Raw genomic sequence first — 144,179 nt, 5'->3', positions numbered from 1 at the left:
ATTGAGGGTTAAGGGCTTTGCTCAGGGGCCCAGCAGTGACTGTGGTGGGGCTTGAACCTGCAACCTTCTGATTACCGATCCACTGCTCTGTTTTCTGTTGAATCCTGAGATCGTGTTGAAGGCTGGGCACGTGTGCTTCGTTGTTCCTGCCAGATTTAGACATTATTAAACATTTTGGGGGCTTTTAGGGGGCGTAGACCTCACAAAACTTCAACATCCAACCCCAAACCTTTAGGGATTTGTTTATGTCCATTCCATAAAATAGAAAAGCTGCTCCGTGGTCCTACACTTTATCAGCTATTTATTGTTTCTGTTATTTTGTCCACCTGTTGAACACCGTGCCAGGCAGTTCTGCTCTTACCGAGTCGTGCCAGGCTTCCACAAGAGGGCACAGACTGCGGCACCAAACCACATCCCTCCTCTCAGATCGCGTGTACCCGGCGATGAACACACGTGCTGGAATGTTCCCGCTCTCAGGAACACAGTTATTAGCGCGTGGCGGTAATGACTCCGCGTTCCCGAAATCTTTTTATAGCTTCTGATGCCGGGTGTATGATCGGTGTTTAATCACCGAGCTCCCTTCAAACACCGCGCAAAAGCACGGAGAGGTTCGGTGCTCGCCGGCGTCGCTGCTGTGTTCCGTCCGGAAGCTTCACTGCTGCTGATTCCCCACCGCGACCCTGACCAGGACACGGTGGTAGTAAACCAGAAGTGTAAAAATGACCGGCCGCGCCCTGCAGTACCACTAGGTGCCACTAAGGGGCCGCAGCCCACCGGTCGTAAACCACTAAAAGCAGAAGAACATCTGATCACGATTCTCCGTATAAAAGACCTAACGGTATGTCTTTACGTCTCCCGTTTGGCCCGATTGTGCTCTCTCTCCCCGCCGGGGTGCTGATTGACACCCGTCCCAGAAGGACGGAGGGTAAACACGGGACAGCTGCGGTCCCGCTCCTGTGTGGACGGCCTTTCCCATGATGCCCTTCCTGTGGGGTTGCAGCACGGCCACACAAAAGCAATATTTGCCCAAACCATTCAAGCGGAGCTCCTCGATCGGGGAGTTGAACTTTCCCATCGTTTCGTGTCGTTCCTCTGGTGTTTTTGGGGATGTGGGCCTTGGGGGGGGGGGGTCTGGGGGGGGCTTGGGTTAAGGGGGGGAGATGAATGATCCTTCTGAGCCGATCTGGAAACCGACGATCTGATGAAACGTGCTTGTATTGAATGGAGGGTTTATGGGGTTGGGGGTGTATGAGGGGGTCTGAACTTCAGCAGTGGTTGGTGATACGGTACAAGTGTGATGCATTGTGGGAAAACAGTCTGATACTATGATAAATTTGTATATATTTACATTGTCAGCATTTAGCAGACGCTAAACAGTCCAAGCAATTTGAGGGTTAAGGGCCTTGTTCGAGGGCCCAACTGTGGCAGCCTGGCAGTGGTGGGGTTTGAACCAGCGGCCTTCTGCTTACTAGTCCAGTTTCTTAACTGCTAGTCTCCAACTGCCCCATATATAGAATTTTTTTAGTTGCTGTTTTTCATCCTGATCAGGGTAGCGGTGGATCCGAAGCAATCCGAAAACGCTAGCCGGGAATACGCTACCGTCAGGGTGCCACTCCGCCAGTCTGGTGCGATTTAAAGCGGCCCGTTAACCTACTGCACGTTTTCGGGAGGCGGAAACTCAGAAATTCAGCAGGCGAGGTTCTAACCCGGATTCACGGGACCCCGGGAACCCTTTTTGTGGGGATCCACTGCTGGCTGGAGTAAAGAATGACCTTTGACGTGTTAAAGGGGGCAGGTGCTAGTCTGTAGGTCCTTCCCAAACTGTTGCCTCATGGTTGGAAGCACTTGATGTCTGTAATAAGGGGTGTCCGCATACTTTTGGCCGTATTGTGTATTATGTTATAGTGATGCGCATCGAAGCTCAATGAAGGTTTATGAAATTGTTACTGGGCGGCACTGTGGGTCAGTGGGTAGCACTGTCTGTCAGGTCACAGCGAGAAGGTCCTGGGTTCGATTCCCAGGCGGAGCGACCAGGGTCCTCGTGTCCGTGTGGGTTTCCCCCGGGAGCTCCGGTTTCCTCCAATTTGCCCCCCGTGTGTGTTTGTGTGTGTGTTATTAACATGGCGATGAAACCCCCATAACCCCCCCCCCCCCGTATCCGTCAGGAATCCGTTTCCCGCTCAGTCGTGTGTGAATCCATGAGTTCGGCGTGTTGTGTTAGCGCTGCCGAGTTGCTAGGCTGTAAGTGTGGATTGTTTGCTCGTTCCTTTAGTTTCTGGACAGATGAATTGCTTTGACTTTTCCTGTCCTCATTCACTGGCTGTTTGGCGAGGCGCGGGACCCCCGCGGGACCCCCCGAGCCGGGTTACAGAGAATGGTGTTTGACAGGGTGACGTCTCGGCCGCCGCTCAAACGGAACAGATGGACGTCTGTCGATGGGAACGGGGATGATGTGAACGTTCCCTCGAACCCGTTTGGTGGAGGCCGTCGGTGATCTCACCTGGGTCGGAGCCAGAGTAAACACGGCTCGGTGATTATCGCTGTGCTTTACGGGACTGAAGTTTCTGTCAAGCGGTAATAACCGTCCTAATGTTAAAGAATTAGGGAGGTTATTGAAGAAATTTAATGGAATAAACCACACGGCAAAATGAAATCAGAAGTTTGTCTGGACTAGAACCCGACAGAACGTGTCGTGGAACTATTCACCGACGCCTCGCACCATATACGGAGATGTCTCGGTACCGACAGGCTGAACCCTCTTGGCTGAACCTGGCCGGTGTGGAATTTAAAAATAGAGTTCGTACTGATCCTGTCCGCGCCCTGTCCTCTTCCTCCGCTTCCAGATAAATCACACATTCCATCCATCTGGCTCAGCGGTGAGGAGCAGCTTCCCACCCTAAACTTCACCCTCCACACACGGAACGCTAACCTGACCTGAAGATCTGATTCCACGCTCGCCCGGGTCCTGTTCTCACACTCTTCTCCTCCAGACCGGCGCTCACCACTTAGGCCGAACTCTTCCGTTTTACCAGCCACCTGCTAAAAAAAACAAGGGTCGCCATCCTACACCAGTAACACCGAGAACAAGCAACACCAGAAGACACAACCAGGAGGGTGGGAGGCTCGTAGGGGTTCCTCTGCTGGCTGCACAGAGACGGGGGATAATGGAGATCAATGCGCCACTCTCCGTGATCTCCATTTGAATCCGGCTGGTGCAGGTGAAAAGAAGCGGTAGGTGCTGCACACGTGCTGGAGAAGGTGTGTGTCAGTCACGACCCTCCTCGGACAGGAGTGGAGGACCGCAGCAGCAGAGGTGATATACGATGTGGGAATTGGATACGACAAAACGGAGACGTGAAAGAAAAGCGAGCAGCAGCCGAGCATTTCAATCCTGAATGAATCCCTAGAGAATCAATGAATCCTCAGTGAATCCTGAATGAATCCTGAGCTAATCCTAAATGAGTCCTCAGTGAATCATCACTAAATCCTGTTTGAATTATCAGTGAATCCTAAATGAATCCTAATTTACTTTTAAATGAATCCTCACTGAATCCTGAATGAATACTCAGTAAATCCTGAATGATCCAGAGTGAATCCTGAATCAATCCTCAGTGAATCCCCAATGAATCCTGAATGAATCCTCACAGAATCCTTAATGAATACTCAGTAAATCCTGAATGAATCCTGAATGAATCCTCAGTAAATCCTGAATGAATCCTCACTAAATCCTGAATGATCCAGAGTGAATCCTGAGTCAATCCTTAGCGAATCCTGAATGACTCCTCGTGAATCACCAATGAATCCTGAATGAATGAATCCTCAGTAAATCCTGAATAAATCCAAATGATTCCTCAGTGAATCTAAGTGAATCCTGAATGAATCCTCAGTGAATCTAAGTAAATCATAAATATAAACATACATACAGAGTTGGAATGGAGACGGTACCTCCAGCACACGGAACAGAAGCAGCGTTTATAAACCTGGCGTCCCACAGGGGTGTGTTCGCGTCTCAGACAACAACGTGCGGTTGAAGTCTGTATCGGCGCTAACTGACGTAGCCTTGTGAGACGCTATCGACATGATTTACCTCCTTACTCACCTTCCTCTCAGCTCGGCCGCTCAATTTAAGAGCCCATAAAGTGCAGTCGGTGCGAGCAGCTGGTCGCTCCGAGTCCCCCGACGGTCTCCCAAAATAAAACGTTGATACGCCACTCGATACGGGCCCCTCGGGAGCGTCTGTATAAACTCCGGTCCGAGTCCGGGCTGTGAGGAGACGTGGCGGGCGTTCGGACGTTAATGGGTTCGAGTCTGAGGTGGCAGTATTTTTAATTACCGTGAGCATGTGGTACAGATTTGTGCCACCGTGTTCGGTGCTAATCCAGACGTTAAGCCGGTCGTAACTCCCGACGTCTAGGCGCTAAAGGAGCCCGCCTGTCTTCAGGGTTCAGGGTGGATTTTAGTAGACGTTAATCACATCTAATAATGTTTAAGTGTTCTGTTGTTAATAAAACAGGGGGTTAGATCTGAACTCCTGAGAGGTGCAGACCAAAATAGATGGGACGGAGGAACCCGTCCAGCGTCTCGCTCTCAAGAAATCGCTGCACCATAATAAAAGCCAAAACAATAACGGGTTGCTAACCGCCAGCCTCAGCCAGAGCCCAGGGGCTTCTGGAAAGCGTAAAAGCGCCGGCGGAACGGGGGCAGCACGTTCCGGATGGGCGTCGAGCCCCCGGAGTGGCTCCAGGCGTCGCTGGCTGGCCGCTCGATCCCGTTAGACGCTGGCGATAAAATAGAAAGGATTTGTGATTCGGAAACGTTCAGATCTTCCATCGTGGAAAATAAAAAGTGAATTCATGCCGGTTTGATCAGATGGGCGAACAATAGATTCACTGTTTCGCCGATGGCACGGCGGCGGCGTCTCGGAGGATGCTCCCGCGCACGCATCCGTGCACCTTCTCCAAACAAACCCTCATGCCGATAGCGCCCACCAGACGGAGGAATGCGGCCGACGTAGCGGCGCGCTAATCTGATCCCGCTGCTCGTCTCGGGCGTTGTTTCCTCCAGGTCGGTCGCGGCGACTGCTCATAATAAACCTGAAGTCAGATCTGTTTCTTTTTTAAACGAAAACGCTTTTAAATGTAGCCAACGTTAGCTGCGTAGCATTTTGCTATCTCTCCATGTGTGATACGGATCTCCATGTGAACCCACCTGATGCGGGTGAAAAGAAGCGGTCGGAATATTTTGCGGTGTTGCCGTCCACATTATGATGTAAATGCGGTGCAGCGTACAGATTTGTAGTTTTATGACTGTGGTTTATTTTGGTGTAAATCATGAGTGAGGTGTTTAACCCCGAGGCTCAGATCTGGATCCTCTAACATCAGGACCCTCATTATTTCTTATTTATCACCCTGATTATCACAAATCAATCATTTTAAATAATAAACAACTGCTCAAGAGTCCAGATACAGTTTTCATGTGTTCTTCAGACGTTCTTCAGACGTTCTTTACATGTTCTTCAGAAGTTCTTCACGTTCTTCAGACGTTCTTCACATGTTCTTCAGACGTTCTTCAGACATTCTTCACGTTCTTCAGACGTTCTTCAGACATTCTTCACGTTCTTTAGACGTTCTTCACATGTTCTTCAGATGTTCTTCAGACATTTTTTACATGTTCTCCACACAAGTTCTCCTCACGTTCTTCAGAAGTTCTTCTTCCAAGTTCTCCTTATATGTTCTCCCTACAAGTTCTCCTTACACATTTTCCACAAGTTCTCCACATGCTTTCTTCTCACAAGTTCTTCTCACACACTTTTTCCACACATTCTTCTCACGAGTTCTCCACACATTCTCCACACACATTGTCCACACACATTCTCTATACCTTCTTCACAAGTTCTCCTCACAAGTTCTCCTCACAAGTTCTCCTCACAAGTTCTCCTCACAAGTTCTCCTCACAAGTTCTCCTCACAAGTTCTCCTCACAAGTTCTCCTCACACATGCTTCTAACAAGTTCTCCACACACTTTCTCCACACATTCCTCACACTTTCTTCACGTTCTTCACATACGTTGATTATCGTGTCTGTATTTTGCAATGCCTTAACGCTGCAAAATCAATTCTTCTTCTGATCATAACACACACTATATGGACAAAAGTATTGGGACACCCGTTATAACGTTTGAATTTATGTGTTTTAGAGACAACAGTTGCTAACAGGTGGAACAAGTCTTCTAATTCTCCACCTCACGGCGTGTAATGTGAAACTCTCTCTCTCGTTCGTATCCGTGTCCTCTTTTGGTTCCTCGTTTGTGTAGGTGAGGCGCTGATAAGTGTTCCTGTGTTCTCGTGTTCTCGAGACTGCTGATGTCCGGTCAGATAGCTTCACCGTCCATTAGCACCAATCACAACACAGATGCGGGTGAATGGGAACCCCTCAGGGGGGAGTGAAAGGTGATGTTCAAACATCGTCCGTCTTCCTCTGACCTGCTCGTTTCACATGCTTGGGCGGGGTGGGGGTCTGGGGGCAAAAAAAAACCCCAGCAACTTGCGGATCCAACTCATGTTGCTGCTCTTGGTCTCAAACTGGACGCCAATTTTTCTCCCAACTTTGTATTTCCTCCTGTCCTGACCAAGAAGGGCCTTAGCAAGGTTGCGATACACCATCCAGCCCTTCCTCAGTCGTACACGGGTCGAATAGGCTGGAATTATAGTGAATAGACGGGAAAAAAGTATTCGACAGAATGAAATACTGTACCGAACCACAGTGCGAGTATTTTATTTGCCACCTGTTTCCAGTGGTGGTGTAAATTCTCCTCGAATTTTCTTACTTTAGTTGTGGATCCGGTCGAACTCGCTCCGAAGGTCAAACGTTAGACCTGTGAGAGTCCTCCAGAGTCGTACCCGTTCCGAAAACTCCCTGAAGAAGCCCAGAGCAAACATTCCAGAGAAAACATTAGTGCAGGGGGCCGGTCGTTACCCCGAGGCGTCACAAATCAGCGTTTTGTTTTAGCTCTCGGTCGTGTTTGCTTATTGTAAATCACGGCTGGCAGGAATCACCATCTCTAACCGCCGCTCACAGAGGACCGACGAGGACGAGTGGCAGTAACCGTCGCACCGATCATGACTGTAAATGTACAGGATGTCTGCGGGGGGCACACCGTCAGCACTGTTACCACGGCGGTGCTCATAAAATACAAATAACAATAACAAAATAAAATAACAGACAACAAACAGCTAAAAATGATGAGGAAAATTTAACAATAAAAACATGTAAGCAATTTAAAATTACATTTCAGGTAATAAATAAATAAGTAAACACAAATAAACAAGTAAATTCATATAACATGACAAACAACTAAACATGTAAGCAATTAAAAATTATCAGTAAATAAATAAATAAATAAACAAAAGTAAATAAATAAATAAGGAAATAAATAAATAAGGAAATAAATAAATAAGTAAACAAGTAAATAAATAAGGAAATTACTAAATAAATAAATAAATAAGTAAATAAATAAATTATTTATCAGTAAATAAATAAGTAAATATGTAAGTAAATAAATAAGTAAATAAATAAATAAATAAATAAGTAAATAAATAAATAAGTAAATAAATCAATATAACAAACAACTAAACATGTAAGCAATTTAAAATTATTTATTAGTTAATAAATAAATAAAATAACAGACAACAAACAGCTAAAAATGATGGGAGAAAATTAATATTAAAAACAACATGTAAGGTTCATGGTCAGGGTCGCGGTGGGTTCGTTTCGATGATCGAAAGCCTGGAAACACCCAGACAGGTTCTCAGTTAATTACACACACACACACACTTGGAGCAATTTTAGTGGATTAAATCGGCCTGACTGAACATCTCTGGACCGTGGAAGGAATCCCTCACAGACACGGGGAGAACATGCAAATTCTACACAGATGAAGCCAGGTCCTTCTCGCTGTGAGGCGACAGTGATACCCCAGGATTGTTCCAGAGCGGTGCTCTGAACTCCGACGCACTCCAGCGGCTCCACGTCTCTGTGGTAAACTCGACCTGGCAGAACAATCAGGTTTAAACACGGGACATGATGAAAATAAATGAAGGTTTTTAAGCTCCGGGGACGCCGGTTCAGTTTGCTGAAGGATTGAGGCTTCTATCGGACTTTCTTCGGATCGGGCGTGTTTGCGGATGTTCTCGGGTGCAGCCGGTTGCTGGGCGCTCCTGCTGTACGGAGGAGGTGGAGGTCGGGGTGGAGGTATTGCTCGTCTGAAAAGCCTCTTTGTCACGCGTTCGCTCATGAGCGCGTTCTCTTCCAATATTTACCGTTCGACTTTACTCGGACGGCTGCCATAAAAACAAACCCAAAAAAATGCTCTGGGGTTTATCGACAGCCTCTTCTTTTTTTTTGGAGGTCTGTTTGCAGGGAGCTATTGTTTGCCCCCGACCCCAGACGAGGAAGGACTGCGGTGGGGTTTCTGTGAGCTACTGCGGTGCAAATTGTTCTTAATGGCCACTTTGCTAGGAAAACAAAACCTTCCTTTGTGGAAGAGCTTCGCCGTGGAGTAATGACGTTCCCTGGCATGCTACACTCAAACCGACTGCTAAAAAAGTCCCGGACCTTAATAATATTGATTATTAAGGACCTGGACGCGTCAGTAGTGATCCATCTGAGTGTTGCCATGGCCGATGGTTCGAAGGTCTTCATGATTTCAACCTTTATATGTTCTCAAAAAACTAAAATATGACAGACAACAAGAAGCAAAAAAAACCCTGAATAAATTAGTCAGAATACACCAAGATAACAGATCAGGTCTGAACGCTTGACCCTTCCAATTAAATAGCCTGGTAGGGGAACTCTAGTGGCACAGCCATCCAGTCTTGAGTCCTAGAGGTGCTGTTAATCCAGGCGGGAGCTCGACAGACACAATTTGACACATGCAATAATTAAAAAATTAGACGTGGTGTCCCAAAACTTTTGGCCACACTTTTGGTATGCATATAGTGTTTCAGCGACAACGGCAGTGAGCGCCAGCTGTCGGATGAATCTGGAGAAGCGACCTCAAGCCAGAGGTGCACGGACGCACACTACATATCCAAAAGTATGTGGACACCCCGTGCTGCTCTGTTTACTTTAACATTTTCAGCATTTAGCAGACACCTTCATCCAAAGTGACTGTACACAAGGGCCCAACAGTGGCAAGCTGGTAGATGTGGGGCTTGAACCAGCGACCTTCTACTTACTTACTAGTCCGGTACTTTAACCGCTAAGCTACCGCTGATCTGAACGTATTCCTCCAGCAGCATTTCAGACAGGCAGTAGGTGTCGCTGTTGCAGTGACAGACTCGAGGAGAACATGCAAACTCCACACAGAAAGGACCTGGATTGCACCCACTTGAAATCCAACCTTTTGAAGTCAGTTTTTGGGATCTCAAGCCAGCGCTTGGCGGGAAAGTCGCGATGTCGTGAGTAGCTCGCGACCGCGCACCGGATTTTATTCGGAAAATTCAGACTCAGGAATGCGATGCGAGAAAACAGCGTTTACAATCAGACGACGGCGTGGCGTTCTATTTACGGCCGTATTAACCATCATTAAGCTGTTTTCCAGATGTTCTCCTCCCTCGGCCGGGTTGCATGTCTACGACAGCTCGGCTTGCGTACTCTGCGAGTGATTTCGGGAGGTTCGGGGCTGCCATCTCGCTTAAGTGCTGCATGCTCTGGCGTCGATTTGCACGGCTGCGAGTTGGGTGATCTGCGCGTCAACCGTCTCTCCCGGGACGGGACCACAGGGACGTTTTCACGTTCGAATGCGAGCGTTCGGTCCTGGCTCGGTGGTCAGGAGCCGGCGTGGCTGGAACAGAGGAGCAGTGTTGAACCCCGTCCTGCTGTTGTTGCCATAAGGACTTGGCAGCGCTTGACCGGCTGGACTTGTTTTCGGCTCCGGCGCAGGGCGAGAGAGGAGCGGGTTGTGCGAGGACGCCCTTGCGTGCCAGAGAAGTGCCTGGCTGAGCTGGAGAACCGAATCCGAGGGCATTTTTTTTTTCCACCCAGGTGGCGCTCTTCCGGGGCCAGCACAAGCAGGTGATTTCCAGCGCTGAGATGCTTTTCTGAGGTTTGCTGTCGAAGTCGAAATTTACGGACGCTGACGGGGTTGGAATTTGACGACAAAGTGCGTTTTCAAATCAAACGGGAACGCAAGAGGTTCCAAACTCGCTGTGGGCTTTTATTACAGATCTATATTAGCACAATCCTGAGACTCCCATGTGCAATGCCAGGTTTTTTCTAGAGCGGTGTAAAGCACACTGCCTTTACATAGTGCAAACACATTCTGGCAAATCCCAGAATTCGGGATTAAGATTTTCATTCCAGTGAAGGGAAATCGTAATGCTATGGCGTTCAGATACATTCACGTGCAATGAAGTGCTGGAATATATTATATTATAATATATTTTATATGTCGTTATAATTCTGACCACTTCAATTGGCGTACATGTGGATCCTCTGGTTTGGGATTTAGATATATCTCAGACGCACGCTGATCCGTCCCTTCCATTCATGATTAAGTCTATGGGAAGCTCGAGGAGTGAACAAGTTCTTCCTTTAAAACACAAACACACAAAGCACAGAAACGAGATTTTCTGGAAATGTCATCCGTCATAATCCGGTAAAGCTCTGTGAACAAAAGCGTCGCCTGTGGAAACACCGAAAAGCCTCAGAAACGTAATTAAATTAATACTCGGAGTATTAAAAAAAACGCTACACGAGCAGGTTTACACACACACACTAATGCGCGGTGATACCTGTGGAGCGCAGTGAAAACACTCGGCGTTTACAGGAAGATTAATGGACCCGGCGCTGGAGACGGAGCCCGAATCGTAAACACGGGAGCCGCCGAGCGTTCCGCGCGACTTTTAACGTTCTCTAAATAACACAGACGCAATAACGGCGAGGAAACGTTCCACTAATAACAACACGGGTTCTATTCAGCCATCTGAGCGATTTTTTTAACAAACGTTCATTATTTAGGTCTCAGAGTCTCTCTGAATGAATAAAAAAAATGAAATAAAACCAAAAAACTGATCATTTTAAGCCTGTTTATTTTAGTTTGGTCATATCCGATTCCCTACTGAGTCTTCTGACACTTCAGGTGATTTTCTCCAATGACTTTATTTTGATTTGCTGCTCATAAAATCAAAAATAATGCAGATAAAAATGCATCATTTATAAAATTGTGTCAAATTTACTCTTGTTGGGCACTTCTTAATGGTTCTTAAAATCTTAATGGTTTTTGTGGAGCGTTATTTAGCACTTTTCACCTTGATTAGCTGCGTTTGCTAGCCACATCTGGTTAGATCTTTGACCACTTCATTGCCAGAAATGCCAAATTTTAACCAAATTACTTGTTTTACTGGTCTAGACTTGAGGTCAGGGCAATAGGATGACCCTTCAAAAACTTACATTTGGCTTGTGTGCAGGAACACTTGGTTGTGTCTGAAATGTAAATGGTTTTACTGGCAGCAAAGCTGTCTAGACCATAACACTATGACAGTAGGTACAGGGTTGTTGGGCCTGCAAAGCTCTGCTTCAGAACAGCTCCTCATTTTCTATGATCTTGCAGGTACCACCTGTTTGGTCCCCCAAATTTGAGAGTTTGGGTTTCCTTTTCTGGCCAAGCGACCATTGTTCCATAGAGTTTGTACTCACCAGACGTCTGGTCCAGCAATGCTGTCTAGAATATAACACTACCACAGTAGGTACAGGGTTGTTGGGCTCAAAGTTCTTGAGAAGATTATTTTCCATGTGATAAGCAGCATTTTTTATATTGTGTGTATTTATAATTTCTAGTATTTTTTTTGGAGCGTCTTGTGCATTAAAACCCTAAAATGATCAGTTTTATTATTTAATATTCGATTATAATGGCGTGTTAAACTCATTCTACATCAAACACCAAGTCAGAACTGTAGAACCCGGTGAAAGAAACCAGAACCGAACTCTTTCTTGTCTGGATATTTTGATTGTGTATGCAGGGCCACGCGTGTACGATTTCGAGGAACGTTTTTTTTTCCTGAAACACCCCTTTAATCTGCCACGCCATGCCACACCACGCTCTGTCGGTTCACGTACCGTGGGGGAATCACCGGAAACGAGAGCGAGAAAATAGAGCTTCTTCATTTAAATCAGATCAACAACCACTGGGACCACCCAGCTCATCCAGCTCACCTGGCTCATCCCACTTATCCAGCCTCATCACCGTGCCCAGCGTCAGGCTCTTCTGATACCTGATTGTTTTCAGCCTGGTGTAAAAGGTTCCAGAGTTTGTACCGAAGCTCCAGTACAGTTCCAGGACTCTGAATTCCACTTACAGACATAGAACATCTAGTACCAATTAGCGCCAACTCTTCCAGTATCAAGGGAAACAAATTTTAACTACAGTTGTCAGTTTTATTATTAATACATGATCATAACGACGTGACGGGAATATTTATTCATTCATTCAATAATTCATCGTCTGTTACCAGCGATTTATCCTGGTCAGGGTTGCAGTGGGTCCGATTCTCTGGGCGAAATGCAGGAAACACCCTGGACACGTCGCCAGTCCATCACAGGACACACACACACACACCTAGGTGGAATTTAGTATCCCCAGTGAAAGCTTTTAGAGGCAGAAAACTGGACCTGTGCCCAGTGGAAACATATACTGGTACTGGTACTGGAACCACTGAAACCTGACCGACATTCCTAAAACTGGAACCATCGACCATCAGTTCCAGTACCGAAGATCCCAGTTCTATCACTGAAGGTTTTTTTCCCAGTAGAGTCAGTACCAACACGCCCAGTTTTAGTAGGAACAGTACCAGTGTTTGTGTGGTTCCTTTCTACTGGATCTACTGTATTCGATTAAGATCTGGTGACTGGGGAGGCGCACTGGATGGTGGTATTATGGTGGTACTATGGTAGTAGGGCTGTTGTTGCTTAGTGGTTAAGGTACTGGACTAGTAATCGGTAACCACTGCCAGATTGCCACTGTTGGGCCCTTGAGCAAGGCCCTTAACCTTCAAATGCTTAGACTGTATACTGTCACAACAGTAAGTCACGTTGGATAAAAGTGTCCAGTCCATGTTGTTTAAAACGTTGCTAACTTCCTGTCGTCATGTCTTGATAATGATGATAACGGCCGAAGATAAACCACGACTGCCTGGATGCTCTGCATTCCTGAGTTTGTGAATAGTCGCTTGTGAGTGCATCAGCGAGTGAATGGCACGACTGTGTGTATGTGGCCTCGGGCGCCGTGTTGCGACATGTCCGGTTTGAATCGAATGTACAATCCTCGTACGCCAGCGGAAGGCTACTTGGCTACGAGAAATGCAGAAATAAATGAGTACTAAAGCGAAGGGAAAAGCTAATACGGTCTGGTAGATCATCGTCCATGATGCTTCCTGCATTTCTGGACAGATTTATGATTTTTGAGCCCACAATGTCGGCTGCCAGCTAATAAGTACCATCATAATGATGCCCACAGCGTCTACTGGAAACCATTTGGGCCAGTAACTGATTTGTATGGCTGTAAAACAACCAACCTATATATTAGGCAGTTTTTAGGACTGGGTAAACCCTACAGTGCCAGCACCATCATGACGAACCAATCAGGACTCGTTCCAGCGTTCCAAGTAGGATTAAAATGAATTTCATTTCGTTATTGGTTTCTGATATTTTGTCCACGCCGTGTGTAAATCAGCTTAAACTTGCGGTTTTGTAAAGCAGCCAAATCTGGAATTCATTCTTTTCAACTTGGGCTAATTAGAGGAGCAAAAGACCCGTTAGCGGAGCCGTTTGGTTCAGTGCTTCGCGCCACAGGGTGCGTACACCAGCCTCATACATATGAGAGCCCGTCCTGAGAAAGGAGTCGGGCTGAATGACAGGGCAGCACCACAAAAGCTGACAAGAACCCGAGAGCCCGAGCTGGCATCCAGCCAGGAGGTTACGGGGTGGACCGGGGTGGACGGGGGGTGTTTGCAGAGATCTAAACAAACCCTCTAAAGCTCTATTTGCATTGTATTCACCGACCCCACTGAAAGGTACACAGAGGACGTTTTCTCACCCGCCGTCCTTCCTCTCCTCTCTTTGTCCACCAGGGTCGCGTTCTGAGGTTCGGTTTAAGCGGGGCGTGTGTACCGGAGGAAATCGTGTAGCCTAATTGGATTAGTAGTGGTGGTACTGGTGGTCCTTTCTCTTCCTGGCAACCAGAGGCACGTTTTTTTATGGTTATACAGGTGGAGTGACCAACCAACAGTCCGTAGTGGACCAGCCGATGTTTTGTGAGACTGATTTGATTGGCTGTCACTAGAGAATGATAATAGAGAACCTGCCCCAGATCAAGCGCTGCTCTCCTGAATGTGGCACGTTCCTCCACTGCCTGTCGTTGTATGGTAGACAGTAGGTGGTGGGGGGTCAGGGTTGGTGGATGAGCAGGATTCCAGTCCCCCCGTTTTACGCCTGGCTCTTTGTGTGGCTGACGGCAGGTTTGCAGGGTTCATATCCTCTCCTGTCATTGTTCAGAGCTTTTGTTGGTTTGAGGAGCCAATTAGCGCGGAGGTGAGAGGGCCGGCGCTTCTGGATCTACAGGATACAGCGGCTTTACTGCCCGCTAACACACAAAGGCTTTAGGACTGTACTGCATGAAGGTGTGTGGGGGTGTGGGGGGTGTGGCTTGAACCAGTGACCCTCCGAGCACTAGTTTAGTTCCTTGACTGCTAAGTCTCTACCTTCACTAACTGTAACGCAGCAATAAATTACACTAACACACGACTGCTGGGATCTAGGGTTTGGGATTGGCCAGTCGGGCTTCACCATACACACACGAGTGGTTAATAATAATAATTAAAATAGTTATAATAATAATAATAATAATAAGATAAGATAAGATAGCCTTTTATTATCCCACAGGGGGAAATTTGTAAAATAATAATATCAGTAACAACACCAATAATAGAAAATAATAAAAATACCAATAAAATATAAATAATAATAATTGTAATATTATGAATAAGAATAAAAACAATAATAATCAAGTAATAAAAATATTATTAATAATATAAATAAAAATATCAATAATTATAATTATAATTATAAATCAGTAACAATAATACTCATATAATTTAAAATATAAATAATAGTAAATAAGTATATAAATAAAAATAATAGAGTAATAAAAATAATATAAATAATTATAAAATTTATAATAATAATAATATAGCAAAAATAAAAATGAAATGTTTTTTATTATTATTGATAATAATTGTAATATTATGAGTAATAATAATAACAAAAATATCAATAAAAATAATACTATAAACAATATAAATAATAATAAATAATTACATAAATAATAAAAAACAATAATTATCCAGTAATACAAATTATTATTAATTATTAACAATATAAATAAAAATAATATAATAAAATACCAATAATAATAATAAGTCATTTAATTTAACATATAAATAATAGTAAATAATTATATAAATAATAATAAAGTAATTAAAATACTATAAATAATTATAAAATTCATAATAATATATCAATTATAATTGTTATGATAATAAAAATAATAACAATAATATCAATAATTATAATAATTTTTAGAGCATTATATTATCTGTCAGAGTTTTAGAAACTTATAGACGAGCTACATTTTATTTATTTACTATTTTAATGTAGTTTTTTTGGATGAAGACATTCCAGACATTGTCACAGAAAAGAAAAATCCCTGCAGAACTGACCTGAGCTGCGTGACTCTGAATTGGTGTGAATGCGGTTCTTTGTTACTGACGCATTACATGCACGTTCTGTAAGTAAATGCACTCATGCTGGATCACGGCACTCGAGCGGCGCAGCAGCTGCCGTCATTCAGACTTACTCCATTGTACCACGGTGGGGGGGGGGCTTGTTTAACTACCCCCTTCATAAACAGCCAGGTGTGTGAGCTTGGTGAGGGAATATGGGGGGGGGGGTGGGGGGGAGAATGGGGAACCGACTGTTCCCCTCCACATCTACATGAGCGTAAACTCACTACATTTCCAGGTTTTGGTACGAGCTCCGAACCGCGCCTCGTAACCGGGATTAATAACCGGTGTGAGGCGATTAAACCTGAGCGCCCGCGCCGCTGTTGCTAAGTGTGTGTGCACTGTAATTATTTCCTTTAACAGCGAGAGATTAAAGCTTTTAGCACAATTTTTTTTGCTCTGACCTTCGTGTGGCCCGTTTTCTCCTTGGCATGACCATCAGAACCCAAACCATGAGCATAAGAACCTTCAGAACCCAAACCATGAGCATAAGAACCTTCAGAACCCAAACCATGAGCATGAGAATCATCAGAACCCAAACTATGATCATGACAATTGCAGTTCTTGGGTCCTAAACCAGCAGCCTTTTGTTGCCGCAATCTAACAACCTGCTGATTTGCAGATAAAAAGGTGCAGAAATGGTTCCAGCACGTTATGAGTAGATCAGGGTTTGGACCCTGTAATAAACTCTCCCCCCATCTCATAAGTCCAGATTAGAGACTCTGCCCCGTCTGTGCTCCCGGACTGACCCGGCCGGCCGGGCGGCGGCATGCTTTTGAGGATTATGTAGCCGCCTGGTGCGGAGCAGAGAGGGCCTCTGAGATTTGGGATTTGGCCTTTCAGCCTCGGTCTTGCCTTTCACTCGGATCCTCGGAAGGATTAAAGCCAGCTTCCGGATTTTCTGCATTGTTCCTGCGAGGGGACGTGAAGGGCATTTCAGGGAACCGGAGGGTGAACGGGGTGACACGCCATTCATGGTCAGAAACCTCAAACGACCAAATAATGACCACAAAGTCAATAAAAGCTTAGAAATATAGAGATATTAGTTTTTTTTACATTGGGGTCTGATTCTCTTTTTTTTTTGGGTCTGACCTCTTTTTTGGGGTCTGATGCCCTTCCTTTTGGGGTCTGATCTCTTTTATGGGGCCCCCAAACAGGAAAACATCAGACCCCAAACAGGAGAACATCAGACCCCAAACAGGAGAACATCAGACCTCAAACAGGAGAACATCAGACCCAAAAAAGGGAGAACATCAGACCCCAAACAGGAGATCAGACCTCAAACAGGAGAACATCAGACCCAAAAAAGGGAGAACATCAGACCCCAAAAAGGACATCAGACCCCAATAAAGGGGGGCATCAAACACATAAAAAGGAGAACATCAGACCCCAAAAAAGTAGGAGGGCATCAGACTCCAAACAGGAGGGCATCAGACCTCAAAAAAGGAGGGCATCAGACTCCAAAAATAAGGAGAGCATCAGACCCTCCTTCAGAAGGATATCAGATCTCAAAAATGAGGGCATCAGACCACAAAAAGGGGGGCATCAAACCCCCCAAAAAGGAGAACATCAGACCCCAAAAAGGAGGAACATCAGACCCCAAAAAAGGGGGCATCAGACCCTCCCCAAAAAGGAGAACATCTGACCCCAAACAGGAGGACATCAGATCCCAAAAAGGGGGCCATCAAACCCCCCAAAAAGAAAAACATCAGACCTCAAACAGGAGAACACACCCTAAAAAAGGAGAGCATCAGACACCAAAAAGGAGTAGGTTGTACCAGTTAACTGGCTACTAACTAACTAATCACTAGACAATCGTTGAACCTTTAGATTTAGAATTCAGTTCTGGTCTTAAACCTCAGACTTTTTGGAGGTGAGAAACTGAAACATGAAACATGGCGGCTGGTACACTGTCGTGTGATGACGTGGTTTGTGTGTGTGTGTGTGTGTGTGTGTGTGTGTGTGTGTGTGTGTGTGTGTGTGTGTGTGTGTGTGTGTGTGTGTGTGTGTGTGTTTTTATTTAGGTTCAGCATGAATCCAGTCTGTATCTGCTTTGCTTTAATGGAATTAGACATGGTACTGGTGAGCATCTATGGGAACGTGTGTGTGTGTGTGTGTGTGTGTGTGTGTGTGTGTGTGTGTGTGTGTGTGTGTGTGTGTTTCCCCCTGTGGTGAAAGCTAAAGAACAGAAAGGTGTTCAGTTACAGGAGAACGTTGTGAGCACGTCCGAGCTTTCCTATCCTAGCGTGGTACTTTGGTGGAATCGAGCCCCGTCTGCTTTATTATTATTATTATTATTTGGCACCCAGTTAGGGCGCAGCCTTTCTGGAGCGTGCGCTCGTGTTCCAGATTTATTTTCGTTCTACTCCAGGTAGGAAGGACTTTGATCAGAGGGAAGATTTCTGCCCTCTTCAAACCACAGAAGTGCTTCAGGACCTGCGCCCGCTCTCGGGTTTCATCCAGATTTATTCCAGGAGGCTCCGGCACAAAAACCGAATCACGAGGAACCTTTAAAGTCCTGATCAAAAACTTTTCATCAAAGATAAAGAGCTGCAGGATGCCCCAACTTTCCCTCCTATTTAGTCATATCCGATTCCCCGATTGTATTTCCCTTCCTCTACCCCTGACTGAGTAAAGCCGTGACTAACACACGGCGTGTGCATTACCGACCGCTTCTTTTCACCTGCACAGGGCGGGTTTATACGGAGAGCCGTATCGCGCACGGAGAGACATGAAATAGTCCTAATTATCCATTTTTACCAAAGAGGTCTGATGTCCTGCTTTTTGGGGGGTCTGATACTCTCCTTTTAAGGGTGTTATGCCCTTGTTTCTTGGGTCTAATGCCCTCCTTTTCGGGGTCTGATGTTCTCCTTTTTAGTGGCTGATGTTCCTCCTTTTTGGGATCTGATGTCCTCCTTTTTGGGGTATGATGCCCTCCTTTTATGGGTGTTATGCCCTTTTTATTAGGGTCCAACGCCCTCTTTTTGGGGTCTGATGCCCTCCTTTTTGAAGTCTGATGTTCTCCTTTTTGGGGTCTGATGTTCTCCTTTTTAGGGTCTAATGTTCCTCCTTTTTGGGGTCTGATGCCCTCCTTTTTGGGATCTGATGTCCTCCTTTTTTGGGGTCTGATGCCCTCCTTTTATGGGTGTTATGCCCTTTTTATTAGGGTCCAACGCCCTCTTTTTGGGGTCTGATGCCCTCCTTTTTGTGGTCTGATGTTCTCCTTTTCGGGGTCTGATGTCCTTCTTTTTAGGGTCTAATGCCCTTCTTTTTTAGGGTCTAATGCCCTCTTTTTTGGGGTCTGATGCCCTCCTTTTTGGGGTCTGATGCCCTCCTTTTTGGGGTCTGATGTTCTCCTTTTCGGGGTCTGATGTTTTTTTTTTTGGGTCTGATGCCCTCCTTTTCGTGGTCTGATGTCCTTCTTTTTGGGGTCTGATGTCCTCCTTTTTGGGGTCTGATGTCCTTCTTTTTGGGGTCTGATGTCCTTCTTTTTGGGGTCTGATGTCCTCCTTTTTGGCGTCTGATGTCCTTCTTTTTGGGGTCTGATGTCCTCCTTTTTGGCGTCTGATGTCCTCCTTTTTAGGGTCTAATGTCCTTCTTTTTTAGGGTGTAATGTCCTCCTTTTTAGGGTCTAATGCCCTTCTTTTTTAGGGTGTAATGCCCTTCTTTTTGGGGTCTGATGCCCTCTTTTTTGGGGTCTGATGTCCTCCTTTTCAGGGTCTGATGTCCTTCTTTTCGGGGTCTGATGTTCTCCTTTTTAGGGTCTGATGTTCCTCCTTTTTGGGGTCTGATGCCCTCCTTTTTAGGGTCTAATGCCCTCTTTTTGGGGTCTGGTGCTTTTCTTTTTAGGGTCTGATGACCTCCTTTTTGGGGTCTGATGCCCTCCTTTATGGGTCTGATGCTTTTCTTTTTAGGGTCTGATGACCTCCTTTTTGGGGTCTGATGCCCTCCTTTATGGGTCTGATGCTTTTCTTTTTAGGGTCTGATGACCTCCTTTTTGGGGTCTGATGCCCTCCTTTATGGGTCTGATGCTTTTCTTTTTAGGGTCTGATGACCTCCTTTTTGGGGTCTGATGCCCTCCTTTATGGGTCTGATGCTTTTCTTTTTAGGGTCTGATGACCTCCTTTTTGGGGTCTGATGACCTCCTTTTATAGGGTGTGATGCCCTCCTTTTTGAGCTCTGATCTCTTCCAAATCGAATAGTATCAAGATTTATTATTTCATTATGAATTCATTACATTTCAACTCCTGCCAATGGGGTCAGAGAGACGTTTTTTGGAACACAGGGGGTCAGAGATGGTGCAGACGTCAACCTGTTTTATAGCAACTAATAAAATAAAATCGTGAGAGCTACAACCCCCCACCCCTCGATTGAGATTTTTGTATTTTGCACACTAAACCAGTCATCGTTTCCCATCGTTCCCAGCCTGTGTGAGTCATGTGGACGTTTTCCTCTCCGAATCTTTCCCTCGTCTCTCGGGTCCGTTTAACTGGAGAGCCGTGAGTGGATCCAGAGATCAGGTTCCTGCGTTCAGCCCGTCTGTTCCTATTAAACGCCACACGCGTCTCCCTGAGTGAACTCTCGTCCGGATCCTGTTCGGATCTCACGGCACGGATCCTCGCTCGTGTTTATGAGTTGCTGGGTTTGTTTGTTCGCCAGGCAACATGGAGACTTTCTAACACTTCTAGTACTTCAGAATCACTAATATAATCCCTGACGGAGCAAGCGGGGACCTGAGGGGTGGAGTGGTCAGGAGTTAGAGCGCGAAGAGTCAATAGTGGAGACAGAAACGTCATCCAAATCTGTATACACTCAGAATACGGTCAGTAGTGTCCACCAACAGGCACATTCGGCCACTCTCAATTATTCAACCTCTACATAACAGGTCTGTAGGACCTAAAGCTGGGTCACAACATGATTAAACCATCAGGACTCAATAACCAGCCATCATTTGCTCATGCTGTATAAACACCACCCAGAGATTCAAGTGTTGAGGGTGTGTTGCCACCAGGGTGGAAAACCAAGGAGCTGCTCACAGGATGAGGTCCTGTTATTGCACCAAAAGGCCATAAAAGAAAGCCCAAAATGTCCCAAAGGCTGGAACTCCACGATTTACGCCACTCTAGTCCAAGAAGCGCAAAATGGTCGACTGGAACGCACCAAGGAATTTGGATAGGCCTTGGATAGGACACAGCAAGAAAGGATGGGCGTATGACCAGAAGAATGCTATTCCTATGGTCAAGAATTGAGGTGGTCAGTGATGTGAGGATGTTCTTCCTCTTGACCGTTTGACTAGCATCATGGATTCTTCAGATGTACTGAAGCGTTTTGAGGAGGAACGTTCTGCCTGGGTGACGTTCTGCCGGCCTTGACTTTCCAGCAAGACGGTGATCCCGAGCACACTTCTGAGTCCACCAAGTCCTGGTCAGTCTGTCCTCGATTATACTGGGGTCACCATGATGTCTAGGAACGTCGTTTTATCCAGCACAGGGCGGCACCCAATCACCCATTTCCAGGGGAACATGGAGTATGTTTTTGGGAGGAGAACCCACAGGAAACCTGTTTTTTAGAACAAAGCTCTACATGGGGAGTAACCAGAGATGAGAGTCGGTCATGAATCCCTGGAAACGTGACTCATCGGGCAGCGTGAACGTTCCAGCGCTAGCCTCCATGCTAACCCTCGTTCGCTGCTCGCTTTGTGATGGCCGGGTTGCGTGTTCAGCTGTCGGGCGGAGTGGAATCGTTTTGGCAGAGACGACGCACCCTGATCCACCCCCGTCCGCCCCCCTGCTGCATCAGCTGTTTCTGCGTGACATGAAGTTCAAACGATGCCACGCTGACCCCTGAACCTGACACAGGAACCCTCCAGGACCGTCTATTTATGTTGCTTTTAGGCTAGCCGTACTGGTTGGTGCTGGCTGCGAGTTCTTGACCTTGGGGGATTTGCGGCTTTATCGGACCCCAGATCAGACGGGGTGTGTTATGGGATTAGCCAGCTGACTTCGGGATGGGATGGAGTGCTGGCCTGCTGGTGATGCTAGTCATCAGACGATTGAGTTTAAATGCCCATTAAATGGCCAGGAATACCCTGGACTTGGCGCCCGCTCATGCTCGCCAGCTTTCTGCTCTAATCGCGTCTATGTTCAGAAGCCGGTAGCATTGGGAACCCAGTGGGGACGTTGGCGCTCCATCATGGAATCATCGATTTAAACGAAGATTAAAAGTCAGTTTAAATACCCGCTCTTCTGTTTCCTTGTCAGGGTCGCTGACCCCTCCAGACCTCACTTAGGCATGATAAATGAGAGAAATGAGGCGAACATCTCCACCAAAGTGCTTCGTTCAGGGCTGGATGAGATTGTCCTCCATCAAAAATCTCCTGCAGGCGACATTCAGCTTCTCATGGGCGTGAAGAACACTGCGGAGTTTCCAGACGTCTCCTGTCCATCTTGAGGAACATCAGAATTCCATTAAAAACATCCTAATTAATGGTATTTAATGTGTTACTGGTTCTAGATAAGATAAGCTTCATCTAGGGCAGATGGAACGGCTTTATTAGTCATATATAAATGGACATGTGTAGGTGTGTGTTAATCACAGCTCTGCTCTGGTCAGGAGTCGAGGAGTGCAATCGGGGAAGTGGATATGACCAGATTGGGAGAAAAACTGGGAAAAATGCAATACATACATACATACAAAATTAAATAAATAAATAAATAAATAAATAGGGCAAGTGATAGCTCAGTGGTTAAGGTACTGGACTAGTAAACAGAAGGTTGCCGGTTCAAGCCCCGCCACCAACAAGTTGCCGCTGTTGGGTGGCAAAGCCCAAAGCGTCTTTGGGTAAAAGCGTCTGCTAAATGCTGAAAATGTAAATAAATAAATAAATTAACACAACCCAACTTGTTTGGAAGTAGGGGTCAGGGTGCAGGGTGGACATCGAGGGTTAAGTGCGTTGCTCAAGTGCCCAACAGTGGCTGCATGGCAGATCCGGGATTTAAACCAACAACCTTTCAGTTGGTAACCCACTTCTCTGAGCACTAGGTTTTATTTCACGGGGCGCATCAGTGTGATGAACGTTTTTATGACCGGTGTGTAGGTAATTAGTCGCGGTCGTTAGTTACACGACAGACGGGTTTATAATACTGATCTGGGGCTGTTTGTGAAACCTGCCTGACGGACGTCAAGGGCGTCGAACCGCTCCAGTGTAATAAGGAGTAAATAATAAAGTCTTTTCTTGCCACCTGGTGGCACCTGAGCTGCTCGGGTCTTGATCAGTGCAGAACGAGTCTCCGTTAACACCCTGGAAGCGGGCGGGATACACAACGTTAGCATTTCTTTATTTCTTTTTTCTGCTAATGCTGATTAGCCGAGCTCACTTTCCCGTCGCTTGAGCCGTCGTGTGTGTTCCTGTATTCGAGAGGACTGACTGACCAGCGTTCAGACAAGATTGATGACTGTGATCGGGTAGCGCGGGGGTCCCTGCTGTCCCACGCCGAAACCGACACTAGCTGAACAGGTGTGAACGACGTCTTTACAGAATGCTAATGGGTCACTTAGCGGCCTTTGTTTGGTTTTCCTCGGCTCTGATGTGGCGGCGGCGCTGGACGCGGATTGAAACTGAACTGCGGGCGGCTCTGACCTGCCGGACGGGGGGCTGAAGTGGGCGCTTGTTGACGTTACAGCTAAATGGAAAAACGTTTGGGATGTGATCAACACTGAGAAAACAAACGGAAGGTGGATTAGCTTCTTTAAATGTAATGAATTAGCACTTTATCCAGGTTCTGGTGGGTCCGGTGGCAGCGATCCTGACCAGCATGAACCGTGTAGTGAGAATAAATAAATGATCTGGTTTTTTTTATTTTTTATAACCTTGCATACATCAGCAAATAAAACATATACCATGCTAGAAACGCTCCTGTTCTGTTTTAGAGCCTTAAAGCTCGTATCAGTGTAAAGCTTGCTCGACTGTGTACAGCCTGTCATGCCAAGCAGCTCCATCAGCAGTGTTTATACGGGCTCAGAGACGCCGAGGTCGTGAGGCTTGGCTGGCGGGGCAGCGTAATATTTCGGGTCATGAAGATCTCATAGGGGAATACAAATGGCGTAGAGCGATCCTCCGTACGCTGTACTGCTCTCTGTTAGAATGTAGATGCCGGCTGGTGCAAAAGAAGAGTCTGTTCTATTTATGTATTTACACCGCGGGCGGGTTACTGGTAAAGGGGAACTGGAAATGAACTGGGATAAAACTGGGGGGGGAGTTTTCTTTTTTTAAAGGTGAGGGGTGGAATTTTACCACTGTGGTTTAACACCGCGATTTGTCACATAGGTGTGGGGGGGGTGTGTGTGGGGGGGGGGGGGGGGATACAAATGGTAGCAGGATAGCACAGACGTCTGTATAAACAGATAGAAACAGACATACGTCCTATCCGGGTGCCCTTGACAGTCATAATGAGTTATTATTTTACTAGATTATGGTCGGTGCGACTGTTTTGCTTTTGAAGAACTGAAGCAGGTTTTAGTGGTTTTAGGGAATCCTGCAAGTTTGGAATGACTCTGGAGGGTTTACCCCTGCACCCCTCCCTAAATTCCCCTCCCTCCCTTTCTCTCTCTCTCTCACACACACACACACACACACACACACACACACACACACACACACACACACACACTCTCTCTCCGTTCCCGAGCACCCCCCCAACCCCCCCGTAAATCTCAGGTTACGCCAGCCAGAGTCCGCAGACACCGAGCGCTCCCCCCTCCGAAACCCTCCAGCCGTCCCATGTGTCCTTGTCCCTGCCTCCAGCCCCGGGAAGAGCCACCCCAGCGCCCCTCTGTGATTGGATCGGGTGCCGGAGCAGCAGACGTGTTGCAACAGATGGTCCGGGCTGCTGTGCGTGCCGTGTCATCACATCGCTGAAGGGATTAGAGTGGGAAGGTCGTCGGACGGGAGTCGTGCGCTCCCACGATCTCGATCGCGCTTCATCTAGAGCTTCGCAGGTATCGCTTCTTTCCTTCCTGGTGTGGTTTTATTTATTTATGTTTTTAATCGGACAGGATTTGACTCTGTATGCTGGGTGTTGCTGAAACCTGCTGCACTTTTAGAAGTTTTTGGAGTTTCTGCAAGCTGGTAGAGTTTGGATTCATACAGTCGGCATTATAAGATAAGACAAGATAAGATATAACAGCTTTTTATTATCCCACAGGAGGAAATCTGCAACGTAAGAGCAGCTTTTAAGAATATAGAGATATAAAAGTGCAAATATAAGAAGTGCAAATATTATTATACAGCAGTATGATGAATTTTAACCATGTAAAACTTTATGCAGTAATAAATACATACGTTAATAAGATTGTGATGTCAGAATGATAAGATGTACAGAAATGTGACGTGTGTATGTGTGGGGACGCGTGCTGGTTATAAGCACAGACGATCACCGTCGCAATAATTATATGTTTTTATGTAGGCACTTATTTAAAGTAAACTTGTGCAATAGCTTTTTAAAAAATAGTAATGAGGGTGGCACGGTGGGTAGCACTGTCACCTCACAGCAAGAAGGTCCAGGGTTCGATCTCCAGGTGGAGCGGTCCGGGTCCTTTCTGTGTGGAGTTTGCATGTTCTCCCCCTGTCTGTTCTCCCCGTGTCGATATAAAACCATATACCATATATACACGATGGTGATTGTGTGTGCTTATAACCAACACACATCCCCACACAGACACATTTTTACTTCACATCATATTCTGAGACCATTTGGAGCATCACAGTCTTATTTATGTATCTATGTATGTGTATATATAGTGTTCTGGGACTGGCGTTGAGATTTAAGCTATTTCTTCCCATAAGGATGTTTGGGAAACCTGTCAATGTGTTCCATGCTCCAGTGGAGCTGCAGATATTTAGGCTAATGCAAAACAATGGGGCTGTTTTTGACACCTTCCCACAATTTCTCAGAAGCTTGAGCTGTTACACAAGTTTAAAAGTGAAACAGGGAGGAAAATCCAGATAAACACAGATACATGTGGATCTGTAACACTGGATCTGACGCTTATTCCACACTGATGCACATTCGTCTCATATTCACACTTTGTCGAGTTTGAGTACGGATTTCTCGACGAAGGGCGTTGAGTTTTAAGGATTTTGAGAAGGTACTGCTGTACTTATTGCGATAGTGATTGTGTGTGCTTATAACCAGCACACGTCCCCACACAGACACACTTTTTACTCCACATCACATTTCTGTACATTTTATCATTCTGACACCATTTGGGGCGTCACAATCTTATTTATGTATGTCGGTATGTATATATAGTGTTTTACTACATAGCAAAACTTATACTGCTCATACTGCTATTCAGTATAATAGTTATTGCTCTTATATAGTCAGCTAGAGCTGCTGTAACCCTCAGATTTTCCCCAATGAGAGTAAAGAAAGGATTGATCGTGCATTTAGACACATCGCTGGGTTTATTGGATTATTCTCAGTACAGTTACAACCACTGAATTAGAATTATGATGTAAGTCTGTCATGGTTTAGATTCTGTATTTAATTCATTTTGCACATTATGACCCCTACACATTATTTATATATTCGTTATCCAAACCGTCCTCCACACTGTAGTCAATACATCTCAGTTTCTGTTTCTACATACTGTACGTTTATACACCTGTAAACAAGTAAATAAAGTAAAGCAAGTACAGATGTACAACCCCCAACTTTAGTTTTGTATTATAGATTATATTACTGAGTCTGCATTATGATTTTTTCTATTTCCACTGCACTTTTGGAAGGCGTTGGCGTGTTTTTTACTGAACTATTTTGTTTATTGGCATCAGACGTTATTTATACAGATATCGTACCGTCTGGCAACTGTCATATTCATCTCTTATCGTGTATCTGTGTTTATATACTGAGCTCGAGCAGCCCGGTGGCTCGGTGGGTAGCACTGTTGCCTCACAGCAAGAAGGTCCTGGGTTCGATTCCCAGGTGGAGCGGTCTGGGTCCTTTCTGTGTGGAGTTTGCATGTTCTCCCCGTGTCTGTGTTAGAGTTTTGTTTATTGGCATCAGACGTTATTGTGGCAATATCGTACCGTCTGGCAACCTTCATATTGATCTCTGTATCTGTGCTTATATACTGAGCTTGGTGGGGTAGCACCAAGGGTTCGATTCCCTGGTGGAGCGGTCCGAATCCTTTCTGTGTGGAGTTCGCATGTTCTCTCCGTGTCCGTGTGGGTTTCCTCCCACAGTCCAAAGACGTGCAAGTGAAATGAACTGGAGATACAAAATTGTCCATGACTTGAAGTGATGAATCTTGTGTAAGCAGTAATGACCTGTCCTGTCATGAATGGAACCAAAGTGACGTTAAAATCCTAATTAATAATAATAATGAGCGTTGGCGTGTTTTAACTGTAACTGTTTTGTTTACAGGCATCGGGCGTTATTTGTGCCAGAATTGTACCGTCTGGCAACCGTCGTATTCATCTCGTATTGTGTGTCTGTGCTTATATACTGAGCTTAATGCCTAAACGTCGGCATATCGTGATTCCACGGTGTCCTTTTGGCTAATTTTTTTATTCATCGGTACATTATTGAACATTCAGTACATGACTGTATGGACGCTGCTCCTCCTGACGTTGCTGGATAATGACAGCGTGTGTGTGCAGTCTCTCTGTTTTGTATTAATTCTTCTTCTACATTCCTGAAATGTTCCGTACCACACAATTAAACCTGGCGCGACTTCAGAGAGACCAATCAGGTCTAATCTAGCACGCTGGTCCAGGTCTCAGAACCCAGGAAAGGTATTTAGATGAATTAGACGCTCTAGACGTTCTCCTGTCTGCCGTCTGTGATGTTTACGGACGTGGAATCGTCCCAGTCTGCAGACTTGGCAAATCCCTTCACTTATTCTGCGGGTTCACGTCTGCCCGACTGTCAGGGAAGAGACGGGTGCTTGAGGAAGCGGACGGGACGGGGGGAGCGCAGGAACTCACCGTGCAAAGAATTCCTGGCTCGCTGCGGTTATACATCTCCGCCGAGGTGCACGGGTGTGCCACAGGGGTGTGTACGAGGCGCATAGTATTTAAATCCGTAGCTGCAGGCTGTGTGAAGTGCTGACGGAGGGCAGGTGTACGGAATAAGTGTACGGAGCTCAGCGTAGCTCACAAAACCGCAAACGTACCGGCGGCGGGTTCAGCGAGAAGTCGTTTGTCTCCGGTGATCACAGAGGTGATGAATTTAGTGTTTTATTGATGAGCGTGGGATTGTTTCCCCCTCTGGGAACAGGTTATGACGATTATTTCAGGTTTGATGACTATTCTAATTGGACATTTTTATGACATTTATGATGAAGTATTGATTCGTACTTTGGAAATATTTACAATTGATGATCGTATAGAGAAAATGTTCATGATTTCTTTGGTGAACGTGGCACCAGAACGTCAACCCTCCTAGCTGCAAATCGGGGCCAGGTACGCTCTCCGGGACTCCCTGCCATGTGTAACGGCATTCACAGGAGTGTAAGAGAGCAAATTAACCCTGATTTCGGGTCAAGAGGCTTCATCGTCGTTTCAGCTGTATAGGACGGCTTTATTTATTTGTTATATATGTATATAGCGATTAAGGTACTAAACTAGTGAGCAGAAGGTTGCTGGTTCCAACCCCACCTTTGCCAGGTTGCCACTGTTGGGCCCCTGAGCAAGGCCCTTAACCCTAACCCTCAATTGCTTAGACTGTATACTGTGAGTTGCTTTGGATGGAAGCGTCTGCTAAATGTAAACGTACAACGCTCTTGTATCTGTGAGGGTTGAGGACCTCGCTCATGGCTGCTTAGAAGAGGATTTGAACCCACAGCCTTTCGATAGAGAGCCCAGAGCTCCAGCCAATGAGCCACCATGGTCCCAAAGAACCAGCGCCCAACCTGGGGTACAAACCGAAATGAAACAACGGTCTTACGGGATCAGGATGAACCAGTGTGACAAATTTGAGGTGCGGTTTTGGGGCTAAAAAAATGACGGGACGAGACCTCAAGACCACGAGTGTGGTGTTGGGTAGTACACGCTACTTAGTAAAGGTAAACCGAGGGAAAGAATATACAACAATATATATATTTATAAAAGGATAAACATACAGTATATACAGAATCACACAGGTGGCATCCCACAAGGCTCGGTCAGCTGACCAATTTCATTCCATGTTCCCATGCTGAATTTAGTTGATGCTCGTTTTTGCTTTTACGCTCTCATATTCAGCTACATTTAGACCTCATATTAAAACAATAATCATCGTATCTGCGCATTTCCAGAAAATCTCGTGAGTCCTTGAGGTCGGGATGATTGTTTTGCTACGTCATGTATTTTTTATTTATAGAGCTGAGCTTCGTGTTCCAGGACGCAATCACAAGATGGAAAGAGCGCTGAGCTCACTAATCAGGACGACTCGCGCCAGACGTTTCCCGCCTCTCTGATTGATATTAAATAAATCGATGTAATTTGTGCCAGCTGCTCGCCGGTCCCGTTATCGCTGCGAACGGAACAGCGCCGCCCGTTCTGAACATACGCCCCTCGTCTCCGATGCTGCGATCGGTTGATAGGAGAGATGAGCGCCGTTTTTCCACAGCTGTCGTGGATTATTTGCCGACCCTGGCGGGACTGCGGTGGCGTAAATATTATTCGGTTGGTGGCGCGCCGTGAGAGAAAGACCTGGAGCCGCATGTGCCGCGCTGTCAAACAACTCGTTGGCATCGCGCTCTCTGGCAACTCCGGAAATTTCCAAGCCCAACTCTGGTTTTCAACCTGCACCTTGTAAACCACTTGTGGTCCGCGGCACCAGGCACTTTTTGACCAAAATGACTCCGGATCTTTAACAGGCTTCTCAGAACCTTGCACCCGTGTTTGCTGGAACCAAGGCTGCGTCATCGCCAACTGTTCCAGCTGGGAGCAACCGCTCCACGCTGGTCGAAAAGGACGAACAAGTGCGACCCGACCTGCACCAAGACCGGATCTTCAACTGATTTTTGTAAAGGCTTCTCAGATCCTTGCACCACTGTTTACTGGAACCAAGGCTGCGCCATCGCCAACTCTTTCGGCTGGCAGCGAACGTTCCCGGTGCGCAGACTGGAACAGAACCTGTTCCACATCGGTCGCAAAGCCAAACAACTTCAACCTGCACCAGGATGGGAGAATTGGTTCTGGTTTTGGTCGGAACCAGCGGATTTCTGGCTAAACCATGTACTGAACGTTGGAACTCGGTGGCGGCACTTGCCCCAGTAAAGGAGGAACCCTGTTCAACCATCGTCCCTCCTTCGACAGGCGTGTAGGCCATCGTGTGGCCATGTAGACGTGAGGCGGAACTCAAGAGCTTGAGATTGGAGCTCAGCACTGGTGGGCTGGCGTGTTCCCTTGCCTGTGGTGTGGATGTAGATTCCTAAGTTGCCGTTGCGTTTGTGTGTGTGTGTGTGTGATTTCCTGACTGAATGAGCAGATCTGATGAAACATCTTGTGTTGCGTATCGTGAAACGTCCTCATTTGTCACTAGGTGATATTTTTGCCACGTCCACGCCCCCCCTCCCCGGGTTTCACCATTTGGTGCCGTTGCTTTGACAGCAGACGGATGAGGCCGGCGGGGAGCGAGTCTGAAATCGGAAGTCACGCCGCGTTCCCGGGTGGCGGCGGTTTATCTCTGCACTTAATAACAGATTTCCACAGGAAATGAGGAGCTGGCGTTCGGAGGAGGATGATAAACGGCGTGGATTCAACGTCATTCCGGGGTTTTTTCCAAATGTAGTCGTTTCAGTTCCTTATAGCAGTTGCTCTGCTGCCTGCACCACGTTCACGCTGGCCAGGGATGATCGCAGACTAGCACTCGCACCCCTGTGAAGTCGCACATTGCTTCTTTCACACCAGACAGCGGGGGATTTAATAAAGACAAAAAAACCCACAGCTGCACCAGAGACCAATTTTTTTAAATCAATTCTTTAATGTTTTCACTCTTTTCCTCATCTTCCTCATCCTCATTAACCTCATCTTCATCTACCTCATCTTCCTCATCATCTACCTCGACTTCCATGTCCTCCTCATCTTCCTCATCATGATCAACCTTGTCTTCCACGTCCTCCTCATCTTCCTCGTGCTCCTCATCTTCATCTTCATCTACCTCATCTTCCTCATCATCTACCTCGACTTCCACGTCCTCCTCATCTTCCTCATCATCAACCTTGTCTTCCACGTCCTCCTCATCTTCCTCGTGCTCATCTTCCTCATCTTCATCTACCTCATCTTTCTCATGCTCCTAATCTTCCTCATCTTCATCTACCTCATCTTCCTCATCATCTACCTCAACTTCCGCGTCCTCCTCATCTTCATCATCATCAACCTTGTCTTCCACGTCCTCCTCATCTTCCTCATCTTCATCTACCTCATCTTTCTCGTGCTCCTAATGTTCCTCATCTTCATCTACCTCATCTTCATCATCTACCTCAACTTCCACGTCCTCCTCATCTTCCTCGTGCTCCTCATCTTCATCTACGTCATCTCCCTCATGCTCCTCATCTTCATCTTCCTCATCATCTACCTCAACTTCCGCGTCCTCCTCATCTTCATGATCATCAACCTTGTCTTCCACGTCCTCCTCATCTTCCTTATCTTTCTCGTGCTCCTAATCTTCCTCATCTTCATCTACCTCAACTTCCGTGTCCTCCTCATCTTCCTCATCATCATCATCTTCCTCATCATCATCAACCTTGTCTTCCTCGTCCTCCTCATATACCTTGTCCTCCTTGCATTCTGTCCTCCTCCTCCTCCTTGCGTCCCTCATTCTCCTTGTTCTCCTCATCCTCATCTTCCTTGTCTTTATCTTCTTCCATCTCGTCTTCCTCATCCTCCTAATCTTCCTCGTCTTTCTTGTCTTTCTCATCTCCCTCATTTTCCTCATCTTTCTTGTCTTCCTCGTCCTCCTCATCTTCATCTTCCTTGTCCTCTTTGTTTTCCTCATCTTTCACATTCTCCTCATCTTCCCGGTCATCCTCATCCTTCTTGTCTTTTTAATCTTCATCTTCCTTGTCTTTCTCATGTTCCTCGCCTTCATCTTCTTCGTCCACTTCGTCCTTTAGCTGCTGATTACTCACTGTGGTCAGTTGTTGGTATTTGGTTAAACTGGGTTCCCAGTTCAGTCCCCAGAGAACCCAGTTGAGGTTACTGTAGTGTTGATTTGAGAGCCACTCTGGGACCAGCGGTGGCTGAGCCGTGGTCAAAACACCAGCGCATCCACACACACACACACACACACACACAGGCCTGGTTTGGACGGGCTCATCCTGCCGTGTTACCGCGGTCATAAAATAATCCGACAGTCTGGCTTTGATTTAAAAGTGAAAGGAATGGGAGCGGTGGCTGTCAGGGAGGCGGCGATGCACCCATGCCGCTTTTAGGTTTTATTCTTCCCCCCTCCAAAAAAAAGAGATAATAGAGACCAATCAGAGAGGAAAAGAACCCCCAGGAAGGAGGGGGGCGGGTGCGAGCACACGGTTTGTCTAATAAAAACCAGCGTGAGGCACATTGAGCAAATTGAACGGCCTGTTTGTCTTTGTACTGGTGCTGAAGGACCAATCGTGGGGGGTCTCGGGATGGGGAGGGGTCGGACCTGCTTTGTTAGAACAGTCTGGACCGGTCAGACCGCTCGGACCAGGTACCCCCTCATTTTCGGAACACCCAGGTTTGTCAGCGCAGTAAACACACATTAACCTACAAACCTGATTGATTACTTCTGTCTGGTTTAACCTGGTCAGGGTTGCTGTAGGTGAGTAGCCACTTACTGGAAGTGGGTGTGTCCTTCCCAGGGCATCAAACACCTACCATTGCGTTGTTTACGTCCTTACGTCTAGCTACAATTTAGAGCGGCAAATCCACCTCCTGCACATTTGTTACAAAGGGAGAGGGAACCAATGGGGACTGAAAGAACATGCCAAACTCCTCACAGATGATGAAGGTTGAACCAGGAGCCTTTGGAGTGGTTGCACCCTCTGTACCAAGAGCACAGTGAGGTTTGTTGTAGGGTTATTTGTAGTGCTGCACAGCTTCAGGAATCCGGGCCGAGTGTGCCAAGCGGTGTGGGTGCTGCCTCAGGAAAGCCTTGCATGAATATGGGTTTGTGCTTGTGTCAGCATGATGATCCTTTCTCTGCTGTATTTGTATTTGTCTCTAAATACCTTTTATCTTTATTTATAACGACCCCCCTCGCGACGCCGTCCACATCAGCACATCAGTGCAGAGATCCGGAGCGCGATACCCGGGACTCTGCACTTTTTATTTCCCAGCCGTTCCCATGACTCTCTCTGTCCCGTGTCTGCACACGTCCCACATTCTGAGAGAGCAGTTTTTTTCTGGCGTAGAGGCGTAAGCGGCACGACCGGAGGCTCCTGACAGAGCCGTCCGCCCCTCCTCGCGTGTCCCTGAGTGAAATTCCTGCTCCGAAACGCCCGCGGGAGAATTTCAGCTCCTCACATCGCGTGTTTTTATAACGATAGTGTGTCAAACCAATGTGAGCGGAAAACGTGAGCGTTACAGATTCGTCTCTGCTTTAACAGATTCGTAAAATAGTGACACGTCACGAAACATCTATTAATCCTTCACCAGTCTGTAATATTGTCATTATTTTTTTAGTTTCTTTTTCCTTTTTGTTTTTTTCTTTTTGTTTTCATTTTTTATTTATTTGTAGTTTTTTGTATTTTTTATTTCTATTTTTTGCTTTGATTTTTGATTTTTTTTTTCATTTTTGTAATAGTTTTTATTTAATTTTCATTTGTTTTCATTTTGTATTTTTTGTTTTTTATTTTTGTATGTTTTTATTTTTTATTTTTTTATTTTTTTTATTTTTTTGTTTTCATTTCTGTTTTTTTTATTTTTGTGTTTTTTTTTTCATTTCTGTATTTATTCACTTGTGTATTTTTTTGTTTTCATTTCCGTATTTTTAATGTTTTTTTTTTTTTTTTTTTTTTTTTTTTTTTTTGTATTATTATTATTATTATTATTTTTTTTTTTTTTCATTTCTGTATTTTTTCCTCAGCAGTCCACATACTTTTGGCTCTTCGGTGTACGTTTCTGAGTTTGAGCCCCTCATCACAAAAGCACTATGTGATTCTGTTTATCCTTATCGTGCAGTTTGGTGTTTATTTGGTTTTACTAAATCAATCAGAACCCTCGACCACGGACCCTCGACCACGGACCCTCGACCACGGACTCTCGACGACACACAACCACACGGCGTGTTAACAAAGCTTCAGATTCTCACCACCACGTCAAACAACTCCCTGTGACGAGCGCCCCTGGTGGCGTTGGGTAATCAATAAAGAGAACATAAGTCTGGACAAAAGCGGCGTGTTTACCCCGAATCTGTCCCGTGGTGAACAGGGACCGCGTACTGTCGTAAAAGTCCGTTCAGATATTTGTAACGGGGTGAAAATGCCCACATCTGCCCACATCTGCACCCTGCCCGGTGGTTTTCCCGCTCCTATTTCTTCTCTAATGCCTGTAAAATATTTTACTGCTCCTGCTTTTCTGTTATGTGTCGTACGTTCCTGATCAAAGGCCGATTTCTGATCCTAAATCTTTTCCCGCTCTTTCTTCTTTCGGTCTCTGTTTCATTTTCTGAATTTTCTTTATTAACTGGGAGCTTATAAAAGAACCAGTCTCCCCAAACGCTCTTAAAACGCCCCGGCTCGGCTAGACCTCCCGCGTGAGGCTTCCTCGCTGAACAGAACCCCGGTTAGTCCGGTAACACCGCCAAACATGTTAGAATAGTCGCGCTAACTGCTGCCCTCTGCTGGCCGATCGATGGCACTGCACATGGACGGGAGAGACGGGGGATAACAGAGATCAGTGTGCGACTCTCCGTGCACTATACACATCTCCATGATCTCTATAAACCTGCCTGGTGCAGGTGAAAAGAAGCGGACACAAGGGTGTGCAGCGGCCCGATTGCGAAAGCTAGAGCCAAAACCCGGTTAGTCCGGTAGCTTGCGAGTTGGAATCGCCAGGCTAACTGCTGCCGCGCAATTTAGCATGTGCGCGTCCTGTGCAAACCTGTCCGGGTCTAAACAGCAGCGATGCATCAACCAGACGCCAACAGTCAGTGCCAGTTCCTCCGGACCAGAGCCTCAGATTAGCACCCTTTAACCCTGACGCGGGTGCCATCGCTAGCCACTTCTTGGGCAGTGGATTTTCACTGAGTCACATGACCATTAGAGCCACTGCTCATAGCAATCGAAGTCGCTAGGGCGCAAAACCCTATCTGACCGCCTCTTCCACAGGCACAGCCAGTTTTGCCTAGTCTGTCGGACACTGGCCAGGCCAGTAGCTCCACCGCAGAACACTTTTGCACCACTGTTGCGTTTTTTTTGTTTGTTGTGAGCTCTGATCAGCGGCTCTGATCAGCGGCCCTGACGGCGGATGAAACGTCTGGACGTGATTCGCTCCGATTTCCTCACATGAGCAGAACAGAGGGGGAAAAAAGGGCCACGCCTGAGGACGGTGCCAGTTCTGGGTCCTAACGGCTTGCGTCAGGTTTTTGGCGCGGGTCGAGGGAACGGAGGCGACTGTTGCACAAGCTGCTCTAAGTAGGTGCTGAGAGACGGACTTTCCTCAAAATAAACACAGAGTTTGGAATAAATCAGTCACCGAGCTTCTGAGTTCCAGAGCCACTCGACAGAACGTGTTTTTGTTGTGGGATTTTCGGGCCCCGGTCGTGTTTCGGATCTTGAAGTCGCCCCTGTGTTTGTTTGTTCTGTTGAATAATTAGCGTAAGCGAGCGCGGCGGGTTTCTGACGGACTGTCGTGTCTCTTATGCAGCCACACATGATCTAAACGTTATTTGGAGCGCATGGACAGTCGATAGCTCGGGTGATGCTGAGATCCGGGTTCAAGTCCCAGCAACGTACTGATTGGCTACTTTTGAGGAGGAGGAGGGGGCGGGGGGGGGTGGCCAAAGCCCAGCGATTGTACTTCTGCTTTGCAACCAGTGTTTCCGGGTAAACCGGACCCACCGTGACCCTGACCAGGATGTGATTGATGGAAATGAAATGAAGGCACACGTCTACACCCCTACAATAATCCATGTTCTGCTTTATAAGCTCAATTTAAGACGTTCTACATAAGAGAACTGAACAAGAACTCTTTAATTTATAACTTTTGCCTAAGAAGAAGTTCTGCATAGGAAGTTCTGCATAGGAAGTTCTACATAAGCAGTTCTGCATAAGCAGTTTTGCTTAAGAAGTTTTGCATAAGAAGTTCTGCTTAAGAAGTTCTGTATAAGACTGTGCTTAATTGCATTGGAATTTTTGCATAAGAAGTTCTACATAAGTTTTGCATAAGAAGTTGTGCATAAGAGAACTGAACAAGAACTCTTTCATTTATAACTTTTGCTAAAGAAGAAGTTTTGCATAAAACTTTCTGCATAAGACGCTCTGCTTAATTGCATAAGAAGTTTTGCATAAGAAGTTCTGCTTAAAAAGTTCTTTCATTTATAACTTATGCTTAAGAAGCAGTTTTGCTTAAGAAGTTTTGCATAAGAAGTTCTGCTTAAGATGTTCTGCATAAGCAGTTCTGTTTATGAAGTTTTGCATGATAAGTTCTGTATAAGACGTTCTGCTTAATTGCATAAGAAGTACCACATAAGTTCTGCATATAGAGTTCTGCACAAGAAGTTCTGCTTAAAAAGAGTTCTTTCATTTATAACTTCTGCTTAAGAAGCAGTTCAGCATAAGAAGTTCTGCATAAGTTTTGCTTAACAAGAGAACTTAAGAACTTCAAAAGTTCTGCTTAATAAGTTTTGCATAAGAAGTTCTGCTTAAATAAATAAGAAGTTCTTCATAAGAAGCCCACCTGTCTGTGTGCCTGTGCGTTCTGACTGAAGTTAAATCTGGGGTCGTGGTGAAGGACCCTCGGCCCTGAGCTTCATTAATCAGAAAATTGCCCCCGTTTTCACCGGCGTGGGTATTTTTTTGGCAGCGGCGCTCCGGGTCGAGAGCTTGGACATACTGGCCTTTTTGTTTTCCTCCTTTGAAGTTTTTTTTTTTTTTTTTTTGGGGGGGGGGGGGGGGGGGGGGGGGTATTTTTCTCCTCTCTGCTCCCGGTGTTGTTTAATCCTGATTAATACGGCGCAGGATCATTTACTGCCTCATTTCTGATAATCCCTAAAAACAATGGGCGCTGAGAGACGCTGGTCAGGAAGAAAGCGTTCCTGTGTAACATGCCGAAACAGATGTGCGCTACAGACGAGGGTGGACCGGGCCCCTGAGGACGGGCCCTCGGTGCTCTCTCTGAGATCAAAGCCTGAAGGACATATTAAATATTTCTAATATTTCACTGAGTTGCTTCGTCCTCGATAGCTGGTCGGGTTGGTGCAGCACAGGACCCGGGCTTTATACTCATCATATCTGGGAATGAAGTGTGCATATACAATCACTGACTGTAGCCCATCTGTTGCTCTGCAGTGTGTGTGGAGCAGCTCTGAACCTCCACACGGGCGTGTTTACCTCACACCTCATCATCCAGTCAGAGCCGCCAGTCCTTCCGCGGGACGTTTTATCACCGCGCCGGACAGGAACGAATCACGACCCGCTGCAGAAGAGTCGCCACCCCCCTCCGTCAGACCCCCCCGCCGCCTGGCTGGGACCCATTCGGCAATAATGAGGGTAATTAAAAGCACAGCCGTAATTCCTGAGGCTCCCGAGCAGAAAATAGAAGCGCTCGTACGCGCCCGGCATTTTCAAAAATTGCAGCGGCGAGGTTTAATTTGAGGCTCGGCGGCGGGGCGCGTGATCCGTTCGGATTTGGGGCTGGTGGGGTAATTACAGGGGGGCGGTTGGTAAGTGGAAGTTAACGACGTTGGCGCTGATCTCGCAGGTGCTGCTACGCTGCTAAGAGGATGAAACGTGGTGCTCGGGGATTCGATTGGGTCTTGAGTCAAAAACCAAAATAATACTTTTAGCATTTCCCCCTCCTTTCTCCCAGTGTAGTCATATCCAATTCCCTATCATTTTCACCTGATAGCAGGAGTGTCTGTTCCGCTTTATCATACATGGACAACTGACCCCCCACACACTGAACAGATGCTTAGTAAAACCCTCCCCACCACACACTTCTCTGAGGCCTTCATACTATTTAGTCCCTGTTTAGTGCATATAAAGATCATTTTAGATCATTTTCGGTTTTTTGTAGGAATACGAGTTCCTGCTTTGAACACTATACATACGGCAGCTTTAATTATCACTGTGGTGGCTCAGTGAAAAGGTTGTGGGTTCGAATCCCAGCTCTGCTAGTATAATTTTGCTGTATACGTGAACATACGACAGATAAACAGAACTCATGAGCGCACGTTCGTGTCCTGGACGGGTGTGAAATTTGGTGCCGGGACCCTACGACCCCTCTACAGGGGGGGGTTTGTGTAAATAGCATCAGTGTTTGGACAGCACTGCTGGAGGACGGGGCTGGATCGCTCCCACAGTGAGTGTCGGCACTCCATCTGAGAAAGAGATCATCAGACGTGCACTAAAATTAAAGTCTTTTTTTAAACTTTAAGTATTGAAAAAAAACAACTGCATTAAAAATCGGTGTGTGAAGCCACAAGTGACATACACGCACTTATTTGGTGCTTTAATCTATAAAATTAAAAGGAATTACTTTGTAACAAAAAATATATCAGGTACCATTAAAAAAAGAGAGTTTTGTTTATTTAAAAATCCCCATTTTCTCCCAATTTAGTCATTTCCTATTCCCTATCCAAACACGGACAGTTGTTTGGATAGGGCTTTGGATAGGAGTCTTACTAAAAAGCTCCATCACCACCACACACTTCTCTGAGGCCTTCATACTATTTAGTCCCTGTTGGCTGCATATAGTGATAATTTTAAATAACTTTAAAGTTTAAAGTTTATATAACTTTAAAATATATATTTAGTTATTTTTATATATAAATTTTTAGCTTTTTAGCTTAATTTTTGCTTTTAATGTTTGCTGTGATTATTTATTGACTTTACTATATTTACGGTTTCCTCCGGTACTGTTTATTATTTTTTTTATGATGATTATCCTCCTATTTTATACTTTAATTATGATAATTATAATAATAACTCCTCTTTTCTCTCTCTTTAATTACTCATTTTTTATACTTTAAATTATGTACTGATTTTTTTTGGTTTACCTTTTTGCTTTTGCTTTCTTACTTTACTTTTATTTTTGTCTTTTTCAATCTACATGTTTATTTTTTTTGTTTGTGTCCATATACTTACAGTCCAACTGTTTTTTTTTTAATGACATTAGGTTCAAATTTGGTGCTGCTTGTATAAAAGACGTTAAAATAAAATAAAGAAGACCGGGACTATTTTTTGAGACGACTTTAACATTCTCTTGTACCATTAAAGTCTGGACACTGACCGGAAGAGCAGTAAAAAGCTCCCACATGGTGATCTGTACCCAGACAGACTGGTTTAGTCATTGGCACTGAGGCGTAACCGTTCCCCTGAGTGGAGGGTTTAATGTAGCGGAACCGCCTCCCCCCCCCCCCCCTCCCCGTCACTCCCCAGCAGCCATCCATCCTCCGGGGGTCGTCACACCCCAAATGTGACTGACACTTCATCGCTGGGTGCTGATTGGTCGTCTCGGTCAGTAGTAGTGAAAGGAACTGGAGTGGAGAGAGTGAGTGAGTGAGGGGTGTCTGACAGGACAGAGGAGGGGTGCACTATGCCCTCACGCTTCTCCCAAACTGTGTCTGCTATTAAACAGACCAGACTCATTTTTTCTCTTGATTTTTTCCAGACTTGCTCGTGAGTTTAGAAGATCAGCTGCACTGAGAGCAGAAGGACCGTCGCCTCGCCCCGCCCCCCTCCCTCCCCATCATGATGCCCGCGTGCCTGGCGTGGCTGTTGGCCCTCGCCCTGGCCGCTCCGCTCTCCTGTTCAGGCTTCACCACACGCGGTCAGGGTCTGCGGGGTCGAGCTCCGCGCGATCGCAGGAACATCCGGCCCAACATCATCCTCATCATGACCGACGACCAGGACGTGGAGCTGGGTGAGTCCGCGTCCGACACCCTTTTTACTGCATGCTACCCTGTGGTACTTCATAATGATCCCATTGTGACCACTGTCTAGAGTGACTTACAATTTGAGCCTCATAATACAGTCAGGGGCCTTGCTCAGGGGCCCAACAGTGGCAGGACTTGAGCCAGCGACCGTCTGATTACTAGTCCTGTATCTTAACCGCTACAGCTGCCCAACCACCAGTGATATCAAGGAAACGATATGCTCCCGACTTTGCAGCAACAGTTTAGGGAAGGCCCTTCCTATTCCTGACCTCAAACACACCTGACAGCTTCGGGATGAACCGGAACACCAACTGACCGCTCTTAGCCATACAAATGGTGTCCTCTTTTGATGGAATGGGCACAAATTCCCACAGATATACACGAGCACATAGAGGTCGCTCTATTTTACGGTCCGGTGTCCACAGGTGACCAAAATTTTTAGACAACCTCAAGGTTCTAGGTTCGGATCCCGTCCGCCCGCCGTCTGTCTGCGCTAATCGAGCTTGTTTTTCACGCGAGCGCTTTTATTGCTAACTCCAACCAGCCAGGAAAAACTGATCCGGCCTCCAGCGTTGGTGATTCAGCACCGGTGGGTTTGGTCCGGCGAGCGCCAACACGACTGCAGCATGTCAGCCGCGAGCCGAACCCGAGCTGTCATCGCGTCCGCCGCGTGACAATAAGCAAACAATAAGCGAATCTTTCCAGTCCTTCTGATTCTAGTCTCGCACGAACCCCAAAATCTGGAGCTGTTTAGTCACAGGACCACGAGCGGCCGGTCGTGATGCCGATTTAACCGTCTGTGTTTCTTCCTCAGGCTCCCTGCAGGTGATGAATAAAACCCGTAAGATCATGGAGGAAGGGGGCACGTCGTTCACCAACGCCTTCGTCACCACGCCCATGTGCTGCCCGTCCCGCTCGTCCATGCTGACGGGGAAGTACGTCCACAACCACAACACCTACACCAACAACGAGAACTGCTCCTCTCCGTCCTGGCAGGTGCAGCACGAGCCACGCTCCTTCGCCGTCTACCTCAACAACACGGGATACCGCACAGGTACGAGGGGGCGGGTTTATAGTCCTGATAGGAACCTTTTTTGCGCTCACAGTCTCCCAAACTATTAAAGAAATAGGCTTACCATTTGATTAGGTTCTCTCACTGGTGAGCTTTTCTCACCCTTTACTGTGAGGCACCACTGAGCTGAAAGGGGATGGTTACCTCTGGCACTAATACCACAACCCCCATGCTGGTTAAGAAGTGCTGGCAGACTAGCAGCCGCACTCTCCAACATGTATGAATGAAGGACGCTCATGTACTCCAGCCAGTGGTGGAATGAATGAATGAATAGATGAATAGATGACTAGATGAATAGATGAATGAATGCATAGATGAATGAACAGATAAATAAATTAATGAATACATGAACAGATAAATGAGTAGATGAATGAATTAATAAATGAATGAATGAATGAACAGATGAATGAATGAATGACTAGATGAATGAATGAACAGATGAATGAACAGATGAATGAATAGATGAATGAATGAATAAATGAATGAATAGATGAATGAATGAACAGATGAATGAATGAATCCATGAATAGATAAATAGATGAATGAATGAACAGATGAATTAATGAATCCATGAATAGATAAATAGATGAATGACTGAATAGATGAATGAATAGATGAATGAATGAATAAATGAATGAACAGATGAATGAATAGATGAATGAATGAATAAATAAATGAATGAACAGTTGAATAAATAGATGAATGAATGAACAGATGAATGAATGAATAGATGAATGAATGAATGAACAGATGAATGAATAGATGAATGAATGAATAAATGAAAGAACAGATGAATGAATGAATAGATGAATGAATGAATGAACAAATGAATGAATAGATGAATGAATGAACGAATGAATTAATAGATGAATGTATGAACAGATGAATGAATGAAAAAAACAGATGAATGAATGAACAGATGAATGAATGAATGAATGAACAGATGAATGAATGAACAGATGAATGAATAAATGTATGAACAGATGAATGAATGAACAGATGAATGAATGAATGAATGAACAGATGAATGAATGAACGGATGAATGAATGAACAGATGAATGAATAAATGTATGAACAGATGAATTAATTAACAGATGAATGAATGAATGAACACTCTTTCTTAAGAGACCTGCTGTGCAAACCTGTTAGGAGAATTTTAATCTGCTATTCACACTAATGATAGTTTTGTCGCGTGTGTGTGTATCGTATCGCGTGTGTGTGTATCGTGTGTGTGTATCGTATCGTGTGTGTGTATCGTATCGTGTGTGTGCGTATCATGTGTGTGTGTGTGTGTCGTGTGTGTGTGTGTGTGTGTGTGTGTGTGTGTCGTGTGTGTGTGTGTGTGTCGTGTGTGTCGTGTGTCGTGTGTGTGTGTGTGTGTGTGTGTGTATCGTGTGTGTTTCTTGCAGCTTTTTTCGGGAAGTACCTGAACGAGTACAACGGCAGCTACATTCCTCCTGGGTGGCGCGAGTGGGTGGGACTCATCAAAAATTCCCGCTTCTATAATTACACCGTCTGTCGGAACGGCTACAAGGAGAAGCACGGCGCGGACTACGCCAAGGTACGTGCCCGCCGGTCTGGGTTCTGCAGTCTCGCCACGGGGGGCCTGACGCGGGCCTTCCTGATCCCGCCCCCATTCCCCCTACCTGTCGTGCTTTTACTGAGCGTGCACGATTGTTGGGTCGGATCTCGGCTAATTACGGGTTCCGTTCGCTCGTAATCCCAGGTTGATCTAAACCGCCTGGAATCTGATTCGATTAAAGGGAAGCGGATTCGTCCTGACGTGAGACGACACCTACCGCCGTCACGTGATCCAGCGCCGGTGGAAAACACCCGCGGCCAGTTTCCTTTACGAATTTCCCCCCTGAGTTTACATCATCCTACACTCCCGAGAAGAGGGCGTGTCTAAATACTTAGATTCCTTAAAATGCTCCTACTTAGGGGCCTTAATTCTGATTGATAATATGACTGACACTCGGCTTTCAGACCCGTAGATGTAACCGTACTTCGGTCCGTTATTTACCGGTGAAGTTTTGATGGACGTGGAGTCTGAGCTGTGGTTTCTCAGTTAGGATTTTCGATTCGCCCGTCTGAAAGTCGGCTAAATAAACGTTTGGCGAATGATCCGCCGCTCGGCTCACGCGGAGGTGCGAAACTGGAAAGTTGGAACCCGGTTACAGTTACAACCTTCAACATATTTGAGCTACGGTGTGAGAAGAATCATGAACTTCCCTAGCCAAGCCTGCTCATGATCAGATATACACCAATCAGCCATAACATTAAAACCACCTCCTTGTTTCTACACTCACTGTCCATTTTATCAGCTCCACTTACCATATAAAAGCACTTTGTAGTTCTACAATTACTGACTGTAGTCCATTTGTTTTTTTGCATGCTTTGTTACCCCCTCTCACCCTGTTCTTCAATGGTCAGGACCCCCACAGGACCACCACAGAGCAGGTATTATTTAGGTGGTGGATCATTCTCAGCACTGCAGTGACACTGACATGGTGGTGGTGTGTTAGTGTGTGTTGTGCTGGTATGAGTGGATCAGACACAGCAGCGCTGCTGGAGTTTTTAAATACCGTGTCCACTCACTGTCCACTCTATTAGACACTCCTACCTAGTCGGTCCACCCTGTAGATGTAAAGTCAGAGACGATCGCTCATCTATTGCTGCTGTTTGAGTCGGTCATCTTCTAGACCTTCATCAGTGGTCACAGGACGCTGCCCACGGGGCGCTGTTGGCTGGATATTTTTGGTTGGTGGACTATTCTCAGTCCAGCTGTGACAGTGAAGCGAACTCCAGCAGCGCTGCTGTGTCTGATCCACTCATACCAGCACAACACACACTAACACACCACCACCATGTCAGTGTCACTGCAGTGCTGAGAATGACCCACCACCTAAATAATACCTGCTCTGTGGGGGTCCTGACTATTGAAGAACAGGGTGAAAGCAGGTTAAAAAAGTATGTAGAGAAACAGATGGACTACAGTCAGTTATTGTAGATTTGGCACAGTTTTCTCCTCGAATGCTCTTCCTGACGTGACCCTCTTATTTCTATCCGGGCTTGGGACCTGCACTTGAACAAGTGCCCCTTTCCGAGAGCTCCTGGTAGATAGCACTGCTGATTTAAACCCTGGATCCACAGACCTCAGCAATAGTGGGCTAGCTAAGCTCAGAAGAAGAAGGCTTCTCACAAGGCTTTGAAGCGTGTCTGTGTATGGGAATTTGAGCCCATTCAGTCAAAAACCACAGTTGATGTTTTGGTTCATTCCGAAGCTGTTCAGTCACCGAGCTTTTCTTCAAGCCATGCTGGAACAGGACAGGGCCTTCCCTAAACTGTTGCTGCAAAGCTGGAAGCATCTAGTTTCTTAAATCTGTCCTTGGTTTATTACACATAACTAAATAAACACATGAATACAAAAATTCGTATCACTCTTGCAGTCGAGCCGTCCCGACCCGAACGGTATTCGCGTCTGGTTCACGTCCGTCCAGAAATATTTGGATTCGAGTCTGATCTGTCAGGAAGGAGCGAGAGAACCGGCATGTCATCGATCGTAACTCTTCCGAGGACTCGCAGGACTCTAAATCAGCTGCTGATGAGACGACGCTGCCGAACCGAAAACACACTCAGGTTTATAAACTGGAACGTCGGAAGTCCCAGGTCCGGTAGCAGGTCCAGACGTCCGAGCATCACCAGTCCAGTCCAGGAGGAACGAAGGTTCATCTAAACCCTCACAGAGCTCATTTAAATTCCTGTGGGAGCCTGAAAGCTTGGAAAGAAAGACGCTCATGTTGTGAAAACACTGAACCAGCAGGGAGTCATAACACACACATACACACACACACACACACACACATACACACACACCACCTCACCCCCCCATCCCCAAAATACTGCTCACTGTTGGTGTTAACACCGGTGTCATGTTCAATTACCCGCTGCCATATTAAACACCGCTCTCACAGCAGCTACAGTTCACACACTTGTTACAGCAACATGGACGATTCGTTTGAGGCTCGTTCTTTGATCTTGAACCAGTTCCCGTCCAGGATTATTAGAACTTTGGTGCTATTCAGAGAACCGTCCCAGTTTTCCTCCCAATCTTGTCAACTAACACACACCCCCTCCAAAACGTGCAGCAGCCAACAGCTTCTTTTTTTTTTTATCATGTGGAGATCCGTATCGTGCACAGAGAGCCAGGCACCGTGTATAGAACACTGAGCCGGTGCAAAACCCAAATTGATGTTGCGTTCACACAAAAGAGAGCTGTGGTGATGAGCCTGTTGGCGTCCCAACTTTCCGAAAACCCCAGGAAGAACAGTGCACGCTCCCTCCGACACGTGCAGTAGCCAACCGCTTCTTTATCATCGAGTGGAGATCCGTATCGTGCACGGAGAGCCACGCACCAAGCACCATGTATAGAACCCTGAACCGGTGCCAACCCGAATTGTGGTCGTGTTCTGACAAAGAGAGCCGTGGTGATAAGTAAGGACCCCAGTAAGGACAGCGCACGCTCCCTCCGACATGTGCAGTAGCCAATCGCTTCTTTTTTTAATCATATGGAGATGCGTATCCGGCACAGAGAGCCACACACCAAGCTTCATGTTTGCAAAGATTATGAGGAATCCCATTCTTGGACGAGCCAATCATTTTCCCTATAGGCTTGTCGGTACCAGAGCTGAGATTCGAACCCGTGAACTTGCTGTCTTACAGCTAGCTGAGGTCAGGGCTTCATGTCTATATAGAGCTCGCTTTGTGCACTTTAGAAGTCATCAGAAGGGGCGTCCCAATACTTTTGTCCGATCTATTTATAAATACCTGATCCTAATCGAACCCTTTTCTCTTCCCCCCTCAGGATTACTTCACCGACCTGATCACCAACGACAGCATCAACTACTTCCGCCTGTCCAAGCGCTTGTACCCGCACCGCCCGGTTATGATGGTCATCAGTCACGTGGCGCCCCACGGGCCGGAGGATTCGGCGCCGCAGTACTCGCAGTTCTTCCCCAACGCCTCGCAACACATGTAAGTCCAGAAAACTCCCGAGCGCCACTGGAGCGTCGCCGCTGTCTCCTGCACGCACGTTCGCTCCGAAGAAATAAATCCTGGCGCCCGGCCATGTTGAGTCTGCGCGGTTTTAACGTTTCGCCCAGCGTCCCGCGTTCATACGGGAGAAATGACTCAACTGTACTGTTTATAAGGTTATAATTAGGCTCAGGTAAATACGGGTTTACAGAGTTTAGACCGTAGATCTCGGATGTGTTATTAAAAAGAGACTTTTTTATGACGCCGCGGTGAATCGCTGCTCATCTAAATGACTTTACCACCCCGAACCTGAAAAGATTTACAACCTAAGCGCACTTTTGCCGCACGCCGAGTTTCTTTTCATTTCTAAAACCCTGAGCCGGTGCCAAACCCGAACTGAAGCCGTGTTCAGACAAAGAGACGTAGAGATGAGCCTGCTAGCGTCCCAACTATCCGAGAAGCTCACTAAGGACAGCGCCAGGCTTCCATTCATCTCCGTCTCTTCATCCTCCCACCGTTCCTTGACGCATCAGTCGTCGCCCCCATTCATCAATTCCGTGCCCTCTGTGCTGTGGAATGCATTGTTTCTTTTCCAAACACTTCTGTCTTTTTTTGGCGGGTCGTTGATATACTTTACGAGCTCACGACACCGAACGGATGACGGAGGGCCTGGATAACGAGACGCTCGCTAACAGGCGATCCTAAATCAACAAGTAGACGTCGAGTGGAGTCGAGTCTGCTACTTTGGGTGGCGAAGCACAAACGGGGCAGAAATGTGCCAAGCAAAGCTGCTGATCTGTTTTGTTTTTTTTTATGTTGGAGACGGGCTTCGGGTACGGCAGTAAATAATGAAGACGCTCGTCTGAGTTTGGTTCCTCTTGAGGTTTCTTGGAATTTTAAGTGAGTTCACTTGCTCAGCAGGCTGTTTTTGGTCTGTCGGTCCTGAATTCTGTAAAGTTGCTTTAAGTTAATGTCTGTTGTAAAGAGCCCTGTCCTAATACATTCGAATCGGCTGTTTGACACAACCCATTGACCTGTTGCGAAGGCTGTAATTCTGGTCCAGAACAGCTTCAGCATGCTAATCCAGGGTCAGGTTCCAGCACCAAACCAGTTTAGCCACGGTGGTGCAACCAGGGAGCCACAAACGAGCCCCTGACCCGCTGTTCACCCAAGTGCAAATGACTTAACGAGTTCGAGGCCCGGAGCTCGTCACAAACCCACCGCTGGGCGCCGGTGGCTGGCGTGCTGTTTAATGTTCTCCGGTGTGTGCCAACCCTCAGATGGATCTCTCTGTGCCAAGCGGGACTCTCGGCTCGGTGAAAAATGCAAACGGAGGATTTATACATTTATAGATTTTTGTGAGTACGTGCTGGACAAACTAACATGGGCATGCGATCGTGAAAGGACAAGCATGATGGGGGGGGGGGGGGGGGGGGGGGGGTTTCGAGCTGGTGAGTTCGAATCTGGCCGGGCATCCACACTAACACTATCACAGTTGGTCGCTGCGATATTGTATACGATCTCTGGGACTGCTCCAGACACCTACGTGGGGGGTTGATTTTGTCAAATAGAGCTTAGCGTGACTCTCCATGCGCTATACGGCTCTCTGTAGGAACTCAACACTGGCCAGAGATTGTATATGTGGTGATCTGGCTCTCTGTATGAACCCAACGCTGGCAGGTGATGAGAAGTGGACAGCTCCAGGTGCCTACATGGGAGGGTGTCAAATAGAGCTTAGTGTGGCTCTGCGTACGCTATACGGCTCTCTGTATAAAACCCAACACTGACAGGTTATTAGAAGTGGCCACAGATGTGGTACATATGGTAATTCGGCTCTCCTGGAACAGATCGGGGGTTGTGTAAGCATCGGCGCATTCACAATCCAGAATCTAAAAGTGCTAATATGTGGTTACCTTTTGAACAGAACGCCGAGCTATAACTACGCTCCTAACATGGACAAGCACTGGATCATGCAGTACACCGGCCCCATGAAGCCCATCCACATGGAGTTCACCAACTTTCTCCAGAGGAAGCGGCTACAGACCCTGATGTCCGTGGACGACTCGGTGGAAAAGGTCGGTCTCGGTCAAATAAAGACGTTTGATGAACTACAGGGAGCTGTTTTTATTTATTTATTATTTATTAATTTTTTTTAGATATACAACGCTTTGTTGGAAACGGGCGAGCTGGACAACACCTACATAATCTACACGGCAGACCACGGCTACCACATCGGCCAGTTCGGCCTGATCAAGGGCAAGTCCATGCCGTACGACTTCGACATCAGGGTGCCGTTCTTCGTCCGAGGGCCGAACGTCGAGCCCGGAACCAGGTCCGTTCCAGAACCACCTCTCAGATGTTTTTATAAAGCATAGACTGCAGATTTTTTACAGTGTTTTTGGTGTCCACACAGGAACAGCCATCTTGTTCTGAACATCGATCTGGCGCCTACCATCCTGGACATCGCGGGTCTGGACACGCCTCCTGATATGGACGGCAAGTCCGTCCTGAAGCTGCTGGAGGAGAAGACGGGCAACAGGTACAGACTGTACTGACTACGTAATATTGGGCTTGTCTGAGGGAGGGAGGGCTGTGATTACGACAGAGATGGGGGATAATGAAGAGCAAGTGCGTGACTCTCCGTGCACGATACGGCTCTCCGTATGAACCCTCCTGGTGCAGGTAAATGGCAGATTCAGATTATTTCTGTGTTTCTTTGCTGGTTTTTCAGATACAAGCTGAACCGCAGACCTAAAGTTTGGAGGGACACGTTCCTGGTGGAAAGAGGGTAAAACCTGCTCCCCATTTTCTCCTCTCTGTTCTGTTCTCATTCTCTTGTGGATGTTGGACGTGGAGTCGGATCTGCTGTTCGTTCTCAGCCTGTCCGTGACTCATATTTCGGAAAATGTGATGTTTCGGGGGGGCTCGGGGGTGTCAGGGTTTGATATTTTCATATGATGACGATGACTTACTTAAAACATCGTGGCATCATGTGGTGAAAATCTAACCGTGTGATGAAATGGGAACGTTACCCAGCACGCACTGCGTTTTCCCCGAACAATAGTTTCGCATGATCTGTTTTACGGAAACAAAGCGAGAGGAAACATGAGGATTTAATTCCTGAGTCCTGTTAACGTTTTAGTTCCTGATTCAGCCAGACGTAGATGTAAAAAATGTGGGTTTTTTTATTGGAAGGCGGGTTGTTGTGGACTTGCCTGATATTGCAGCAACATCTCTGAAAATTTGTGGCACTTTTTGCTTCGTAAAACTCCAAAAGTGCTCACGGTCATCCAAAGGTTGTGAGTTCAAGCACTTATTGAGCACATTATTAGCAGAATGGCGTGTTTTTACTGCCTGGTGAAAAATAGTGGTATTGCTATTAAAGGTATGTCATATGGTATTATTTTCAGCCAGATTACACATTTATTACAGAAACAGTGCGAGTCTTAGACACAATTCTGAGTTCTGCATGTGTATTATATGGCCAAAAGTATTTGGACACCTGACCGTGAGATATTAAACGCTATTAAAACAGAGCGCCGTTATGTGATATTATCAGCTAGAACGACAGCCGCTCTTCTGAGAAGACTCCTGACTAGACTTTAAAGTATGTCTGTGTGTGGGAATTTGTGCCCGTTCAGTCAAAAGATGACAGCGTTTGAATGGCTGGGCACTCTCAGTTAAAGTTCCGGTTCATTCCAGAGCAGTTGAGTGGCGTTGAGGTCAGTACTCTCATGCTTGAACAATGCTTTAACATTGCTGCAATGTTATAATTGATTTATTACACCTGTTTGAGTCTGGTGCCCTGCGATGTGTGTGTTCCTGCCTGGCGTACCTAGTGTGTCTGGATGTTCCCAAAAAGCCAGGTCAGGTGACGCTGACTAGAATAAAGCAGACAGAATTATTATTAATATATTATATTATAATTTGTATTATTGTCATTATTGTGTAATAATTTATTATTATTATAATTATTATTATTTTCACTATATTTATTATTATTTTCATTATTATTAATCTTATTTTCAGTATTATCATTATTATTATTTCTATTATTATTATTATTTTATTATTATTTGTATTGTTGTTATTATTATTATTATTATTATCATTATCATTATTATTATTATTTGTATTATTATTATTATTATTATTTGTATTATTATTTTTATTATTTGTATTATTATTATTATTTTGTTATTATTATGTTATTATTATTATTGTCATTATTATTATCATTATTATTTGTATTATTATTATTATTATTATTATTATTATTATTATTATATATTTTGTTTAAATCAGAGGTGCAGAAGCTTTGTATGCCGTGTTTATAACCCTCCCGGCCCCCCCGCCACTCCTGCAGGCGTTTGTATAGCGTTACATGCTCAGAGAAAAGTCTGCACCTGATATCTGACTGAGTGGAGACAGGAATGTGGTTCGGGTGTCACGTTTAGACCCCCCTGCTGTACACCCTAACACCCCCCCCCCCTTTCTCAACCTCAGGGCGGTTTGGTCAGCTGGCTCCCTGCCCTGACGTTGCCTGTGGACGCCTGTAAGAATGCGGCGGGGCGGTTTTACTGCACCGTATGAATCGCTGACCTGACAGTGAGGGGTGCGTGTGAAATTCTAAACTCCAAAACACGGCGGCCCCGTCAGTCTCGGCGGCTGTGGTGGTGCTCACGAACCCCTGCAGTCCGGCTCCGCCCGCACGTGACCTGGCACCAGGGCTGGATAAATTAGAGCCACGGCCGTCTGAATATTTATAGCCAGAAGTCGTTAATCCGGACTGCTGCGTGGTTAACGAATCGTGAGACTGCTATTCGAAGCACTTCATTAATTTGATGTAATAAAACACGGGTTTACGGGCAGGATCAGTGCCCAGGTGCCCACGTTACAGGTTTTTTTGTTGTTTTGCTTCACGTAGCTTCGTGAAATAAAATGACAAATGTTCAGGCTAAAAGTAAATGCCCCCCTGTCACTGAGAGCCAATTTGATCACCGCCGTGTTATTCCCGTGGCAGCTCGGCACCTCTGATGAAGTCTGAAGGCCGACCCCGGGCGCATTTTTGGCGCCCAAACTGCGGCCGCAGCAGCCAGCCCGAGCGAACTGATCCTGTCTGTCGTTGCAGCAAAATCCTGCGCAAGAAAGAAGAGACGACGAGCGGCGTGAGCGCGGCGGCGCACACCAACAGCCTGCCCAAATACAAGAAGGTGAAGGAGGCGTGTCAACAGCCCGAGTTCCAGACGGCCTGCCAACAGCCCGGACAGGTATGAACACACACACTCGGGCACAGTACATATTGTTGCGATCGCAGGTAGCGTTAAAGTGCCGCCTGCGTGTGCGGGGCAACGCTAACGCGAACCAGGCGCGGGATTATAGCCGAGTCAAGTGTTTGTTCCGACACCCTGTCTGGGAATTTGATTAAAAACAAAGTGCTTCTCCACGGGGGGTCCAGGCTTCATGTGGGTCTGCGTATGAGTCCGTGCGGTCGGGGGGTGGCATGTAGGTGGAGAACCAGCGTGGAAGAGAAAATCTCAAGTTGCTTAATACGCTGAACAGCCAAAAGTATTCGGACGCCTGAGCGTGAGCTGAGTGGTGCAGCAAAAAGCATCGCCGTCATCCGAAGATCGTGAGTTTAAGCACTTATTTTTTGTGAAGTGGTGTGTTTTCACTGCCTGGGGAAAAAGAGCGGTATCACAAACGGTCGGAGGCCCAACAGTGACAACCTGGCAATGGTGGGGTTTGAACCAGCGACCATCTGATTACTAGTCCAGTACCTCGACCGTATAATCGATTTATTACACCTGTTAGCATCTGCCTGAAACATGAATTCGTTAATTAGAAGGGGTGTCCCGATACTTTTGACTAAGGGGGTCAGGGGGGCCAGGGTGGTGGGGGGTCAGGTCACTTATAGAGCTGTGCAGGGGGGCGAATGAAGTCCGGTGGTCCTGCAAATTCTGCGTATACTCTGACCGATCACTAGGATGGATCGCATCTATCCAGAGTGGTATCTTTCAGGATGATTACACCCCACCGCGTTTCGGAAAGGAAGGGGGGCTAGAATATGGTGCTCCTGGTTATTTGTTTTTCCTTTCATTTGTCAGGTTAAAAAAAACCCAGGAACTCTAAAAACTTGGTCATGGTCTTGGTGGGGTGGGGGTGGGGGGGGACAAAGGCACTCGGTTCGAGTCTGAGCTTGTGTAGTGCGTCTCTCGGCCTCTCTCTCCGTCTCTAAGCGTGCGAGGAATGTGACCTGTGCCGTCGCTAAAGGCTCAGTGAAGACGGCGGTATTGCCGGCGATCGCCGCGCCGTCCTCCCCGGCTTCCTGCGGCGAAGTCAATGAGGGCACTGTGTCTCCGGGAGCACTTAAGTGAGTTCGGAACGCCGGGGGAGGAGGGGGCATGTTTGCGAAAGCCGCTCGCGGTGAGAGCGTCTTTCAGCAGGCTGGCTCTCGCCGCAGCTCGGGTGCGTGCTAGTTTAGCGGGTTGGCGGGTTCGCCGGACCCCGCGGAGTTGGACGTGCGTGTGTTTGCTCACGGCTGTTTGACTAACGGCGCTCGGAGCCAGAAGCCATGAATGTGTTCGTGTGTGTGTGTGTGTGTGTGTGTGTGTGTGTGTGTGTGTGTGTGTGTGTGTGTGTGTGTGTGAGCCTCCGTGTTAGCGAGTTCACCTGCCGTGCCGACTGAAACCCCAGTTCCAGTTTAACGCTAACGTCACCCAGGAAATCTGATCGCGGCCGGGCCCTTTTGTTCAGATTCGGGTTCCCACAGCTGGGGGCGAATGTCTGAGCGGTGAGAGAGTCGCGTCCTCAAACCGACACCGACAATTCGGAGATTAGGAGCGCGTTCGCCTCCGGTCTTTTCTTCGTGGGAATCTTTTCAAGCGTGAGGTGCATTTCTAAAATTGTTAGCGTTTAGCACTCGCGCTGAATGCATGGCGGCTACAGTGCTAGTCTTGCTGGGTTTGACTTTGACAGGATTAAGCCTTAAGGTTGGGAGGAGGCTTTAAAATGGGCGAGAACAAAGGGTCAGTCTTGAAACCTAGTGACCTGCCCGCTGCTGTCCTCGTCCTCTAAGGTGGCGTGTGTTGCGTTACAGAAATGGCACTGCGTGGTGGATGTGGCGGGGAAGTGGCGTCTGCAGAAGTGCAAGGGAACGCTGAAGGTGGCGTCCAGGAAGAAGACGCGCAGTCTGAGGTTACGCTCCTCCTACGCCGGCCGCACCAAAGAGTGCCACTGCGACGACAGGCCCTACAAACCCGGCAGGAGCGAACGGCGGGCGCACCGGCACCTCGGCCAGGGCGGCAGCCTCAGACCACGTGAGTAAAGCTCAAGTGTACCAGTATATCCAGTCTGTTAACTGGTTCTCGACCCAGTGCGTGAAGGGCTGAGATTTTTAGACCCCCGGTGCTCTGGAGATACCGAGTGTGGTTCAACACGGGCTGTGCATGAAATGTGAGGTTTTGGTGCCTCCTGCTGGTGAAGAGGTGCATCACAATAAACTAAATATACTGTACATCATTAATGAGTTCTTAATAATAATAATAACAATAATAATAATATTAGTACAAATAATAATAATAGTAATAATAATATTAGTACAAATAATAATAATAATAAAAATAATAATAACAATAATAATAATATTAGTACAAATAATAATAATAACAATAATAATAATAATGATAGTAATATTAGTCCAAATAATAATAGTAATAATAATAACAATTATAATAATAACAATTATAACAACAATAATAATAATAATAATAACAATAATTTTAGTCCAAATAATAATAATAATAAAATTAGTCCAAATAATAATAACAATAATAATAATTAAAAAAAAAAAAATAATAATAATAACAATAATATTAGTTCAAATAATAATAATAAAATTAGTCCAAATAATAATAATAATAATAATAATAATAATAATAATAATAACAATAACAATTATAACAAGAATAATAATAACAATAATATTAGTCCAAATAATGATAATAGTACAAATAATGATGATAATAATAATAATTAATTAAAAATTAATTACAGTTTCTGATGTCTTGTACTAGGGTACCGGCCTCGTTTCGTGCACACCAGACACACCCGCTCCCTCTCGGTGGAATTCGAGGGCGAGATTTACGCGGTGGACCTGCAGGATGACGACCGGGCCGCCGCCATTCCTCGACCAATCAGCAAGCGCCACTACGAGCCCGAGCCAGACCCGGACGCCGACTTCGACTCTGAATCAGACGACGCCTCTGAGGAGATGCTGGCCGACGATACGAACGCCGTGGGCTACCCCAGCTCCCTCAAAGTCACACACAAGTAAGCTATATTATATATACCTAATGTACACGTATATTACACACACTTTTTCATGTCCAACCCTTTGGTATGTTCTCCGCTGCCGCCCAACAGGTGCTACATCCTGCTGAATGACACGGTGCGCTGTGAGAGAGAGATCTACCAGTCATCTAAAGCCTGGAAGGATCACAAGAGTTACGTGGACCAGGAGGTGAGTGGTTCTGATTCGTCTCGTCATCTCAGGTTGCACCACTAGCAAACCATTGGAGTTTCCCAGTGGTGCCGGGGCTCGTACCGGTGACCTTCTGACCACCAGGCTAACGCTGCCCTGACCCCGCCCATCGTTTTTGTTTACGTCAGCTGACTGTTGACTTTTCTGCACAGATTGAGATGCTGCAGGACAAAATGAAGAAGCTGCGAGAGGTCAGAGGGCACCTGAAGAGCCGGAGACCGGACGAGTGCGTCTGTGGAAGGAAAAGGTCAGTCCAGTTAACGGTTAACGCATTGCCGGACTGGTGTTCGAATCTCAGCTCTGCTACCGGTCAGCTGTGCAGACTGTCGTCCACTAGTCTGCTGGGTGGGAAAAGAACGGACTAAATTAAAGTGGGCGGGGTCTTCGAGGCTGTGTCTCTCCCTGTGCAAGACCGACCTCACCTACCGATCTACTGAAGTATGGGCGTATAAGAAGGGGGCAGTGAGGGCATAAAATTGGCCTTCTGATACATTTGTTTATTCGTTCATTCGTTCATTCGTTGTCTGCTTTATTTGCATAATCGCTGCTTTATCCTGGTCAGGGTTGTGGTGGGTCCCCAGACTGGTTGTTAGCCCAGACTGTGCCACCCTACACACATACATGCACTAGTGGGGGTTAAACCAGCAACCTTTTAATTATTAGTCCAGTATCTTGACCGACAGCTGAGCTACCACTACCCTGACGGTATACAAGTACTGACTGTTGCGCCGTACATTTGATGGTCACCAATTCCCCCTCTCCCGATCAATAGAAACTGACCCCACAGAACCACCACTGACTGGATGACATTGGGATGGTGGACCGTTCTCAGCAACGTAATGAAACCAGCATTGTAATGGCACGCTAGTGCGTGTTGTTTTGGTAGGAGTGTAGCAGGTGCAGCAGTGTTGTTGGGATTCTAATGCTGTGAGGAGAACAGTGCTCCATACAGAATATAAGCGGGGCAGAGAAAGAATACCTGTACACTTAGACCCTACAGGACAGTTTGGCTAGATGTTTAGAGACTTGAACTTACGGTTCTTTCTGTATTAAAAACAGCTACTATAGCCCAGAAAGCGGGGGCAGAAACCAGCCGGACAGAACGAGGAGCAGGAACGATCGTCTCCACCCGTTTAAGTGAGTCTGTCCAGCTTTGTCCAGTCTGTCTAACTTTGCTCGTTGTGTGATGTGTTAACGCTGGAGTTTGTCAGCTGTCAGTTCGTGTCTGCGTGATTTGCATTGTGTTTTTCTCCCAATTTAGTCATAGCCAGTTAGTCTTCCACTCCTGGGGACCCTGATTGCATTCGAGGAGGGTATATTCGCCTCACCCGGTCCATTGACCCCTTCTTACTCGCCCGTACTTTGGTCTCGCACATGGAGAGTCATGCTCTGATCTCCACGTTCTATACAGGCGCCTCGGGATACCAGCCAGGGTCCTTACACGGCCTCGAAGTCCCCGCCCACTTTTTTAATCAGGTCTTGTTTCCACCCAGCAGATTTTGTCTGCCATGCCTGCACTGTCAATTGTGTCCACTAGGGGGCACCCAGTTGACCAGTAGCACAGCTGAGATTCGGAGAGATCAGAATCCCAGTGCTGGTGCTCCACCGGAATATCCCACTGTGCCATCTGGGCACCCAGGGGTTTTTAAAGTCTCTGGAATTGATTTGTAGTGACCCTTCCTGCTCATGTGGACCCAAACCATGCCAGCAGAATCCCTCCCACAGTGACCACACCTTCATTTTTCATTTCTTTAATGGTTCATTGGTGTTTTTTCCTGCAGAGACGCGCTGCACGAGGGGGACGGCAAGACTCAGCTGTATAACGATGTCCGGCGCAGGAAGAAAGAGAGAAAAGAGAGGAAGCGACAGAGGAAAGGAGACGACTGCAGTCTGCCCGGACTCACCTGCTTCACCCACAACAATGACCACTGGCAGACCGCTCCCTTCTGGAACCGTACGTGAATCACACGCACACCAAACACCCTCCGATTACACCCAGATCTGCCGTTCTTAATACATGAACCGATACAGCAAGAACACACAATTATTACTGTATAATGTTAGTCAGTTTAGGTACAAGCTACACTACATGGTCAAAAGTATCTGGACACCTGAGCATGAGTATTAAGGTGTAGATTATTAAGAAATGGTGTTTTGTGTGTGTGTGTGTGTGTGTGTGTGCAGTGGGAGGGTTCTGCGCCTGCACCAGCTCCAATAACAACACCTACTGGTGTCTGAGGACCATAAACGAAACCCACAACACCCTCTTCTGTGAGTTCGCCACCGGATTCCTGGAGTACTTCGACCTGAACAGCGACCCGTACCAGGTGAGTCCGAATCTCTCCCAGGTTTGTCCTCCCTCATTGTACAGATGAGGTGACACGACCCCCAAATATTCATATATGCTCGAAGTCGTGTCACGTTGGTGTTTTAGTTACTCTGCAGCTCTGTGATTTGTGACACAGATCACGACTGTGAACGTAAGATGCGGAACGTAACCGTACTGTATTCATTAAGAGCATGGTGTGGTGTATTTACAGCTGACCAATGCCGTGTACACCGTGGATCGAGACGTCCTGAACCAGCTCCACCTACAGCTGATGGAGCTGAGAAGCTGTCAGGGTCACAAGCAGTGCAACCCACGTTCCAAAAGTCCGGACACAGGTACCGTGCCACCCTTCTACCCTGCACCGCGTGTCTGCTGAGTCTGAAACATTCTAGACCATGTACCTGGACTTCAGTTCCTTTTTGATACAGTCGTATAGGTCGTGGGCTTGCTGGACGTTCCATTTCCCATTTCCAAAACAGACCTCTGTGTGATCTCTTCAGCTAGAGAAACAGCCACAAGACCTTCATAGAGTATGTTTGTCTGTGGGAATTTGTGCCTATTTAGTCAAAAATGGCAGCATTTGTACGGCTGCGTGCTGATGTTGATGTTCCGGTTCATTCCAGTGCTGTTCAGAAGGGCTGAGGTCAGGACACTAGAGTTTCATTACGTCTTTTGGCAGGAAAGGGCCTTCCCTAAACTGTTGCTTCAAGGTTGAAGGCATATCATGTGCTTTATTGATTTATTACACCTGTTAGCAAATGCTGCTGAGTGACCATATTTGGCTAATAAAGCCCAATTCTGATTCTGATTCGATTCTGAGTCGATTCTGATTCTGAGTCGATTCTGAGTCGATTCTGATTCTGTGGCTGAAATTTAAATATTAGAAGATGTGTCCCAAATATCCATGTAGTTTTACAGAACCAGATCAAATCATGCATCATTAATATTGCACACAGCCCTCTCTAATACATCAGCATTTAACGTCCATAATATTCTGATAGAATCGGTCATCATGGTCCAGGATGTTTGACTCACGCTGAATCACTTGTGTGTTGCATGCTGCATGACGACCATAAGACGTGTGCCGGTCTGCTATGTGTGGAGGGTCAGGGTCGCATCCCTTCGACCACCCGCCCCCCCACTTTCCTCCCACCCGTTCTCATTATCCTTTATTTTAACGATTCCCATCTCAGTCCAGCAGGAGGCCGAGCTCCAGCATGACCCCTGACACGTTTCTGTCTCTTTTCAGATCTACAGAGCTCATGATCGTCGACGGTCAAGTTATAAATAAAATGTTTTGTGCTTTTTTTTTTTTTTTTTACACCTTCAGATCTTATTATTATTATTTATCCAGATCTCAAGCACGTGGAATTAAAAAGCAATAAATTCGTTCTTTACAGTATTTTCTATCCTCACATGTGATTTTTATTTTGTTGAATTCTTTCTGTAGTCAGTACCAGTCTCTTAAACACTCGAATCATCATCAGCAGCAGCAGTGACAATGTCCAAACATCACACACATCTCACAATGAAACGTTTTATCTACAAAGAAAATGAACATCAGCATCCCTCCTTAACCCAGATACAATAATAATAATAATATGCATCAATTATAAATCATTAATTATGTAGGTTTTTGTTTTCTTTACCTTTGACCCTTTTTATTTATTTGTTTATGTTTTAGTTCTGCACTAAAGCACTTTATACTTTATTAAGAAGTAATTTTCACACGAATGAATGAGTCATTTCTGCTGCTTCCACTAGAGGGCGCCAAAAGCGGCTTATTCGACTGTGTTTAAAATGTATTAATGCACTTTATATAATATTATATATTTAAAACAGTACATTTGGCATTTATATTATAAATTTATTTATAAAAAATGCTTTTATAAATATACATTATTTTCCATTAAGTAAAATTGTTGCAGAAAGCTTAAAATGTGAATAATAATAACAGTTAACAATAATTATAATAACAATGACCATGATGATAACAACACAACAGTAATAATGTTAGTTATAACAATATTATTAACAAGACTAATAATGATAATAACAGCAATAACAATATTATTATTAATATTACGACTACTGATACTACTATTAATAATATTAATAATATGCATTAATTATAAAGGATCTACTTTTATAAAAGCATTAATTATGTAGCTTTTTGACCCTTTTTATTTATTTATTTGTTTTAGTTCTACACTGAAGCACTCCGACTATTTTATTAAGAATTAATAAAAGTTTGTGCCACCCAAAATATATTTCACACTAATGAATGAGTCATTTTGGTCGCTTCCACTAGAGGGCGCCACAGCGACTGTGTTTAAAATGTGTTACCGCGCTTTAAATAGTTTAATATTTTATAATAGAAAATTTGGGTATTTTTAATCATTAAAAATGAATTTATAGATACAGATTCTGTTCCATAAAGTAGAATTGCTTTAATAAAAACAGTGATTATTATATTGTTATTGTGTTAGTTAATAATAGTAACTATTATTATATGATAATAATACTATTATTAATGTTGCTACTAATTCTACTATTAATAACATTATAATAACATTAATAATGATAATACAATAACAATAACTATGAAATAACAAGAACAACAGTAATAATGTAAATATTAATAATAATATAAAGTACCGCTTGGCCTGGTCAGGGAGGGCGAGCCTGAATAATAATACACAGCCTCCAACAGCCTCCAACAGTGACACCTGCTGTCTGGTCAAGGTGTTTGCATGTGTGGTAGAAGAAAACTTCAGTCCATCGTGTTCCTCCGTGCACGTTGCAACTCGAAACATCAGACCCGTGCTAGTCTGCAGTTCTCCTTGGTCGGCTGGATTTCTACTGCATGATTTATTAAAGCTTTTAAAGAATTATCTGTGTTTTTTTATAGAAATAAACTTGGCTGAGGTTGCCTGTTACTGCTTTATATATATTTATATATATTATTTTGTACTTTACAGGGTTCATGTTGATTTATTTGAACCCATTTCGTCCCCGTGATTCGTCTGAATGTGTTCGTTAACGTCCTCTCTCTCTCTGTTCAGGGTTTCAGCTCGTTGCATGCAGAACCTCAGCGTGAACTGTTTCTTTGATCTTTTACCTTTTTTTTTTTTACGTTTCTCAGTCAGTGATTGACACATTAACACCTGATTGCTCTTATTTTCCTAATCAGGGAGTAAAGATGGAGGAAGCTTTGATCCACACAGGTATCCACCACTTTTTGATTTCTGTGGCTTGTTCCCGTATAACTGCATGGGCCGACTCGCTTCACACTAATCCATTAGGAAACGCATCAAGCTGAACGTGTGTGTGTGTGTGTGTGCGTGTGTGTGTGTGTGCATTAACATTCAGGAGGTTCATTTCATTATTATTTATTAAAAAATAAACAATCATTAAATGTCTTTGTTCATTCATGACCATCTATAGCTTGTGCTTGTTCTCACGGTTCGGATTTCGGGGAGTATTGGGGGGGGTCTGACCCTTTTAATTAATACTTTGACCCCTATAAGAGGTAAAACAACAGTAAAGTTACCCCCGCCCATGCATTTGTATTTGGAATTTTCCTATTTTCTCCCAGTTTAGTTATATTCACTTCCCATTGTAGTCTCACCGTTGTTTGCACTTTGCCGCTTGTACAATGTGATAGTCGTGCATCTCTCTCGGGCCAGAACAAGCGACCAGTGGTGGGTTCTATGTACGGAGAGACACGCTGTACCCTGTGTGATTTCCCCCACTATTTGTCCATGTCTGTCAGACGCCCAGCCAGGTCGGTAGCGACCAAGCCATACACCCTTACACCCTCTCCATACTCGTCTTCCATAGATCTCCAAATCATGCACCATGTACCTCACACACTTACACCACAAATCAAAGCTTCATACACATCAGTGCGTAGATGTCGAGGTCCGCTGCTTGCGCCTCATAGTCCAGCCATACCGGTACTGCTTCACATGCTTTTTTCGGATGGGGGCGGGGGGGCTTGCTCCATACGGTTCTTGCTCCATACGGTTCTTGCATCTTTGCAGCTTTGGATTCTTTTATTTCTCTTTTTGCTGATTTTCCTTCATTTCAGGAAGTATCGGGACGCCTCTTCTAACTTTTGAATCTAAGCAGGTGTGCCCGCATGCACAAAGCAGTCTCTATAAAAACCTCAGTCCCACTGAACAGCTTTGGGGCGAACCGGAACTTCAGCCAGCATGAAACGGGAGTCTCACAGAGAGCAGTATAGCGTATGGAGTCACACATTGCTATCCGTGAACCAACCCTCCCTTGTGCAGCCAGCCGAGGCCGCACTTACAACGCCTATGAAGAACCGATTCGATCCTTTCCTTCCTCAGACACGCCCAGTTGTGTCTGTCTTGGTGCCCGGCTAGTTGATAGCACAGCTGAGATTCAGTCTAGTGCATTAAGCTGCTTCTTGCATTTGTCATCATGATAGGGGGTGGCAAAGCTGGTAGAGTAACACCGCTGGTAGGGTGGTTGCTGCACAGCCACAAGGTTCCTCGAGGGCTTGGATTTGATTCTCATTTCTGATCACTGGAGGAGTCCCACTGATTTAGCTCGTCTAAGTACCCCATAGTTACAGTTGTGTTTCTGGATGGTTCTGGACCTGCTGTGCTCACGGAAAAAGAATGAATGAATTTATTTGGGTGTTAAGTGTAATTCAGGGTGGATTTTACAGGACGGTCTGCTAGCTTTGCCTTTTTAACCTCATTTACTATCAAGCTTGTGGAAAGATCTCGTTTGTGCCCGTTTGTTGTGCTTCCGCATCGCTCCTTGCTTCAGGACGCAGCCCGAACGTTTCGGATCCCTGCATGGCTGCATGTTTTAGCTGATCTGCACCCTTCAGGCGTCCAGATCTGACTGACCGAATCACCTTCTCTTTCAGAACGGAGCCTGGCTGGGACCTACGCCGAGCGTAGGCTTCTGGACTTCCCCGAGGACGCCGACTGGCACGGACTGGCACGACTGTACAGCGTGAACGCGAGTCTGTTCGATCACAGATACGACTACAGCCCGAGCCTGGAGGACTGGGCCAACTTTGCGAAGGATGTAGATAGTATGTTCGCGCTGCTGGACGATTTGGAGAGACCGAACCGCTCCGAACCGCGCCTGGAGCCGGGCTCCGGAACCGGAGGTCTGGAGGAGGCGAGCGGGGCGGGGGCGGAGGGACGGGATGTGTGGCGGACTTGGGTCACGCCCGGACCTCAGGACGTGATCTCGTTCACTACAGCGCCCCCTGTGACTCCTTGGGGGAAACTTTACTCGGGCAACGATCTTCCCGAAAGACCTCCCTCGGACAGCGCGCCCCGGACGGACCCGCGCACCCAGACCGACCCGCGCACCCAGACCCTGCTTCACCAACTGGATCAGGACGAAATAAGTGGGAACGGAATCACAGAGCTGGAGACTCGCCACGATTTCCTGTTCAGCTCCAGCAAGGAGGACCTCATTGCGGGGCGAGAGGAGGAGGACGTGTTTGAGGCACAGGGGTACCTGCGTGTCTCTCAGTCGTCCAGACCTCAACTACGATCCGACGCCACGCCTCAGACCCAAACTCTTCATCCCCAAACCTGGCATGAACCCCAGGAAGCGGACGGCAGCGGTTTCGGTCCTTCGCCAGCAGCAAGTCGGGCTTAAAAATGATCTAAGGATAAAGACAATATAAACTCCGGGACGCTGGTCAGCGCTCGATCTAGAAATGATAACAAATCCTAATTTTAATATTGTGTTTTTTTTAACAGTGCTTCTTTTATTAGCAATCAGTGTTACATGTTTTGTAAGATATTATTACATACACATAAATATATATATATATTTAGAGATCGAGAGCCTTAATGCAGCCCACGTTGGGATTTTGTACATTTCGTCACGCCAGCGAGGTCTGCTCTAGTGTTTAGTTTTTTAAAAAGATTTATATGGATGAAATCGTTGCACTCAGTCCTGAGAGAACCACACGACGCAGCTTGAATGCACTTTCTCCAAGCCCGTCTCAAACGTACGCCGTGAACCTGATAGGACAGAATAGCACCCACACCCGAACACATACGCAGCGGTACAGTACCGGTCTTGGTGTATCGGTTCACCAGATGATCCGACACTGATGCACCGTCCCCACGTCTTCGTCGACGGGTTAGGCAGAGCTTTGCAGGCATGGTCACATGATTTAAGCAGAAGAAAATATAGCATATCCACACGTACCCGCCTTCCCTCCTCAATTAATTACAGTTATATTAGCCAGTATTGGGCATGTGTGAAGGTAATCATGAACGTTTTGCTAGTCTGAGGTACAGGAAGCTCAACATGAGATGCTTCTGTCACACCATTTGTACTCTTTGTCATGTTCTCTCTCCCTTTTACACTTTTAAAAGAAGTAGAATCACGTCTGTCTGGTTCTTTAGAGCAGAAATTGCTGTTTCACGTCAAAGCAGGACTCATCTCCCAGGAATCAATGTGGTGGCATAAAGTATGAGGTGCTAAACTGGTCTAATTTCATTTAAACAACAGCTGGGAGGGAGGTGTTAGTACAAAAATGATCTAGCTGTGATCTACTCTGCAGTCTGCATTACTTTTTAAAGCTGTACTGTTTAAAGGTGGAGCAAGATAATTAATACGTGCCAGATTTGATCTGTTGCTTGTCCTGCGTTCTATTCTTCTTATGGTGCAGCAATTTTGAAGTAATTTGTTTGATTTTAATCGAATGGTTTTAAACTCTTAGTATCTGAAGACGAAAAACGTGATGTCAGCATTAAAGCTTTGGTCATTTTTGGTACAGAGAAAGGTAAAACGTCACAAAATAATGAAATAACGTTGATGGATGGCCTGTAGAAGCATCTGATACTACATCTGGTGCTACAGAAACACTCCAGATCAGATTGTTGTCGAAGGTACGATACAGAAGGTGTTTAGTATTGTTATTGAATTGCACAATGCGGTGTGTGTTCACATATCTGTTGGTTGTTTATGGGCCTTAACACTACTCAAACACATCTCACATCACTTTGGGTTAAAATACTTGGGTGAAGTCAGTCATTTTTGGTTTACTGAAGGTTTTAAACACTATATTAAAGTAAATCATACACTGTTCTGTAAGCGAGGACATGAATTTATGACACACAAAGCTCTGATGCAGAGATTCTCATCCTGTAACACATGAAGGTTTGGTGCACACTTATCTATCTATAGTTTAAGTTCACACAGGAACAGCAGCGCACATGAGCACCAGTTGTGTATTTTCATTCAAAAATGTTAAATTTATTTACATCTTTTGTTTTTACAAGAGGAAACCGTACAGTTTGACATGCCGGTCTGTTTGTCACTGTTAACAATGTGAACTCTCAATCCGATTTCATTCTCGTTTGCGACTAGTGGTGTTGATCATGAAATTCTGCTTTTTTATTTTTTAAACAGATGTCAGAACCTTGCTGAAGAAAATCTGAGCTCTGGTTTGATCAGACTGAAATGCATAAATGATTAAATGCTGTATTTTTTATCCTTTTGGAAATTGTTGAAACAATTCTGGCTTCTGGAAAGCCGATGCTGTTATGAGATATGAAATAAACATTTGCCAAATCGTATGTTTTGCCATTTTTTACTTTATTAAATCATGAACTGATGTTAGATTTTTTATTTATATTTTTCCACTGACAGCTAAATTCTAGTCAGGGTCACAGTGGGTCTGGTGGCAACGGTACAGGACAATAATGTCTGCTCACTTGTTTACTTACATCCGAGGTCTCGAAATAAAACATGCACATATACAGGGAAGAACATACTAAACCCTTCACAAGGAGTGAAGAGACCAGAATCGAACCATGTACCTGATTTATTAGTTATTTTGTGCATTAAATCAAAAACCAGCAACAAAATGTGAACAGTTCCATTTTAGTCCACTAGGTGGCGGAGCTGCACCTTCAAAAAAAAATACTTTAATAAAAGCAGCGCACTTCTAAATTCTTTCTTACAGTTTTGACAATTATTATTAATCATTATTTTTGATTAATTATTAATGAATAATTAACATAATATATTATTTTTGTTATTATATTATAATACAGTAACTATAAGCAAACAGCAGTTTCATTTTTGACAGCTTCAGTCTTCATTGTTGGAGACTATTCACACATTTACTGCCTGTTTTACCACCGCTTTGTTCTGGTCAGGGTCGCGGTGGGTACTATTTACCGGGCGGAAACACCAGGGACATGTTGCAAGTCCATCATAGGGCAAACACAAACACACACACACACACACACACACATTTCTAAGACTGTTGGAGGAAACTGGAGCAGCCGTAAGAAAACCCATATAAATTCCACACAGAAAGCACACGGACTGCTCCACCTGGAAATCGAACCCAAGACCTTCTTGCTGTATAGTGATAGTGCTACCCACCGAGCCACCAAGCTGCCCAAATACTTTATTACTATAATTTAATTTATATCGAACTATTTCATCACCATTTGAATGTTCTTTCTTATTTGCAATACTAAGAATAATAAACATTGTCTATTATGAAGCCAATTAATTAAATGCCACAACAAATATATCATTATTACATTAACAGGGTGTATAATGGGACCTCTTTACTTTTGCTCATAACCAAATTCAACATTGATGATCTGTTTTTGCAAATGAAAGTTACAAACAATGTTCATGTAAAAGAATTTTTAAAAATGAATCAACATTTATCAAAGTTATGGGGAAGGGTACAGGGGTCCCACTGACCAGTACCCACCAGGGTGTATTTCACCCAGACCCTGATCAGGATGAGGTGGCCATTAACCATAAATTAATACCACCCAGACCCTGATCAGGATCTTTTTAAGTTTGTGCATGGAACTAAACCCATACCAAACATTCTGTCAGCAATGAGGCGTCAGTGCCACACACCAATATCAGCCTTGAGGACTTGGGTTTGATCCTTGAGTCCAAGGATAGTCTAGTATAGTAACATGGTCAGTTTTTTTCTTCACCTTCTCAAAAATAAGCAGAATGTGAGTGCATCTGACTGTGATGCTCTTTGTATTGTATTTTGTATTGAATATGAATGTTTAATAGTAGCCTACATTGTGCCACATAGGCAGTAGAAATGACTCTAATAATAATAATAATAATAATATTAATTATAATAATAATAATAATAATAATAATAATAATAATAATAATAAAACACTAGTATTTCTTGTAAGAATGGGTTCAGGATTCACCTCAGGTTTGTATCAGTGTGAAACTACATTTCCCAGAAAGCATTGCAACCGGCTCCCTCCATCAAAGCCGCCTGCAGTCTGATTCAGTGTGTGAGTGGCGGCGTCGAGGACAACAATACAACATCTACCTCTGAGTGAGTACCAATACAGCCCTGGGTCTCAATTATTCCACCTTTATTCACTCTCTATTGATTATTTGTGCATCTTTTCTTTAACAGATCTTTATAATGTTCATGTTTTGTTTATTTACTGTGACTGTCACTGCGGTCTTGTAGTTCTCTGCTTTGTTTTTATTAGTAAAGTCGTGACTGTGTGTTTGTGTGCTTCGGGTTTCCCAGCGGTCCTGCTGTCAATAATCTGTAATCTAAAACTTTTATTTATATTTGCATGAACAGTTTTACTCTTTACAGTTTTATTCTATTTATTTTATTTTGATTTGTGGTGATTTGTTGTCGCATTTTTTCTCTGCTGGACTTTTCTTTGTCTTGTCTGCACCTCTGTTTAACATTTCTCTGTACAGCTATTCTTATTTTAGATATAATTAAGACTTTTATTTATTTATTTGACTTGTATTTATTTATTTATTATTTATATATCGTTGACACTTCTGATAATATGCTCACTGTTGTTGTAGGAACCCTAAATATCAGAAATCAAAGTATCTATTAGTCTCCTGTTCATATAGCAGAATGTAAGGGAATGTATATAATTACATAAAAATAATATAACATTATTATTATTGTTATTATTATTTATTTTTTAAAACGTATTCTTTTATGATCAGCTTTTTTACACAAAAAAAAATCAGAGTTTTTTAATTTTGTCAATGTGGTGGAACCTTTACATAGAACATGGAACCATTTTAAGGTGTGAATACCTCTGTATTATATTATATTATATTATATTATGTTATATTATATTATATAGAGCGGAAGTTCCTCACCTAGGGTCGGACCATCGTTAATAATCCTGTAGTTGTATTATTATGTAAGATGAGCTAAATACTGGAACACCAAAGTTTGTGTTGTCAATTAGTGAATTGTTTTTGACAGCATTCCTTAAAACTTTCTCTTTTTGGATTGATCGTAAGTGCTGCTCCCACCTAGTGGTGATTGGGGACAATAGCACCCGAAAAGTATTGGAAATATAACTGCTGATGTAGCGATGTCTAATAATTTATTTTTTATGTGCGGCCCGGTAATAAATGACTCACGGTCCGGTGGGTGGGGATCACTGCTTTAGGGTACATGCTGGACTTAATACCACCAGCAGAAAATCTTTAATAAAATCTGTTTGTTTATTGTTAACCATCCATAGAACCTCTGTAGGAACCTTTTGTGTCAGGTTCGTTCTTTTGGATTGATCTGATCTGATGCTTCTTTATTTTTCTTGTTTGTCTGTCGTGTTTTTGGGTCACAAAGGTACCGAACACAGGTCGCTGGATAGACACACTCAATTACACAGACCTTCATACGATGAAAAGTGGTGTGAAAAGGAGTGCTGGGAATAGAACCTCACTGGGACTCTTTCTGTCCGACGACTATGACGTTCATTTATAGGGAACCTTCTGGAAAAAGCCCTCGCCCGCTTGCTGGCTGATCAATGCCTTCTTCTTCTTAAAAACAATAAATTAGAATTATTTTGTGTCTGAGATCATGTTAGAGGTTTAGGTACATGGGTAGGATGCTTTTAAAGAAAGGGTTCCATTTAGCAGAAGATTTCCTGAGTGTAGGTGAACCAGAAACTTTTCAGAATGCAAAGAACCTGGTTTGTCTTTGAAAAGGTGTGAAATGGTTCCAGTAAAGACAAGAACCATTTAAAGAGCCCTTAAGGAATCCGATTTCTCAAAGTGAATGCAGGTAGATTAGACGCAATGACTTCACCAGACAATGGTGAGACCGGGAGCAGCGTATCCATGTCCCTCAAGGTCGACGAGTTCCAAAGCCAATACGGTGGTGACTACTACAAATCCAAAAGTTTACCCGTCCTCAACGGGGGCTGCCCGTCACCCGACGAGCCTCTAAAACCCCCCCTGACTTATATTCATGCTGACGGGTCGGTTTTCAGCAGCTTGCATGGAAAAAGCGACTCCAGCCAGCTGGACTCTCCATTGCAGACCGACTTCTCACCCTCCGTGTCCAGTATGGTGGGTCTCAGCAGCTCCCTCAGACCCGAAACCAAGAAACTCGGCTTCTCCCTCGGAAGGGTGCTCCGCTTCCCGGTGAGGACGCGCGTCAGGGTGATCCTCTCGGACTCGAGGTGTTTCCTCTTCTGCATGTGCTACCTGACGTTCATCCAGTCGCTGATGGTCTCGGGTTACCTGAGCAGCGTCATCACGACCATCGAGAAACGCTACAGCCTGAGGAGCTCCGAGTCCGGACTGCTGGTGAGCTGCTTCGACATCGGCAGCCTGCTCGTCGTGGTCTTCATCAGCTACTTCGGGGGCCGGGGACAGCGGCCGCGCTGGCTGGCCGTCGGCGGCGTGTTTATAGCCGTCGGGGCGGCTCTGTTCTCCCTGCCGCACTTCATCTCGCCGCCGTACCAGATCCAGGAGGTGAACTCGTCGACGGGAAACGAGGGCCTGTGCCGGAACGTGAACGGCAGCGGGGCGGAGGGCGTGGACGTCTCGTCCTGTCCGCGGGACCAAGACGCCAACGAGCACTCCGTCTACGTAGCTATTTTCATCTGCGCCCAGATTCTGGTGGGCATGGGGTCGACTCCTATCTACACTTTAGGGCCGACGTACCTGGACGACAATGTGAAGAAGGAGAACGCCTCGCTGTACCTGGGTAAGATGCTTTTCTTTTGTTTTCACTTGTTAGGAGTGTAGTAAGGGAACCGTTTGAGGGGCAAAAGCATTTTTAGATCCTTTAAAATTGGTTCTACCTTATACATCATTTGCATCAGTCTCAGACCTGTAATGAACTGTTTCCAGCTTGATGGTCCCATCGACAGATCGCCTGAGGAACCAATATTAATGCAGACAGGGGTGGTATAAAGAGGAGGACGGTAAGAACGATCCCAAGGCTTTAAAATCGACATGGTCCCTAGGGTTACCTGTCTAGAATGAAATGTATTTTGGGGGAGGATGAGCGAGGGGGAGCGTATTAGCCCCCCAAACGTCTACCGTCACCCCTGGATGATGCATATTTTAGAATTCCTCTGGTATTAGTGATAGAAAGGGGAGGCGTGGACAAAATAACGGAACGCAATGAAGACTGTCGTCGTAGCACAATCTGTTGTAATCGGGAGGTGAAGGACAGGAACACACTGGATAGGGCGGCAATTTCGTTCATTGAGGAGGTTTGAGGAGTACCATCTACATATTTTGGGTAGATGAGCAGACACTGGTGTAACTGGGAAGGAAAAAACTCCTTACAGTTAATAACCAGAGTGGGAGGGAGGATCAAACCCAGGTCCTCAGGTCCTGTGACACCATATAAATCAAACTTAAACTCTTGTGGTAATGAGAGCATAAAGGTGTGTTACCGAAATTTGCATCTTTGGGAGGATAAAGTGACCTACTGGTCTTTTTTGGAGCTGGAATGTACTTGAACTTCTGGAACTGGGACCTTTGTTAGAGGAACCAGTGCTAGAATAGGTACTGGGGCTTTGCTACAAGAACTCAATCCATTAGTATCTGTTTCCAGAACTCCCAGTGCTCTGTAGGGTTTCAATTTATCCCCCAGTGCTTAAATCTGACCTACAATCTGACCCCCTCCTTCATAAATAATGAAGGAGATGATAATCCAGCTGTGTGCGCACCGTGTACCTTCCCCGTGTCTCCGTTTATTAGGAACGTGGTGTTTATGTGCGCTCTGAACGGGCGTCTGGCTGCCTGCTCTTTATATAGATGATAAAAGTGTGAATAACGGCTCCTCTCGCTCCCGCAGCACCGACAGCGTGATGTACAGATGAGATCACATCACACGTACAGAGACGTGCAGCATATGTGCAGACAGAAGGAGAATATCGTCCCAGATTCGGCGCTTCACTCACGTGCTATTAATTCACACCCTGTTTTAGTTTGTTAGGGTCCCGGGGGGTTGACACAGGGGTTGAAGGTATACACATGTACATACTGTCTATACATGCTGTATACGTAAAATAAAAAGGTGGACACCGACTGTGACCTTGTTGGACGTTCTATTCTTAAAATAATATCATTAATATGGAGTTCTCTCTACCCCTTGTGACTATAACAGTCTACGCTCCACTCCTCTGGAAATGGTGTGTACGTAATTGTGGCTGCGTCTCAAATGTGCTACATAGTGTGTCAGTGTGTGTTTATTGGACCGCAGCCTGTTTTAGTCCCTGATGTTACATTGAGCTCCTGCTGTAGGATCATTAACAGCGTTAATTCATCAGTATGTGTTTATCGGTCAGGTTCATAAACTTACCTAATTCTCACCAATTTATAGGATATAGTACACTGTGTGGCAAAAGTATCTGGACACCTGACCATGAGCGTATTGGGATGTCCATTCACATTTGCAGTACTAAGCAGACACTTAATATCACTGAATACAATTTGAGCAGTGGCCCAGCAGTGGTGGGGCTTGAACCTGCAACCTTATGATTATTGGTCCAGTAGCCTAACCGCTGAGCCTGACCACTGCCCATGACGTCCAGTTTTAAACGCAAATGCTATTAAAACAGAGTGACCTCTGAGCCAATGGTCCGAGAAGCTTCTCACCAGCGTTTGGAGTGTGTCTATGGGTGTATGGGGGCGCAGTCATGCTGGAACAGGAAAGAGCCTTCCCTAAACTGTTGCTGCAAAGTTGGAAGCTTGTAGTTTTCTTTATAATTGATTTATTACACCCGTTAGTAGCTGTTGTGGCCGAAACGAGGGGGCGTCCCAATACTTTTGTCCATACTGTGTATGTGTGTGTGTGTGATGAATATGTATTATATACAAGATAAAGATCTAGTCTGTTTGGGCATGACCCACTGCGACCCTGACCAGGATGAAGCGGTGAATCAACATGAAAATGAAATGAACTCCGTGTTTAGGGAGGTGAAAGAGAGACTCCATACGGCCACTGATTAAAGTCAGGGATCAAACCCAGGTCCTCGGGTCCCTAGTGCTGTGCGGCACCTACTCAACCAGCTGTGCCGCCCACTTTTTAATTAGAACTGTTCCACACATAAATGAGAAAGATCTTCAACCAAGCCAAAATGAAAACAATCCTTAATTTCTTGACACACTAGGCAATCAGAAGATTGTCGGTTCAAATCCAGGCTCTGCCATGCAGCCACTGTTGGGCCCTTGAGCAAGGCCCTTAACCCTGTCTGCTCCAGTAGCCACGTACAATGGCTGACCATTATATGAATAAATAAATAAATAAAACACACGTAGATGCTTGATCGATCGATTTCGGTGCATCAGTGAGGATGATCATGCAGTGGTGGATCGTAGTATTGTACAGGAACGTGAATGCGCCGGTGTTTAGGATGTTTTTTTATTTATTTATATATTTTATTTATTAATGCTGAGTAACAGAATGCGTGGATTGATGGATGGATTTAAACACTCCCGGCCTCGTCAGTTGTCGCCTCGGGTTAAATTTAGACGCAAGCAGCTGCTGAACGTCTCGGGCGCAGATCCCGTCCACTCCTGCCGGGTTTGTACCATGGCAACTGCGATCGTCCTTGGTTCACCCTTCCTCAGTCGGAGCAGCGGGAAATTCAGAGGGTCTGAAAACCTAGTGAGCTGCCTCGCTGCCTCAGGGCCTCGCTGCCTCACTGCCTCAGTAGAGAGGACTGTAACGCGACATGGACGCTCCCTCGTCATTCAGTCTGATTATCACTCAGAATTAAGGCGCCTAAGGCGTAGGAGCATTTTAAGGGAATCTAAGGATTTAGACACGCCCTCTTCTCGGGAGTGTAGGATGAATAAATGCGTCTGCTGACCTTATCTCCGCCCTCTCTTCCTTTTATTTCCCTGCTAAGCTCACCAGTATTATGATTCATGGAATTAATAATAATTGAAGTATGATTAATCGTGCAGCACTCGCTCCGGTCATAAATGCTATTGACGATAACAGACTGGCGTCAGTGTCATTCTTGGTTTTGTCGTTTCTTAGCTACAATACGTTGAAGTCGTTTACGGAAGCCTTTGTTAGCTAATTTTTATTAATTTACCACAATCTGAACTAACGTGCTGCTGGATCGAACCCTAGCTTCACTCCCGAAAGGACATTGATTTAGTAAAAGGTCCTTCAGTTCTGCCTTTTGGACTTGGTTTACAGGTAGAATTTTTTCTTAATCCTTTAGACGTTTTGGGTGTTTTTTCATACCTCGCTCAGCCTGAAAGGCGAGCATTGTTCCCCTGCGCCCCCCTGAGTCCTGCGTGACGGTGTTGAGCGTCGGGATTTGTAGCCGGACGGAGAAGAGTGAATGTTTTTCATGACGTTTGTGGTTGGCGTTTTCCACCTGAGCCTCCGCCCTGCATTCTGCTTTCAGCAGCTCGTGTTGCTTGTTTGTATTAGGGTCTTAAATGTAGCAGTAGTTCAGTGCGGTCGATATATGGGCTCTACGGTACTTTGGTTGTTCGATAATATTGCAGATATATCGCACAGATAACGTCTTTTTAAAGGTTCTATAGGAAAACTGCACTTGTGAATGCACTTATCTAACTCACCACATGCTCCCCTAACCAAAATACTTTTTATTTATTTATTTTTTTTTTTTTCCCCATTTTCCTCCCGATTTAGCTCACTCGATTTGTCTTCCTCTGCTGAGAGATACCCGATTGCGTCCGAGGAGAGCGCAGCCCTCCTCTTCTCACCCATGCATTCTGCACAGGCGTCTCTTCCGCCAGTCAGGGTCCTTACACAGCGTATGAAGACCCACCCACTCACACATAGTTTTTCTTTTTAATTTGGTATATTTCTCAAGCCTGCTCGTGAAAGATTAGCGAAGATGCTTGTATCCAAACCGGCTTTGACAGTTCGTTCAATTCAGGTGTCTTTCTCAGGGGCCCAATGGTGGGAACCTGGCAGTGGTGGGGCTTGAACCAGTGTCCTTCTGATTACCAGTCCTGTATCTTAACCGCTCAGCTACCACGGCCTTTAATGACGCCTGTTTCAGCAGACTATTACAGGCCGCAGTTGGCCCCTGAGCTAGGCCCTTAATGTAAAATGCCTCTTGTGCGATCACCTCGACCGGATAGAATAAGTCGTACTTCTATAACCGTAAAAAGAAGAAACTCAGTCGACCTTCCCTCCTTCTGGCACGGCCGGTTGTGCCTGTTAGCTGCCCAGCCTGATTGATAGCACATGTAATGAATTGAACCCAGTTTCTCGGATTTCACCGCATCCAGAGTCCAGGCACAACGTTTTACTTCAGGCTGGTTGAGGAGGTTGCTGGGAGCGCCAGCATGTGGGACGTGTTTAAATCTCCGCATGATTTCCCTCTAGAGTTCTGTCTACCTTAATTAGTCCCTCTCCTGTTCCCCTGCTGGTTCCTTGTGTTCTGAGATCCTGACGGTGTGGAGCTCTGCGGTGATCGTCTGTCGTTTCAACACCAGGCTCCTCTGCAGTTTGGAGAAACTTCAGCAATGTTTGATGAATAAAGACGCTGAGAATGTTTATTTATTGCATAATTTAAAAAACAGCAGCTCCTCCTCTCAGATTTACAAATATAGAGGCATCAAATTCTAAATTTGTTTAATAATTAGTTAGAAAATAAAAATGCCAACTGTTCCACTTTAGTTTAGATCAGTTTGGAAGACGTGTAAACTTAAACCCTGATGTTCTATCTGACCCTGATCAAAGGCGCACCTCGCTTAACAGACTCAGCAGGATTTTCTTAAGCGCTGTGATTGGTCATGACATTCCTGCGCTAATACGCTTCTTCTCATTCGCCCGGGCGACCCGGCTAACCCTCGGCAGGGCTAAGCCTCGCCACCTGACCACAGAGAAACAAAGACTTGGAGGGACACGCGAGAAAGTTAGAAAGGATCCAGATATCTGAATACATTACATATGGTAGGTTAGGGCTGGCGGGTATGACAGTACATTCGGTATTCCTCATACCGTATGGATTTTTCATATACCGCCGTACCGTAGCATAGTTAATACAACAGCTGTGGCTTCAATAGGCAGCAGATTATTTAATACTGTTCGCCACTTAAAGCGCTATGGATCGCCGTGCAGATTAAGTAGTCAGCCAAAAATAAACAAAAACAGATGGAGGATGAAGAGAGGGAGACCAAATGTGCACCGGAAGAACCTGCCAAAGAAACGAGGCGTGTCGGCAGTTTTAGAACAGAGTAAAACACTAAAACACGATACACTGCACGGTCTGTCAGCGACATTACGAACGCAGTAACGATCCACGTATGCAAGGACACGATTCCTCTACAGATAGTCGAGACAGAAGCTTTCAGAGCGATAATTAAAACTTTGGATTCCAGGTTTGTCGTACGGGTCAGTCGCTAAACCAACATTATAAGTAGGGATGTAACGATTCACCACAAGACAGTTAATAACCGATTAAAAAATTCCACAATTCAGATCGATTTGACATGTAAAATGAATCGATATTGACTTCAAACAGCAGAGGGCGCTGGCGCTATACACCTCGCCTGGTTGACGTCGCTGGCGCTATACACCTGGTTGCCAAATTCGGGGTTTTTCAACCAAATTGGGCTTAAAAGATAATTACAAATACAGTATTTTATTTTATTTTTTAAAGAAAGTAAAAGGAAACTTTGTCATCATTTGTCTTCAATTTCAGTTGAAAAAAACGGGAAAAAATCATATCGTGAACCCAGTATTGTGAATCGCATCGCATCGCATCGTGGGTGGAGTGTATCGTTACATATTTAGTAATAAGTGAACTGGGAGCGGAAATGTTTCAAGTCGTCCACTTTTCAAACGTGGTTTTATTTGCGAAAGTGAGAGCTCAGGGTATCTGTATAATACTTAATATTAAATAAATAAATAAATAAAAAATTGTATTTACTGCACTTGTTTCACGCGTCCTGATTCCATCATATATTGTGTCATATTGTGGGGCCGAGCAAAGCTTACAGTCCTCAAAACTTCATTATATACGTGGTAAAATTAAATCCTTTTATATTCTATGTACTTATGACAGTAAAATCAGCCACAGACACATAAAACCTCCCAGTCATACAAATAAAACACACCGTGATATACCGTGAAACCTTCAGAATCTTAAACAATACCATGATACAGATTTCTGGTCATACCGGCCAGCCCTAATAGGTAATTAAATGTAATTTATATTAGTTTATCCCCACTGGTTTATCTGCTACTGGCCCGTAGGACCGCTGATCACGTGCTTAGGTCACGTTAGCGTTCATACAGACTCCGCAGGGTTAATCCCGCACAAACAGCAAATAACGTGTGTGTGTGTGTGTGTGTGTGTTCCTATTGTTGTCCGTCCGTTTCCTTCCGTGCTATTAATAAAGCTTTTATCTCCAATCTCTTCGATCGTCCAGTAGGATGCCTGCATGCCCTGCTGCCGGCCAATGGGTGTCCAGGCCGACAACTGTACCAGACAGCTGAAATACCAGTGGGGGGGAGATTAGGATCGGACGAGGGATTGAGGTTTGGGAAGGGTGGAGTGGGGTGGAAGGAATTCTACCTTTGTTTGTCGTGTTTGCAGAGCTGGTTTGTTTATATATTTATGCCCCCATATAGAACCCCCCCCCCCCCCCCCCCCCCCCCATTATAAACATTATAAAATGTTTTATAAACATTTTATAATGTTTATAAAAACATTATAAACAAACATGGATCCTAACGTAACACAAAGAGTGGATCGTCAGGGTTCCTGTCAGTTGTTGATACAGCAGGAAGGCAGGAGCCCCACATACAATTCAGGGGTACGACATTGCACCCCCTCTGTGTACTGTAAACTGTCCCTGATGAGCCCGACTCTACCACGTTTGTAGTTTTTTGTGAGGAAAGTCGTGCCGCACTGAATGCTGGGATTGCCCTCGTTCCCTTGTTATTCAGTCAGATCATCACTCAGAATTAAGGCGCCTCAGTAGGAGCATTTTAAGGAATCTAGACTTTGAGAATTTAGACATGCACTCTTCTCAGGAGTGTAGGATGAAGCTAGGTTTTTGGACAGACCCAATGAGTCTTCGTCGTCCTCCAGTCTTTTATCAGTGGACACGTTCTGATCACATGACTTGACTGGCTTTATATTGTTAGTTATAGGACCGTACTGTCAGGATTCTGCGCACCTTGAACACTTAAATTCATTCTCTCACACCTACAGAACTTTGGAAAGCCCACTCGGCCGTTTCAGCGTATTCCAGTTCCCCAGAATGCATTTTGCTGGGCAGCAACACGCGTCCCTACGTGTTAAAAATTCAATTCTTGACGTAAATATGAGTCTGAAGCTCAGACCTCAGTGTTGGTTGCTGATTCTGAGAATAAATTCTACCTTAGGCGTTTACTTTCCTCGCCTGCTGACTCAGTCCTCCATCCCCAGAGCTCCTGGACGTCGGTGCCGGCGATTCGGATTTATGCTGCGCTGCGATGTTGTAGAGAAATGCTGAATGGAAGGTAGCGTCGGCGGCGCAGGAGAAGCCGGAGGAGCGAGGGAATTACTGCGTGGGAGGGAAACGCTCCTGTCTGTTTAAATTGCTTTTTTTCTCTCCCACTAGAGAAATTTATCATCAGCAGATGTGAAACACTGGATTGTCGGCGTTTTACTTATTTAGCGGCTTCCGTGACCTGAAAGTAATCGAATCAGGCGAGGAATAAATCTGCACCTCGTCCAACAGTCGGGGTTTAAATAGCAGCACGTAGTTTATTTAATATTTGTTCTTTATTTTGCCATTTCAACTTACTCTCCGAATGTGATTTTTGGAAGCACTAATTTCTGATTTCCACTGATCGATCTGGGTCCATGTCCCCACCCTCACGTTAGTCATGAGCTTCGATACCGAGCGATCACGGGCTCAATCGCTCTATATGAGTTGCTGAATGTAGTCCCACTTCAGTGGAGAGGAGCCAGTGGAGAGGAGCCAGTTGAGGTGGACGTCTTACATTGGAGGTATACCAGGCACGGGGGGCCAAGAGAAGGCCCTGGGGCCACCCAGAACCTGCTGTAGGGATTCTATCTGATCCCTGGGCTTCTTTGCTTGCCCTGTTGCCACCACGATCCTGAACAGACAAGCGGAAAATATGACAATGATGTTAAATGATTAATTTCCTCCGTTTATTTATTTTATTACATTTAATGCTGAAATCCAGGCTCTTCGAGAGGGTTCATGCCCAAATGTTCTATACATTAAAGCAAATCCTCACCCAAGATGATCATAACATCTATCGTGCAGCACATTAGTGCAGATCCACTGACTTTGGTTCACATCTGAGCTTTGCTTAATGCCTGTTTGAAGTGTCCTGGGTACTTTGTTCAGCTCCTGAAATGAATGCCAGTAGGTGTATTGTCTACCCAGATATTCATCTGGACATATAGACACTTGTGAACTGACCGGGATGTTGTTGACCGCATTCCTGCGGGCAAAGGGCACGGGGTCACCGGGGCTAACAGAGTACACCGGCTTGTTAGATGCCTGTTCACACAAAGACGCCTATTTAACAGCAGCCACAAATTCTGTGATTAATTAATAACGAGCGTCTTCTTTAATTTGGCTCTTCTGTTATGGTTATTTATGATGCGCTGGTGCCTCAGTGTACATAACGCTGAGTTTGCTGTGAGCATCAGGGAGAAGTCCGTCTCGTCCTCTCTCCGCTTCCTGTGCCGGCTAATCTGCTCTTTTTGTTTGATCGATCGCTGCAGCTTTTCGGACTGGCAGGCCCCGGTGCCGCTGTGCAGCTCATTAAATTCGTACCTACTCTACAAAGAAACAAAAACAGAGCTCTCTGCCTCAGGTACAGCATAACTAATGCGAGAACCTGTGAGAGACTCTGACATCTGACTCCTGAGCTGAAATCGTGATCTTGGGAAAGACTGTTTGTGTTGTGGCGTCCCCCCAGGCTCTGTTTTGGGTCCGTTACTGGTTTCACTTTTTGCTGGGGGCTGCAGCAGATTCTGGAGCCTTTTGCAGTAATGATTATAGAGTGTATGTGGATATTTTATTTCTACACTTGAAATGTTCTGTTGTTTATGGTTGTAATTAATTACCCACATTAATAAACGGCGACCCTTCGCGTGCAGGGGGTGCCGGGTCGGAAATGAAGCTGCTGGGACGGGTTCATAAAGGACGCCGGTGTCGGGCCGCGCTGTGGGAAAGATTATCTGAAGGTTGGAAGAATGCACTGCTGTGTCAGCAACCCCACACGACAATAGCTGCGTCCCCAGCGTCCCGGGCCCGCGCCTCCCAGCAAGGTCACGCTGTTAATTTGATCCGCGCGCTGGTATTTCAGCTCGGGCGGAGTGCTGTGACGAACCAGCCGGAGGTTATTCACGTGTAAAAACGCTAAGCTTGCTTTACCGAGTGTTTTAGCTTCTATTGTTCAGTCGCTAACGGGCTGTAACGAGCACCTACGTTCCTGTAACGGTGGTTTAAACGTGGGACGTCAAGGACGTGCTCAGGGGCCCAACAGTGACAACGCAAAGGCCATTTCAGGGCTTGAACTGACAACCTTTCGATTTCTAGTCTGGTACTCTAATCACTTCAGACACAACAATTGCTTACATGAGTAATTAGGGATGTAACGATACACTCTACCCACGATGCGATGCGATTCACGATACTGGGATACTGAAAAACCCCGAATTTGGCAACCAGGTGTATAGCGCCAGTGACGTCAACCAGGCGAGGTGTATAGCGCCAGCGCCCTCTGCTGTTTAAAGTGAATATCGATTCATTTTACATGTCAAATCGACCTGAATCGTGGAATTTTGGAATCGGTTGTTAACTGTCTTGTGGTGAATCGTTACATCCCTAGGAGTAATACATCAACGATATCAAGGAAATTATGTGCTTCCAACTTTGCGGCAGCAGTTTAGGGAAGGCCTTGTCCTTGAAGACCTTCAGCAGGAGTGAAAGGACCTCATCACAGCTCATCTTCAGACGTTTGGTCAGTCAGAGCTGTTTTGACAGCATGTTGTTAAGATTTGGCTCATCAGTTCACCAGTTCAACTCAAACGGAGGATTTATGGGTTTTAGGAAACAATCAAGTTCCTTTTAGGGGCCTCAGATGCCCAACAGTGGCAATTTGGATGTGGTGGGCGCGAATCTTCAACCTTCAGATCGCTAGTCCAGCATTTTTACCACCAGGCTGCCCATGGTTTGTTCATATAACGAAGATAATGTCAAATTGAGGACAAATTTAGGAATTAATAATGTGTGACACTTCTGAGAAGCTCTTGGTTTATAGGCATGACCATGAAATTCATGCGTGTTAATTAAGTTCCTGAAGAGTGAATGAGTAACCCGGTAATGGCCGAGTGGAAAGAACATGTGAGGACGTTGATTAGGGTTGTTGTGATGAACGGAAAGCTTGTTGGTAGGAGTTTGCTGCTCTAAACTGGAAGTGTTGCACTAACTGGTCATAAAGATTAGACCTATTTGGTCGCGGTTTCGATGTTTATGTTCATGTACACCAATCTGATTTACTGGTCTTGTAGATGACTTGGTTTTAGCCCAATAATTTGGTTATTTTATTGTTGTGGGGAACGTCTGGCTCCACAAGATCACCACTCTGCCCCACGACCCCTCCAATGCGTGCGCAATCCCTCGTTTATCCATATAATGGATTCGCACATGAGGCTGGATATTGTGCATGGAGAGACGCGCACCAATCTCCATGCTTCTCCACTTCTGTACAGGTGCCTCGGGCTGCTAATCAGGGTCCTTACACAGCCCTTGAAGACCTCAGCCGCTTATTAGTCCGGTCTTTTCCACCCCGTAGATTGATGGCCAATTTTGTCTGCTGCAGACACTGCCAATTGTGCTCGCTAGGGGGCGCCAAGTTACTGGTAGCGGAGCTGAGATTCGAACCAGGGAGTTCAAAATCCCAGCGCTGGTGAAGATGACTTTTGCTTGAAGTCGACTGAATGGTTGTCTATAATATAAAATATAAGTTAGCTGCTGCTCGATTTTAAAGTAGTGGTGCTCCGTCCAATCAATGTGCTTATTCTGTGTGTTTTCCAGCTATCATGTACGTAATGGGAGCGCTGGGCCCTGCAGCCGGCTATCTCCTCGGCGGGGTCCTCATCGGCTTCTACGTCGATCCCAAAACCGCCGTGAATATCGACCAGAGCGATCCTCGCTTCGTAGGCAACTGGTAATCCTTCTTTCCTCTGCATCAACGCATTCACCTCTCAATAAAGCAGTTTTATCTGAGATTTCGACCGGGCGCCTCGTTTCAGGTGGAGCGGCTTCCTGCTGTGTGCCGTCGCCATGCTGCTGGTCATTTTCCCCATGTTCGCCTTCCCCAAGAAGCTGCCCCCTCGCCACAAGAAGAAGAAGAAGAAGAAAAAGCTGGGCGCTGACGACGACGCCACCAGCGAGGACGACGTCATGAAGGAGAAAAACGGCAGCAAAGATCAAACCGTCACCTCCTCCATGGGCTTCGGGAAGGACATCAAAGGTGGGTGTGTCAGGCCACTGGTTTATAATACTTTATTAATACTAATACTTTATTTTCCCTCCAAACACTAGAAGGATGTAAGGATTCTTTTCAGGATATACCAGGCAGCTCTGGTGACTCCTGAGACTCCTAAACACAAAATAAAGCTTTGACTCGAACGCCTGGATGCAGCGATCAGAAAATCAAGGCCGGCGGCTCGATTCGCACCGTAGCAGCACCGAGGCTTTTCCTAAACAAAGGAAGTTCTCCTCAGTAGGGAATCTCTCAGAAAAACAGCGGCGCTCTTATCTGGGAGCGAGAACAGGCAGCCCACTTTCTGTGTAAATGAGATCCCGAGGGGCCGCCCGCGCATCGCTGATATACGGGGCCCTGCTGACTCCTCCTGCGCTGGTGTTTTTTTCTGATGGCGCAGCCACTGTAAAAAAAACCTTAATGAAACGACGTGAATTGATGATGCAGGATAAAAAAAAAAAAGCACAAATTCTGGTCCTACACTGTTTCTTCTTTAATGTTTGATGTTACGCGGCGTCCACTGTAGAGCACATTACTGCTGTCATCGTTTTATAATGATTATTATTAATCTTAGATAAAATGAATCAAAACTCATAGACTATAATAAATAGGTTGAAAGAATCGAATCACTTGATCAGTGAATCAAATAAATCAAATTAAGATTCTAGGAGCTAATCCATCTTCTGCATGTTCATTTCACTCTAATGGGCTGTGCAACCATGCAGCTTATTATTCATTATTAATGAATTACTAATAATTATTATTAATATTTGTGGTCACTGTTTTTATTATTATTAATAATAATCTTATCTAAGATTAATCAAAACTCACAGACTTTAAGAAATATGTTGAAAGAATCGAATCACTTGATCAGTGAATCAAATGAATCTCTAATGGGCTGCGCAACCATGCAGCACATAAATTATTAATTAATTAATTACTAACAATTATTATTAATGTTGTGTTCGCTGTTCTTTTTATTATTATTATTATTGATCTTAAATAAAATGGATCAAAGACTTTCCCAGACTTTAATAAATATATTGAAAGAAACGAATCACTTGTTCAGTGAATCAAATTAAAAGTGTAGGAGCTAATCCATCTAATAATTGTTATTAATTAGTAATTAATTAATTACTAATAATTATTATTAATGTTTTGGTTGCTGTTTTTATTATAATTAAGCTTTTATACAATGAATCAAAGAGTTACCCAGAAGGTGGCTCGGTGGGTAGCACTGTCGCCTCACAGCAATTAGGTCCTGGGTTCGATCTCCAGGTGGGGCGGTCCGGGTCCTTTCTGTGTCAAGTCCAAAAACATGCAGTCAGGTTAATTGGAGACACTGAATTGCCCTATAGGTAAATGAGTGTGTGTGTGTGTGTGTGTGTGTGTGTGTGTGTGCCCTGCGAAGGACTGGCGCCCCGTCCAGGGTGTTACTGTGTGCCTTGCACCCATTGAAAAGCTGTGATAGGCTCCAGCACATCGAGCCTGATTGGATAAGCAGTTAAGAAAGTGAGTGAGTGAGTTACCCACTGAAAGAATCGAATCACTTGATCAGTGAATCAAATGAATCAAATTTAAAGAGTCTATTAAAAGAAGTCATCGATGGTCCGATTGGGTCGCGGCTCTAAACAACAAGCTGTATGAATTCCATCCTGATTATTTCTGAACATTTTCTATACACAGTCGCTCTGAAAACACTATAACCCGACTCATTTATACATGTTATAACATCGGATTAGAATTATTAGGGTAGAAAGTCCTAAAACCTTCCTAAAACCCGCTGCCTGTCTCCTCGCTGGTCTGGATAAGCGTCAGAGTCCTCGAGAGTCGAGCTCGTAGATTTACAGCATTTTTAGTTAATGAAGTGGAAATTTGATAGAAAGAGAACGCGCTCTCGGAATCACCTTAAAAGGCCTGCACGTTGCTGTGGTGACAACAGGAGGTCACGAACCCACTAAATGCGACGTGGGGGCGGCCTGCCACCGTCGTAGCATTGTACAGCATTGACACGGCACAAGCACGGGATCTAAAATCTAATTAGTGATTAAAAACGGGAGTTATTTAGTCCGACAGAACATCAGACTTCAGCGGAACGTTAAAACCAGCTGCATTAAGCTAATGAACGATCCGCCGCGCTGCAGTTTCTCCTCATTTACGTTCGTTTAGGTTCGGGCCAAGTGAATTTAAGTTCCCCAGCACAGCACAGCACAGTTAAATAAGATTTATCTGTTAAATAAAAATCCCAGAAGAAGGGTTTAGGGTTCATTTTTGGCTTGCAGGTGAAGTCGAACGTCAAGCGCTGTTTATGGCTCAGCAGGCTTGTTCTTTTAGTGCATTTTTCCTGCATTTTGGTCCTAAAAATACAAGGGGTTCTTCATCAAATTTTCACACTTCTCCACGTAGCCACTGATGCTGCTTTCACATCATCACATGAAAATCTTCTTCCACTTTAAGCTTCTTTGAGCGTCCAAATAGGTGGAAATCAGATGGAGCCAAATCCGGACAATAAGCGTCTCTCAGTCTCTCAGATACGACTGATTCCTCCTCCTCCCACCCTCACCGCTTATATCCGAAATATATAAGTGTGGAAACTTTTTGAAGATCCCTCGATACCTTCATCAAGTTCCAAATACACACACACACACACACACACATAATAATATTATTAATATTGTTTTTTTTCTTACAGAGCTTCCCAAGGCGGCTGTGAGGATCCTGAGCAACATGACCTTCCTGTTTATAAGCCTTTCCTACACGGCCGAGAGCGCCATCGTCACCGCCTTCATCACCTTCATCCCCAAGTTCATCGAGTCGCAGTTCGGGATACCCGCCTCCAACGCCAGCATCTACACGGGTGTGTGATCAATACGCCGCGTCCATCTGATCACACTCTCGTCCCCGGCGTGTTAGACAGCACGCTAATTTGCACGTCGGATCATGGCGCGCGAACACGTGCTCATGTGATGTAGGTGCGATTTTAGCTTCCATTTCTGGCTCGTCCGCCTGAGGCTGAGCGGCGGAATAAAAGCTGCTCGCGCTGATACCAGCCGCAGCCCCGGACTTTAATTATCGGCCTCGTTCCAAACCGTTCGCGCCGTTTGTTTTGCTTTCTGATTATTTATAGCGCTAATCAGAGCGGGTCGCTAATAAATCCCTCAGCTTGTTTAGCAGCGCCCAGCGGGTGTCTCGCACCGGGGGGCACAAACTAATTCCACTATTGTGTTCTCTCTGTAAGGCCACACTTCATGGCCAAAAGTATTTGGACACTTAGCTATAAGCTACCGTTAATATTGATTTGACGTTCCCTCCCTCCCTCTGTGACTGTACTTTTACAAGATTTTGGAGTGTATCTATGGGCATTTGTGCCCATTCTGTGAAAAGACAGTTTGTGAGGTCCTTTTAGGCTAAACTGTAACTCGTCTGCACACTTTTTATCAATCACAAGGGACCCTCATGGTGCTGATTAGACTTACTGGCCTCTTTATTACTATATTACAGGATTTTGGAGTGTATCTATGGGGATTTGTGCCCATTCTGTCAAAAGACAGTTTGTGAGGTCCTTTTAGGCTAAACTGTAGCCCGTCTGCACACTTCTACACCCCGCTGTACATTGTTTATCAATCACAAAGGACCCTCATGGTGCTGTTCAGACTTACTGGCCTCTTTATTAGAATTTTACAGAATTTTGGAGTGTATCTATGGGCATTTGTGCCCATTCTGTCAAAAGACAGTTTGTGAGGTCCTTAAAGGGTAAACTGTAGGTGATTGGCACACTTTTGTACCTCGTTATAATCCACAAGGGACACTTATGGTGCTGTTGTTATGATTTTACAGGATCTTAAAGTGTATCTATGGGGATTTGTGCCCATTTTATGAATAGACAGTTTGTGAGGTCCTTTAGGGGTAAACTGTAGCCCGGCTGCATACTTTTACACCCCGCTGTACCTCGTTTATCAATCACAAGGGACACTTATGGTGCTGTTCAGACTTACTGGCCTCTTTATTATGATATTACCGGATTTTGGAGTGTATCTATGGTCATTTGTGCCCATTTTGTCAAAAGACAGTTTGTAAGGTGCGAGGGGTATAAAAGGGGCATCTGACCAGCATTCTCTCCCTCACGTCTGACTCCACTGGAGACCATGAAGGGTTCCTTTGTGTGAGAGTGATTTTCCGTGACTCCACGCCCCCGTGAGGTGCGTCTGACGCACTTGTGGCTAAATTTAGCGCCGGGGGAAAGTGGACAGGATCCTCGAACGGCTTTTGTGGTCTGAGTTGTGTTATTGCTGCATATTTTTACCAGCTTGTGATTGTGTGTGTGTGTGTGTGTGTGTGTGTGCGTGTGTGTGTGCGGTCCTTTAAGGGTAAACTGTAGCTCATTCGCACACTTTTACTCCCCACTGTACCACATTTATGTTTATTAATCACATGGGACCCCTATGGTGCTTTTCAGGCTTACTGGGCTCTTTATTAGGATATTACCAGATTTTGGAGTGTATCTATGGACATTTGTGCCCATTCTGTCAGAAGACAGTTTGTTTTGTCCTTTAAGAGTAAACTGTAAAATGTGTGTAAGTTGGCACTCAGATGATCACAAAAAATGACTCGATTTGCGTCGCTGGCACTCCTCGATCTTGATGGAGACGTTAATCCCGAGTGGCACAGCTGCTGCCCCACGCTCCCCGTGCCCAAAACACGGCGTCCAGATGATGAGCTCGGGCAGAACGTGGCCGGAAGGCGAACGTGCCGATCTGCGTGCTGACCTCTTCGCGCCGGCGGTCAGCACTGACTTTCGAATGAATTCGAAGATTGATCTCTCTCTATTTCTGTCTGAGTTCACATTTCGGTCCTGTTATTCACCAGCTGAGATCTTTTTTGACGGGATCATGCCAGTTTTACCACTCGTGTGAGGAAATGAAGTGAAGTTTGAGAAGCTTTAAGCGATCGCTGTGCCCGATGCCCTCGGGGGTTTGGTGCTAATGTGGGACTAACGTGCCAGGCAACCATCACTAAAGCTTAACTCTCGTGTTCGAGTCTTGGCTGTGCCACCGGCTTGACCGGGGACACGGCAGACACAAATGCCTGTGTCTCATTTTATAACATAAAACACTGCAATTACCGTGTTATTGAAATTTGGAACCGATTTAAATTATTGGGATTTGAGACCGATGTTGACACCAGTGACTCACAGTCAGCATTCCAGTGATGATGGAAATAAACTTCACAGGGCCTCGATCATGTTTGACACCGGTGTTAGGTGATAAGACCTGGCCACATACATTCATTTGGAACATGACTGCAGGGATCAGTATGCAGTTCCCTCACATTATATTTATTTTTGTTTCTATATTTCAGGGCTGATCATTGTGCCCAGTGCTGGCGTGGGCATCTTTTTAGGCGGCTACATCATCAAGAAGCTGAAGCTGGGTGCCCGCGAGTCGGCCAAGCTGGCGATGATCAGCAGTGGCGTGTCACTGCTGTGCTTCTCCACGCTCTTCATCGTCGGCTGCGAGAGCATCAACCTCGGTGGCATCAACATCCCCTACACTACGGGGTGAGGAGCGTCCACACCCATTCCACTGTCTGATTTATTAACAATTTCGGCAACGAGAGAGGTCTTTTATGTACTCAAGGACACTCAAGGTGGTTTTATATCCTCCGCCCTGTCGTCACGTCCGTGTGTGAACGTCAGGGCGGCTTTCAATCATTCTTTTATTCAGCTGTAAAGTGTGTGAGGAATCGTAAAGCGCAGGTGTTGAAGATGTCGGGACGCTGTGAGGTTGCGGCGCTCGTGTTTTACTCTGATACGTACAGGATGCAGGTGCAGAAATTCGTTTCTTACCCATAAACCATGACGGGTGCAGATCACAGCCAAGTGCCGTCTCACTGCCTCACATCATTACTTTTTACAGGTCTAATCAGGTAGCTCTAGTGTTCTAGTGTGTGGGAGGTGAGAGTATAAGGACAGGATGGTCAAATGTACGGAAATGTATAGAAATGTACGATAGTTGGACAGGACAAAGGTATTTTGGGATAGACACAGCAAGGAATGCACATTTGCAGATTCTTTTTACCAGTAATAAACAAAAATGGTCAAATATTAATCAACACGGCTTGAAAAGAGCCATCCGAGAAGCTTTACACTTTACTAAATAAAAAAAACAGTTTTAACACAAACATTAATACGTCCAGAGCTACTTCATGCATTTAAATGCATATTTTAATAGTTTTGGAAGAAGGACCTGGGGGGATGTTCGATTCCCTGGTGGATCGGTTTGCATGTTCCCCCTGTGTCCGTGTGGATTTCCTCCGGGTGCTCTGGTTTCTTTCATACAGCCAGGTTAAGGACCTAGGTGTGTGCGTTTGTTTGCCCTGTGGTCGACTGGCGACCTGTCCAGGGTGTTTCCTACCTTTTGCCTGGTGAACTGTACCCACCGCGACCCTGAATAGAATAAATCGGTGGTAAAACAGACAATGAATTAATTAATGTAAAGTAATGTGCAGCAGTTTGGTGCCACTTTGACCCTGATCAGGCAGTTTCTATTTCTATACACACCCCTTTACTCCATTCTCATTTGGACTCGAACGAACAGTGTTCCAAATAACAAGCAAAATTGGAACATGCAGATTAGGGTGGCACGATGGCTTGGTGGGAAGCACTGTTGCCTCACAGCAAGGAGGTCCTGGGTTCGATTCTCTGGTGGATCGGTTTGCATGTTCTCCCTGTGTCTGTGTGGGTTTTCTCCGGGTGCTTCAGTGTCTTTTATACGGCCAGGTTAAGGACCTAGGTGTGTGTGTGTGTTCACCCTGTGGTCGACTGGCGACCTGTCTTGGGTGTTCCTGGAGAACTGTACCCACCGCGACCCTGAATGAATAAATAATAAATCTGTGGTGAAACAATCAGTGAATGGATGTAGGTTAATGGATGAATGTGCAGCAGTTTAGTGCCACCGTGACCCTGACCAAGCAGTATCTATTTCTATACACACCCCTTTACTCCATTCTCATTTGGACTCGAACGAACAGTGTTCCAAACACCACCAGGTTACACACAACAACAAAGACGATTTCTATTATTGTTCTTCTGTTTATCTGTTTAATCTTATTTAAAATGTGATGTTTTCTAGGCCTGTTTGCTTTCTTTAACATAATTTGCAGCTCCCCCCTCTTTTAGATTTCTGTGATTGATTTTTGGAAGGTTTTTGCCTTTATTAATCACAATAAAAACGCAAAAAACGCGAATCACGTTGTGCAATGCGTTGGTGCTGATAATGTAGCGCCATCTAGAGGCGTTATTCTTGTGTTACCTGAATTCGGTTTGGAGTTGTTTGGAGTTGTATGGAGGACAAAATAAATATTAAAAGATATAATGTGGCTCTAAAAAGGGGGACAAAAATGCTAAAATATTTTTTAGTGATGTTAGATAGGAAACAGAGGAACAAACAATGAAGACAAAAAATTCCACACACAGCTGCTTGGATGGGGGGGTTAGTGAGGTGTGTGTGTGTGTGTGTGTGTGTGTGTGGTAGACATAGCAGGAAGCTGTGAGGCTCCTCCGAGAGGGTTTGTATGGAGCACTTGAGGAATGTCAACACCGAGGCAGCACTGTAGAGAACAAACCCCCGGCGTCCACGTCTCCGTCTCTTTGTCTCTGTACCGGGCTGGTGTCCCAGACTAAAACATTCTCGGTCTTCACAAGGTCACACGGTGAACCCTGAGGTCGCGTTCCAGCTGTTTACCCAAACACTGAGTCTTTGTGACTGGAAAGTTGTGTCCACAGATGCAGAATTATCTCTCACTTGGTTGTTGGCCAGTGTTTTGAGGTAGTGAAGCGTCCGGTGGTGTCGGAGCGGCGTCTAATCTGAGCTGGTTAAAGACTCCAGTCACAGACTAGATTTAAAGACATCATGTAGTTCTGGTAACGTATTTTGAGTGCAGTCGTACGGGTTTCTTAGCTTTTTTTGCAGTTCGGAAGGTCCTGGAGACCAAATAATTTATTATCATGTGTTGTAAAATGCTGTAATAATTATTTATTGTTATAAAATATACTGAATATTACATCAGGAGCTGAACATGGTCTTCATCTCCTACAAGAGAACTGCTGTCTATCTATCTATCTATCTATCTATCTATCTATCTATCTATCTATCTATCTATCTGTCTATCTATCTATCATCTATATATAATCTATCTATCTACCTGTCTGTATGTCTGTCCATATATTTATTTGTTTGTCTGTCTATCTGTCTGTCTGTCTGTCTATCTGCCTGCGTGTCTGTCTATTAATTACACCTACGTTAGACTCAGAATCTGCTGCTGACCCTGTCTTCGGAGGGTCAAAAAGCTCTGGTGAATCTGACCTGTTATCTGACCCTCAGACTACCGCCGTTCATCCGGTCTCCTTCTGGTTCTGTGTTCCAGACCGACTTTGACGTTGACACACAGGAACCTGACGGGCAGCTGCAACGTAAACTGTGGGTGTAAGATCCACGAGTACGCGCCCGTCTGCGGGTCCGACGGCATCACCTACTTCAACCCCTGCCTGGCGGGATGCAGCATGCTTGCTAACGACAGCGCTGGGGTGAGTTCAGCTCTTCCTTATTAAATCTGAATCTTAGCCACAAATCACATTTCTTTTCTCAAAATCAGATGACCTATTAATTACCCGTAACTAGATACACACATCAGATTATTTCCACACTTGACTTGTTTTTGTCTGTAGGTGAGGAACTACACAGACTGCGCGTGCGTACAGAGCAGACAGGTCATCACTCCCCCCGCCGGTGGCCAGGGCGGTCAGCTTCAGCTGGTCATTGTGAAGACCTACCTGAATGAGAACGGGTTCGCCGTGTCGGGAAAATGCGATCGAACCTGCAACACCCTCATCCCCTTCCTCATCTTCCTCTTCATCGTCACGCTCATCACTGCCTGCGCTCAGCCCTCCGCCATCATCGTCACTCTCAGGTACCCGGAAACGGCTCGCGTGTGTTCGGCAGGATCACAGCTAAAGAGTCCTTGTTCTAATACTGTCTGTTTGGAGTTTGACATGTTCTCCTGGTATGTTTTGTTCTCCCATCCCCCGAAACGAAGCAGTCCATGATGGGTTGTGTTCCATTTAGAATGATTGTTTTTATGAATGGAATAAAATGAAATCCTGATTGGTTTCCATGCTGTAATGGGACCCCCGGTGTCTCCGCTGTTCGCAGGTCCGTAGAGGAGCAGGAGAGGCCGTTCGCTTTGGGAATGCAGTTTGTGTTGCTGCGAACGCTTGGTAAGATACCCTCGCTTTTCATCTTCTGATGAATTCTGGTTGGTACCACGTACCACGGTTAGGATGCCAGTCTATCTTGGGGCCTCAGACAACCCGCTGATAGCACCACTGCGGGTTCAAACCCTAGATCAGGCTTTTGGGTGGGTCGCCAGCCAAGAAAAATGGGTAGTAGAACAAAAAGTAAGAAGAAATAACCTTGTATATGAGCACCCCCTTGTGGAGGCTTTACGTTACATGTTGTAAACCATAGTGGGACCAGATTGCACCTCATGTTTCGTTTTGATGCGCCGTTTGTGTTCATGAACAAAATGTGGGTCGCTTGTTAAAAACCCTGCCCAAGATCCCAGCAGTAGTGGGATGGCATTATTCAGCGCTGTGCCACCCGGGTACCACACAACAGTCTTGTAATATCTATTGTGTCCTGTAAAATTTCTTTGTGTATCATAATATATAGTTATGCCACCCTGCGACCCCTAAACCTTTAAATTAATTCTATACGAGTATTTTTCACGTTCTTCTGCTTCCGTTTCACGCTACAGCCTACATCCCGACGCCCATCTACTTCGGCGCGGTGATCGACACCACGTGCATGCTGTGGCAGCAGGACTGCGGGGTGCACGGCTCGTGCTGGGAGTACGACGTCACCGCCTTCCGCTTCGTCTACTTCGGCCTGGCCGCCAGCCTCAAGTTCGTCGGCTTCGTCTTCATCTTCCTCACCTGGTACTCCATCAAGTACAAGGAGGACCGGCTGGAGCGCCGGGGCTCGAGCCTGCCGCCTCTCGGCACCGTCAGCGATCTCGTGTGCCAGGGGGGCGTTCGCAAGTGCCACGCGCGTACCAGGTCGTGTCCGGCGTTCACGCTGGATCCTGCGCCTTTGCACCACGGTCAGAGCAGCCAAAGCTGCCCGGGAAACGCGCGCAAAGCAATAACGCCCCCGGTGCGCCCTGTGCGGGAGGTCCACGCCCGGGTTTGAGTACTTTCATGTGCCTTTCTTTGTTGGGCACGATCGTTTTACGTAGATGAGACTGGCCGCCGGCAGGATTCATGTTTTTTTGTGCATATCTTTAGAAGATAAGTGTAAAAGACGTTGTATGGTGCTATATCAGGGTTGGGGTGGGTATCGTTTTCCTTCTGGATATCTAAATGACTTGAAATGCGTTACAAGCACAAATGGGAATCTGTTCTATGCAAGTTTTGCCACTATGCCCCCTATTTCCACCATGTAACATTTATTCATTCAGGAGGCATCGCCCACTTCCTCGCTGTATGAATTCTTTTTGCTTTACCTCTCAGAATTTCAATCCTTTGTGGGCAGCTTGGCTTTTTTTGCCCTGTATGGACTTCTGGCACCATGGCACGCAGGGTTAGGCCCTAAGGCAGCAGCAATGCCCCTGGCTAACGTTATCCCTTTATTATTAGCTCGATGCTTTTGTGATGGCGCTACTAATCAAGCGACAACAGATTTCATCCATCAGTAAAAACAATATAACAGGTACAGACATTCATAGATCCTCAGAAGCTTGATCTTCTGCTGTTTCAGCACCATCGTGGTATAAATCAGCTGTGATGCCTCACGATACCTGTTCAGTCATTTTTCCGCCCGTTCGGTACTTTTTTAATTGACGGCGCTGCAAAATCTTGTGCAAAAGTTGGTGCAAACGAGGTCTTCAGTGGGAAAGATGTACAGTTTAACGTAAACAAGACCTTACAGAGAAAGAATTGTACCGTGCAGAAAGGTGCCAGTATTAGAGACAAATGCACACGTATCGTTAGAACAGCAGCTTTCCATCCAGTCTCTGACGTTATAATCACTCCATCGATCATTTAACATCGTCACTACAGCTGTATAACAAGCCAACAGATGTTACAACAGATGCCTATAAAGAATATACACCTCTATCCTCAGATGCTGCAGCATTTTGCTTACACTAGTGTAGTTAATCAGGCGTTTTGGATGCGTAGCACAGCATGCAAAAAAATAAAACCCATTTAAACGTAACCATAAGTGACACATAGCTGTTTTTAAATCTATACATGTACTATACGATACTAGCTACGGTTCACACTAGAAAGTGACTGGTGACCATTTATTTTCTGTTCAAATGCATGTTCTCCACGTGTCTGTGTGGGTTTCCTCTGGGAGCTCCGGTTTCCTCTAACAGTCCAAAGACGTGTGAGGTGAACTGGAGGTACAAAATTGTCCAAGAATCTTTTGTAAGGAGTAACTACCTGTCCTGTCATGAATGGAACCAAAGTGTCTAAAACATGACGCTAAAATCCTAATAAATAAATAAATAAATAATACTGAATTTATACAGACATTAGTGAATGAATGTGTCCATGTAAGTCATCTTTGAACATCATACTCCCCATTGCTATCGTAATTCGATTCAACTTCTATACTCCATAGATCTAATAAACATTTATAACATCTAATATAGTGTGTATACATTTTTAGCCCCATGTAGGCCAGTTTTACAGTGTAGTTCTGTAGTACAGTACCACGTTTGTGTTGTTTTCGATCTATATTGGATTGAAAGCAGATTTCCTGATGATTTCCTTAAAAACTCTCACAAAAAGATGCAAATGCAGGTCTAGACACCAAAAAATAGAATTTCACACAGTGTAACTTCTAAGTTTAGCCAGATAAAAAACACTTTAAAGTGTTAAAGCCGAACAAAGTGGTTTTTACTACATTGTTTAATCAATGGCGCCACCTAGTGGCTGTACAGTGTTACACAGATAATGCATGAATGTGGGTTTTCTGTGGGACAGCGTGTATAACTAGTGTAAGATTAGATGTTTTGTCTGGTTTTACCTCCTCCAAACCCAATAATCCTCCTAATAATGTTTTATAATCAGTAGTACATGTGAGATTTAGCTAAATTAAGTCAAAGATTAGAATTAAATAAGAGTTACAATCGCATTATACAGGTCTTTTATTTTAGGGAGCATATATAACAGGATTTTGGCTGCTACAGGCATTATTGTAAGATCTTATTAACCCAGCCAGTTTTCCTAATCAGGTTCAAGCATTTAAACATTGTAATACACCTGTAATTTACCTCATACCTGTATGCAACTCATATTTAGCAACCGCTGGTTTATAGTATGGAAATACAGGTTGCTTCTCTCTGTGTCTCAGACAGGGATCGTCTTCTTATTGTGAACCTCTGTACTGAACCACACAGATAAGTAGATAGAGATTAGCTTAATAAAATCTGCAGTATTGCTTTAATTTAAACGTCAACATTGATTTTGTCTTAAAGTCCTTCCAAAATTTGGTATAAGAATAATAAGTACATGCTGATTATGGATGTTGGGTTTATATCCAATAGCCAAAACAATAAAAATGTGATCACTGAACAATTACGAACAATTTTGAACTGCACTGTAGTGGAATATAAATGAAATCTATTCTAATACAAATACAACTTTTGTTAAAGAACACAGACACGTTTATATCAGACTTTATGAATAAGGAATCAAAAAGAGCAAAAACAATGTTAGTCTTTGTTTTCTGTGCCTGAATTGTGTATCTGTTATTCAAGACACTGGCTTTAAATATTAATTATGTTTTGTTTTTGTTGTTTTTTGTGTTATTTGTTTTTTTTGCAATGTATTTTTTGTAATATTTGTCATATATACAAATGTAAACATCTAATGTAATCAGATTAGCCTCTATACAACAACAAATTATTATTGTTATTGTTGGTGTACATGTCTGACCATGTGAGTAGTGGTCTGGGGGCCGTACAAAGTTTGGGCACGCTGTGGTTTGGGGTCACAGTGCTGGCACTTTCCTCCGTCTGCTGATGCTTATCTCTATAATATTTTTGTTGTGGCCTAAATGTGCCACTAATCCAGTGTGTAGAAATCCTCAACTAGCCAAAATCTCTACATGCCCAACCACAATGTGAGCCGTGAGATGCCCTTCACTCAGATTATTTCCTGGTTTATATTATGCTCTTGTGAATTTCTTATTTTTTAACCAACGATTTTGGAAATATTTATTGAAATGTAAGGCTCCTGCTCAGCGTTCCTCAGGAACAGAAGTGAATACACGTCAACGATTTTGTTTACAAATACCTTCAATACTTGATATTTGTCATTAAAAAAAGAGAGAAATAAAAGTTGTTGCTCTGTCATTTATGCTGTATGGATAAAAATGGTAAATTTTAAAAAAGCTGACACAACTACGGTGTCAGTGCAAGTAATGTTGGTGTGGCAGCATTCTGGGTTTGATCCACACTTTTGTGTGTGTGTTTATGTGGGTTTCCTTCTGCCTTCCAGTCCTAAACATGCAGGTAGGTGATTTGGCATCTGTAATTTGCCCCTAGATGTGAACATGTGTAAATAAATGAATATATAATGCCCTGCACTAGACTAGTCTGTAGTTTAGGGTGGATTTCCACTTTACACCCAGTGTTTCAGAGTTGAAAATGCTGTGGATTTATCTGATCCTGCGATATTAACAAATTTTATGTTTTTTTTTTTACATATTTTAGTATGATGTCTTCGTTTTGTTGGTTAGGTTCCTGATCTTTGCTGTCTTAGTTTACTTTAAAACACCTTGATCAGATGTTGTTTAAAATATTCCTTAATAAGAACATAAAACTTTTTTGTGGTTATATAGCATTTATTGTCATCCTCAAACCTTTAAAACCATGTTTACATGCAGTTTCTGGGAACTATTTAACCAGACGTATTCCTTACATCTAATTAAAATAAATGAAGAAAGTTAATTCCTTAATGAAAGCCTTAATGAAAGATTAATAGAACAGTCTGCACTGTTCCGAAAATGCCATCTAGTGTACGCTGATCCTATAACAGTGTAGGTACAATGTAATTAACAGGTAAAACATATTGTTTTTATTGTAAATAATGAAATCAGACCACCAAGCATTTAAGAAAAAGCTGAAGTTTTATTGTGAAAGGACAAACTACTGTCAGTCGACTAAAATAAACAGCTTCAAAATGTCAGGCGTGAAAATATAAAAAAGCAGCATCGTTTGCTCTGTAGTACCATTAAGCAGAAAATATGTACAACAAAGATTGAAATAATAATAATAATAATAATTAAAAAAAAAAACACTTTCAAAAGCATAGATCAAAACACAATAATTAGGACTAATAAATACCCATCGTTTTCCATTTCTTCATAGGGAGTGATACATTTTATACAAGGAAATAAGGCACACCTGCAGAAAGCAGTGTCCTCTCCAGAATGAAAACGGATTCTGTGTTCTGAAGACCAGCACACGAAGGCAAAAAGCAAATACGTCTCTGATTGTGCATCGTTGCTCTCGCAAAGCATAAACGAGGACGAAAATGTGCATGAATCACATGCAATCAGTTTATAACGCTGAACCAACATACTGAACCAACATACTGAACCAACATACTGAACCAAGTGTGGGTGTGTGGGTGGTGGCAGATGTACAACTCCAGGTTTGTACTTATTTATTTGGTCCTTTAAAGATAACACAACCTCACCACCTTTATTTAGAGTTAAAGGATATAAGTAACAAAGGGTAAATTTCCTTGCATAATATATTTTGCATAATATATGCATAACTTATCAATAAGATTGAAACTAATCATTAATATTCACAATGTGTGTGATCAGTAAATTTTTGCCAAAACATTGTAAGTACAATCAGATTTAGCTTAGCACAGTCACTCTGACTTCAGCTCAATCAGGCTTCACAAATATGAAATATCTTCTGGCCAGAATAGATTTAGTAAGTATAACTATGTTCATCTATATTCATATATTACAAACGTGTTTTAATATTTTAAAGAACCTTGTAACTTTATTATTATTAATAAAATAGCTTCCATTCATAGAGATTAGAATTCTCTTACATCTACATCAATTTGTTAGAAAATTTTAGTGTAATTCTCTATATTTTAGGCAACGTAATGGTCCACAACGTGACCGAAGCATCATTTTAATCTTCAGGAGTAGGTAGATCAGACAGATTTGACTCTTTCATACAGGGAAAACATTTTTACACTAATCTGGCGACAGCTCCTCTTCTAAACAGGCACATCGAGTAAACTTGATAACTCCACTTATTGCCCGACTACTTAATAAATTAGAATACTATTAAAATGATAAACGTGAAATCATTGATCTGAAATATTTGCTCAACACAGGTTGAATGGACAGACAGCTTGACATATCTTACATTACAGCTGCGAGAGAGAGCGCAGGGCGGCTCAGATATTCAGTTGGTGTTTCGGAGATAAATAAATAACTCGGACTGAATTAATAAAAGAATAAATAAAGCAGAAATGGTAAATAGATATCACAGTTATCTCATGAGTATTCAACTGAGATATTCTAGGCGTGTCCATAAATAACACAAATGCTGCTGCAGACCCGGACACCAAAACACGGTGCAACTTTTAACTCTTAATGCGAAGGAAGGATCACGTCTCCGACCCCCTTTTGCCCCCCACTCGAGTTTTATTCAGATTTTTACAGATAAAGTGCTAATCGAGGAGCCTTCGGCGGGAGATTCGTGTACCAATCATTCGTTATCGATCCCGACGAGCCATTTTGTGATTTAGTGAAACAGGAACAGGTGAAGTCTTCCTCTAGCTTCGTGATTAACGTTCAAACCTTACAAACATGAGTGAACAGAACAAACCCAGAACGGTCTTTATTTAAAATGCTGCGCGAATTTCAGTGACGTTTCTCAAAATAGCCGAATAGGGTCCATCACAGCGACGTATGGTCACGATACATTGCTTTTAAAAGCTAGAAAAAGTCCCTGAGGTGCATAATCATAATCAGCATTTTATTTTTAATTCGACTCCCATCTGTGCCCCATTTTAAGTTAATATAAATAATTTTTAATACACCAATGTGGGTGAAAAATTCAACTCGACGTTCTTGGCCGTATGTACAAATATTTTCTTTACCCCAAATATTAGTCGCCGCTTAAAAGGCATTTCTAAGACTGCTCACGTTTTAAAGGCAACTTCCGCAGAGCCCCCAACCCCGCCCTCATATAAATAACAAAAATGAAAATACATTAAAGCTGTTTCGCCGTTTTATAATCTTTTATAATCATAGTGTTATTTGATCATCAGCTTCACCCTTTAAACTTTAACGTACTCCATCACGGACAGCTTAATGGCTTCCTCCAGCATTTGATTGTCTGTGAAGGTAGGCTGTGGGGGTTCCGGGACAGATTCCGACAGGCCGATTAGAGACTCCAGGATGCCAGTGCCTGGGTCGTTCGCTTGTGGAAAGCTGGGCAGCTGGAAATGAAAGAAGTTATCCAGATGCTCGTACTCCTTGAGCGAGTTGTACAGCGAGCTCGGTCCCAGACACGGAAACCCGTCAAAGAACTCCAGATCGGACTCAGAGGAGAGGCTCAGGTCCATGTAACTGGCCGCACTGTTGATGCTAGGAGACGGCGTGTTGGGTACGGATCCGCTGTAAAAGAGCGCGTTGCCTTGATTTGCGTTTTCGTCCAAAAGCACAGACGACGCCCTGTTGTCCGTACCGGAGTCTCTTTGTTGTTCTACAGTACCGAAGAGGCCGTACCCGACAGACGACGACTCGGTCCGTCTCTGCTCCTGGTAGCCGCTTTGTTCTGCGCACTCCTCGCTATCCGTGTCGCTGAAGCTCAAGATCTCCGCCAGTCCGTTCTCGTCCACGCCTAAGGGCGACTGTTCCCTCCCGGGTCCGTCCGTCACCTCGGAGTCCTCGCTCTGACCCGAAGAGCTAGAAGAGTCCGTCATGTCGCTGCTGCAGCTGTTCTCTCCGGCCGCTGCTAACTCGGAGTTGAAATGAAAGCTCGGCCCGTCGCGGTCGGCGCCCGTCTCGGGCTGCTCTCTCGAAGTGGCCTCGCTCTCGGCCGCGTGCTCCTCCAGGCGCTTCTCCAGTTCCAGCTTCATGATGGTGTGGATGTAGTGGGTCTGGACACGACCGGGGTTGAATTCGATGCGCCCCTCTGTGTTCCCACAGCCATCCTTGGTGCAACCACAGGGGAAGGACGAGTGATCCATCTGTGAGATTAAAGAGAAGTACTGCTTTACACGATTGCCCGTGCACAGTCCTATCGGACCCCTTCTTTACTTTCAGGCGCCTCTATCCACTAACCAGGGTCCTTGCACAGCATTTGAAGACCCCACCCATTTAAGTCTGGTCTTTTCCCCACCCTGCGGACACGGTGGCCAATTGTGCCTGCTAGATGGCGCCCAGCCGACCTGTAGCAGAGCCGAGAATCGATTCGGGGTGTTCAGAATCTCTGCGCTGGTGTGCTAGTGTAATATCTTGCTGCGCCAATATATTTTTTTAGATAAACAGGACTAACAATGCAGGTCACAAGGACCATCTACAGCTCCAGTCACATTATTTAAGCAGCATTACTACACCAAGGTTTGAAAGACTCGATGGCTGCATAGCAAAAACCTGTAAACATGTATCTGAACCACTGGCGTACCTGACATTTGATGCCCGCCAGACTACAGCTGCAGGTTTCAGGCTCGCAGAAGCCCTGGCAGTTACAGCCACAGTCCTCACGCAACATGCGCAGCTCGTGCAGTTGCCGCTTCTCCTCCTTGTCGATCTTCTTCACGCCCGCCGCTTTGAGGATGGCGTGCCGCCTCTTGGACGGGTAGGGGTGCAGGAACGACCCGCTGTCCAGGTTCACACCGCTAAGGTCGATCTCATCCTCGGGGATATCATCCACGGTGAGCTGGTTTGCCTCCTCAGACTCCTGGGTGCCGTTCTTAGTCAGCTGTTAGAGAGAATGATGACAGATCTCAGTCTGTGTGTACGGATTAGACGATGGATTTTACAGGTATGCCTACTCGATGGTTCCTACCTTCTGTTTGAGAGCCTCCAGCTTCTCCTCCTTCATCCTGTTCTTGAGCTTCTCTAGGCGCAGATGCTGCTGTTCGACGGCGAACTCGGAGAGCGTGTAGTGGCGCTGGGCACTGTGTCTCTGCACCATGCCGAGCGTACATCCACCTCGGCTGGGTACGCTGGTGAAGCCCTGGCACCGCGGAAAGAAGAAGACCGTCACCTGGTCGAACTGCACGTTGCCCCTTCGTGGACGTTTGGTCTTTTTTAGGATAGAGGTGGCTGCAAAGAGAAAACAAAAACCCTATTAAACACAGCACTTATTATTATTAAATACATCTTATTAAGAGTTTATGGGAAGTTATTGAGATGTATTACAGGATTAGGACCACACAGCTGTACACCACCATTAAAACACCACAAGATGGCAGGCTTGGCAAACCCAATAGTGGTAAAAACATCTTGGCAATAGAAATATAGTAAGCCAGACACATCACGTCTAAAAAAAATAACATTTACTTAAATCAAACATAACCAGGACCTTCCCCTTCTGAACCTAAAATTAATATTATTGATGATAGGTCTCAATAACCAAGTGTATCAGCGAGAGACAAATATTAGAAATCCCAGTTAACTTTAGGTGGCACAATTGTAACGTCTGAATTGCCTTCCGTTTCTCCATGCCTGTTTTCCTCTGCGTGGCACCTGTACTGGGGGCATGCCAAGTAAAGACAAAGCCATGCTTGTTCTTTCCCTTTGTCCTGGCACTGTGCCTACCTACTCGCTGGCTTTGTGCCGAGCCATCCTGGAAATCTCACGACTGTTTGCTCTGCTTTCTTCATTCTGCTGATCCCACAATCTCATACAGAAGCACAGAAACAGCAAACAAGTGCACACACTACACTACACTGTATGTTCTCAGCTATACAGGCGAAATGTGACCGCCTCAACGTCTCAATCTACTTTAGGAGAGAGCTAAAGATGTTCCTAAACTGGGTTGCACAGTTAATTCCCACAGGAAGGCTCTGAAGTGTGATAGAACAAAAATTAGACTTACTGCTGGTCGACGCTGCCGGCGAGCTCGGGTTACTGGGCGTAGAGTCCAAGGTGTCCGAGTAGCAGCTCTCGCTGTCCGAGTCCCATCCTGAGTAGGCGGAGGAGGAGAGAGATGAGGGAGAGGATGAGGAGTAGCACTGGTCCTCCTCCACCTCCTCAAACTTCCTCTTGAGAAGCCCACTCATGATGCCAGAGTGTCGATCTATAAGGGAGATACGGGACAATGAGCTTTAGCATCGGCGTTCCTGTTAAAGTACCTCATTTAAGGTAGTTTGAATCATATGCAAGGCATCGTCCAGCCAAGCAAGCCGTCATATATCAAATCAATCACAACCATTTTAAGACTACGCAGGCTTGGAACCGGTTAAAACCCCACAGCAAACAACTGTACTGAACTCTACCCTCAGCAACAAGAAGAACAGGAAGCAATTAATCGAGTCCCTTCAGCACGAGTCAACAATTTCAAACCCTTCACCCACTTCCAAATCCACTCAGCCGAGCAAATACAATCGATCAGCAGACGGGAGCGCAGGCAGACGATACGGCCGCGGCCAATCGCGGCGCTGTGGGGGGAAAGAATGTGTCAAGCTTGCTAAACACACCGGTGTCTCCTCAGTACAGTAGGCTTGTTTATGTAGCGTATAAACGCCTTTCTTTTACTGCTTCTCGAGAAGGAATGCTTGCTCAGCAATGACAACAATCAATTATTTGGAGAGGGAAGAAAAATGCCAGCCGTGCCTCTGGCCCTTAAGGTGCTTGAGTAGGAGAAATGTAATGCATTCTTTGTGTGTGTGTGTGTGTGTGTGTGTGTGTGTGTGTGTGTGTGTGTGTGTGTGTGTGTGTGTCATCGACTTATAAGGCTATTTCTCCCCAAAGATACGGCATGACAGCCGGCTCAACCCTGCTCAACCCAATCAACAATCAACAATCCAAGATGCACCAGGAGGAACTCACATCTAAACAAAGGTTGCTGAGAAATAATTCTGATGGGTGTTTTACATTCCTAGGAAAGCAGAGCAGTGAGAAAAGCATTACAAAGCAAGCATTAGTTCTCACTAATGAGGCCATTTCTGAGAAGTGACAGACAGCCGTGACTGGAAGATGATACAAGTCTGGAGCGCTCTATGTTAAAAACACGTCTGGGTACATCTGAATAATACTGAATCACGTCCAAGCAGTTCTCAGCTAAAAGGAAGGATCACGTCACGCTTACGTGTTGGCAATGTTATAAATGTTTGTAAATGAGTCGCCTGGCACGCCTTTGGCTAAACTATCACAGTGCACCCAAACAGGTAAAGAAATAAAGCAAAACCATCATAATAGCGTCAGGGAGGATCAACCATGCACACGGTGGCATCTGCTGGCAAAATACAAACCACAAGCCTTTACTGGACCGTAATCTATCCACATCAATCATCAAACCTGCACACGCACCTACGCTTGACCAGTTTTATCTCTCGCCGCTATGCAAGTCTGATACGGGTAAACAGTAAAGTGACCCGCAAATCTCTGTGCAAGGGAAAAGCAATCACACAAGCGCATGGATTGGACGTATCCTGTTGCACGCGCTGCAGATGTGATAACCTACAGGCTGCGTTCGGCGTCTAGAATGATTATTTGCATGCAAAGCGAAGACGGTACAGCTGAGCCCTAGTATAACCCCTGACAAGTCTCATCTTGCAGCAGTGCAAGTAACACTTCGTCCTGACAAGCCTCTATGGAAAACCCCAGAGGAGAAGCTGACAAATATAATCAGCAGCACAAAGTTTCATTGTATGGAAGACGGTGGCATAAATCCAGCATTACCATTCATTTTTGGATTGCACTAGAGCGTATAGATAGAACATATGTTGTCACCCTAACCTTCCCTCGGATACACAAAGCTGCAAGGACACACAAGATCACGTTACACCTTCCCAAGATCTCCCAATGTGTCAGGCAGAAAACTAAGGATTGAAGAATTCCCTCAGGAGGTCACAGTGGCGGCTAAGCACACAAGCTTTAATTAAGAGCCACGGACAGAAGGGGGAGGGAGGAACGCCAAAGATAGGACACGAAAACCCCGAGTGTTAGAAGTGGGTCATTGTCTCTTGACTGCAGCCTACCTGACAGTCCGATTTGGTAAGCTTGTTCAACAACCGGAAACAATGAAGATGGGCTAATCCTAAAAAAAAGGGGGGTGCGGATATGTGCATGCCCTTAGGCGGGGGCAATGTGGATGACCAAAGCAACTTACTCTCTCAATCTCACGACACATCAGTAAAGATGACAACGTTCAATACGTGTCGCTCCATAAATCTCTTCCTCCAAAAAAAACACGATCAGCTGTGCTATCTTTCATTTTATCAGCTGCACCGTGCCACCGTGAGGTATCCCCACACAGACGTCAGTGATCCTGAGGTACAGTGTATCACAAAAGTGAGTACACCCCTCACATTTCTGCAGATATTTAAGTATATCTTTTCATGGGACAACACTGACAAAATGACACTTTGACACAATGAAAAGTAGTCTGTGTGCAGCTTATATAACAGTGTAAATTTATTCTCCCCTCAAAATAACTCAATATACAGCCATTAATGTCTAAACCACCGGCAACAAAAGTGAGTACACCCCTAAGAGACTACACCCCTAAATGTCCAAATTGAGCACTGCTTGTCATTTTCCCTCCAAAATGTCATGTGATTTGTTAGTGTTACTAGGTCTCAAGTGTGCATAGGGAGCAGTTGTGTTCAATTTAGTAGTACAGCTCTCACACTCTCTCATACTGGTCACTGAAAGTTCCAACATGGCACCTCATGGCAAAGAACTCTCTGAGGATCTTAAAAGACGAATTGTTGCGCTACATGAAGATGGCCAAGGCTACAAGAAGATTGCCAACACCCTGAAACTGAGCTGCAGCACAGTGGCCAAGATCATCCAGCGTTTTAAAAGAGCAGGGTCCACTCAGAACAGACCTCGCGTCGGTCGTCCAAAGAAGCTGAGTGCACGTGCTCAGCGTCACATCCAACTGCTGTCTTTGAAAGATAGGTGCAGGAGTGCTGTCAGCATTGCTGCAGAGATTGAAAAGGTGGGGGGTCAGCCTGTCAGTGCTCAGACCATACGCCGCACACTACATCAAATTGGTCTGCATGGCTGTCACCCCAGAAGGAAGACTCTTCTGAAGTCTCTACACAAGAAAGCCCGCAAACAGTTTGCTGAAGACATGTCAACAAAGGACATGGATTACTGGAACCATGTCCTATGGTCTGATGAGACCAAGATTAATTTGTTTGGTTCAGATGGTCTCAAGCATGTGTGGCGGCAATCAGGTGAGGAGTACAAAGATAAGTGTGTCATGCCTACAGTCAAGCATGGTGGTGGGAATGCCATGGTCTGGGGCTGCATGAGTGCAGCAGGTGTTGGGGAGTTACATTTCATTGAGGGACACATGAACTCCAATATGTACTGTGAAATACTGAAGCAGAGCATGATCCCCTCCCTCCGGAAACTGGGTCGCAGGGCAGTGTTCCAGCATGATAATGACCCCAAACACACCTCTAAGACGACCACTGCTTTATTGAAGAGGCTGAGGGTAAAGGTGATGGACTGGCCAAGCATGTCTCCAGACCTAAACCCAATAGAACATCTTTGGGGCATCCTCAAGCGGAAGGTGGAGGAGCGCAAAGTCTCGAATATCCGCCAGCTCCGTGTAGTCGTCATGGAGGAGTGGAAAAGCATTCCAGTGGCAACCTGTGAAGCTCTGGTAAACTCCATGCCCAGGAGAGTTAAGGCAGTTCTGGGAAATAATGGTGGCCACACAAAATATTGACACTTCAGGAACTTTCACTAAGGGGTGTACTCACTTTTGTTGCCAGTGGTTTAGACATTAATGGCTGTATATTGAGTTATTTTGAGGGAAGAAAAAATTTACACTGTTATATAAGCTGCACACAGACTACTTTTCATTGTGTCAAAGTGTCATTTTGTCAGTGTTGTCCCATGAAAAGATATACTTAAATATCTGCAGAAATGTGAGGGGTGTACTCACTTTTGTGATACACTGTACATCTCAATCTCCCGCCTGCCACTGAAGGCAGATCTACTACTACTCAGCCCTGATAAAATGTTCAGACAGCCTGATAGCCTCTGAAAGAAGAACTCTAATGATTTGTATCTTATAAAACACATCAGGTAATAGTTCTTCTAGAAAAAACACTATAAACACCATAAATCAAAGTAAAATTACAATATCTACCATAATGCATTAAAGTGCTGTATTTAAAATCCTCAAGAGCTTACCAGCAGTTCTCACAATTTCTGACAACATCTGTATTGCCTCACAAACCCCACACACACCTGCTTCTGGAGGATTGACTTTGCCCTGCCAGCTTGCAGTGCAGCACGTCCACAAGAGATAAGAGCAGGTAGCACGCACCTACGTCGACCACAGCCGGAGAACAAAACCAGCACGACAGTGTTAAGGTCTCGTGCGCTGTGCACCTGTGCCAGGACGAATCCAGGGACGTGCCTACTCATGCAAAACTCATATTTACACTGGCATTAAAAGGCCATGATCAAAAGCCCACACTCAAGAGATAAAATACCACATTAACAGACTACTGAAGCATGCACTGAAGGAAAGTACTCCACCTGCTGGTGCACAATCCAAAAGCACTTGTTTTCACTCAGGCAGAACATTGGACAGTCAGCTGTGCCAGAGACATTCTGTTCCTGTGGCACAACCCATGCACAGTACACACAGCCATTCCAAATAGTAGACGCTAATGTGGGTGGGAGGGAGTGTTTGGGACACGGAGAGAGCGAGGGCTTTACACAAATAAATAAAGCAGCGCTTCCAACCCACAGGAATTCCACTCTGGCAGAGCGATGCGTTTTTCAACAGGGAGCATCAGCCCTATCGAACCCAGATGTGCCTGCATTCTCCCTACTCCCTTCTCCAGCGAGACTGCTGCTCGGACAAACATCCAAGTTTGCAAAAACAATCGGTAATGGAGCTTTCTAGAATGTAGGACATTCCAAACTACTGATGAGTGCACACAAGCCGCAGGAATTTTATCCAAAGTGCAATTATTTTTAACTCCTGGATGTACCACGTGACCAGTATGAGTTATTGGGAAACAAATCGAGGCACAAGATGTGGCAAAACATTGGATTTATGCTTTTTAAAGATTTATGCTTTTTTAAACCCTTGATGTCGTGCCAAGGTTTTATCAAAAGTGTGCAATAAAGATGTTATAAAAGCTCCAACACATGATTAATCCAACAATACTTAGAAAAGTGCATTCCACTGTATGTTTCCTACCAGTCCTTACAGTCAACATGACTTTGCATCATGTCACGAATGCTTAATTATCAGAAGCACACAAAGAGCTCAACCTTCCACAGCCATTTAAAACGTTCCTGCATATTTACACAGGTAAATGACACTGAAAACCAGTCTGTGCAGTCCAGTGGTGCTCAGCAGCTTGCCATATCGTCTTCATTCGCAGAAACATTTGCATCGATACCTAAAATGCAAAGTTTGCAAAGTGCACACAGAGAACATCCTTCACATCAAACCTGCCCCGATCCCTCGACTAATAATCAGCACAGGACAATAAAGGACATTCAGGATCCTTCCACTGCACCGCTAAGAACCTTCCCACAGAGTTCACAGCCTGGTGTTTGTACACACTGGTGTTTGGGGCTGGGCCGGGGACCCTCACAGGTCGACCTCGGTCTGGGACGCCGGGACGCTGGATCATTACACACCAGGAGGAACGCTCAAAACTGATAAAGCAGATGGAACCCCTGGGTTACAGCACTCTCCCAGCCCATCTGTTACTGGACATACTGGACATAAAAACCACAACTCTGCATGTGAACTACTCAGGAACATAAATAAAACTCCGGACAGCACCGTAGCACATGATAGACAAACAGAATAGACTTGTTTTTTGCTCACATATTGCAAATTAATAGCAGAACATCAGTGTTATGAATGTAATATCACATGGTATCTTGGGTAATGGCATTTTTAACAAACACTGCATTTTAAACAGCACTAAATCAAGCACTACATCAATAAAGTGGTGTCCTTTATGTATACCTTTATTTTTTATCCCTCCTCATGTTTAAATAAATAAGTAGTTCTGTGGTTTTATCTAAGATGTGTTAACTATACAGTATAACTTAAATCTGGACGTTAAATCTGGACAATTTCCTGCATTTCTTGGTACAAACATTCTCACTGGAGTACACATGTTGTAACATTAAAGAACAAGCCGGACGTGCTGCACCTTTTGAACTAATTTAATGCAAATTGCATGATCCTAAGAACCTGTGAAGTTACATTTGCATCATTTGCACCTCGGATAACAAAACGTTCCTGTTCAGCACCTTCCTTTGCTAACAACTTTATTTCCATTGTAACGTTGAGGTTTGCATGAATTGTTCTATCATTTAGAAAAAGTGTGACCTGGAGGCTGTACAGAAGTACATGGATGTTCTCTTAAATCTCTAACCTTACAAGGAACTACTTTGTGTTCTGAATTATTTCCAGTGAGGTTCAATAAGGTTCACTACACATGAGGAGTGATTGTACTCTGAATGGAACACTCTGGTACTTTTAGGTGATTTTAATAGACCGAGAACACTAAAAGTACATCTTTGGTACCATTAGAGGGCATTAAAGCTGTACTGATGTACTGATGTACTGTATTTTACCCGAGTTACACTGTTGAATCTTTAGGACACACTATTTATTTCATTTACAAAATATGAACCAGTGTAACATCAAAGAACCAGTTAAAAGAACGAGAGAGGAACAGTTGAGCCCTTTTGCACTTCTAAAAATGTACTTGATGTCACCGTTCTGAGTACAGGCGCTTCTCAGTGGAGTGAGTAATTATCTCAGGGGAACATCTACAGAATGTACTGTACGTTTTACACTCATTTAAGACACCATTACATCAAAGGGGACCTGAGAGGTAACATTAGACAGAAAGTACCTGTTCATCTGCTTCTATTTATTTATTAGGATTTTAACGTCACTTTGGCTACATTCATGACAGAAACGATAGTTACTGGTTACACAACATTCATGGACAATTTAGTAGCCTATCTCACTTGCATGTCTTTGGACTGTGGGAGGAAACCGGAGCTCCTGGAGGAAACCCACACAGACACGGGGAGAACATGCAAACTCCACACAGAAAGGACCTGAACCGTTCACCCTGGGAATCAAACCCAGGACCTTTTTGCTGTGAGGTGACAGTGCTACCCACTGAGTGTTTAAAACTTTTGCTTCTATTATAGGAGTTGAGATTCTCAAAATTGCACTTTTATTGAATCCATTTAAGAAAATATGAATCACTGAATAAATGTATTAAACACAGCTGTGGATTCTGGTACATAATAAAAACTGAATCGTTCTGTATTTCATGTATTAATCGAGCGGAAAGCTGATAAGACTTTTCGTCTGCAGGCAGAATCTAAACAAAAGGCTCATGCTGCCACCATGAGTGGAAACATGATTCCCACCGTCCAGCCGCACCACTGCTTTTCCCCTACCATTCACCTCAACAGGAATGTGCGCTCACACAACGAGAGATGCGCCAAGTCAACAAGATTCAACAAACAGACCGGTGCCAGCTTGTTTGTTTATTAATAACACACGCAAATGTAGTGTATGAGTATCAGTACTGGTCTTAGATAGATCCAGAATTCTGAACTGGATTCAGTGATTAGTAAAAACACAGAAAAGCAAAACACAGTAAAATCAATCTGATTTATTATTACCTATTAAAGCAAAATCCAACTGATTCATCCAAACCTGACTTCATTTAGTGTAAACATAGTAAAACATAAGTATCACATGGTGATAGTATCGCAATCAATCGCTTAATTGATGAGATTAAGTGTCATAATGGAGTGATTGTAGGCGGCGTGAAATAAATCAGTAAGTCAATTGAGCTCCTGGTTATTTAATCACACAGTACACGGCGTGTCTATGGTTTGGTGCCAACCTCCCCACCGCTGACCCCAATCATCCCTCATGTTTAATGCTAATGACAATTAACACACTCATCAAAGAGCCGATGGCGACCACTTTTACCAAGTGTCTATTATAATCTATTCAAGTCTATTCTAGCAGACCAGGTATATATATCCAGCTTAGCTTGGCACAGCTGATCATTTTTAGAAACACATGCTTGGTCTAATAATTACCTAAAATATCTCAAACAAAACTAGACCAAGTCTTTGCCATCATCTGCACCCCAATGTCCCAACAATTAAACCACAGCTGTGGCCACTTACCGACTTCATTCACAATCGCAACCTGATTAAAACACCGAGACCAGAGAACAGGTTTTAATAAGCAGCCAGAAAGAAATAAAAGTGCACTCGTTACAGCATGTAAATCCTGAACTCGGTAGTTATTCCTCACGCTGCTGTGACGGAGACGCGCATTCAAAACTATTCTGCTTGCCTCCACCCCCCGATGTTACCCATTACACACGGAGACGCACTCCAGTCCGCCTTTTAAATGAATTATACAGAGGGGGAAACACGATCACTCACCAAGAATCACGGTATCCGATCAGCATCGGTGGTATCAGAAGGTATAATCAGATGTAACGAGTATAATCCGAGCACCGGAGCGCGTTTTTTATCCGAATCCGCTGCGGCTTTGTGCGGCAGCGCCGGAGCAGCTGAAGCGTTTTGGCTCGTCTGAGGCGGACTGATCAGCAGCGCTGCCTTTTTCGTCAGTGGAAAACTCCCTCCTGCTGTCTGACGCAGGCGGTGACACACACACACACACACACACACACACACACACACACACACAGAGAGAGAGAGAGAGAGAGAGAGAGAGAGCGAGAGAGAGAAAGAGAAAGAGAGAGAGATTTAGAAAAAGAAAGGCAGATAGAGACACAAATAAAGGACAGTAAAACAGATAAAGAAAAAGGGAGAAAGACCAAGGGAGAATGGGAATCGAACCCAGTACCTTCTTAAAAAAAAAAATACAGAGTCAAAGAAAGGAGAGACAGACATACATGTGACAAAAAGAAAAGGACTCAAGCTTTAAGGGAGAGAGATAAAAATAGAGGAGATAAAGATTGATATAAAGAAATGTAGATCATAAGGAAGAGAGAGAGATGTAGAAAAAGAAGGGCAGATAGAGACACAATTAAAGGACAGTAAAACAGATTATGGAAAGAAAAAGAGAGAAAGACCAAAGAAGAATGAAACTGAGAGACCTGGAGTAAAAAAAGAAAGGGACAGAAAAAAGAAAAGAAATTATACATAGTCAAAGAATGGAGAAACAGATAAATATGAAACATTAACATTTTCAGCATTTAGCGAATGCTTTTATCCAAAGCGACTTACAGTACTGGGCCCTGGGTTAAGGGCCTTGCTCAAGGGCCCAACAGTGGCAACCTGGAAGTGATGGGGCCAGCGACCTTTTGATTACTAGTCCAGTATCTTAAACACTAGGCCACAACTGCCCTAAGAGACGAAAAGAAAAAGATTCTAGTTTCAAGGGAGAGAGATCAAAATAGAGGAGATAAAGGTAAAGATTGATATACAGAAATGTAGATCATAAAGGGAGAAAAGAGAAAGACAGACAGAAAGACAGACAGACACAGAGAGAGAGAGACAGAAAGAGAGAGAGAGACAGACAGACTAGGCTGCCCACGCTCCTTCCTGCCTTCCTACTGAGCCAGCCTCAGAACATCACTACGTCCAATCATCTACTTCTAATGAGAACTAACCAGACACAGGACGTGCTGTAACACACACACACACACACACTCACACACACACTATACAACACTGTACAGGTTCTAGATAGGGTTCTGCTCAGCAGTGCTCAGTTCCCAGGTGGCACCAGACTCCACGCGGACCCTGACCCTGATCAGGATGAAAATGAACTATCTGTTATTAAGAATAAAGTGTGTTGTGTTGCTGATGTACCTCACTGACTACAGTATATTTGCATAAGCAGGGCCAGTGAGTAAAAGAAATATCTGCTCACGCGTTTAGGAAGGAAATGCATGTTTTCATATCGAGTCTCCTGACTGTAAATGCGACCACAACATCATAAGTATCACGTTTACAATATTTACCCTGGTACGGACGGTTTCAGGCTATTTTTGCTTGCAGTACACACAGTATTAATCCACTCTGAGATTAACCCGGTGTTACGGAACAGTGTTTTCATTCCTTATGTCAGTGGTTCAGCAAACAAGATGATAAGTGCTTTTGATACATCAGATTCGTACTGTATAATAAGTGTCGCACAAAAACATCCAGCGTGTTATTTCCCGGCGTCTGACTCAGCCTCCGCCGAACCCGTGAGTCACAGACGTCTTGTAAACGCTTTACATCATTTATTACAAATGATGCGATTGCACAGCGGGATGCAACTGAGGCGTCTTCTCTATTATTCTCTCAATCTGATTTCTAATGTTTATCGAGAACTTTTCAGCAACTAAAACTAGGTGCTTGACAGTGATTTATATAAATAACACATTCCAAACTCTATAGAGCCTGAGAAAATAAACACACTGAATGGGTTTACTGTTAAACAACTGTTTACTCTTTCTACTGTGTCTGTATGCAATATAGTTTTTTTTTTTACCTCACTTATCGTTTACTCAGTACCATGCACTGGCCAACTCTACACTTGTCTCTAGTCTTGTAGTGAGTGCACGTCATGACAATCTAGGAACTTCATTTCTGTAACTGAACAACTGGACAAAAGTTCTGTCGTGAATTAAAAGCTGCTGATATACACGTCACCCCCTGCCCCCAACCCCCAATCAGACAGCCAATCGTGTCTGTGTAAACACCCGGCCGGTCGATAGCACCACTGAGGCTTTTAATGGGGTAGCGTAATAGACCGCAGAGCCACCCGAGCACCTAAAAGATTGTGTAAACTTATAACTTTAATGGTACATAATCTAAAGTACATTAACACCCAATGATGCTAATATAATGCACACAATACTGTCTAAAGTATGTGGACACCTGTAAAAAATGTAATCATTTGGGGTAAAAAAGTTCCACTGGCATGCACAGACCCCTGACATTAACCACACTAAACACATAAATGATGGCAATCACAATCAGAATGTACAGAGGTTGAATGACCTGCTGCTAATGTCCTGGTGCTTGATACTACAGGTCTTCTTCAGCCTTGTTGAGTCCGTGTGTGGGTGGGTCAGAACTGTGTTGACAGCATATTAAGCAAGTGATCATCATGCCCCCCCCCCCTCCACCCACATGCCTTTTCCTGCCCCTATAATACAACATGTCATTTTCTCAAGAAAGACCTAACTTTAATGGTATATAATCTAAACGCCTGATTCAAGCAGTTTAAAAGAAACTAAATACCACAGCTGATTATTATACTATATTTATATTATAGTATACAGTGTATCACAAAAGTGAGTACACCCCTCACATTTCTGCAGATATTTAAGTATATCTTTTCATGGGACAACACTGACAAAATGACACTTTGACACAATGAAAAGTAGTCTGTGTGCAGCTTATATAACAGTGTAAATTTATTCTTCCCTCAAAATAACTCAATATACAGCCATTAATGTCTAAACCACCGGCAACAAAAGTGAGTACACCCCTTAGTGAAAGTTCCTGAAGTGTCAATATTTTGTGTGGCCACCATTATTTCCCAGAACTGCCTTAACTCTCCTGGGCATGGAGTTTACCAGAGCTTCACAGGTTGCCACTGGAATGCTTTTCCACTCCTCCATGACGACATCACGGAGCTGGCGGATATTCGAGACTTTGCGCTCCTCCACCTTCCGCTTGAGGATGCCCCAAAGATGTTCTATTGGGTTTAGGTCTGGAGACATGCTTGGCCAGTCCATCACCTTTACCCTCAGCCTCTTCAATAAAGCAGTGGTCGTCTTAGAGGTGTGTTTGGGGTCATTATCATGCTGGAACACTGCCCTGCGACCCAGTTTCCGGAGGGAGGGGATCATGCTCTGCTTCAGTATTTCACAGTACATATTGGAGTTCATGTGTCCCTCAATGAAATGTAACTCCCCAACACCTGCTGCACTCATGCAGCCCCAGACCATGGCATTCCCACCACCATGCTTGACTGTAGGCATGACACACTTATCTTTGTACTCCTCACCTGATTGCCGCCACACATGCTTGAGACCATCTGAACCAAACAAATTAATCTTGGTCTCATCAGACCATAGGACATGGTTCCAGTAATCCATGTCCTTTGTTGACATGTCTTCAGCAAACTGTTTGCGGGCTTTCTTGTGTAGAGACTTCAGAAGAGGCTTCCTTCTGGGGTGACAGCCATGCAGACCAATTTGATGTAGTGTGCGGCGTATGGTCTGAGCACTGACAGGCTGACCCCCCACCTTTTCAATCTCTGCAGCAATGCTGACAGCACTCCTGCGCCTATCTTTCAAAGACAGCAGTTGGATGTGACGCTGAGCACGTGCACTCAGCTTCTTTGGACGACCAACGCGAGGTCTGTTCTGAGTGGACCCTGCTCTTTTAAAACGCTGGATGATCTTGGCCACTGTGCTGCAGCTCAGTTTCAGGGTGTTGGCAATCTTCTTGTAGCCTTGGCCATCTTCATGTAGCGCAACAATTCGTCTTTTAAGATCCTCAGAGAGTTCTTTGCCATGAGGTGCCATATTGGAACTTTCAGTGACCAGTATGAGAGAGTGTGAGAGCTGTACTACTAAATTGAACACACCTGCTCCCTATGCACACCTGAGACCTAGTAACACTAACAAATCACATCACATTTTGGAGGGAAAATGACAAGCAGTGCTCAATTTGGACATTTAGGGGTGTAGTCTCTTAGGGGTGTACTCACTTTTGTTGCCGGTGGTTTAGACATTAATGGCTGTATATTGAGTTATTTTGAGGGAAGAATAAATTTACACTGTTATATAAGCTGCACACAGACTACTTTTCATTGTGTCAAAGTGTCATTTTGTCAGTGTTGTCCCATGAAAAGATATACTTAAATATCTGCAGAAATGTGAGGGGTGTACTCACTTTTGTGATACACTGTATATGCCAGTGCCACCTAATTTACCCCAGTTTTTATTTTTTGTGCATGGTACACAGACATACTGGAACAGGACGCATATAATGTTTAAATAATTTATTTTATACTCCTGAAGGTAGCAATGGGGGTAAAGAAACACCTAAAGTTAATAATTAGTACGGGTGTCCACATACTTTAGACAGCATTGTGTTCAGTATATTAACAATTTTGGGTTGGTATAACCTATATAATGTGTTAGAACAACTTAATAAAAATGCCGTTTTAAGCTATAATATGGAATTATACTAGATAACAGAATTGCACTATAGTTGAAGATTGTTACTCATCAGTGGTGTGCACTGAGCGTGTCTTTACCTTTAAACTCTGTACAGAAGAGTTTATAATTAATAAATAATTTCTCTAACAAGCCAGTACTGTTAATACACAGGAGGTATTAGATCTTACGCTTGAATTGTTAATCCCTGGTCGAACGGAACTAAATGGGTGTGGAATGGAACAGAGCGCCACATCTGACGCATTAAGCACCATTAACATCCCCTCCAGGCTGGAGAGAGAATTCTTCCTTATCGAGCAGAAATGACGCCTTCTGTTTCCTCCTGCTCAGAATCCGCCCGTGTGTTCACAGAGCAAGAGCAATGCAGCAAAGTCCGAGCTGGACACAGCTAACACGACACAGAAACGAAAACTTTAGCTGTAACGTGATTATTTATGATCCCGGTCTGAATTCCAGTAAAGCTCGCTCGGTCGGGAGGGAGGGACGGAGCGAGGGAAGGAGGGATGAGCCGGGGAATCTCCTGAGTTGTGTTTTCTTTTCGGTGAAATGAAACGCGGTTTCCTGCCAGTGTCAACACAGGTGGAGAGTTCAGCCGGGGTTCGGATAAACCAGGGTTTGTAGCCCGGTGTGTACACAGTATGCTAATTGCGCATTGCTAATTGAGGGCTGTTGTTTTAGAAGGGTTCGGTTCACAGGTCCTAGCGAGGGCACAACCCGGCGTAAACAACTCAAACACTCGAGTGACCGTTCTCACACCGGTCAGCATCGTAGCAACCGCACTGATGTTATCAGCAAACCTGAGCTCAGTGTTATTATTCACCGTACTTCTGATTTCATCCAGCGCGGGTGTTGATGTTTACACTGGACGTTCTGTTCTCACCTCGGTCATGGCATGTTTACTCGTTTCTGTGGCAGCACTGGCGTGGCTGTAATGGAATTGTTAAGAGTCTGGCCGTGCAGACGGACCCAGCGTCTGAGAGTGCAGACACTCAGTCTGTCTGTAATTAACCCCACTGTCTCTCCGTGCTTTTAGACCTTATTGATGCACTTCTGTACAGCCAGTCCTGTCACATGGTCCTCGGTGTTGCACAATCGCTCCAGCCTGTTTAGCCCTGATCGGTACAGACTGTGCCTCGCTTCAAAGCTCGTCAGGTTTTGTGTCTCCAGCAATTAATGTACCGGAATAAAACGTTAAAGATGTGCCGGGCATCTAAAAGAAGTGAAAACAGCCAGAATGTAGCTTAAAATGACGTTTTTATTAAATTGTATTAACATATTATATAGGATTTACATTTACGGCATTGAGCAGACACCTTAATCCAAAGCGACTTACAGTACTGTGACAGTATACTGTCTGAGCAATTGAGGGTTAAGGGCCCAACAGCAGCAACCAAGCAGTGGTCGGGTTTGAACCAGCGACCTTCTGATTACTAGTCCGTTACCTTATACCAGCACCCAAGAATGTTAATATAATGCACACGATACTGTCTAAAGTATGTGGACGCCCCTACTAATGATTAACTTCAGGTGTTTCTTTACCCCCTTTACCCCCATTGCTAGACATTATATGCTTCCAAATGTGTGTCAATAGTTCTGGAAAGAACCCTCTCCTATTCCAGTATGTCTGTGCATCATGCACAAAGCATGGTGCATAAAATCTGGGCTAAAGGAATTCCACTGACACACACATCATCAACTACACATTATGGATTTGAGATATTAAATGATGGCAATCACAATCGGAATGTACAGAGGTTGAATGATCTGCTGCTAATGTCCTGGTGCTTGATACTGCAGGTCTTCTTCAGCCGTGAGTCCATGTGTGGGTGGGTCAAAACTGTTTTGACAGCATATTAAGCAAGTAATCATCATACCCCCCCTCTCCACCCACATGCCTTTTCCTGCCCCTTTAATATAACAATATGTCATTTTCTGAAGAAAGACCTAACAGAGTGTTGTACAGCCAGCTGAAGTTGCTGAAGTGTTCCAGTGGTGAGTCCCACTTTTTGTTTCCAGTGGAACAGGTTTGCTTCATTTACATGAATGAGTTCACTTTAACAAACTCTTTGTAAACAGAGCTTCATTCGCCCCGAGCGGCAGACTTGCAGTCAGATCTGCCTGCGCAGAAACGTTAGGAAGACTGCCAAGCTCTGATGCACAGGTCCAAAACTGGGGATCAGTAACAGCTCATTATTGGCCTGTGTAACACCGAATGTCATTTTTATGGATTGGAACTAAAGGTAAACTGGAATCAGTTCTGCACAAAGATCTGCAAAGGTTCCTCACAATAACGACCTGATCTCTGGCTTGATGAGTAGGTAATAAATCAGGGAATGTGCTCAACCATGTGTTATAGATCTGTGTTAGTTATCTTAAAATTCGGAGGCTGGACCAAGTTTTTGGGGAAGAATGTGTTCCCTAAAATAAAAGATATCCCATTTTTAATTCTGGCCAGATTTAAGTGCACCATTGGCACTAGCCTTACTAATCTAAAAAATCATTCATATTCATTTTGTTTACCAGATAAAACGGTGGCTCGGTGGCTCAGTGGGTAGCACTGTCGCCTCACAGCAAGAAGGTCTTGGGTTCGATCCCCAGGCAGGGCGGAGTCTGCATGTTCTCCTTGTGTCTGCGTGGGTTTCCTCCGGGAGCTCCGGTTTCCTCCCACAGTACAAACACATGCAGTCAGGTTAATTGGAGACACTGAATTGCCCTATAGGTGAATGGGTGTGTGTGTGTGTGGGGGTGTCTGCCCTGCAAAGGACTGGCACCCGTCCAGGGTGTTACTGTGTGTCTTGCGCCCATTGAAAAGCTGGGATAGGCTCCAGCACCCCCTGTGACCCTGTTTGGATAAGCGGTTAAGACAGTGAGTGAGTGAGTGAGTGAAATAAAAGTGTTTCCAATTGCAGTTTAAGTTTACCAACATTTTAGAAAATGATTCTTGATGAATTTAAGGGGGGTCCCAAACACAATGACCTATTTAAACTGGGGTCTCCAAGTTGGGGGTCACATTTCACTTATTTTATCAGTTGATTAGTTTAAGTTTTCAAACAATAATCAGTCGTATCAAGTAAAGATCCTGCCTGGTAGGTAAAGATGTAACTACTCCATGATGTATCTTTAAGATTTTTGAGAAGGTCTTCGGAACACAGATACGTAATAATTACAGGAGTAAAGAAATATATTTAGCAGTAGCATTCATGGCCAAAACCTGTCTTTTTTTTTATAATAAGGTCCCAGTAAACACTACACAGAGTCACAAATATTTGTCTTGTCCTAGAATAAAGAAGTTCAGTCTGGGGGGAAGGGGGACGTTCTGCACAGACCCACTGAATCAGCTCTGCATATATTAGCCACTCGGTCTTTAAAAGTGTGCCAGAGTTTATGCTTTGGAGGACGCCCCGCAACGAGCACAATAATGGGCCTGAATGCTTACCATCTGCAGGGGAAAAAAAGCCGCCGCTGCACGTGCTGGGTACAGAGCCGCTCGGTGTATGAATTTACTCACTCACGGCCTGTAATGAGCGCTTCGGCACACCGGTGTGAATCATGGCTTTTAAACGTTAAACCTAAAGTGTCGAACATGAGCTGGAGGTCGAGGCACACGGGCGTGTTGTTAGGCTGTAATTACAGGGTCCAGGAATGACAGGGTCCAGGCACTGCAGAGAAAACAAGGTCTCAGAAGTGTTCACGGTCTGGTCCGGCGTACACGAGCGAACAGAGCGCTGCTGTGTTGGCAGTGGAGGGGAGGACAGCCATGGGGAAGTGGTTATGGTGAAGTTCTGGGAACAGATTGATGGCACCAGCTGTCCACCAGGGAGAAAACAAAGCCTGACCTGTAGCTGCGGACAGTGCCCATAGTCCAGCTCTGGACAGCTATTGAGTGGGAGGGTCAAGTACCAACATTTAATCTTAATCTCAGTGAAGATAATCAGATCAAACACGCTGATCAAAACACCATGAATGGCTTGAGTCATGCCAAAGGTGGATTGGTTGCTTTAAATTGTCCCTTAAATTAGTATGTTTTGCACTGTGATAGACTGGAGCTCTGTCCATTCTTGTATTGTGATTAGTGTTCCCATGTTGCTTGCATGTCTATCTATCTATCTGTCTGTCCATCTGTCTATTTGTCTGTCTATCTATCTACCTATCTGTCTGTCCATCTGTCTATCTATCTGTCTGTCTGTCTGTCAGTATATCTATCTATCTAACTGTATGTCTGTCTGTCTGTCTATCTACAGGTCATGTTTTTCGTCACATGATGTAGTCTATCTGTCTGTCTGTCTGTCTGTCTGTCTGTCTGTCTGTCTGTCTGTCTGTCTGTATATCTATTTATCTATCTATCTAACTTTATGTCTGTCTGTCTATCTACAGGTCATGTTTTTTGTCACATGATGTCTGTCTGTCTGTCTGTAAGCATCTATCTATCTATCTATCTATCTATCTATCTATCTATCTATCTATCTATCTATCTATCTATCTATCTATCTATCTATCTATCTATCTATCCATCTATAGGTTGTAATTAGTCACATGACATTTCCAGCTCTGGTTATTGTTTTCTAATTCATTTAAGTGACAAAACTCTATCTCTGACCCAGAAAGCCGACACCCTCTCACCCTCTCACCCTCTCACCCACTCATGCAAATCATTTACTCATGTTCTATAATACATTCATGGTGCAAGCACGGGCTTCTCCTCCAACTGAGTATCAGCATGTTCGGAGAAGAGCACTGATTACCTTCTTTTACACAAAACAGTTCACTTTGAGTAATTTATTTATTAGGATTTTAACGTCATGTTTTACACTTTGGTTACATTCATGACAGGAACGGTAATTACTCGTTACACAAAATTCATCAGTTTAAGTTTTAATAACACAGTCATTGACAATTTAGTGTCTCCAATTCACCTCACTTGCACGTCTTTGGACTGTGGGAGGAAACGGGAGCTCCTGCAGGAAACCCACACAGACACGGGGAGAACATGCAAACTCCACACAGAAAGGACACAGACAGCTCCAGCTGGGAATCGAACCCTGGACCTTCTTGCTGTGAGGCGACAGTGCTACCCACTAAGCCACCGTGCCGGTCCTCGCTTTGAGGTAAATGGTAGAGGAGACAGAAACATAGAATTAAACGCCTTTATTTGTCATATATACATATACTGATGTACAGTACAAAAAAATTCTTATTTTGCGTATCCCAGCTTGTTTGGAATCTGGGGTCAAAGCGCAGGGTCAGCTGTTGTACGGCGCCCCTAGAGCCAAGGGTTAAGGGCCTTGCTCAAGGGTCCAACAGTGGCAACGCGACAGAGCTAAGATTTAAACCTTCAACCTTACAATTGATCCATACATGCATTCTCATTCAGACAAGGTACAAATACACACAGTGACATTGTTTGGATTTTTTCTGTGCTTATATTTCTCTAACTATCTTCAAAAATGTAAATACGAGTGGTTCCGATATCAGTGCATAACAGCACAAGTTGTGTAAGCACTGATACACAGATATCACAGGACCATAGGAGCACACAGTCACACAGTCGCCTCCTCCGTTCCGTTCCCCTCCATCCGTAGCGCGTTTTGGTTTCAGTTATGAAGAAACAGAACGAGCTCCAGCTTTCCTCAGACACAAGGGTTAATATGCGTTCGGCTGGGGCGAGCAGAGACGCCCTTCCTCCCCCTCCGGCCCGCCGTCGACCAATTAGAGCTCAGCCGCTCTGCTCTACTCAGAGACAGAAGAATCCAGCCAATGATGTGACATCATCAGACGCCCATTAAACGAGAGGTCCTCCTTTTTGCCTCTTTTCTTTCTTTTGAAGACGAGCTTAAGAAATGTGAAGCTTTTCTCCCCCCCCCCCCCCTCCGGAACTCTGTCACCGGGGGCTCGGAGACAAAGCTCTGTTTGTTTTTCCTCCCTTTAAACTTTTTCTCCCTCTTAAACTTCCAGCCAGATTTTAGCTGCGAGTAAATCCTTTATCTGACCAGTACTGTCGTGTTACAACGTAAGTAAATAGAACTGCATATTATACACACATTTTCCCGTAGTAAAAGTCCTATCCTTTTACTCAAATCCTTTCCTCCTACGTACTGTACGTCTGAGCGTCCGGATACTTTTGCATGTCTATTTACTTGGTTACGTTGGTGCCGTGAGCCGACACTCACTGTTTCCAACAGTCCCGTTCAGTCCAAACAAATGCTCATTATTCTTACACTGACCTCAGCGTGTGTGTGTGTGTGTGTGTGCGTGTGTGTGTGTGTGTGTGTGTGTGTGTTTTCCCTCTTCACAGACTCTCGGCTCACGTCTTCGGCAGCACGGTGAGCTCAGACTGACCGATGCGCTCATGAGTCCATCACAAAGGAATTTGGTTTAAATTCTACTGAGGTGATTTACAGATTATTTGGAGATTAAGATTTGTGAATCATCCTGGACAAGCTGGCACGAATAATCTGTACACATTCTGGAAACCAGAGATCTACTAAAACATTCAGACGTGAAACATGTGAACCAATGAAAACACGGAGAGTAACTTCCTCCCTGCCGTGTTTACATGCTGCACACGTGTTCCTGAGTCTCCTCCTCGCTTTTGTTATCCGGAGAGAGGCCGTTTAACACATCTGATAACTGCACACACACACACACACACACACACACACACACCTGCAGGACGAGATGTTTGTATATGTAAACTCTGGCATCGACGAGCCAACGTGACACCAGCTGGGGAAACCTCAGCGACTTATAAGGAAATACAAACACGTTTTTGCAAAACGTTTAATTTAAATACACTTATCTAATAAACTCATCTAAGGGCCTCGCTCAAGGGCCCAACAGTGGCAGCTTACAGTAGAAATAATGATTCATGCTTTAGTACACTTAGTCAATTCCCAGAATTAAAGAGAGTAGAAATAAAATAGAAACTGAAACAAACAGTCAGCACTAACAATAACTGAACGATAATATATAATATAATTTTTTTTTAAATAAAATCTGGATTGAATCGTTTTTCATAGATTAAAATAATTTAACTCTCACAGAATGTTGTTAACCCTTTAATGGTCTCAACAAGAAAATAATGGTTAAAAAATGATGATTTCTTAGTTTCTTTAATGCATTTCTTAGTTTTTTGGAACAAATCCAACAACAAACAATTAATATTTGTAATTGATATTTTGAGCCTCTACCAAACAGTTGAGATTATCATAAAAATGATGCAACTTTTCAGCTGCTAGCTTCAATTTAATATATATATATATTATAGGATATGAATATAGACTGTGTATCAGATATAAAATATATCAGACATAGGTATGGATGACTATAATAGTGGTAATATACGGATAATAATAATAGCAATATATGTAGATATAACCAATATAGATTAATATAGATTATAACCAATATATATATATATATATATATATAATGATAATAAAGGTTAGTAAGTGGGTAGCACTCTCGCCTCACAGCAAGAAGGTCCTGGGTTCGATCCCCAGGTGGGGCAGTCTGGATCCTTTCTGTGTGGAGTTTGCATGTTCTCCCCGTGTCTGTGTGGGTTTCCTCCGGGTGCTCCAGTTTCCTTTCACAGTCCAAAGACGTACAAGTGAGGTGAATTGGAGACACAAAATCATCCATGACTGTGTTTGATATTAAACTTGTTAACTGATGAACCTTGTGTAACGAGTAACTACCGTTCCTGTCATGAATTTAACCAAAGTGTAAACAAACAAACAAAACATAAAGGTTAGAAAGACTGTTTTCTTAAAATCATCTACCAATATTTCTGAGTTTAACACACGTCAACCGAGGAGTAAATACGACCCAAACATTATTATTTAAATACAGCTCATTTATACCCAAGTATCTAGACTCAGCGTAAGCTCAACCAAATGGTAAACAGGCCATTAAAGAGTTAAATGAAAGGAGGGCGAGTAAAAACCCTCTACATGGTCACGACAGGTACTCGTGTCTCTCCCCCCTCGGCAAAGCTTCCTCAATCCGCTCTGGTTTTTTCCAACCAACTTTCCCGTCTCAGTTTCCAGTGAAGCAGCAGAAAAAACCTGCCGTTGTCTCTGAAATGTCATGATCTCTGAGAAAGGGAAACTCAGCTCAGCACAGCGCAGTTTCCCGTCATAGAAAAGCCACTTCCTCGTTTATTGGCTGACACACTAGTAAAGTCCTTATCACCTTAAATAAACGCTGAAATAATGAATCACATCTGCGGAGGGTAACAGTCGTGAAGAACTCGCACCCCCCATTAAAAAGCACTAGTATTAATAAAGATAATAATAATAATAATTATTACCTAATACCGACCCTGAGGCTGAGAGCCTTATGAGCACACGCAGAAATTCCTGACCTGCCTGTCATGTTTAAAAATGTCAAGCAGCTCGTGCCCCAGATTACACAGGAAAGCTTCACAACTCAAATACGTTTCGCTTCTATTTGCTACTGCTTTAATCTGCTTCATCTCTCACCGTGCTTAAAAAGCAAGAAATCACATAATAAAGACGTGACAGATAAACAAAGCAAAGTACAAGTGGCTTCATACAGACGTACAATGTAAAGAATGTAAAGAAAACACTGGGTGCGTCTTCAGCAGAACTAAATTTCCTACTCGTCTGCTTAACAGACAAAGCAGATATAGAGATAACACACACACACACACACACACACACACACACGTACGAGGGATCTTCAACAAGTTTCCTCCCTTTTAAATTTTGGTTATAAGCAGCAGAGATGTTCACAAGTCACAAAATAGTCAAGTCACGAGTCTTTAGGTTAGAGTCTGAGTCAAGTCACGAGTCTTTAGACTACAGTCTGAGTCAAGTCAGGAGTCTTTAGACTAGGGTCCGAGTCAAGTCAGGAGTCTTTAGGCTAGAGTCCGAGTCAAGTCAGGAGTCTTTAGACTAGGGTCCGAGTCAAGTCAGGAGTCTTTAGGCTAGAGTCCGAGTCAAGTCAGGAGTCTTTAGGCTAGAGTCCGAGTCAAGTCAGGAGTCTTTAGACTAGGGTCCGAGTCAAGTCAGGAGTCTTTAGGCTAGAGTCCGAGTCAAGTCAGGAGTCTTTAGGCTAGTGTCCGAGTCAAGTAACAAGTCTTTAGGCTAGAGTCCGAGTCAAGTCACAAGTCTTTAGGCTAGAGTCCGAGTCAAGTCACAAGTCTTTAGGCTAGGGTCAGAGTCAAGTCACAAGTCTTTAGGCTAGAGTCCGAGTCAAGTCAGGAGTCTTTAGACTAGGGTCCGAGTCAAGTCAGGAGTCTTTAGGCTAGAGTCCGAGTCAAGTCAGGAGTCTTTAGACTAGGGTCCGAGTCAAGTCAGGAGTCTTTAGGCTAGAGTCCGAGTCAAGTCAGGAGTCTTTAGGCTAGAGTCCGAGTCAAGTCAGGAGTCTTTAGGCTAGAGTCCGAGTCAAGTCAGGAGTCTTTAGGCTAGAGTCCGATTCAATATAATAAACACAAAACATATATTAGAAATGTATCGTTGGAATAAAGAAATAATCTGTAAGTTCAGATAAAAAACAACAGATTAGTGAGTGTATTTAGCCGTTTTACTTTGTGTCTTTACTTTCCTCGTCATTGTGTAAATGAATGGAATTTCCGTAACAAGAAGGTTCCAGTTAAAAGCTTCAACTGATACGTTTTGTTTTCATTACAGAACAAAAGCGCTCGATAAATCACGGCACAGCGGCCAAAATCCCAAACACAGCAAAAACATCATAACCGCTGCTTACCTTAGCTTCTGTTCTTCCAGATGTTATTACATTTATAACCGTGTGTCCCATTAGAAATATAATCCGTTATTTTAAAACACGAACTCGTTAGAAAGCCGATCGAGCGTTTCATTACCACGTCATCTGTGTGACGCAAACTGAATAAATGCAAATAACAGCATTTCTTACTAACAATTACAATCAGAAGGTCTGATTGGTTCAGAAAGCGCTGTAGGAGGGTTCCATTTATCCGTTACCAGTTGTCCCTGTGAAGTGCACTACGTAGGGTATTCCACCATTTTAAGTGAAATTCCAATCCAAAGGTAACGAAAATGTTCAAATGAAGTGAACTTCAAACAGTGTAGGGAGTAGGGAGCGACGCTTCATCACTACGCCGGAAGCTGGCTGGAACATTTACACATTGCATGTGTTGCGGGTTTAATTGCGAGCAGAATATTTATAATAATAATAAATATACAGTGTATCACAAAAGTGAGTACACCCCTCACATTTCTGCAAATATTTCATTATATCTTTTCATGGGACAACACTATAGACATGAAACTTGGATATAACTTAGAGTAGTCAGTGTACAGCTTGTATAGCAGTGTAGATTTACTGTCTTCTGAAAATAACTCAACACACAGCCATTAATGTCTAAATAGCTGGCAACATAAGTGAGTACACCCCACAGTGAACATGTCCAAATTGTGCCCAAATGTGTCGTTGTCCCTCCCTGGTGTCATGTGTCAAGGTCCCAGGTGTAAATGGGGAGCAGGGCTGTTAAATTTGGTGTTTTGGGTACAATTCTCTCATACTGGCCACTGGATATTCAACATGGCACCTCATGGCAAAGAACTCTCTGAGGATGTGAGAAATAGAATTGTTGCTCTCCACAAAGATGGCCTGGGCTATAAGAAGATTGCTAACACCCTGAAACAGAGCTACAGCATGGTGGCCAAGGTCATACAGCGGTTTTCCAGGACAGGTTCCACTCGGAACAGGCTTCGCCAGGGTCGACCAAAGAAGTTGAGTCCACGTGTTCGGCGTCATATCCAGAGGTTGGCTTTAAAAAATAGACACATGAGTGCTGCCAGCATTGCTGCAGAGGTTGAAGACGTGGGAGGTCAGCCTGTCAGTGCTCAGACCATACGCCGCACACTGCATCAACTCGGTCTGCATGGTCGTCATCCCAGAAGGAAGCTGACGCACAAGAAAGCCCGCAAACAGTTTGCTGAAGACAAGCAGTCCAAGAACATGGATTACTGGAATGCCCTGTGGTCTGACGAGACCAAGATAAACTTGTTTGGCTCAGATGGTGTCCAGCATGTGTGGTGGCGCCCTGGTGAGAAGTACCAAGACAACTGTATCTTGCCTACAGTCAAGCATGGTGGTGGTAGCATCATGGTCTTGGGCTGCATGAGTGTTGCTGGAACTGGGGAGCTGCAGTTCATTGAGGGAAACATGAATTCCAACATGTACTGTGACATTCTGAAACAGAGCATGATCCCCTCCCTTCGAAAACTGGGCCTCATGGCAGTTTTCCAACAGGATAACGACCCCAAACACAACCTCCAAGATGACAACTGCCTTGCTGAGGAAGCTGAAGGTAAAGGTGATGGACTAAACCCAATTGAGCACCTGTGGCGCATCCTCAAGTGGAAGGTGGAGGAGTTCAAGGTGTCTAACATCCACCTGCTCCGTGATGTCATCATGGAGGAGTGGAAGAGGATTCCAGTAGCAACCTGTGCAGCTCTGGTGAATTCCATGCCCAGGAGGGTTAAGGCAGTGCTGGATAATAATGGTGGTCACACAAAATATTGACACTTTGGGCACAATTTGGACATGTTCACTGTGGGGTGTACTCACTTATGTTGCCAGCTATTTAGACATTAATGGCTGTGTGTTGAGTTATTTTCAGAAGACAGTAAATCTACACTGCTATACAAGTTGTACACTGACTACTCTAAGTTATATCCAAGTTTTATTTCTATAGTGTTGTCCCATGAAAAGATATAATGAAATATTTGCAGAAATGTGAGGGGTGTACTCACTTTTGTGATACATCTGATTTCCACCAGGCCTTTTAGTTCCGTAACCTCACCGTTGACCTCTGAAGAACTGTACTCGCTACTATCTGCTCCCTCGTTGTGTGAAACACAGACCCCAGTAGTGTGAGAGCCTCACGAACACCACGGGGTGCGTATATCTGAGAGAGGCGAGGAAAGAACAACCCGAATCCGAGCGCCGCCGCTGTTTCCAAGGCTACAACGACGGGGGCCGACTGCAGGTGCCGAGCAACAACAGCATTTCCCAATTAGAGCCCCTGAGAGAGGGTAGATAATGAAATCTGCCCTCGGGCAGCGCTGGGTTAACTAAATGGATCCACAGTCATTTGGAGTTAACAAAAGGCCTGATGGGGAGGCGCCCGAAGTGCCTGCGAAAGAGGTGCTTACCACACACGGACCCCCGCGTGGCTCCTTCACACTCCAGTACAGGACCACGGCTCACAATGAGCGTCCGACACCAGTCCTTTTCTGGCAATAGTCCAAGGACCTCTCTCATCAACAGGGGATTTCTGTCAGGATAACTGCCACTCACTGGATGTTTTTTCTTCCACATTATTCTGTGTAAACTCTATGTGTGGAGTTTGCATGTTCTCCCCGTGTAGGTTTCCTACGGGAGCTCCGGTTTCCTCGCACAGTACAAAGACGTGCAAGTGAGGTGAATTGGAGAGACAAAATTGTCCTTGACTGAGAGAGGCAGAATGAGAGCGAGAGAGGTATAGACAGAATGAGAGAGGCAGAATGAAAGAGGCAATGAGAGAGGTAGAGGCAGAATGAGAGAGGCAGTAGGAGAGGTATAGACAGAATGAGAGACGCAGAATGAGAGAGCTATAGACAGAATGAGAGAGAGAGAGGTATAGACAGAATGAGAGAGAGAGGTATAGACAGAATGAGAGAGGCAGAATGAGAGAGAGAGATGTATAGACAGAATGAGAGGCAGTGAGAGAGGTATAGACAGAATGAGAGAGGCAGAATAAGAGAGGCAGTGAGAGAGGTATAGACAGAATGAGAGAGGCAGTGAGAGAGGTATAGACAGAATGAGAGAGGCAGAATGACAGAGGCAGTGAGAGAGGTATAGACAGAATGAGAGAGGTAGAGGCAGAATGAGAGAGGCAGAATGAGAGAGGCAGTGAGCGAGGTATAGACAGAATGAGAGAGAGGTAGAGGCAGAATGAGAGAGGCAGTGAGAAAGGTATAGACAGAATGAGAGAGAGAGGTAGAGGCAGAATGAGAGAGGCAGTGAGCGAGACCTGCCGCGGTGATTAATGACGCCCCTGTGGGAGATGCAGGCGGGCGCCGAGCACAATCACGGCCCCAGACTCCGTCCTTCACATGGGAAAGAGACGAGACCCCCTCTCCTCCCTCCTCGCTAAACACCCGGCCCCGCCGCTTCCTCTGCCGCGACTCGCCTCACATTGTTCCACAGAAAGGGAGCAAAAGAGAGAGAGTGATAGTGAGAGGGGGTGAAGAAAAAAACGGAGGAAGAGAGTCAGTACGGCTGAGAGAAAAAGAGAGTGTCAGCAGAGCAGACGAGTGGACGCGGAGGCTGGCGGGAAAACCACCGGCGCGAGCTTCAGCGACTCGCCGCCTCGACTCGCCGCCTCCTCCTCTGTGTCCTTAAACAAGGTTTTGAGGCAGGTCTGAACCTGGCTGCTCTCTCAATAGAGCCTTTGTGGGAACGGATGTGTGGACACTGGTCTTCTGCAAACAGGACGAGTCGCCAAAATCTGTCGAGCGTTTCTCCACCCTGTACTGATCATTTTTACTCGCAGAATAGTTCCAACATTATATATTCAGAATTATAGATATATATCATCATGTCTATACTTTTATCATTCTCTCTCTCATCCTGCTTCTACCTCTCTCTCATTCTCATTCTGTCTATACCTCTCTCTCTCTTTCTCATTCTCTCTCTTTCTGAGTCTGTCTATACCTCTCTTGCTCTCTCTCTCATTCTCATTTTGTCTATACCTCTCTCTCTCTCTCTCTCTCTCTGCAAGTCTGTCTATACCTCTCACTCTCTCTCATTCTGTCTATACCTCTCTCTTCTTCTGAGTCTGTCTATACCTCTCTCGTTCTCTTTCTCTCTCTTTCTGAGTCTGTCTATACCTCTCTCACTTGTTCTCTCATTCTCATTTTGTCTATACCTCTCTCTCTCTCTCTCTCTGCAAGTAAATTTTTTGTACATTTTCGGCATTTAGCAGACGCCTTTATCCAAAGCGACTTACAGTACTGTGATAGTATACAGTCTGAGCAATTGAGGGTTAGGGCCTTGCTCAAGGGCCCAACAGCAGCAACCTGGCAGAGGTGGGGCTTGAACCAGCGACCTTTTGATTACTAGTCCAGTACCTTAACCACTAGGCTACAACTGCCCTACAGCAAGTCTGTCTATACCTCTCACTCTCTCTCATTCTGTCTATACCTCTCACTCTCTCTCATTCTGTCTATACCTCTCACTCTCTCTCATTCTGTCTATACCTCTCTCTCTTTCTGAGTCTGTCTATACCTCTCTCACTCGTTCTCTCGCATTCTCATTTTGTCTATACCTCTCTCTCTCTCTGCAAGTCTGTCTATACCTCTCACTCTCTTTCATTCTGTCTATACCTCTCTCTCTTTCTGAGTCTGTCTATACCTCTCCCGTTCTCTCGCTCTCTCTCTCATTCCGCCTATACCTCTCTCTCTCTTTTTTTTTAAACACACACACACTCGCACAGTCATTTATTTACATAAGCGGTGAGGCTGGGAGCGGTGCAGAAGCATGCCATGAATGTAATAAAAGTCGTAGTTACTGTAAATACTGTTTCACCGGGAAGAGGACTAATGTGCTTTTAATTCTGAAGCAATGAGGTGGAAACTTTCAAAACGCTGCCAACCCCACCTGGCACGGGCGCTCACATTACTGGCATATTAGTGAAGAAAGTTTACATTTCCTACCAGAGCTGAAGCGGGCAGTGATGATTTATCTCCTCCAGTCTGCAGTCTGCACTGTATTTAAATTACAGGAACAACATGCTGCTCTAACACACGTCCATTCAGGAAAAATAGAACCAGCGCTGAATAAACACTGAACACAAGAGCACAGGGGTGCAGGAGGGAGTCTGTCCGGGCCACGGGTAGGTGGGTAAGTCTATGGAGGTCCTGCAACTAACTATTTTTCCGGGCAAGATAACGTTACATTGTGATTAAGGTAACATTGTGGATTTGTAGAGAGTGCAGATGCTACACCAGCCTGTCTGCAGTCCAGACCTGTGTCCAATTAAAAACACTAAATAACAAGCCTTATTTACATTTAAAGCATTTAGCAGGTGCTTTTGTCCAAAGTGCAGGAGACCTGCGGTGGTAGGACTTGAACCAGCGACCTTCCGGTTAATAGTCTGTAACCGTTGCACCCATTAAATGTAAACAAACTTGATTTGTTAAAGTCAACAAACCAATGCAGGTCAAACAGATTTGTTTTGACAAATCCCAAAAGCTTCGTCTGAAATGAGCCGTAAACAAATATTGTTTTATTTTCATCAGATTAACGCGACACTAACAGATGCCGGGACGATTAGAGCCGGATTAGTTTCCTTTATTCTGTTACTCTGTTTGTCCCATTTAATAACGTACAAATCTAACATACGCTACAAGGTTTCTCAACACGCCGGCGTCGTCGCTCCAGGCTAACAAACGCATCGTTTCTCTTTTACAGATAAACAGAGACGTTATTATCAGGATTAAGCGATTAGGATCAGCGCTGAGCTCGTTTCTGAATGAAAAATACAGCAGATAATAATAAACGATTCTTACTTACTTCAGCTCAGGATGGAAAAACAGACTGGAAATGCTAAAGCCATGTTTTTATTTGGGTTATTAGGCTAAATCAGTTATCTCTACACTGACACAAAGGTCCGTCTGTCCTCACAGACACTCTAACAGATTGCTAACAGCACTGCATAAGAAATGGTGAACTTACTGAGATAAATACGGCCACATGGGCTCTGGAGTACTTCGGAAAACTGTTGTCATTCAACAGAGTCCACCGCTGCATCAAGTCAACACCACTTAAAACTCAAAGAGAAAGTAGGACGTCAATCCTACCCCCACCTAAACTCAGCGACAGGAAAATGTTTGTAAATGTTTGTTATATTTGTGGTAAATACACAGATCAGGCATAACATTATGACCACCTTCTTGTTCCCACACTCACTGTCCATTGTATCAGCTCCACTTACCATATAGAAGCACTTTGTAGTTCAACAATTACTGTCTGTAGTCCATCTGTTTCTCTACATGCTTTTTAACCTGCTTTCATGCTGTTCTTCAATGGTCAGGACCCCAACAGAGCAGGTATTATTTAGGTGGTGGATGATTCTCAGCACTGCAGTGACACTGACATGGTGGTGGTGTGTTAGTGTGTGTTGTGCTGGTCGAGTTTTTAAATACCGTGTCCACTCACTGTCCACTCTATTAGACACTCCTTCCTAGTTGGTCCACCTTGTAGATGTAAAGTCAGAGACGATCGCTCATCTATTGCTGCTGTTTGAGTCGGTCATCTTGTAGACCTTCATCATTGGTCAAGGGACGCTGCCCACGGGGCGCTGTTGGCTGGATGTTTTTGGTTGGTGGACTATTCTCAGTCCAGCAGTGACAGTGAGGTGTTTAAAAACTCCAGCAGCGCTGCTGTGTCTGATCCACTCATACCAGCACAACACACACTAACACACCACCTAAATAATACCTGCTCTGAGGTGGTCCTGACCATTGAAGAACAGCATGAAAGGGGGTAACAAAGCATGTAGAGAAATAGATGGACTACAGTCAGTAATTGTAGAACTACAAAGTGCTCCTATATGGTAAGTGGAACACTTTCTCTTGAATATAAGTGCAGTTGTACTTTTGGAGCCCTGATTTTTGGTTTTTCTTCACGTATGATGATGGCGTACAGGGGCGGGTGAAAACGTAACTGACAGCTGGTAAACATGATAAACGTTCTGTTGCACAGGCCGAGATGAAACGATAACGCTGTAAAGAACAAAGCTGTTGTTTATATCACAGCAGATTGGAGATGTGCTAATCCGGGCTGTGTGGTCAGCACAGAGCGAGCGTTTGGTGTGTGTCCTCACCCCTAATAACCGTCGGTGTGTAAGTCCGGGTCTGGAAAGCACTTCTCTGGCAGACGCGCTCTCACATAGCAGGAAGATGACAATAACAGATTAAAATATCTGGTTCTCACAGCGGAACCCGTTCACGCGCTGCTCTGAGAGGAAATCGGCTCGGAGGATGGGTGCTAATCTGTCAGAGATCGTTTCAATGCGGCGCCAATCCGTCACAGAGCGGCACACGCGCTCACACATTTCATAACGTACTTACATTGTAAACGTCTTGATTGGCAGAAAAGCCGTTCCACCCTCTTTGTGTGTGTTTTTTAAGTTTTTAAGTTAGACTTCCTTTAAAGTGCCGGGGGAACGAACATGAGGACACTAGAACAGTAGAACTCCGCACCCACTTCACCAACTATTCTTTATACACTTTTATTTTTCCTTTTTACTCTTAATGTACAGCTTAGACGATTCAGCAGGTTGTAGGTTCAAGTTAAAAGGCCACACCGCCCTTACAGAGACAGTCTGGTACAGAGGGCTTCCACTTCAGGGCAGTCGTAGCTCAAGAGTTAAGATAGCGGACCAGTAATCGACCAGGTCACTGATTCAACCCTCATGGCAGGTCACACAGTATAAAATCCACATGGTACCAGAAGTTCACCCAGTGCTGCTCCAACAGTGGCTGTAACAAAACGTAAAATGCCAACTATGCCACCTAAGAGTGCCGCGCAAGCACACAGACAGTAAAACAGATGCAGGCTTACGGCAAGGCTGGTCAATCTTTATACCAACCAGGCAAGGCAACTGATCTCAGGGGTTTAAAGACAAAGACTAACTGGGACTGGGAACCTCACAGCAAGAAGGTCCTGGGTTCGACTCCCAGATGGAATGGTCCGGGTCCTTTCTGTGTTCTCCTTGTGTCTATGGGTTTCCTTCGGGTGCTCCGGTTCCCTCCCACAGTCGAACTGAAGATACAAAATTGTCCAACTTTACATGATAGTAATTACCTGCCCTGTCATAAATGTAACCAAAATGTGTAAAACATGACTATAAAGTCCTATTAAATAAATAAATAAACTAAATGATTGAACAGGTTTGCTTGTGCTTGGTTGGTATGCAAACCTGCAGCCTCACTGAGCCTTTGAGAATAAGCCTGGACACCCATGATAATTAAAAAATAATAATCAAAAACAATCAACCAACCAATCAAACAAAAAAGCAGGAAAAGAAGCACCTAGATTAATAATTGGGGAGAAAACGATATTCAATGATAAGCATCGTATTACCCGCTGATGCCAACATGTGCCCACTTCTGCTGGACAGACCAGACCAGACCAGACGGAGGTTCATCTCAGGAGAAACGTTCAGACTCTCGTTCTGACCAGCAGTGCAGATTCTGCAACCCGAGCATTAGCTAATAACCCCGGCCTGGCACTGAACCCAGTGTGGTAAGTGTGAGCGAGTGAAATGCTGCTTGGTGCTAGTAGGAAATGCGACTGTGTGTTGAAACGGTGCACGCTTTCATCACCGCCCGACTCCGGGGTGTCGAAACGGATCAGATATCAGAGCGCAGGTTACAGCGCGTCTCACTCGAACCCGGTCAGCTTCTTATCCTAATGAGCTCCGTTCTGCACCTCGTGGTTTCACCTGCCCGATCGGCGAGGGCGTGATCGCTGCTCCTCCACACAGACGCTGAGCTTTAGTGTTTTCTACAAGTGGACTCTGAAGATAAGAAAAGGTCACGTCAGGTCACGTCAGGGCACATCAGGTCACGTCATGAAGTTATGTCCATGTTTACTAGTGTCAAAATTATTGTAACCATAAATCTATGTGTTAATTAAAGCTTTTTTTGATTAAAAACTGCAAAGCAGCACGTAGGTAAAGTTCATTATATATACAATTAATACTCAAAAGTATTGGGACGCCCCTTCTAATTTCTGAATTCATGTGTTTCAGCCACAGCGATTGCTAACAGGTGTAATAAATCATTTATATAACAGAAAATACATGCTTCCAACTTTGCAGCAACAGTTTAGGGAAGGCCCCTTCCTGTTCCAGCATGACTGTACCCCCTATGCTTGATTTAAAGAAACTCCAGTGACCTGCACCAAGCCCTGGTGAGCCCCTCAACCCTACTCAACAGCTCTGGAATGAACCGGAACATTGACTGAGGCTTTCTCTTTATTGACATCAGTGCAGTTTTGACTGAATGGGCACAAATTCCCACATACGTTCTTCAAAGTCTTGTGAGGAGTGAATGTTGTTCTAGCTGAATCGGCTTTAGAAAGGAAAATATATGCTTCTAACTTTGCAGCACCAGTTTAGGGAAGGGTCTTTCCTATTCCAGCATGAGTGAGCTCTATAAAGACATGAAGAAAAGCTCGATTTAAAGAAACTCCAGCGGCCTCAGATCCACTGAACAGCTCTGGAATGAACCGGAACGTCAACTGAGACTTTCTAGACTGACATCAGTACCAGAGACAAACATCTTGTGACAAACCTGGTCGCTCTGTTTCAATGCTATTTGATTTAGAATGGGACATCCAACAAGCTCGGCAGCAGGTGTCCAAATACTTTTGACCATAAAGTGTATAATGATACGTTAAGGCCTGACATTTTTCTAAAGGATATCGGCCCCTGTTAAGGATTTATATTTATTTATTTGTTTAACATGTGTGTCATTTTATGGCAAGACAGGTATTATGTTTGTGTCTGCTTATTTAATCTTTATTCTTGTCTTTATATTTTGGGACCATTTTATATTTTCATTTTTATTTTTGAGGCTGTGACGTAGGTTAAGACTGTGTGTTAAGGCATGTGTACTTGTGAGAAAACTTGGTCACTCATTTACTACTTGATCTGAAATGGGACGTCCAACAAGCTTGTCATCAGGTGTCCAAATACTTCTGGCGACTACTGTGTGCCTCCCCCAGTATAAAGACGGTAGATGGATTTGAGTTGATGCTGTACAGTACAAGAAGCCTCCTGCAGGGTTTGCAGCGGCGGCAGCAGCACATGCGAATAACCGCTCTGTGCATGTTTGTGAAGTGAGGCGAGCGAGCCGAAGCTCCGTCGCCGTTCTTTGTTTATTTAATAAATGATGGAGGCAGTAAAGCAATCACCTAAAATAACACTTCCTGACAGGCTGTAATTCAGGAACAGAACTGCACCATCGCAGCCAGAACTAAGGCGTCCGGCGTCTTAAAGAAATATTGCTGGACTTCCCATATTTGATCTGAACTGGGACGTCCAATAAGCTCGGCATCAGGTGTCCAACTACTTTTGAATATAAGGTGTATAATGATACGTTAAGGCCTGACATTTTTCTAAAGGATATCGACCCATGTTAAGGATTTATTTATTTATTTATTTGTATTTTAACACCATGTTTAACACTTGTGTCATTTTATGGCAAGACAGGAATCATGTTTGTGTCTGCTTATTTTATCCTTATCCTTGTCTTTATCTTTATATTTTGGGTTGTTTTATATTCTTATATTCTTGTGTTGTCTTAGGATTCCAGGCATGTTAAATGTAAGTCTCTGTTCCAGTCAGAGTTTACCCAGTGACTCCAGTATCGTCTCCCATAGACCACTTCTGTCCTGTGCTTAATGTGCTACAGATGTGCTGGATATTTCAGCCTTAAAAATACAAATCCTGCTTTAATACTTAATAAGCAAACTGGCTTGATGCTGATTTTCCACAGATTTAACATTAAGCGTCCTGAATTGAAGCCTTCGAGGTCCGTCGTCCATATTAAACCGAGAAAAAAGCCAAAAACGACGTCTGGAGCGCGTCTGTAGGTTTACGTTCTGCCTACGTCACCTCAGACACGCCTGGTTCCCTTCTGTCTTTAAGCGTCCTACAGTCTACAGTAAATCACCGTGATGTCACGGGACGGCCGGCGTTCCAGACAAACCCGTCCTTTGTTCCCAGTGAAGCATCCGTCTCACCTGCAACCAGAGCGGAGCTGGAACGCTGCCACGGCTGTACTTGTACTTGGCGTCGGCCCCTGAGTTCTGGCGAGAGGAGGAGGAGGAGGAGGAGGAGGCCCCTCACGAAGATTTGAGGGCCTCCTGGGATTAAGGCTGCTTTTCTTTACACAACATTGGCGAGGATAAGACGACTGCGCAGGCTACTCTTCCACCGCCATCCCGTCCAACCCAAAAACAAATCCTCCACAGAAATGACTCAACCAAGTGGTAGAGCTGACCATTAAAATACCACAATCTGAGGTTCACACTGGTCTGCACTACACAGAACGTGTGCTGATAAACGGTTCAGCTTAACTAACTGACCGAGATGGACATTAAATAAAAACAAAGCGAGAACAGAACCCGACTTGATGATCTCCACTAAAACAATTAGATTTGAATGTTGGACGGCGGAGCATCATGGATTTTACTGAGTTGCAAATGAGGCGGCACGACGGTCACTCTGAGGGAACGACATAAAAGCTTCCAGCCCTCCATCAAACGCCGTTTTAAACCCCAGATCTTATCAGGTGTTAAAAGGGAGCCGAGAAGAAAAGCCAGGGTCGTGTTCCCGCTCTCAGCTCTGAAACGTTAACCCGCGGGGGATGAAAGGCAGGATGTTACGGGTTTTACCGCCGTGCACGACGTCTCCTGGTCGAGTCTTCCGGTTCTGACCGCTTTATTACAAACGCACGTCCCAATATAAAGCCGACGCCCCGGGGGTTCCTGTCTGTTCAAGTTCAGAGCGCGGCACAGATGCTCCAATCGCAGGAGGCTGTAACGTAAAACCCCTCGAGGGAGCGTCGAGCGCGAGAGGAGCCGCCGCCCGGTTTAGACTTATACTGAGGCGGGAGGAAGTTGTAAATTAATCCCAGTCTGGGAAGCTTCAGACCAGGAACCAGGCGCGTCTCACAGAGGAAGTGAAGATCAATCCGTCATGATCAATCAGTTCACCTCACTTGCATGTCTTTGGACTGTGGGAGGAAACCGGAGCACCCAGAGGAAACCCACACAGACACAGGGAGAACATGCGAACTACACACGCGCTCTGGGCACTTGGGTGGCACAATAGGATGATATCATCAACAGGCTGTGTCTGAGGGTGGATGGGTGAGGCTCTGTGATGGGTTGGCGTCCGGTCCGTGATGTGTTCTGCTGGAAATGGACCCAGCACGACCCTGACCAGGATGAACGGACCAGGATGAAACGACACGTATTTACTCATCCTGGTTTTGGTCACGGTGCGTGTAAAGCCCTTCAAAGGGCGGCCAATCTATCTAGTGGCATGTTTTTGGGAGGTGGAAAAAGAGCCGAGCACTTCTAGGAAACGTACGCAGGCATGAAGAGAACATGCCAAACTCCAGAGACAAACTGGATGTGAGGATTGAAGTGTATTTAAGCCCTGTTGTTCATCCCTACATGCACCTAGTTTATGATTTTGCCGAGGACGAGCTGACGCTGAAATTTACTCTCGACTGTTTTTCCTCATTTTTATTTAAAGCCACCGCCGGTCAAGGCCGGTAACACTCGGTAAATTTAGGTTGCTGGAAAACAATCCACAAGTTGCCCAGATACACAGCTGGTGGGCTGGAAACAAAAACATGGCACGGCCTTCCGCCGACTCCACCGAGAGGGTGGAATATGGGGGGAGTGATGCCACGTCGTCGATGATTCCGATATGTGGGTCAAAGAGGGATCGTGCGGTTTCCTGAACTTACGCTGGAGAAATCCAGTCTGCACTGGGAATGTCTGAAGCATTTACAAACTCACAGTACCCGAGTACATGACTGGGGGGAAGGGGGCACATAAAGCTTAGCGTGACCTTCTGTTTGGGAAACCAACACCACCATTTTTTATCAGGTGATAAAAAGCGACCACAGACTGGACATGTGATGCCTGGAAAGGGGGTGACAGGGTGCTCAAGGGTCCAACAGTGGCAGCCTTTCAGTAATGGGGTTTGAACCAGTGACACATAGATTACTAGTCCAGTATCTTAACCACTAAGCTACGACTGCCCTACAATGTGGAATATGGATGCCAGTAATAGGAACACATGATTTTGTCCAAAGAATTTAGTTTAATGTCATTTTTTTAATCAGTTTACTTCAGTTAATGGTGAGAATTCAGATTAGATGGAGATAATTGGGCCCAGATAACGAACCACGATAATTTCAACCATCTTTACCCATCTTTACCAGGGGTGCAAATACTTCTGGAGCTGTTGTAGTCTGACAGCAAGTTGTTTTCTGTCTCACACCTCAGTGGTTGGTGAGACTGGATTAATAACTCAGTTCAGGAACGGTGGTGCAACAGGCAGACAAACCAGGAACAAACATGTTTTGGGATTAAGGGGGAAGGGTGAGGTGCGGTGGGGTGAAAGCAGCCCTGTCTGTCGCCCATGCAAATGACCAGACCACCCATGTCCAGCTGTTTAATTCAAACTCTATAACACACGTCAGAATCAGGAGCACAAAGAGAAGAAGGTTCATTCAGAAGAAGATCACAAAACAACGACGATACCGACCATACCACCGTCCCGGAATCCGGGCAGAGATTTATCAGCTAATGTAGCAACCCAGAGCGCGTGATGTGCGATTGGTCTCAGATCCGCCAATAGCAGGATGGAGTTAAGAAGCTCCAATCAGAGTTAGATGGTTTGGAACAAAGGAACGATGCCTCGCAGGGTGCGGATTCAATTCACCCGCCACGTTTGCACATTTCCCAGCACACTTCCCCAAATAACGGCGCCGGCTTTGTTCTAAAATCATGTCATTAGCGGATTAAGCTGCTGCTTTCACATGCTAACAGGCGTCCCATCGGATGAGCGCTCACGTTCAATCGATGCCCGGTACACTCCCGGCATGGGGGCAGATTGAGCTCCTAAATTCCTTAACATGCTTGGTGTGAGTGACTGGAAATCTCCGAAACGTTAGGAAAGATTCATATCGATCAGATGCTATAAGTCACGGGTACTAATGGTGGCATTTTTTGGGCATAAAAGGGGAGAATAAAATGTAAAAAAGAGAGACAGAGAGAGACAGAGCGAGGGAGGGTGTGGTGGAGGGGGGTGTCCATGTTCACAGGCTGGTGATTAGCGTGACATATTTAGCGCGCTGTGATGAGTGGGCATGCTCTTTTTAATTGACGAGCTCAGTCTGGGATGCTATTTTGGTGCATTTCGAGGAACGCGCGGGCAGGGGTGGGCACATTGTTGAATTAAATAAATACTGCCCTCCTACCCCCCCGCCACTTCCATGCCTTTATTCAGTTTACAAGTGCAGTAACTTATAATGTTATTTATACATGTGCAATACTGCTACACTTCTTTATATACTTTATATATAATAAAAAATAATAAAAAATAATAACAATAAATACTAATGATAAAAATTAAAATAAATAATAATAGTAAAAATAATAACAATAAATAGTAAGTAATGATAATGATAAAAAATAATAAATAATAATAAAAAATAACAATAAATAATAAATAATGATTAAAATAATAATAATAAAATAATAAGTAATAAATAATAATAAAAAATAATAATAATGATAAAAAGAATGATAATTAATCATAAATGAATAAATGTGAATATTTATTATAAATATATTATATAACATCATATATAAATCATATATCATAGTACAAATAATATTATTATTATACTTTGATATTTTAATATTATAAATATAAATGTATTATTATAAAAATTATTAATAACACTATCATATTATATATTTATAATAAATATTAAAATGTATTTATTTTTGATTATTTATAATTATTATTTATTATTATAATTTATTATATTTATTCAATTATATTATTATTTATAATTTTTTATCATTGTTTATTATTATTATTTATTATATTTATTTTATCATATTATATTATTATTCTTTTTTCTCTGAATAAATGTAATGCAATTAAAGGTTCTTTTTGTGAAATAAGTTTCATATTTGGCTTTAAAATGCATGAATTGTATTTCTGATTTCTGTGTGGAGTTTTGCATGTTCTCCCTGCATCCAAGTGGGTTTCCTCCGGGAGCTCCAGTTTCCTCCTACAAGTCCAAAGATGTGCAGTCAGGTTAAGTGGAGCTACACTGGTGTGTGTGTATGTGTGTGTGTGCCCTGTGATGGACTGGCGAGAAGTCCGGGGTGTTTACTGCCTTTCACACAATGAATCAGACCCACTGCGTCCCTGACCAGGATAAAGTCGTGGTGAAACGGACAATGAATGAATAAAATGTGCTTTATTAGAAATCTCCTGGATCGACCGCATCCATGTGTGCAGGTTTGAACCTCCGTTGTTCTAACAGAGAACAATAGAGCAGCTCTGCAGCGTGTGATTAAGGTGGTGTGTAGGTGTGCTCCTCACCGAGCTCTCCTCGGGGAGCGCTGATAGTAATGCTAGACCCCCTCCGGACCCCCGGCGTGACAGAGGTGACACACAAACACCTCGTTCTGCCCTGAGCACTGGCACATCTGTCACCAGAACCTGCCCGAGCTCTCTAATTAAAGCGGAATTATCAGCGGACGTGTGTGATTACAGTCGGCTCCTGGACGTTATGATCACCGGCTGCGTTATTGCTCGGCGTTTTATCTGTTTTGACAAAGTGCGGGTTCGAGCCCGGCGCTCTCCACGCTGAAGGTAAACTCATCCGTCATCGTCGTGTCCTGAGCCGGAGTCACACCTTCATAACCCTGCAGAACCTGGATTCCTTCACATACATTCACTATACGGACGAAAGTATTGGGACACCCCGTCTAATTTTGATTACTAGTCCAGTGATAGCTCAGTGGTTAAGGTACTGGACTAGTAAACAGAAGGTTGCCAGTTCAAGCCCGCCACCACCAAGTTGCCACTGTTGGGTCCCTGAGCAAGGCCCTTAACCCTCAATTGCTCATTGTGTTCCGCTCACTGTGTAAGTCGCTTTGGATAAAAGCGTCTGCTAAATTCTGAAAATGTAAATGTAAATGTACTAGTCCAGTGCCTTAACCACTAGGCTGTTGTGTGTAATAACACTGCGTATGTTGTGTGAACCAAATGTTCCAGTTGAAGTTCCTGCAGGGAAAACGCGCTAACCAGAGCGCGGCGAATCCATCCAGAAGCATCACGGTACCTTCCTTGGGGTAGAGTTGATATTTTGCGGTGGAAAAAAGCCCGTGGAGACGAGTAAACACGGCGAGCGTCTAGAAATGGAATCTGTGATGGTTGTAAAGAACAGAAGGCTGGAGGGCGGGGTCGCCCCAGGAACGCTCGCACGCTTTTACTCCTGCCGACTGTGGAAACTTCAAAGGGCTCCTTGAATGGGGAAGGCAGTGAAGGAATGGGTTTTGTTTATACCCCCTTGTCCCCCCTGAATTTGATTCGGAGAGGTTGGGGTCGAATTCCTGATGTTTGAGGCCTCGCGCGCGACACCTCGCCAAGTACTCAGAGCCCAGATGAGCTTCTGCGCTAACGGCTACGAGGCCGAGGGGATTATCGCCGTCGTATATCACGGGCGCAGGAAGAGCAGAAAACCTGTCACCGCGCGAACAGAGCCCCCGAAAAACCCTGGCAGAGCCTCCTGGCAGAGGGTCAAAGACTGGAGGAGGACGAGGGGGGCTGGTTCCTTACTCCTGCCAAACACTCGGGTCCGAAGTACAGCACATAAAATAACTAATCTGCTCCATTATTCTGTATTTACGGCAGGATTTACGGCCTCGCTTATGGCACATCGGACGCTGTACAGTAGATGGAATTGCTCTAAATCAGCAGGACAAAAGTCCATGGGTGGAGGGACGACTTTTTTGGCTTTTTTTCTCATACACAAGATCAGCGAAAAGGAAATCACACACCACGCTCACAAATCCACAAGTCCACAAATCCCACCGTTTTCATCAAGTGGACACAATAAAGACGAGCGAGAAGCTAAAGATGAAATTCCACTCATGGAAAGTGCATGTAAACAAGGACTCCCGAGCTTCCTAATATGCAAAACTCAGTCATATCAAATCAGGTCCTGCGAGCAAGTATGAAAGACTATTCAAATGTTTTCACCTCTGCTCTATAGCAGGGCTTTACATCCAACTGCACACGTGCTGGATCCAGCCGTTGTGCCCATTTTACTGGCCCTTTAAACCATACACACCAGCTAACATTTACTATGTTATTCCTGATTGCCACACATCATCCGTATGTCATTACAGACTTACCTAATATCTATAGGAAAGCAGAAATACCAAGTACAAGTACCAAGATCTACATGGACACTGAGGACAACATTTAAAATTTATCATGGACCATGGACGGGGTTCAAACCATACTGCCATCAGTTTAAACACCAACAACAGCTATAATCACGTAATGCACAGTACAGTAAAACACTACAGTAGTCATGCCCATTATTTAGCTCTCAAAAGCATGTCAGTATGTCAGTAGGTCATACATATTACATAAATACCAAACATACAAAGTGTTCGGGATTCATTCTTCCCTTAAGCGCGGCTGTTGTTGGATGATCTGCCCTGCATTGGATGCACCCATTTTTTTCCAGGTTGAACCAAACCCGCTGCAACTTTGACCAGGATGAAGTGCTTAATTTAATTCTCAGTTAAACAGCCTCCGTGGATGAGACAGGACACCCGCACTCATGGGAAAAGAAATAAAATACCTACAAATATAAGTGAATAAAAGTAAAAGTTTTGCTCTATGTCCAGTGCCGTGGAACCTCACACCCTCCACTTGGCCTGCCTTTGTTAATACAGAGCAAGGAAGGGCAGTGGAAGCTCAGAGGTTAAAGTGCTGCACTAGTAAGGTTGCCGGTTCAAGGCCCACCACCGCTAAGTTGCAACTGTTGGGCCCAAATTGCCCAAATCGTGTTTAGCCGGCGTCCTGCCCTACAGCACACGCTAGTCTGTTCAGTCTGTGAGCAGCGATTCACAGGTTCACACCTCCCAGCTAACAGGTTAGATCGTCTAACGCTCGGCGTCAACACGCAGAAGTGGTCTGAATGATCGCACTTCCCAAACAGAGTGGTAGCCTAGTGGGTTGTGACCCTTTTTTTTTTTTATCATGACCCACCCAAGGTGGCAATCTGGTCCCACTGTGGTTTACAAGATGTAACGTGAAGCACAATGGGGCATTCGTGTACAAATTCATTTTGTGTTTGTTAAAATTTGTTTATTTAATTATTATTATTTCTCTACGACCCATTTTTTTCTTCTTCTAAACAAGCTAGGATATGCAGAAGAAACATTCCACTGTACTGTACACGTGTAGATGCATTTATGACAAATAAAGTCGTTCTATCTGCCCGAGATTATTGTCATATATTATCAGGTATCATATACCTTAAAACAACCTAGACGTCATACGTCAACGTGACAAACCTAAACTTAAAACCCTGCCTGGACATGGTTGAGATGTTTCTGCAACAGTCTTTATTATTATGGACATGTAATCAGTGAGTACTCAGATTTTCATCAGGTTTTGTATCAGTGCACTTCAGCCTGAGCTGTGAAAGGTAGTCGTGAGTAAACACACGACGACACGGGGAGTAAAACACTCGAACCTAAACAAATCCTCAGACTTTAGACTTCTGGACTTGGTACTGCATGGATCGGTGTTAGGTTCTGTCATGTTTACTCGAGTGTTCAGCCTTATCACAACAAATTACATAACACAGAGACACAAAAAGTGTAGAAAACATACTACTACTACTAATATTAATATTAATAAAGATAAGATTTGGTCTTTTATTTGTTTATTAGGATTTTTTTGTCATGTTTTACACTTTGGTTCCATTCATGACAGAAACGGTAGTTACTCATTACACAAGATTCATCAGTTCAAGTTTTAATATCAAACACAGTCATGGACAATTTTGTATCTCCAATTCACCTCACTTGCACGTCTTTGGACTGTTGGAGGAAACCGGAGCTCCCAGAGGAAACCCACACAGACACGGGAGAACATGAAAATTCCACACAGAAAGGACCCGGACCTTTCCAGCTGGGAATCAAACCCAGGACCTTCTTGCTGTGAGGCGACTGTGCCGTAATTATTGCATAAACTCAGAACAGCTTTGATTTAAAGTGTTAAGTAAATAACATATGCCTGTAAATCTTCACTTATGTAGGCAAAAGTATGTGGACACCCAGTCTAATTATAGAGGTAAAGTGTTACTCCTTTCTGTGTGGGTTTCCTCCGGGCGCTCCGGTTTCCCACAAGTCTAAAGACGTGCAGTCAGGCCAACTGGAGCTACTAAAATTACCCTAAGTGAGTCGGATCTACAGGTATCAGAATGATCCTGATCTAAATCAGATCCTGACCTTCAAAAGCTGTTTGAAGTCTGACAGTACTATGAGATTGAGATCATTTAAGACATCAGTCGGTCCTGCATCATTTTCAGCGGGTATAAAACATCACTGGATGGGATGGAACTCTGTCTACTGTACAAAACTCTTTACTATACATGCATGAGGACCATGTCGTGCCATGTAGTCTTAAGGTGGGGTAGTGGGGGGGCATCCAGAGAGGGGGTTAGTATAAAAAAATCTCTGCGGCATAATTATGTTCATTTATACAGAATTTAAACATCTTTCATATTCGAGACAGGCATCATAACCCTAGATTTAATTAAAATGCATGTTTTTAGACTATAAACTCGTCTTTTAGTCGTCTGTGTGTGCCAAAAAACACGAGACATCCATCAGCTGCTTGCAGTCAGAATGTTCCAGCACAACGGAGACAAAGGTCGACATGTGTTTCAGAATTACACAAGCGGGTTCTGCTGCTTATGTAACGTTATATAAAAAAAAAGGAAAACAGGAGAAGGAGAAGGAGAAGGTCTCTACACCGACCAGAGATTATATCATTAACTCAGATTTCTGTGCACCGCACTTATCAGAAGAGCCGACGGGGTAAAAAAAACTAAAGTACTGAGAGAAGTTAAAGAACTGAACGCAGCCGGGCTCCGTCTGGCCCCGGACGGCGTCTGTGTGAACTATATCGGCTCATTGTGTCTGATTAGTCACGCCGACTGACACCGGGTGGTCCTCACGACGGCTGTGACATTCCTGAGCGGGGTTACACGTGGGTCTCCCCTTCACCGGCGTGAGCAAGCGCTATTATACTCGCAGGTGTGCTAACGAGACGTTCTAAAGAGTCTGCAGATGTTGCAGATCATCCAGAATTAAGATGAAATATTGAAATATGTTAAAAACACCTTTATTATCTGATTATTCTTTTTTCATTTCATTTTATTTCATTTTTGTATTTATTTGTCTGATCCTGTCCACTAATCCACCCTGCAGGTTCCAAAATCCTACTGTAGTGCAAGTACACCAGCAACAACCTATTAACCACCTGGGATGCTACACCAACCACCTAACAATCAATTAGGCAATAACCTAAATCATACCACAGCAGACTCCCAACCACCCCGAATACTACCCAACCCCAACTAGCAACCACCAAAGGAACAATTTACAGCAACAACCAATTAACACTAACTGTAATATCACGGCAGCTCTATAGCAACAACCTGCCAACCACCTAGCAACCACCTGGCACACTGTAGCCAACACCTGGACTATCACACCTCAAAATGTAATAGGATGTCATAGTAACCAAAAATAAACACTTGGCAACACCATAGCAACTCCTTAAAATACTCACCTTAAATATATTATTAGATTATTCTAATTATTATAGATATAATATATAATTTTGTGTCATTTTCAATTACTGAGCTTCATTTTTATTATTATAACTTTATTATTATTATTACTGTTCTTATTATTATTACTATATTATTATTATTATTATTATTATTTGTAAGTACAAAAGCAGTTTAGCTGCATCGGATTTCATGTTAGTTCAGTTCGTAGTCGTTCGTTCTGATCTGATTCACCCCAGTAACGCCGCCGCCGCCTCTCCCGGGTTTTACAAGCCGAGCTCTGTGTGCCATCCAGAGAAGAACAAAAAGCCAGTAAATCAGAGATGCAGCAGGTCTGCCCGCCGTCTCCGCCAGGCTCTTATGTCTTCCGGGGAGGTTCGTTTCTGAAACCTGGCACTCCCTGGCACTCCTCGATCCCTTCCCCAGGCGGAGGGGGAGCCCTGCCTGGCAGAGAGGGGATGAAACGCTCGCGCCTGCCCCACTGACTGAGTTTTTAATAAATGATGAGACGGG

General features: G+C 44.7%; 3 protein-coding genes and 1 long non-coding RNA gene across 4 annotated transcripts; 3 read left to right on the top strand and 1 right to left on the bottom strand.

The window, feature by feature from the left end:
* The first annotated feature begins 24,771 nt into the window (after positions 1–24,771).
* Positions 24,772–64,466, top strand: sulf1 (sulfatase 1). The gene is made up of 19 exons (XM_062985247.1): positions 24,772–24,832; positions 39,639–39,890; positions 40,718–40,957; positions 42,386–42,537; positions 45,841–46,010; positions 47,935–48,085; positions 48,167–48,342; positions 48,424–48,549; positions 48,742–48,798; positions 51,142–51,280; positions 53,110–53,329; positions 54,086–54,341; positions 54,435–54,531; positions 54,705–54,799; positions 55,612–55,689; positions 56,334–56,506; positions 56,737–56,879; positions 57,093–57,216; positions 61,791–64,466. Exons 2-19 carry the CDS (start codon positions 39,719–39,721, stop codon positions 62,540–62,542), a joined length of 3,321 nt encoding a protein of 1,106 aa, XP_062841317.1. The 5' UTR covers positions 24,772–24,832; positions 39,639–39,718; the 3' UTR covers positions 62,543–64,466.
* Positions 64,467–67,984: 3,518 nt separating this feature from the next.
* LOC134301235 (solute carrier organic anion transporter family member 5A1) lies at positions 67,985–90,922 on the top strand. The gene is made up of 9 exons (XM_062985853.1): positions 67,985–68,900; positions 80,225–80,357; positions 80,443–80,663; positions 83,368–83,532; positions 86,034–86,232; positions 89,100–89,259; positions 89,401–89,642; positions 89,885–89,949; positions 90,489–90,922. Exons 1-9 carry the CDS (start codon positions 67,985–67,987, stop codon positions 90,920–90,922), a joined length of 2,535 nt encoding a protein of 844 aa, XP_062841923.1.
* A 3,932-nt stretch (positions 90,923–94,854) lies between these two features.
* Positions 94,855–108,541, bottom strand: csrnp1b (cysteine-serine-rich nuclear protein 1b). Its single transcript, XM_062985468.1, has 5 exons — positions 108,398–108,541; positions 99,834–100,034; positions 98,799–99,058; positions 98,415–98,711; positions 94,855–97,977 (listed from the first exon to the last, which is right to left on the bottom strand). Exons 2-5 carry the CDS (start codon positions 100,015–100,017, stop codon positions 97,063–97,065), a joined length of 1,656 nt encoding a protein of 551 aa, XP_062841538.1. The 5' UTR covers positions 100,018–100,034; positions 108,398–108,541; the 3' UTR covers positions 94,855–97,062.
* Positions 108,542–118,937: 10,396 nt separating this feature from the next.
* On the top strand, positions 118,938–120,011 carry LOC134301196 (uncharacterized). Its single transcript, XR_010007421.1, has 2 exons — positions 118,938–119,176; positions 119,462–120,011. It is a non-coding gene; the product is annotated as an uncharacterized LOC134301196 (long non-coding RNA).
* Positions 120,012–144,179: the final 24,168 nt, after the last annotated feature.

The sequence above is a fragment of the Trichomycterus rosablanca genome, chromosome 23, assembly GCF_030014385.1.
Source record: "Trichomycterus rosablanca isolate fTriRos1 chromosome 23, fTriRos1.hap1, whole genome shotgun sequence".
Lineage (NCBI taxonomy): Eukaryota > Metazoa > Chordata > Actinopteri > Siluriformes > Trichomycteridae > Trichomycterus > Trichomycterus rosablanca.
This window is presented reverse-complemented; position numbering and strand designations above follow the sequence as displayed.

Excerpts from the sequence above, each read along its gene's own strand:
- sulf1 (XM_062985247.1), top strand. The coding sequence starts at position 39,719 with ATGATGCCCGCGTGCCTGGCGTGGCTGTTGGCCCTCGCCCTGGCCGCT. Across the intron at positions 48,086-48,166 it reads TGGACGACTCGGTGGAAAAG|ATATACAACGCTTTGTTGGA; the intron begins GTCGGTCTCGGT and ends AATTTTTTTTAG. Across the intron at positions 54,800-55,611 it reads TGCGTCTGTGGAAGGAAAAG|CTACTATAGCCCAGAAAGCG; the intron begins GTCAGTCCAGTT and ends TATTAAAAACAG.
- LOC134301235 (XM_062985853.1), top strand. The coding sequence starts at position 67,985 with ATGACTTCACCAGACAATGGTGAGACCGGGAGCAGCGTATCCATGTCC. Across the intron at positions 86,233-89,099 it reads AACATCCCCTACACTACGGG|ACCGACTTTGACGTTGACAC; the intron begins GTGAGGAGCGTC and ends TCTGTGTTCCAG. Across the intron at positions 89,643-89,884 it reads GCCATCATCGTCACTCTCAG|GTCCGTAGAGGAGCAGGAGA; the intron begins GTACCCGGAAAC and ends CGCTGTTCGCAG.
- csrnp1b (XM_062985468.1), bottom strand. The coding sequence starts at position 100,017 with ATGAGTGGGCTTCTCAAGAGGAAGTTTGAGGAGGTGGAGGAGGACCAG. Across the intron at positions 99,059-99,833 it reads GCCGGCAGCGTCGACCAGCA|CCACCTCTATCCTAAAAAAG; the intron begins GTAAGTCTAATT and ends TTCTCTTTGCAG. Across the intron at positions 97,978-98,414 it reads TGGCGGGCATCAAATGTCAG|ATGGATCACTCGTCCTTCCC; the intron begins GTACGCCAGTGG and ends TTAATCTCACAG.